Genomic DNA, 117,696 nt, shown 5'->3' on the forward strand with positions numbered 1-117,696 from the left:
GCTTTGGCAACCATGGGGCTTCCACTAGATTGGCCCATGGTTATGCATTAGGGGGAAGATGGTGGTGTCATGGTATTGTCACTGGACTGGTAATCCAGAGGCCCAGACTTAATGGCCTGGGGACATCGGTTCAAATCCCACCACAGCAGCTTGGGGAATTAAAATTCAATTAATAAATTTGGATTTGAAATTTAGTCTCAGTAATAGTGACCATGAAACTATCATCGATTCCTGTAAAAACCCATCTGGTTCACTAATGCCCTTTGGGGAAGGAAATCTTCCATCCTTCCTGCAACTCACAGCTGGTTGACTCCAGAACTTCTTGCTCAGAGATAGGGACACGACCACCACAACACAAAACCTCCTTACCCTTTAATATTAGAGCTGGATATTCACCCCCACCTGAGCTCATCTACTGCTGAATCCCTCATCCATGCCTTTGTCATCTCTAGACTTGACTGTTCCAACACACTCCAGACCTTCCACCACATTCTACCCTCCGTACACTTGCTATCACCATGGTTGCCGGCTATGTCCTTAAACACACCAAGTCCCGAGCACACATCATCCAGTGTGTCTGTTGCTCTACATCAGCTGCTGGTCAAGCAATGCCAGCGTGCCCAACCACCCTGGATTTTTCAGGATTGTCTCAGAATTTGACTTCACGTCCTGCGTGGGCTGCCTGTGACACCATTTGTCCCAGATTAGTCCGGGCAGCGACTGAGGAGACTGCGCTGCCTGAGCATCTTTGGTGTCTGCATATGCACAATGTGCTGCTGTGCATACAGAGTCCAGATCCAGCACAGTGCACACACACAGACACTCGGCCACAAGGGAGCAGCAGCGCTGGCCAGCACCCTCCTCCCTGAGAGTTGTCTGGCTTTGGTGGGTATTTGGGGTACGGGAGGGGCGTTGGAGGGTGGTGGTCAGGGGTGGCCTAGGCGAGCAGTGATAATGGCAGCACTGAGGCCGACTCTTGGTGTGGATGGGGAGGGGGTGGTTTGGTCCGAAGTCAGGTCCGGTACTCAGGCCTGAGTCGAGGGCGGCGGTTGGTTCTGGCACAGGCCCAGGGCGGGTCCAACGGACCTGAAGAAGGCGTTGTCCGGGCAGACCCAATGGGGAGGAGGGTCCTGGCAGACTCAAGGGGGAGAGAGGGGCAGGCAGGCCTGAGATGGGAGTCTGGGCTGGATCTTCTGAACTCGTCAGCATCCCCCCCTCATCCCTCCCAGTGAACTATCCCCTGTTTTTTTCTTAGAGTTAGTCACCTTGACGAATGCATCCATTTTAAAAATTCTCATCCCTGTTTTCAAATACCTCAACGGCCTTGCCCCTCCCTATCTCTGTAACTTCCTCCAGCCCTGCGACCCTCCGAGATCTCTGCACTCATCCAATTCTGGTCCCTTGATCCCGATTTCAAATCTCTTCATTATGGCTGTGGCTTCAGCTGCCCTGATCTGAAGGTCTGGAATTCCCTCTCCACCTCTCTTTAGACGCTCTTTAAAACCCACATCTTTGACCAAGATTTTGGTCATCTGTCCTAACACAAGCTTTGGTGTCAAATTTTCTTGATTGCATTCCTGAGAAAAACACCCCAAGATGCTTCAATTTTTATCGAATGTAAGTAGAAATTGTTGCTTTCAGGATTTCTGGTTTTAAGATCCTGGGATACAATGAGTTCAGGTGCAAAAAAGACTTGAAGAGTGATGAACATAGTTTGGAGTTCTGCCGCACAGATAAAATGATTTAAGTGGAAATGGCTATAAATATAACTTATCCCTCAGAGAGAGACCAAAGATCCAACCTGGGCTACGCCTGTAAATCACTGAGTACTGCAATTTGCAGCAAAATTCATGTCGGTACGACATTTAACATATCAATTTATTGCAATGTTTTACTCATCTCAGATATTCCTAGTGAACTGTGAACTTTATTCTGCACAGCTCCTTGCTGCTTCTTGATGTAGAATGTAGTCCAAATGCTGGAATTTTACCAGCAATGAAACACTTCAGTTCTGTGGAGAGACTCGAGACACTGGGATTATTTTCTTTGAGCAGAGAAGGTTAAGAAGAGGAAGAGTGATACGGACTTGAAACCTTAACTCTGTCTTTCTCTCCACAGTTGCTGTCTGGCCTGCTGAGTTCTTCCAGCACTTTTTGTCGTTGTTTCAGATTTCCAGCATTCGCCTTTATCTTAAGGTTAAGAGATTTAATAAAGACGTTTAAAATGATCAAAGGTTTAGATAGAATAATTAAGGAGAAGCTGGTGGAAGGGCCAGTAACCAGTGGACACAGACATAAGATAATTGGCAAAAGATAAAGGGTGGAGATGTGAAAGTTTTTTTAAACTCAGGTGATCGGGACTGCACTGCCTGACAGAGTGGTGGAAGCAAATGAAATAACAACTTTCTAAAAGTGAAATGAACATACACTTGAAATGGGGAAAAAATGCAAGGCTGTGGGGAAACAGCAAGCGGATTGTGGGGCTAACTGGGTGGCCCTATCAAAGAATCAGCATGATGGGCCAAATAGCCTCCTTCTGTGCAGCCTGATTCTATGATTTTCTAGATGCCCCATTTCCATGCGTTATGGATTGACGCTTTGTATAACTTTCTATAAACTAAATTACCAAAGTAAAACCAGACCAGAAACAACACATCAGATCAAATGAGAGGTTTGAAACAGGATTTATTGCGTTACACAATGCTGCCAGGTTACAATTTACTGAGGATTCAGAAAAGGACATTCAGTGCTACAATTTAAACAATGCGCTTGTGGGCTGCATACGGTCAGGAATATCCAAAGCAGTGACCTGGATCAGCATTACACTGCAGCTGGAAACCACCATTAATCTCAGCCACACTGCAAAGCAAGGACCAACAGCAAGAGTGAGGCTCCTCACTACCTGCGGCTGATTGACTCAAAAGATTTACAGCGCAGAGCTTTCATGTTTATAGATCTGTACGTGTGCAGGGGTGAGGGTGGTGGGGTACGGGGACTTACCCGTGTCGTATCTTTACCGCAGGAAGATACAATTTGGTGCAAGATCAGCATTGGTTCGAAGCTCAATAGGCAGCAGGCATGTTGCCTGGAAGCAGCAACTCCCTTCACTGACATGAAACTGTGCAATCCTTTCAACACCGCGTTCGCTTTTCAGCTGAAAGCCCCATATTAGGGAAAGGAGCCAGGGAAAACTAACTGGGGGTCAGGTGGTGCATTTCTATAGCGCCTTCCATAACCTTAAGGCGTCTGAAAGCGCTTTACAGCCAATGAAGCACTTTTGAAGCTGTTGTAATGTAGGAAACTCAGTAGCCAATTTGGACACAGCAAGCTCCAGGAAACAGCAACAATTATATCATCTGTTTTAGTGATGTTGATTAAGGGGATACATACTGACCAGGACACTCCCCTGCTCTTCTTCAGGTTAGCGGTCATGGGGCCAGGTGGCACGAGGGCCGATTTGGCCTCAGTTTGAATTCTCATCCGAAAGACAGATCGGAAAGAAAATTTCCAGATTACTGTCTGTTTGAGGCCAACCTTGGCAAAGCCTGGATATGATTTGGAGTTGCCTGGCTGGGATTCCGGCATAGCGTCGGTTTTCAAAATGCTTTCCTGGTACTAACATACAAACAAAATCTAAAACGCGGCTCTTAAACCCTGCTTCACAAAAGCAAAGGGAAAGCTAATCGCTGTACATTTACCCTGAAAGTACCATCTGAGCCTCAGCTCAGGTTCTTCCCTTCTCACTGCAGCAACACCGGCAGGACTGGAAGGATGAAACCAGACTCGAGAAAGAACGCCAGACCACTGGATCATCAGTGCAAACAGTTCCACCTCCTCTGTGTTCCTGCGCCTCATCTCGGTTGATATCACCGATGCAAGTCCACTTAACGTCTTCACCTGGCCTTGTCACACACCATTTTGAGTGATCCACGTGGTCGCTGAAGCTGATGTCTGTGGAGAATGTAATCGTCTTCACATTGTACACCGCGTAGCTCATGCTACAGTTGGACGGGAGAGTGTGCGCAGCGTTCTGCCATGTCTCAACCAACAGGTCACTCTTAAAGAACTCCGCCACCCAGCCAGAGTATAAATCTGCAACGTAAGAGCTTGTTAATGAAGCAGTGGTCAATAGGATCGCTACCTCTTCATTCAGAGCATCAATATACAACAGTCACCATTAAATCCAGTTGGGGATTCAGGAGAAACATCATTAGCAGAGAGAGTGGTAAGAATGCGGAACTCGCTACCACAGGGAGTGGTTGAGGTGAACCGTATAGATACATTTAAGGGGAAGCTGGATAAACACGTGAGGGAGAAAAGAACAGAAGGATATGGTGATAGGGTGAGATGAAGTAAGGTTGGGAGGAGGCTCATGTGGAACATAAATACTGGCATGGATCTGATGGGCTGAATGGCCTGTTTCTGTGCTTTACATTCTATGTAATTCCATGCAAGGTTTCCTTCAGTCCCCTAAGGATTAGAATTAGCGTTAGAAGCCTAAAGAGAAGATTGGAATTACAATAGCTAAAGTGTCAAAACCGCTGAAATATTCCCCACCTACATTAGGTTATGTGAAGAAGCTGTGATTGTTCTCCCTAAGAGCACAGAAGGTTAAAGGAACATTTAAGAGGGATGCTCAAAGTTATAAGAGTTGCTGATAGAGTGGATAGAGAGAAACTGTTTCCATTGGCTGGAGGATAGGTAAGCAGGGAACACAGATTTAACTGGCAGGGGGGTAAGGGCAGTGGAAGCAGATTCAATAGGAACTTTCACACCCAACATGGCTGTACTGGCTCTTTTGAAGGAATTATCCTATTAGCCTCACTCCATTGCTCCCCACAGCCCTGCAAATTTTATTTTCAAATATACATCCAATGACCTTATGAAAGTTACTGTCGAACCCACTTCCAGTTGGATGGGACAGGTTTAAATAGGCGGCCTTGAAATAAGCAGGGGGAAAATGCCCGAGGTTAATTTGGAGAGAGCAGATTCAGGAATCAGACAGAGAGGGTGAGAAGAGAGCCGCAGAGTCAATGGAGAAAGTTATTACCATCTCCAAATTTACTGTATTTTGCAAAACTGGTGAAGTGTTTTCCTGCTGCTGACGTTAGGATGACCTCTCTCCGCCAGGGGGGGGTCTCCAGTAGCTCACCAGTCGCTGCCTTTGTGAGGTTCACAAGGTCTTTGTCAAAAGGGGGTGGCACTGAATGATCATAGACGTGAGGGTTGTTGTACAACAACTGCGTACCTGCGAAAGACAACATCGTGGGGGTTAGAGTTTCCAGGAAACTTTCCCAACAATGCAACCCTTCAATGATTGAAAAAAAACAAAGACAAATTAAAGGCCAGAGAGCAGGAGGCGTTTTTTTTTTTGGGTGGAGTCGGGTTGTGGTGTTGATTTTTTTTTTCTTCTCCTGAAGGCTGGAGTTTCTCAGATGTCACGCAGCTTCCGTAGAGCCTACAGCACAGAAACTGCCCATTCGGCCCAACAGCTCCCTGCTCCATGTGAACCTCCTCCCACCCCACTTCATCCCCACCCCATCAGCGTATCCTTCTATTCCTTTCTCCCTCATGTGTTTATCCAGCTTCCCCCTTAAATACATCTACACTGTTCACCTCAACCACTTTCCCGTGGTAGCGAGTTCCACGTTCTCACCGCTCTCTGGGTATACAGCAATCAGCCTTGGTACAGAGCATCAGCAGGCAAAGTCACCACATGGGGTCGTAAGATCAGCTGATCCAAGACCTCTGGGGCTAACCTGCACCCAGCCAATGAATATTGATTAAGAGTATGAATCCAGGCTGGTATTTTTTCATACCGCACCCCCCTCCACCACACCCCGCCTCCCTAGCCCAGGAGTTTGGAGATTCGTTTCCAGTGCGTTACCATCCTGACTAAGATCAGCTAACTCACAGGTCAGGGAACCAGACTGGGGCCCTTCCGGCCAGCACATTCACCAACTGAGGAACTTTGCACTATCTTCAAGAAAAGCACAGCAACATTTGGCGAGTAATCCGCTCACCAATATCCTTGAACTGGGAGAACTGGTAGGTAACGCAGAGGAACGATTGTCCATTTTTCTGTCCACTCTTTGGCCACCGGTATTTTTGGTCAGTGCTGGGTGGGAAGTGTGGAGTGCTGTGAACCAACCAGAAGCCTTGTTTCTGATCCAAAAGTACAACGCCTGCATTTAGGAAGAAAAGGAACACTGTGAACACTTCCAGCACCCGTACATATTCCAACTCACGCATTGTGAACAACTGAGACACTCTAACTCAATGGCAGAGACAAGACAAAGACTTCACATCTGGTCAGTCATTGGTTTGAATTTCAGATTCAATGGGACAATGAAAAGGTATAATCAGCCACATGTGGAATACAACAACAATTTGTATTTATAGCGCGCCATTAGCGTAGTAAAATGTCCCAAGGTGTGGCAGAGGAGCATCAGCAAACAAAATTTGACACTGAGCAGCAGAATATGGCAGGACGGGTTGAGAGAGCAGTTAATGCATGTAGTATCCTCGGTTTTATTCATAGGGGCACAGAGTACAAGAGCAAGGAGGTCATGTTGAACTTGTATAAAACATTAGTTTGGCCTCAGCTAGAGTGTTGTATCCAGTTCTGGACGCCACATGTGAGGAAGGATAGGAAGGTATTGGAGAGAGGGCAGGAAAGTTTCATGAGAATGGTTCCAGGGATGAGAGACTTCAGTTATGACGATAGATTGGAGAAGTTGGGATTGTTTGCATTGGAGAAGAGAAGGCTGAGAGGAGCTTTGTAGAGGTATTCAAAATCATGAGGGGGTCTGGACAGAGTAGGTTGGGAAGAAACTGTTCCTGCTTGTGAAAGGATCGAGAACGAGAGGGCACAGATTTAAAGTGATTGGTAAAAGAAGCAAAAGCGATATGAGGAAAAACATTTTCACGCAGCGAGGGATTAGGGTCTGGAATGCACTGCCTGACAGTGTGGTGGAGGCAGGGTCAATTGGAGCATTCAAAAGGGAATTCAACTGTTACTGGAAAAGGAAGAATGTGCAGGGTTACAGGGAGAAGGCTGGGGGCAGTGGTTCTAGGTGAGTTGTTCATTCAGGGAGCAGGTGCAGACATGATGGGCCAAATGGCCTCCTTCTGTACTGTAACAATGAGGAGATATTTAGGACGGAGACGAAAAGCTTGGTCAGGGGTCGGTTTTGAGAAGAGTCTTAAAAGGAGAGGAGAGAGGCAGGGCGATTTAGAGAGACAGTTCCAGAGTTTGGGGCCTAGGCAGGATGGCCAATGGAGGAACAGAAAAATCAGGGAGAGGCCTAAGAGGTCAAGGTTGAAAGAATGTCAAGTTCTTGGAGGATTGTAGAGCTGGAGGAAGTTTGAGAGATAGAGAGGAGGAATTTGAACACAAAAATGAGGATTTTAAATTTGAGTCGTTATTGGATTGAAAGCCAATGTAGGTCAGTGAGTGCAGGATGGATGAATGGAACTTGTTACGAGGGTAATGGCGGCAGAGTTTTGGGTGAGCTCCAGTTTGGAGTCCAGCTAGAAGAGTATGGAGTAGTCAAGTCTGAAGGTATCAGAAGAAGGGATGTAAGTTTCAGAGTAGATGGGCTAAAGCGGAGTAGAGGGAAGCGATATTACAGAGCTGTAAGTATGCGGTCTTGGTTATGGCAATGATAGAGGGTTAGGAAGTTCAGCCCAGGGTCAGGTAGAAAGTCACAGTTGTAAACAGTCTGGCTCAGATAATTACCAGATATACTGTTTTCGTGATGTTGATCGAGGGATAAATATTGACCAGAACACCGGGGAGGACTCGCGGGCTCGTTTTCAAAATATTACCGCAAGACATTTTAAGACCACCAGAGGGCAGATTCTGTCTCGGTTTAGTGTCTCGTCCAAAAGACAGCACCTCCAACAACGCAGCGCTCCCTCAGTACTGACCCTGACAATGCAGCACTCCCTCAGTACTGACCCTCCAACAATGCAGCACACCCTCAGTACTGACCCTCCAACAATGCAGCACTCCCTCAGTACTGACCCTCCAGCAATGCAGCACACCCTCAGGACTGACCCTCCAGCAATGCAGCACTCCCTCAGTACTGACCCTGACAATGCAGCACTCCCTCAGCACTGACCCTGACAATGCAGCGCTCCCTCAGTACTGACCCTCCAGCAATGCAGCACACCCTCAGGACTGACCCTCCAGCAATGCAGCACTCCCTCAGTACTGACCCTCCAACAATGCAGCACACCCTCAGGACTGACCCTCCAGCAATGCAGCACTCCCTCAGTACTGACCCTCCAGCAATGCAGCACTCCCTCAGTACTGACCCTGATAGTGCAGCACTCCCTCAGTATTGACCCTCCAACAATGCAGCACTCCCTCAGTACTGACCCTCCAACAATGCAGCACTCCCTCAGTACTGACCCTGACAGTGCAGCACTCCCTCAGTACTGACCCTCCAACAATGCAGCACACCCTGAGTACTGGAACTCCAACAGTGCAGCACACCCTGAGTACTGACCCTCCAACAATGTAGCACTCCCTCAGTACTGACACTCCAACAATGCAGCGCTCCCTCAGCACTGACCCTCCAACAATGCAGCACTCCCTCAGTACTGACCCTCCAACAATGCAGCACACCCTCAGTACTGACCCTCCAACAATGCAGCACACCCTCAGTGCTGACCCTCCAACAATGCAGCGCTCCCTCAGTACTGACCCTCCAACAATGCAGCACTCCCTCAGTACTAGCACTGGAGTGTCAGATTACGTACTCAAGTCTCCAGAGTGGGTCCTGGAACTTCTGACAGGGAGGTAAGTGAGCCGACCTAGAACACACTGGGGGAAACACCTTTTAGAAAAATCCATGAAAAAAACCTAATGGACCCTTCAAGCAGATATGTAGCAACACAGAGAAACAGAGCAACCGGAAGGTGGGAGAATATAGCCCTGTCACCAGGCCCATTTTAAAGTAGCTTGGTGGACTACGTTGTCCAAAATTCTTGTGGAGAGGCCTATGGCCTGAAGCATGAGAAGAAACATCACAGCACAGTCATTAACCATCACCTTTAGTATGTCCATCACGATTACTAGAGATGTTGCCACTTTGATCATTGTACAGCACATAGGCCACATTGTCACTCTGGAAGAACAAAATAGAGAATGAATGCAGAAATCCTTCTGACTGCTTCTAACTCTGGAAATCCCACATCAACTTGTTTTCTTCAGCACAAACAAATGACACAATCGGAGAGTATTCCCTGCCCAACTCAGCTACACACTGCCTGAACAAAATCATCCTCTCTAGCTCCATATCCTGAAGAGAGAACATTGTTGCCGCAGCTCCCAATTCCAAGCCAGTCTGTCCAAACCCAGCAACACCAGGGCTAACAGGGTTAGACAAGGAGGCCCAGGTTGCATAGACTAAGTTTGTATTCCCACAGGTATAGCAGATTAAAAGGTGAAGTAATTGGGGTGTTTAAGATGATTAAAGGGTTCGATACGGTCGATAGAAAGGAACTATTTCTTCTGGTGACCAAGCGCAGAACAACAAGGTATAACCTTAAAATTCGAGCCAGGCCATTCAGGGGTGATGTCAGGAAGCACTTCTTCACGCCAAGGGAGGTGGAAATTTGGAACTCGCTGACCCCCAAAAATTGTTAAAATCGGCAGGTCAATTGAAGATTTCAAAATTGAGATTGATTTATTTTTTAGTAAGCAAGCGCATTAAAGGGACAGGGCACTAAAGCAGGTGCATGGGGTTAAGATACAGATTAGCCACGAGTTCCAGGAGGTGATGGGGAAAGAAAATAATTTTGCCAGTAACTTTTTGATGGTTAAAACCATGACCCATTCAGTGAGCTGTTCAATCATTGGCTGAGATATCGGTGTAAATTGTAGCTGTTCACAGATTTTCACTGCAGTTTGGATATTTACCAACCCACATGAGTATTACAGAGCATGGGGGTCACTGTCAAACAGCTCACTGCCCCACCACTGGTGTTAGGACCTCAGGCACTCAGACCAATCCATGAAGCTGAAGACTTGGTGGTTCAATTGAACAAACCAGCCCCCAAGGCTTTGGCTCCCTTAAAATGGATCCCATAGCCCGCCTGGGACAAGAACTACCCAGCTCCGCTCCCTATGCCGACTTCAGCTACTGTAGAATTACCAAATCATAGAATGATACAGCACAGAAAGAGGCCACTTGGCCCATCATAAGGGTGCCGACTCAGCACAGAAAGAGGCCACTTGGCCCATCATAAGGGTGCCGACTCTTTGAAAAACATAATCAACTTGTTTTGCTTCCCCCCTGCTCCTTCCTCATTAACCCCCAAATTTTATTTTGGTTAGCCGCACATGTAGAATTTGGATGTGAGGGGAGAGGATGTTTGGGGTGGGGTGGGCGGTGGGGGGAGTTGAATAATTATGGGACGGCCATAGGAAACATTACACTACATGGCCTGAATTTTACCCTCTGGGTGTGCCCGAAGCAGAGGTAAAACGCATTCCCGGCCGAGATCGTGCAGGGAACGCGATCTTACGCTGGCTGGCCAATTAACGGACAGCCAGCATGAAACACGCTCAGAGAAAGGCTCAGCACTGCCGTTGGGAGCAGGGAGAGGGCGGGCATTTCAACATATTATTGTAGATTTCAGTCAATCGCTATGGGGTGGACCTGAAAAAAATCCAATGGCGGCCACTGTGAAGAAGAGGAGGTGGGGGAGGGGGGGGGGGGTGGGGTTCTCCCTGGTGTCCTGGCCAATGTTTATCACTCAGCCAACATCACAAAAAACAGGTGATCTGGTCGTTATCATATTGCTGTTTATAAGAGCTTGCTGTGTGAAAATTAACTTGTGTTTCCTACATTACAGCTGTGACTACATTCCAAATGTACTTCATTGGCTCTAAAGTGCTCGGAGATAGCTTCAGGTTGCGAAAGTCGCTATGTAAATGCAAACATTTTCTTTCTCAAATCCAAGGCGAGGATGATTAGATTTCAGTTCACTCTACTGGTTAACATTCACCCCATAGTCTGATACCGAACGCGAGGGGTAGCTAGGTGGTGCTTTTCTGACCAAACTGCCTCAACACTTACAGCTTTAGTGACACAAACAACACTTCCAATTACCTGAGGTTTAGCTCCTTTGTACAGCTGCTGCAGAGTACATCCCACAGCCCCTTTGGTGTCATTTATTGGATATTTTCCAGCCACCCAGCCACTCTTTGAGGGGTCCATGTACATGTACTTTAAACCAGATCCACTGACAATCTTGGGTAACTTGTAAATAATGAACCTGAAAGCAGAGGGGTTGAGGGTATGGGGTTGGAAGGAGACAAAAGTTAACAGCCAAGCCAGTGTGTGTGTGTGTGTGTGTGTGTGTGTGTGTGAAAAGAGAACACTGCCCCATAATCTGGTCTTGGGCAGCATCAATCCACCACTCCTGGTGAGTAGGGGGCCACAACACAATATCCCGCCTCACTCAGAGACAAGAAGCTCGACATCATCTGGGACAAAGCAGCCCATTTCATCCACCACCTTAAACATTCATCCCCTCCACCACTGACGCACAGTGGCAGCAGTGTATGTACCATCTACAAGATGCACTGCAGGAACTCACCAAGGCTGCTTAGACAGCACCTTCCAAACCCATGACCACTACCATCTAGAAGGACAAGGGCAACAGACACATGGGAACACCACCACCTGCAAGTTCCCCTCCAAGCCACTCACCATCCTGACTTGGAAATATATCGCCGTTCCTTCATTGTCGCTGGGTCAAAATCCTGGAATTCCCTCCCTAACTGCACTGTGGGTGCACCTTACACCACAGGGACTGCAGCAGTTCAGGAAGATAGCTCACCACCACCTTCTCAAGGGCAATTAGGGATGGGCAACAAATGCTGGCCTAGCCAGTGATGCCCACATCCCATGAATGGATTTTTTAAAAAATCACCAATCTTATTCAGGAGGGGGAAAGGTTTCACCAGTCTGCTTTCCTCCAAAATGGAAAATATACTGATTGCAACACTAGTTACATTCTGCATAAGAGAAAATCTATGCCCGCTGTGGGGAACAGGAACACACTGGTACCAGGACTGAAGAGCAGCTTCCCCGAGGTCGGGATCAGTCTGTGCTGTACCTGACTCATCAGCAATCAATACCAATCCACAGCCCCAGAAATGAAAGCTTTTGGACTTCATTTTGATTGTGCAATAGTGTAAACCAAGTGTTAAAGAGGCAACAGGGCATTTAAAGCCTCTGCCAATTGACTGCAGTCAAAACAATAATTCCAAGAGATGTAAAAAGCATCACCAAGTCACTGCCACCCATTTTACAATATCAGAATCAAAATGACCACCTTCAAATATTAACAAACTCACACTTTGATGGGATATAAAATTAATTTAGTAAAGTTATCAGTAGATCTGAAACATTACGCAATATCGCTAGGACAGTATGGTTCCTAACAATTTCCCTGGTGGTGTTTACTTGAGTTTCTAATAAGACCTTTGCTTTAAAAAATATATATTCTTTGTGGACCAATAGAAAACATTTCTCCAAATAGTTGTTAACAGGATCCCAAGCTGGTTGGTGAAGTGGAAACCAAGGCACAAAGCTTTTTTTATTGAGAGAGTTAATGTCTTGTTCAGCCTCCCACCTCTCCTCCCACCTCAGGCCAGTGTCTCAGCTGTCCCCTATTTATATGTGCTCAAAGACCAGTCACATCCATCACCTGTTTCTCTTAACCTTAACAATGTAATTGACAAGACATTAACAATAATGAAACAAGATTTTGTCAGTTACTGGGTTAAACGGTCAGATGTGTGAATATGGTATTGATTCTGCCGAAACCTCGTGAGATTTAGGAAGGGAGAGAAATTGTGGGTAGTTCAGAAGCAAATTTAGGGGAAGATATTAGTTGCTATTTGAAAAATAGACCACAGTCCAGCTAGTTCACCCTCTATCAAATTGGCAGTCACAAGAATTAATCACTGATCATGACATTCAATCTTCTTATGGTGTCAGCTGTGGCTATGGGTAGCACTCTCTCATCTGACTCACCAAGGTACTCAGTTCAATTCCCACTCCAGAGATTGCAGCACCAAAATCTATGCTGATATCCCCGTGCTGTACTTTTGGAGGTTCCATATTTTCAATGAGATGTTAAACCAAGGCTCCCTCAGCACGCACACAGACACGTACACACTCCTGGGGACCTCCCCATAATTACATACCCACTCCATGGAACCCCTGTCATTACATCCACAAGGACACCCTGCAATCCACACCCCTTCCTGGTGCTTCCTCCCCCCGCCCCACCCCGTAATTATACACATTGTCCCAGGGCACCTCTGTCATACAGGCCCCTTCCTGGGAATCCCCCCCAGCAAATACACATGCTCTGAGGGACCCCACACTTTTCCGGGACCTTTGTCCTTCTGAAGAAGCAGCACTATCATTGTAACAAATATCTATTTTACATTATGAATATATAGCAATAATAACCCTGAAGATCAATAAACATCAAAGACTGGAAAATGACTGCTTCGGTCAAGAGTAATTGACTGGGAGGGTTATAGAATATGCCAGTGCACAAGACAAATTGGCAAATTTTTCCTTTAGTTTGAAAAGCAATGCTGTAAACACCAAAATGTGTTCAGTTTTCTCCCTTTGTTCTCATCGAATCAAACAGCTCTTCCTGCTATAATGGGCAAAGAAGGATCTGTTATGTTTCTGGCATTAAAGGCTATGGAACCAAGGCTGGTAGATGGAGTTAAGATCAGCCAAGATCTAACTGAGTGGTAGAAGAGGCTCGAGGGGCTGGATGAAGCAAGAATTGGTAGCTCTGAGAATATTATAGATTTATTAAAGACGGTAGTTTTTGAAGAAAGGCTGGAGTGGTGGATTTTTAGAAACAGGATTTTTTTTCCCCTCTCTCTCACTTTAAGGAAATTCTTCAACCACCTTCTATAGATAAGCACAGGCTCTGGACTTGTTAAGGTAGATTGTGTTTTGTATAGGTATCTAGGTCAGCCAGCCAGAGACAAATCTCTACGCACAGGTCTGGGTGTGATATCCAGGCCTGGATAGAGCGGACGAGGGGAAGATGTTTCCATTAGTAGAAGAGACTAGGACCCGAGGGCACAGCCTCAGAGTAAAGAGAAGACCTTTTAGAACAGAGATGAGGAGAAACTTCTTTAGCCAGAGAGTGGTGAACCTATGGAATTCATTGCCACAGAAGGCCGTGGAGGCCAGGTCATTGAGTGTATTTAAGACCGAGATAGATAGGTTCTTGATTGGTAAGGGGATCAAAGGTTACGGGGAGAAGGCGGGAGAATGGGGTTGAGAAACTTATCAGCCATGATTGAATGGCGGAGCAGACTCGATGGGCCAATTGGCCTAATTTCTGCTCCTATGTCTTATGATAAGGTACAGCCTCATGCTTGCTTATCATAAAGACACTTACAGGCATATTGAACTTTTTAAGGAAGACGTGTGTGTTTTTAAAGAAATACAAGCAAGGACACTGATCAAAAGGCAGCTGATCAAGTAAAGTGACCACTTTCTGGAAAACTCCTGTGTGGATTATACTGACAGACCTGTCCTGAGAGAAAATGGATGTTGCACCTGAAAAGGTGTCCTGACCTTCTTCAAGCAGAGACACTTGAAAGGGAGATAGGAAAAATGCAAAAGACTGAACTTTAATCTCCTGTGGTTGCAGAGACAAAAGACTGATTTGCACATCTCAGCAGTCACCCAAAAATCCATCTCCTGTTGATTCATGTCTCAGAAAGTGTAAATAGTTCTGAGGTGGATGCAAGATGACTATTCCCACTCATGGAATGCACAGGAAAAATGGATTAAAAAGCTAGTTGCAGAGCAGTACAGTGTGTGCTGGTGCGCTGTGAGAGTGACCAAGACGACCATCTAGTCACCCCTGCAGTTGCAGGGGAAGTTTCTCTATCTCTCTCTATTGCTGGAGGCAGGGCTCAGCTGAAGCCGCATTCAAAAAGGACATAGGACAACCTCTTCAGCTATCCTGCAGAACCAATTTCTCCGAACCAACTGCGAAACTGCCAAAGTCAGCTCTACAAGAATCACCCAACTTAACAGCCACAACGTACCATCACCTATGCCTCACGGACAAGCCAAAGACTGATTTGTATGTTTTTAAAATCTTTACCTGACTCTTAACTTTTCATTTCTGATCTGCGTGTATGTTGCATTTTATTATTTTTCTCGGGTTTTTAATAACTAATAAACTTATTCTTTTTTTGGCTCAAGGGAGCCTGGTTAAATTGGCCCGTTATAAAAAATAACTACATCTGGACTGGGAAAAGGTATCCACAGGGGGAAGGGATCCCTTTTAAATTAACCTAATTGCGACCAACTGAGGAGGTTGAATAAAGAGGGGGAGCCAACTTATTCTTCCTCACCCGGGAACATAACAAAATTGGGGTCCCGTTTGGGAACATAACAAATTGGGGGACCTCGCCAGCGGACCGGTCGTAACTGTACCCATCCATTGGGGTAATTTGGACAATTGGATGGGAAGACATAATTCAACAAGTGATTGGCAAGGGTGCTTACCAAGCCCTAAAAATAAAACTTATAAATGGACAACCAAGAGGGAAAAAGCATGGATCAAGTGAGGAGACTCTTTAAGGTTGCTAGCTTTAGCTTACCACTCTGATCACCCTAAAGGTGTGGAAGAGATGATTACCCCAGGCAGCAAAGACCAGGCTGTTCGGTCCATATGGACCTTTTCACCTATCACGGGCCATATGTTTACTATATCTATTCTGATTATGTGTTTATATTCAAACTACCACTTCTCAATAAAGCACTTTAAACCTTTAAACTTAACTGCTTAGGACTCCTCAGCTCTGCTGAATAATGTGCTGCCCCTGATTAAATCTTACAATGGCCTACCCCTGGTCACTTCTAATATTTTCCTGACGTCTACAGCTCGGTCTTTAGGTAAACAAGTTACAGATGTAGATAACAAATGCCCCAACTTACCAATCAACAGGCTGCCCATCATCATTGTAACAGGAAATGTCTGAGGTCACGGAAGCTGCAAAACAGGCGACAGTCAAAGAAACAAGCACGTGCCAACAATCGGAGTGGAGCATCTGAAAAACAACGAGACTATGTGGGAACACCTTCACCACACGGACCGAAACGGTTAGGGAAAAAGTGGCAGTCAACTAGGGATGGGCAATAAATGCCAGCCTTGCCATTGATACCCTTAACCCAAGAATAGACTAAAAAAAAATTGGGCAGTGGCATAAACTTACAAGGATCGGGTTTCCAAATATACTATTTGACTTTCTCTTCCTTCGCCTTGCCATAGTGTCAACATCGACATTTATTGCATCAACTTCCACAATTTACATTAAAGCCATCATTTTATTCCATTGCTACCACAATGTTCCCTTTGCCTCATAACTATGGGTCTTTTGAAATCCAGGGTCGACATTAACAAAAATCACTAAGAATTTATACTTTCCCGCCCTTTTCAATTTCATTAATAGAACCTCAGGGAGCCCCAAACCACTACAGCCAATGAAGTACTTTTGAAATGTAATTACTGTTGTAAGAAAAGCTGTAGCCCAGTTCTACACAGCAAGATCCCACAAACAAGATGTGATATTGACCAGATAATTTGTTTCAATGATGTTAGTTTAGTTACACATATTGAGCAGGACATTGGAAAAACTCCCCATATATCCTGTGAGTAGCCCCATAGGACCTTCTACGTCCACCCGAAAGGGCAGACAGGGTCTCCATTTAACATCTCATCTAAAACACGGCACCTTTGACAGTACAGCACTCCCTCAGCACTGCACTGGAGTGTCAGTGAAGATTATGCACTCAAACCTCTGGAGCACAGCTTGAGCCATTGGCTTTCTGACTCACGGGCGAGAATGTTACCAACTGAGGCTCAACTATCGCAAAACTTTTCTCCTCTATGTTCTTTAAGCTGAGAAGAGATAAATGGAACTGGGCACATCATTTGCAGATACGCCGGGAGTGACGTACTCGAAATACACTCAGCAGAGTACAGGACTCGTACTTCATTATATTTAACCAGTCTGGTCTGCTTTTCAAAATGTTAACAATGGTGGGGGGATTTTCCCCTCATCGGGCAGGCACGGTGGGCGGACACAGGAGCAGCCGCGCGATGGTCCACCACCCGCGATCGGGCCCCTGCCTGCGATTTCATGCTGATGACCTCAGCGCTGCCGGGGCGAGGGTGGGGATGGGAGGAGGGTGAGCGCTGCAGTGTGCGCATGCACAGGGGTGCGCTCAGTGAAAGCTCCCTGAAGGCACAGAGCTGCCTCAGGGGAGCTGAAGATTTTTAAACATTAAAAATAAAAAGAGTTCAAAAGTGAGGAAAACATGTCCCCTCATGTGACTCTGTCAAGGAGACATGTTAAAAATGAGTTAAATCTTTTTTAAAACGACTTTCGAAATCTCATCCTGCCGTGGAGGAGGTTTTGCAAAAATTGCAAAGGCCGCTTGGCCTATTCACCTGCCCGCCAACCGAACAGTCAGACAGGCAGGGAAAATTTCACTTTCATTAAGTAATTAATTAATGGGCTTAACAGCGCTATTAATTGTCAGTGGGCACGCCAAGCTGAAAATCTAGGCCAATGTCTTTTTCGTTCTTTCACAGGACGTGGGCTTCGCTGGCTGGGGCCAGCATTTATTGCCCATCCGTAATTGCCCTTTGAGAAGGTGGTGGGTGAGCTGCCTTCTTGAACCGCTGCAGTCCATGTGGTGTAGGTACACCCACAGTGCTGTTAGGGAGGGAGTTTCAGGATTTTGACCCAGCGACAGTGAAGGAACGGCCGATATATTTCCAAGTCAGGATGGTGAGGGGTTTGGAGGGGAACTTCCAGGTGGTGGTGTTCCCATGTGTCTGCTGCCCTTGTCCTTCTAGATGGTAGTGGTCGTGGGTTTGGAATTGTGAAATCTTTAGCCATGACCATCCCTAGACCTAGTGGACGAATTGTTTAAGCTGGATAAATGCCAGTGCCGGCCCACAAAAACAAAAACATGTACAGGCGTGAGGTATGAAACCAACCTGTCCCGCCCTCTCATTCTAATGTCTCAGTAACCAGTACAAACCTCACTGGGTCTCTGTAAGGGTGATTGGTGACCGAATCTCAATATATTGCTGAGTACTGGGCACAATTTATGGATAAGAAGACAGCCGTGCCGGATCAGAACTTTAATCGATGTGTGCAAGTTCATTTCCAACAGAGATAGACAGAGAGAGAGAGAGAGAGAGGGAAAAGAATGCGAGGCTGAATAATTGAAGGCTGGTAACAATGAGACCGTCTCGACTAAGAGTTCAGATTGTATCGTAAAAGGCAAGAGAAAATCCCAACAGTCCTCAGCTGAAGCCTAAAATAAAGCTGATATTTAACACACACACACACACACACAAATCCAATTTCACTGTTGCAACTGCATCAACAATGTGACCCTTTCCCATCTCCTCTCCCCCTGTAACATTTCTCATGCACTCACTGCTGTCTTGCTTGTGGTTCCGGCAGTGTTCTCAGTGTCTCTCTTCCCCTTCAGCTGCAGTTAAAGCACCTTCTGGTCAGAAATCAGCCGTCTTTACCAGTTCCAACCCTTTCCCCACACAAACACTTAGCTCAACCCGCCGAGTCACAAGGACTGTTTCAACATCTATTTGGAACAGCCCATCTTAAAAGTTTAGGAGAGAGGGGGGGTGTTTGAACCATATGAAACTTAGCAGTGTTAACTGAGTCAATAAAGCAACTTCCTAATTTAGGGCTCTCTGCCCTGCATGACCGACTTTTCCCTTCTCCGAGTCTTCTTTTTCTTCTCTGCATAAAACCTTTCCGAATGCCAAGTGTTATTCCCAGAGGGAGGTGGGAGGGTGAGGTTGTGAGAGGTTCACCCTGAAGGAGGTTGAACACCAGGAGCATTGACTGTGCCTCTTCACAAAACGTCAGACCCTTCTTCACAAGAGAGTGAAAGCAAATTGCCTGGTTGGCACAAAATCAACTGGTTGGCCAACTTTTCAAACGAAAACGCTGACTGGGAAATGATAGTGGTGTGGGTCTAAACAGGGTTTCGCTTCCCACTTTTAAACATCACAATTTGTCAGCCAACTCCATGTCCAGGCTGCTGATTAAGACCGTAAGACATAGGAGCAGAAATTAGGCCATTCGGCCCATCGAGTCTGCTCCGCCATTCAATCATGGCTGATAAGTTTCTCAACCCCATTCTCCCGCCTTCTCCCCGTAACCTTTGATCCCCTTACCAATCAAGAACCTATCTATCTCGGTCTTAAATATACTCAGTGACCTGGCCTCCACTAGCCTTCTGTGGCAATGAATTCCATAGATTCACCACTCTCTGGCTAAAGAAGTTTCTCCTCATCTCTGTTCTAAAAGGTCTTCCCTTTACTCTAAGGCTGTGCCCTCGGGTCCTAGTCTCTCCTACTAATGGAAACAGCTTTCCCATGTCCACTCCAGGCCTTTCAGTATTCTGTAAGTTTCAATCAGATCCCCCTCATCCTTCTAAACTCCATCGAGTATAGACCCAGAGTCCTCAAACATTCCTCATATGTTAAGCCTTTCATTCCTGGGATCATTCTCGTGAACCTCCTCTGGACCCTCTCCAGGGCCAGCACATCCTTCCTGAGATATGGGGCCCAAAATTGCTCACAATATTCTAAATGTGGTCTGACCAGAGCCTTATAAAGCCTCAGCAGCACATCCCTGCCTTTATATTCTAGTCCTCTTGAAATAAATGCCAACATTGCATTTGCCTTCCTAACTACTGACTCAACCTGCAAGTTAACCTCAAGAGAATCCTGGACTAGGACTCCCAAGTCCCTTTGCACTCCAGATTTCTGAATTCTCTCCCCATTTAGAAAATAGTCCATGCCTCTATTCTTCCTACCAAAGTGTATGACCTCACACTTCCCCACGTTGTATTCCATCTGCCACTTCTTTGCCCATTCTCCTAACCTGTCCAAATCCTTCTGCAGCCTCCCCGCCTCCTCAATACTACCTGTCCCTCCACCTATCTTTGTATCATCTGCAAACTTAGCCAGGATGCCCTCAGTTCCTTCATCTAGATCATTAATGTATAAAGTGAAAAGTTGTGGTCCCAACACTGACCCCTGCGGAACTCCACTAGTCACCGGCCGCCATCCTGAGAAGGACCCCCTTATCCCCACTCTCTGCCTCCTGCCAGACAGCCAATCTTCTATCCATGCTAGTACCTTGCCTCTAACACCATGGGCTCTTATCTTACTGAACAGCCTCCTGTGCGGCACCTTGTCAAAGGCCTTCTGGAAGTCCAAGTAGATAACATCCATTGGCTCTCCTTTGTCTAACCTACTCATTACCTCCTCAAAGAATTCTAACAGATTTGTCAGGCATGACCTCCCCTTGATGAAACCATGCTGACTTTGCCCTATTTTACCATGTACTTCCAAGTATTCTGAAATCTCATCCTTAATAATGGACTCTAAAATCTTACCAACAACCGAGGTCAGGCTAATTGGCCTGTAATTTCCCGTCTTTTGCCTCACTCCCTTCTTAAACAGTGGGGTTACATTAGCGATTTTCCAGTCCTCTGGGACCCTCCCTGACTCCAGTGAATCCTGAAAGATCACCACTAACGCCTCCACTATCTCTTCAGCTATCTCCTTCAGAACTCTGGGGTGTAATCCATCTGGTCCAGGTGATTTATCCACCTTCAGACCTTTCAGTTTTCCTAGCACCTTCTCCTTGGTAATGGCCACCATACTCACCTCTGCTCCCCGACTGTCTTAAACTTTGGGGATGTCACTCGTGTCTTCCACTGTGAAGACTGACGCAAAGTACTTATTCAGTTCCTCCGCCATTTCTTTGTTCCCCACTACTACTTCTCCAGCGTCATTTTCCAGCGGCCCAATGTCCACTTTTTCCTCTCTCTTAACCTTTATATATCTAAAAAAAACTCTTGCAATCTTTTTTTATATTACTGGCTAGTTTACCCTCATATTTAATCTTCTCCCTCCTTATTTCTTTTTCAGTTGTCCTCTGTTGGTCTTTGTAGGCTTCCCAATCCCCTGGTTTCCCACTGCTCTTCACCGCATTGTATGCTTTCTCTTTAGCTTTTATGCTGTCCTTGACTTCCCTTGTCAGCCATGGTTGCCTCGTCCTCCCTTTAGTATGCTTCGTCTTCCCAAGGATGAAATTTTGCTGTGTCTCCCAAATTACTCCCAGAAACTCCTGCCATTGCTGTTCCACTGTGTTTCCTGCTAGGTGCATCTCCCAGTCAATTCTGGCCAGCTCCTCCCTCATGCCTCTGTAGTTGCCTTTATTCAACTGTAATACCGTTACATCTGATTCCAGCTTTTTCCTCTCAAATTGCAGGGTAAATTCTATCATATTATGGTCACTTCCTCCTAAGGGTTCCTTCACCTTAAGCTCCCTTATCAAATCTGCCTCATTACACATCACTAAATCTAGAATTGCCTGTTCCCTAGTGGGCTCCACCACAAACTGATCCAAAAAGCCACCTCGTGGACATTCCACAAATTCCTTTTCTTGGGATCCACTACTAACCTGATTTTCCCAGTCTACCTGCATATTGAAATCCCCCATGATCACTGTAACCTTGCCTTTCTTACACGCCTTTTCTATCTCCTGGTGTATCTTGTGCCCCACATCCTGACTACTGTTCGGAGGCCTGTACATAACTCCCATTATGGTTTTTTTACCTTTAAAGAAGAGAGACTTTTTATATCAAAAACAAAAACACCTGGAAAAACTCAGCAGGTCTGACAGCATCTGCGGAGAGGGATACAGTTGACGTTTCGAGTCCGAATGACTCTCCAACAGAACGAAGACATATAGAAATGAGGTGAAATATAAGCTGGTAGCAGGGGGTGGGACAGGAGAGCTCGATAGGGGGCCAGTGATAGGTGGAGGCCAAGAAGAGATTGCCAAAGACGTCATAGACAAAAGGACAGAGGGGTGTTGACGGTGGCTTTTTATATGGTGCCTTTCACCGGCTCAGGGCTTTACAGTAAATTAAATACTTTTGAAATGTAGTGACTGTTGTAATGTAGGAAACGCGGCAGCCAATTTGCGCACAGCAAGCTCCCACAAGCACCAATGTGATAGTGACCAGATCATCTGTTTCTGTGATGTTGCTTAAGGGATAAATATTGACCAGGACACCAGGGAGAACTCCTCCAGTCTTTTTTGAAATAATGCCATGGGATCTTTTATTTCCACCTGAAAGGGCAGACAAGCCTTGATTTAACATTTCATCCGTTGGGAGAGCGCCTCGGGCATGGTACTCCGTCATACTGCCCTGGAGTGTCAGCTCGGATCTCCTTTTGTGCTTAGGTTTTTTGGGATGGGACTCAAACCCACAGCCCTCCTGACTCAGAGGCAAGATTGCTGCACGCTGAACCACAGCTAATGCAGGAAGGGATATGATAGGCCAATAGGAGGATACAGGGACTGAAATAGTCCAAGCATCCGGACCTCCATTCAAATGTCAGGCTGTGGATCAGCCCTGGGGACTAGCCCTCCTGAGGTACCAGCAAAGTGCGTTCAGCCATCCAGGGAAAATGGGACTGCACAGTCAGAAAGGGGCCTGCTTATTGCTAACCGTAGAATATTCCATTCAGTCGGATCAGGGGAAATGTGTGTTGCAACTATAAGTTACAATAAGGGGGATAGGTGTACTCATAATGATTGGCAACTGCAGTTCCTCAATATTAAAATTCTTATCCATGTTTCCAATCTCCTCCAGCAGCCCTACCAACATCCCAGATAACTGAGCTCCTCCAATCCTGGCCTTTTGACACCTTGTCCCCTCAGTGGCTCAGTGTCGAACCTTCTATGACAATGTTCCTGTGACGCACCGTGGTGTGCACTGAAGGTGCTATAGAAATCCAAGTTGTTGTTGTTGTTGTGACCCAGCTGTCCACCCCGCCCCACCCCACCACACCAGTCAACCATGCAGTCAACGTTCCAGCTAAGTTTCTTTGGAGCGCGCGCGGGTGATTTGTTGAAGTGCAAGGCCCCTTTAAAAAAGTTTCCGTGCACCGCTGGGCGTTCGATGAATTCAAGGGGCCGACTTGTGCCCAGGGCGTTTCGGAGCGCTTTGGAGTGTTTGTGCGGCTTCGAGGGAAAGTCTCCTGGGAAAGATACCGAAACACAGAGAAAGAAAAAAAACCCTTCGACCAATTTAGGAGAATCTCTGAGAGGTTTGTCTTCCCCCTCCCCCTCCCCTCCTCCCCCTCGAAGATCTCACAAACAGCAGAAGAAATGATGACTTGGTGTCCAATCGCCCCAATACCTCGATAATAATAGAACGTACCGGAAAAACTCAGCAGCTGGGGCAGCATCTGCGGAGAGAGAAACAAGATTTATCGATTCAAGGCTTTATGACTGTTCCTTGGAGCTGAAGAGGAGTGCGATGGGCTTTATGCTGTTGAGAAAGATAGTGGGGGGCGGAGGGCATTAGATGGAACAAAAGAGGTCAGGGGTGGATTAGAGGGCGGGGCAGATTAAATGACAAAGATGACACAGAACAAAAAGCAGAGAGAGTGGTAATGATTGTATTAAAGAAACAAAGGATTGGTCCAGAGTAGGTGTGAATAGCAGAATAAAGATCAGCGTTGTCTGAAAACAAAAATACCAGAACAAGATACAGACTGGCACTTGGGGGAAAAGCAGATCAAAATGGAGGACAGAGTTCATGGTCTGAAGTCTTTACAGCCCAGAAGGCTGTAAAGTACCTAACTGGAAGATGAGATCCTGTCCCTCCTACTTGCATCAGGCTTCATTGGAACATTGCAACAGGCCTGGGACTCAAAATGTGGGCTTGAGAGCAAGATGGTGGATTGAAATGGCAAGTGACAGGAAGGTCGGGGTCATGCTTGTGGACTGACCTATGGTGTTCCGCAAAGCCATCACCCAGTCTGCGTTTAGGCTCCTCAGTGCAGAGGAGACCACATTGTGAGCAGCGAATGCAGTGACTAAATTGAAAGAAGTGCAAGTAAATCACTGCTTTGCCTGGAGGAGTGTTTGGGGCCCTTGGACGGTGAGGAGGGCAGAGATAAAGGGGCAGCGGTTTCACTTTCTGTGATTGCACAGGAAGGTGCTGTGGGATGGGATTGAGGAGTTGGGGGGTGATAGGGGAGTGGACCAGGGTGTCATAAAGGGAATGGTCCCTTCGGAATGCTAAAGGGGTGGGGTGAGGGGAAAGATGTGTTTGGTGGTGACATCGTGCTGGAATTGGCGGAAATGGCGGAGGATGATCCTCTGAATGTGGAGGCTGGTGGGGTGAAGAGTGAGGGCAAGGGTGAACCTGATCATGGTTCTGGGGGGGAAGAGAAGGGGTGAGGGCAGAAGTGCAGGAAATGGGTCTGACAGGCTGAGGGCCTCATCAGCCACAGTGTGAGAGATGGGGGATGGGTGCTCCTCGGATGAGGTAAAAGGAAGACATCCCCAGTACCTCACCCACCTTCTAAATGCAGATACAGGATCAACACTAACTCCAATATCGGGATCTCAGTCTAGCTCCCCCTGCCCCTCCCCTCGCGAGTACATCAGCAATGTAATCCCAGGAAACTTGTGCTACTTGGGACACTGGCTCTGACAACACACAAACTATTTTGGTGGGCAAATCACAGGAAGGCTCAAAGATTGAAAGGGAACTTGCAGTGAAGCATTTTAATGGCACAAAAGCGAAAGAAACCCTTCCCTTCCTCTGTCAACTCCCAAAGCGCGAGACAGAGCGTAGCTGATGTGACAGTTTTTGTCGGATCCAGTGTGGTTTCTGATGTGTTGCAACATTCTGACTCCATGACAGATACACAAGGGAGCTCCAAAACTTTTACTTTATTCAGCAGTTTCACATCACAAGTGTTGAGCAAAGCTTTACAAAACTCGTCAGAACACAAAATAAAAAGAATCACACACAGAATCATAAAATCACTCAGCAACAGGGAGGGGTCATTCGCCCACCATGCCTGTGCCAGCTATTTGAAAAGGGCTATTTAACTAGTCCCACATCCCTCCTGCTCTTTCCCGGTCGCCCTGCTAATGTTGCCTTGCTGTGCCATGGTGTTGCTGTAATGCAGATGAATATAGTCAATGATGGGATGGGACCTACAACAATGTGACGCACATTCAGGTTGAATTTCTGTGCGATAGACAGGGCGGGGATATGGGTGGAGTCTCCTGATCAGGTGCTGTGACTTCAGTGTAAAATCTCAAAGATTCCACACCACTATTTCAAAAAGAGGAGAGCAGGGGAGTTCTCCCGGGTGTCCTTGGCCAATATTTATCCATTAATCAACATTGCAAAAACGGATCATCTGTACATTATCACATTGCTGTTCACGGGAGCTTGCTGTGGGTAAATTGGCTGCCACATTTCCTACATTACAACAGCGACTGCATTTCAGAAGTGCTTCACTGGCTGCGAGCTTTGCAATGTCGGCGGGGGGGGGTGGTGGGGGGGTGAAAGGTGCTATATAAATGCAAGTAGAGCTGAGCAGAGGGGTACAAAGTAGTTAGTGCTTTCACATTCCAAATGCTCAATAGCCATAGTGCACCGGACTTGGCAACATGCTTAATGCTGAGCCTCCGTTTCACAGATGAAGTAATTTTCCCCAGTGCATGGGGCATCATTCCACAACCCATCCATCCACATGTGAGCACAACCTTCCAGATGGCTGTTTGGTTCTCCTGGCATCCAGAACCTGAGGAACAAAACCCGGTTATTGCAGTATCCAATGTCAGGGATTCACCGCTGTAGCGCAGGCAATACGGTGCTGCCTTTAAAGAACAAATCGTACCATCAAGAGACCATTTAAGATTCTCATCCATGGCCTTGCCCCCCTCGCTATCTCTGTAACCTCCTCCAGCCCCAGAACACCTCGGGATCTCCGATTCTGGCCTCTTGCCCATCCCCGACTTTCATTGTTCTACTGTTAGTGGCTGTGCCTTCAGCTGTCTGTGTCCAAACCTCTGGAATTTCCTCCCTAACCTCTCTACTCCTCCTTCCTCCGTTATGATGCTCCTTGAAACCTACCCCTTTGACTAAACTTTTGGTCACCTGCCCCAATATCTCCTTATGTGGTTTGGTGTCAAATTTTGTTTGAAAACCGTTCCTGTGAAACGCCTCAGGATGTTTTACTTTGTTAAAGGTGCTATATAAATGCAAGTTGTTGTTGTTGCTGCTGAAGATATTGTTTCAAGGGATGCCATTCTGAGAGATGATTCCCATCAGAACTCCATTTTAATTCTTCCCACCATCACACTTGTCAGGAAGATACAATAATGTTCATAACGTTACTGGAATGTATTGTAAAATAGAGTCTGTGTTTATGTGTCTATACGCACGTGTGTGTGTGTGTGTGTGTGTCACTTAATTGAATTAGAGGCAGTTAGCCTGGGTGCTTTGATGTAAGAAAAGTAGTTAGGTTTGAAATGTTAATTAAGTAAACACAGGGAAGGTTTAGAATGTGAAGTGTAAAGGGGGAAATTTGCATTTTTTAACAAACTAGTGTGGCTTGAATCCAAAAGTGGGGGTGTAATGTATACCTAGCCAGCAGAAGTAGGAAGAAGTAGTGTGTTTATTTTTCCCAGAGGTTACTGATGGAATTGGTACTATGATAGATTTTTTATTAGTCGAGGGGTAAAGTTCAAAAGACATAGTGAAACAATGGGTATTTGCATTCAAAGGGGAAAATAAGAATAAAGGAGTGAAGGCTGTGTGTAAGGGTAAGCAGTCTAAGATTCAACAAGTGTGAAATGCCTTCAGCCTGTATGTACCAAACTGCTGCCCTCAGGGACTGAAATTGAGATAACTCACTTTAAATTTGACAGTTCAGGGTATCATTTACTTTGCCTGGGTCTTTTAAAATCTCTGTTTTACTTAACGAACGTGTAACTGGGAGTCAGATTAACTAGAGGATTTAGAAGTTATCATAGTAATAATTTGTACATCTATGTATGTATTTAAAGTCTATTAATCTTCTATTTCTTCTATTAATAACTGTTTAATCTAGTTTTGTAAAAACCTATAAGACTTGGTGGTCTTATTACTACTGAATTCAAGGCCCGCATCTCGAAATTTACACAAATTGCAAAACAAGTTGTGGCAGTTGTTTCAAGTTTCCCTTTGGGATTTGACCAACTCAGCATTTACCATCAGCTGTGTCATAACATACTGCATATCAGACATGAGCATTGCCAAAAAAAAGACACCTGTTGGTGATGCTTTTCCTCTTGCATTCATCAGGTCAATTTGCAAGAATAATAAATTGTAAAGGGAACAATAATTTATACTGCATGAGAAGAGATTGGTTGGCAAGTGGACTCTCATTGGTAGAGGCGTTGCCATGGAGAATGCAAGGTGAAAAGCTCCGACAACATGTCTTTTTATCAGCAATGCTCAAGTTTTATACTACCAAACAACTATTCACTTACATTTCAGTTCTTCGTCAGTAAGGAGGCTTTATAATGCAATAATTATTGTTAACAATATCCAGCTCTGAGACGATATTGGAACCTATGTTTTTACATTAAGTAATAAAAAAAATAAAATAAAACTGCACTTTGAGTTGCTCACAAAGCCAGTGTCTGGCACTTGGGTTTTGTGCGTTTTGACTAAACTTACTTTGGTGTTGTGTTGTAATCTGTGCCATCGACCCATTGCCATTTATTCTTACCATTATGATCGGTCAGGCCAATCCAGAATCTCTTGGACTGCGTTTCCAAGGTAGTAAAATGCTGCACAAGGATGGGAATAGAACATTATTTGTATTTTTTTTATTCTTTCATCGGATGAGAGTGGTTCATTTCCCATCCTTAATTGCCATTCAGAATTAAAGATTAATCTCCAGGACATTGCAAAAGCCAAACCTGCTCAACAAATCATCAGTGCAGTGTGCTGACTCCTTTTCCTGCTAGGAGCCGGTCTAGGTGCAGCTTTGAGCAGTGTCTAAATTCCCTCCCTCTGATCCGCCAAGCCCAGATTCTTGGCTTGATGCAGCAATGCTCAGCTGGCATTGGAATAAAAGCGGGAAGCACTGGGAAAACTCAGCAGGTCTGGCAGCATCTGTGGAGCTGGCATCGAGTCAGCCCCCACCCCCCCCCCGGAAAGCACAGTGCCGAACCGATACTGTGGTGACAGGGAGAGGAAAGTTGGCCCCCCATTATCCCTCGAGGGGTATTAGGGATCTGAATGAATTGTCATCAGCAGCACTGGAAACCCCAGTCCCAACGCGTCCCATATCCCATCCGCTCTGTCACACTCCAACGTCCCATCCTGTGCAACTCTGCTCTTAACCCTGCCTCACTGAATCCAGCCTCATCCCTCCACCCCTCCACATCCCTCCACCCCCCCATATCCCTCCCCACATCCCGCCACCCCCCACCCCTCCCCACACCCTGCCACCCCTCCACCTCCCACCATTGGCCAAAGCACACTATCTCTATCTCATCTCCTTAACTGGAATACTCATAGCGACACAGGAACAGCAAGAGGCCATTCAGCCCCTCAAGCCGCTCCCAGCAATCTATTAGACTACCTTTTCACTTGAGGGGCCACGTTCCAATTTTTGCGGGGGCCGGGGAGTGAGCTTCAGAAAGGAAAGGCAATAGATGAATAGAAATTTATCTCAATGCCATCCACCCACTTGGCTCCATAACCTAAAGAAAATCTTCCTGGTTTAGATCTGGAAAATGTTAGTTGCCCTATTTAGATCATTAGAGCTCAAGAGTACAGAAGGCAGTCATTGTTCTTGTGCTGGCTCTCTGAAAAGGTCTGCAATGATGTTTCCATTAGTAGGAGAGACTAGGACCCGAGGGCACAGCCTCAGAGTAAAGGGAAGACCTTTTAGAACAGAGATGAGGAGAAACTTCTTTAGCCAGAGAGTGGTGAATCTATGGAATTCATTGCCACAGAAGGCTGTGGAGGCCAGGTCATTGAGTGTATTTAAGACCGAGATAGATAGGTTCTTGATTGGTAAGGGGATCAAAGGTTACGGGGAGAAGGCGGGAGAATGGGGTTGAGAAACTTATCAGCCATGATTGAATGGCGGAGCAGACTCGATGGGCCGAATGACCTAATTTCTGCTCCTATGTCTTATGGTCTAATTAATCCCAGCTTTTTCCTACAATGCTGTAAATCCGCCCTCTTCAGGAACATGTCCAATTGTCCTTCAGAAAGTTCCAGTGGAATCTGATTCTTTCAGTGTGTTCCAGACCTTAGCAATCCTCTGTGTAAAAAACATTTCTACTCATTTTCCCTATCGCCCTTGTACCAATTATTTTCAATGTATGACCACTGGTTACTGACCCACTTTCCCAGAAAAGCTAGTTCCTCCCTCATTACTTTCTCAACACCGCCCCCACCTCCCCTCGCCACTCAGAACTTTGAAAAACTGCCTCAGGCCCCCAGCTTTCTGCTTGGGAGGAGAACAGTCCAAACTTTCCCACCTAACTGAACCCCTTCACTCTCTCTCTCTCTCTGTACCCTCTCCAGCACCAGACTCTCGATCACACACAGACACAGACAGACAGACAGAGCATATAAACCTGGCTTCACCTGCTCATCAACACTGTTAATGACCAGGAGGTGGGCCCCACGGAGGGAACAGTACAAACTGCTCGAGTTCCAGGAGGCTTTTTTCGTTGAAAAGTAGTAACAGCTGTCATTGAAGTGTATCCATTGGCGAGGGCACTGAAGGTTCTGACACGCTGAAAAACATTTAACATTCACCTGTCAACACTGAGAGGCCAAATCAACAAAATTTTACTAAATTAACACAACGCAGAGGAAGTGACTTTCAGTCAACCACAGTTTTCAGGTTTAAGAGCCTGTTTTACTGCCCCAAATTCCCCTCCAGCTCTGGCCTCTTGCACTTGCCCAGTTTTCATCACTTCTTATTTGGAGGTTTCACAGCAGCTGCTGGGAACCCTAAACTCTGTTGCCCGCCACCGGGATTATCACGACCTCCCCCAAACCTCTCGGCATCTCTATCTCCACCCCCCCCACCCCCCCACTCTCTCTCTAAAGGTGATCCCCTAAAACCTACCTCGGTTGATCTAACGTGGAATCACCGAGTTACGCTGGGCAAGGTGTTGCCAGTGCAGGAAATTTGCTCAGGGATACGATTGCCTATGTACAGGACAGGGGTGTGGATACCTGCCTCATCAGCTTGGATCAGGAGAAGGCCTTTGACAGAATATCGCACACCTACATGGGGGATGTGCTCTCCAAAATGGGCTTTGGGGAGGGAATTCGAAATTGGATCCAACTGCTCTACACTAACATCAGTAGCGCAGTCTCAATCAATGGGTGGGAAACAGATAGCTTTCCGATTAAATCTGGAGTCAGGCAGGGCTGTCCTCTCTCGCCTGTCCTTTTCGTGTGCTGCATAGAACCCTTTGCCGAGTCCATCAGGAAGGATCCGGGCATAAGAGGAGTGACGATCCCAGGCAGTGGAGGCACTCAGGTAAAAGCCTCCCTGTACATGGACGACGTCGCCGTTTTCTGCTCGGATCCGCTGTCGGTGCGCAGACTGATGCACGTCTGCGACCAGTTCGAACTGGCCTCGGGAGCCAAGGTAAATCGTGGGAAGAGCGAGGCCATGTTCTTTGGGAACTGGGCTGACCGATCCTTTGTCCCCTTCACTGTCAGGGCTGACGGCCTGAAGGTGCTGGGGATATGGTTCGGAGGGACCGGGGCATGCGTTAGAAACTGGAAGGAGCGAGTGGCTATGGTGAAAAGGAAACTGGGCATGTGGGAGCGACGCTCCTTCTCCATTGCGGGTAAGAACCTGGTCATCAGGTGTGAGGTACTCTCGCTGTTGCTGTACGTGGCGCAGGTCTGGCCCATTCCACACTCCTGCGCGATGGCGATCACTCGAGCCATCTTCCGCTTTATCTGGAGGTCGAAAATGGATCGTGTCTGCAGGGACGCGATGTACAAGCCTCTAGATAAAGGGGGAAAAAACGTGCCCAACATCGCCCTCATACTGATGGCCACCTTTGTGTGTGGCTGCATCAAGCGGTGCGTAGACCCTCAGTACGCAAACACCAAGTGTCACTACGTGCTGAGGTTCTACCTGTCCCCGGTGTTGCGAAGGATGAGTCTGGCCACGCTGCCGCGGAACGCTCCAAGTAGTTGGACCGTGCCGTACCACCTGTCCCTGGTGGAAAAATTTATGCAGAAAAACACCTTTGACCACAAGTCCATCAGGCAGTGGTCAGCACGTAACGTCCTAGAGGCCCTGAGGGAAAAGGAGAGGGTGGACCCTGTGGGATGGTTCCCCGAGCAGACTGTCAAAGTCATTTGGCAGAATGCCTCATCGCCAGAACTTTCCAACAAGCACCAAGACGTAGCTTGGCTGGTGGTGAGAAAGGCCCTCCCCGTCAGATCCTTCCTACACGCCAGGAGTCTCACCCCCTCTGCACGTTGCCCTCGAGGTGGCTGTGGTGGGGAAGAGACCGTTGTTCACCTCCTTGTGGATTGTGCCTTTGCAAAGAAAGTCTGGAGAGAGATGCAGTGGTTGCTGTCGAGGTTCATCCCGAGCAGTTCTGTGACACAGGACTCTGTGCTCTACGGGCTGTTCCCAGGGACACACACCGAGACAAACATCGACTGCAGCTGGAGGATCATCAACTCGGTGAAAGAGGCGCTTTGGTCTGCCCGAAACTTGTTGGTCTTCCAGCACAAAGAGTTGTCCCCGACCGATTGTTGCGGACTGGCACAATCCAAAGTCCAGGACTACGTGCTGAGGGACGCACTAAAGCTTGGGGCAGCTGCCGCAAAGGCGCAATGGGGAAGGGTCGCTGTCTAAGACCTTTCTACCACAGCGCACCGAGAGACTGGGAACTGTTTAGAGCCCCTCGGGCTGTACAGATCAAAATGAAAGGCTGTAAATGATTGTAATATTGTTTGTACTGATGCACCTGGTGATACATTTTGTAAAAGTTTAACCTGGATTGTACCCTTGTAATGTTGTTTTTGAAATGGTTTTGAATGTGATTGAAGATTTTTTATGAATAAAGTATATTTTTACAAAAAAAAAAAAAAAAAAATTTGTCCCTAAACGCCCTCCAGGAAAGGAGGAGGGAGGAAGCTGCCCCAAGTTAAACCGAAGCCAAAAAACAGGCTGACTCTCTCGCATCTGCTCAGTCAGCGTGCTGGGCATTGACATATCGACAGGCACTCAGGTTTCATCTTCCCCTCTGATACTCTAAGCGAGTGGGAGTGGGAGTGATTTCTGCTTTGGGGGGTGGGGTGTGACTGACCACCTGCCATCCTGCGCTGTCCAGCTCATTCAATCTGCCTTGCCCAGAAGCTGGCTGACCCCCATGGGGCTGTGGAAGCCGACGTCCCTGTCGTTGAAGTCTCCCCCTCGCCAGGTTTACGCCACTTGCACATGGTGGTAAAAGTGAATATCCCCAACTCCTCACCGGTGGGGGGGATTTCATTCGGGTGAAGCTGGTCTTTAACGAACACGCATGGACATGGCTAATGTGTGCACAAGGACTTCCCAACATTGCTCATTGGAGAGCTTAACCCCACCTTTCACCCGGGAACACAATTCCAAAGGGGAAAATCCCGCTGTCGGGAACTGAGTTTATAGCCTGAGACCAAATTCATTCCTCCCCAATTTCTCCCACTGGTAAGGGACTGGAAGATTTCGCCTTAAATTTATTAAATTCATCGGATAACTCACCGGGTTCTGGTAACATTTCCAGTTTGCTGGTGACGGAGTTTATTAGATTAACGGTGTTCTTTGTTAACTCTGCCAAAACTAAACAGCAACAGGGAATCAGGAGTAGATCATACAGCGAGGCCGATATAACCAGAGCAATTCATTACACTCCCTCCCTCCCCTACACACACTCACTCATTCATTACACTCCCTCCCTCCCCTACACTCACTCATTACACTCCCTCCCTCCCCTACACACACTCACTCATTCATTACACTCCCTCCCTCCCCTACACTCACTCATTACACTCCCTCCCTCCCCTACACACACTCACACTCATTACACTCCCTCCCTCCCCTACACACACTCACTCATTCATTACACTCCCTCCCTCCCCTACACCTTCACTCATTACACTCCCTCCCTCCCCTACACACACTCATTACACTCCCTCCCTCCCCTACACACACTCACTCATTCATTACACTCCCTCCCTCCCCTACACTCACTCATTACACTCCCTCCCTCCCCTACACACACTCACACTCATTACACTCCCTCCCTCCCCTACACACACTCACTCATTCATTACACTCCCTCCCTCCCCTACACCTTCACTCATTACACTCCCTCCCTCCCCTACACACACTCATTACACTCCCTCCCTCCCCTACACACACTCACACTCATTACACTCCCTCCCTCCCCTACACTCACTCACACTCATTACACTCCCTCCCTCCCCTACACTCACTCATTACACTCCCTCCCTCCCCTACACCTTCACTCATTACACTCCCTCCCTCCCCTACACACACTCATTACACTCCCTCCCACCCCTACACACACTCATTACACTCCCTCCCTCCCCTACACACACTCATTACACTCCCTCCCTCCCCTACACACACTCACACTCATTACACTCCCTCCCTCCCCTACACACACTCACTCATTCATTACACTCCCTCCCTCCCCTACACTCACTCATTACACTCCCTCCCTCCCCTACACACACTCATTACACTCCCTCCCACCCCTACACACACTCATTACACTCCCTCCCTCCCCTACACACACTCACACTCATTACACTCCCTCCCTCCCCTACACTCACTCACACTCATTACACTCCCTCCCTCCCCTACACTCACTCATTACACTCCCTCCCTCCCTTACACCTTCACTCATTACACTCCCTCCCTCCCCTACACTCACTCATTACACTCCCTCCCTCCCCTACACACACTCATTACACTCCCTCCCTCCCCTACACACACTCATTACACTCCCTCCCTCCCCTACACACACTCACTCATTCATTACACTCCCTCCCTCCCCTACACCTTCACTCATTACACTCCCTCCCTCCCCTACACACACTCACACTCATTACACTCCCTCCCTCCCCTACACTCACTCATTACACTCCCTCCCTCCCCTACACACACTCATTACACTCCCACCCCTACACACACTCATTACACTCCTACCCCTACACACACTCATTACACTCCCTCCCTCCCCTACACACACTCACTCATTCATTACACTCCCTCCCTCCCCTACACCTTCACTCATTACACTCCCTCCCTCCCCTACACACACTCACACTCATTACACTCCCTCCCTCCCCTACACTCACTCATTACACTCCCTCCCTCCCCTACACACACTCATTACACTCCCTCCCTCCCCTACACACACTCATTACACTCCCTCCCCTACACACACTCATTACACTCCCACCCCTACACACACTCATTACACTCCTACCCCTACACACACTCATTACACTCCCTCCCTCCCTACACACACTCACACTCATTACACTCCCTCCCTCCCCTACACTCACTCATTACACTCCCTCCCTCCCCTACACTCACTCATTACACTCCCTCCCTCCCCTACACACACTCATTACACTCCCTCCCCTACACACACTCATTACACTCCCACCCCTACACACACTCATTACACTCCTACCCCTACACACACTCATTACACTCCCTCCCTCCCCTACACACACTCATTACACTCCCTCCCCTACACACACTCATTACACTCCCTCCCTCCCCTACACACACTCATTACACTCCCTCCCCTACACATACACTCATTACACTCCCACCCCTACACACACTCATTACACTCCCACCCCTACACACACTCATTACACTCCCTCCCCTACACACACAATCACTCATTACACTCCCTCCCCTACACACACCCTCACTCATTACACTCCCTCCCCTACACATATTCATTAGACTCCCTCCCCTACACACACACTCACTCATTACACTCCCTCCCCTACACACACCCTCACTCATTACACTCCCTCCCCTACACACACTCATTACACTCCCTTCCCTACATACACACACTCATTACACTCCCTCCCCTACACACCCTCACTCATTACACTCCCTCCCCTACACACACTCACTCATTACACTCCCTCCCCTACACACACAATCAAACTCCCTCCCCTACATACACACTCACTCATTACACTCCCTCCCCTACACACACACTCACTCATTACACTCCCTCCCCTACACACACTCATTACACTCCCTTCCCTACATACACACACTCATTACACTCCCTCCCCTACACACCCTCACTCATTACACTCCCTCCCCTACACACACACTCACTCATTACACTCCCTCCCCTACACACACAATCAAACTCCCTCCCCTACACACACACTCACTCATTACACTCCCTCTCCTACACACACTCACTCACTCATTACACTCCCTCCCCTACACACACACTCACTCATTACACTCCCTCCCCTACACACACCCTCACTCATTACACTCCCTCCCCTACACACACTCATTACACTCCCTCCCCTACACACATTCATTAGACTCCCTCCCCTACACACACACTCACTCATTACACTCCCTCCCCTACACACCCTCACTCATTACACTCCCTCCACTACACACACTCACTCATTACACTCCCTCCCCTACACACACTCACTCATTACACTCCCTCTCCTACACACACTCACTCACTCATTACACTCCCTCCCCTACACACACACTCACTCATTACACTCCCTCCCCTACACACACTCATTACACTCCCTCCCCTACATACACACACTCATTACACTCCCTCCCCTACACACCCTCACTCATTACACTCCCTCCCCCACACACACTCACTCATTACACTCCCTCCCCTACACACACAATCAAATTCCCTCCCCTACACACACTCACTCATTACACTCCCTCCCCTACTCACACACTCACTCATTACACTCCCTCCCCTACACACACACTCACTCATTACACTCCCTCTCCTACACACACTCACTCACTCATTACACTCCCTCCCCTACACACACACTCACTCATTACATTGCCTCCCCTACACACATTCATTACACTCCCTCCCCTACACACACACTCACTCATTACACTCCCTCCCCTACACACACTCACTCACTCATTAAACTCCCTCCCCTACACACACCCTCACTCATTACACTCCCTCCCCTACACACACTCATTACACTCCCTCCCCTACATACACACACTCATTACACTCCCTCCCCTACACACTCTCACTCATTACACTCCCTCCCCTACACACACACTCACTCATTACACTCCCTCCCCTACACACACACTCACTCATTACACTCCCTCCCCTACACACACACACACACTAACTCCCTCCCCTACACACACTCACTCATTACACTCCCTCCCTCCCCTACACACACTCACTCACACACTAACTCCCTTCCTCCCCTACACACTCACTCATTACACTCCCTCCCCTACACACACACACTCATACTAACTCCCTCCCTCCCCTACACACACTCACTCATTACACTTCCTACCCTACACACACGCACTCATACTAACTCCCTCCCTCCCCTACAAACACTCACACTAACTCCCACCCTCCCCTACACACACCCTCACACACTAACTCCCTCCCTCCCCTACACACACTCACTCATTACACTCCCTCCCCTACACACACACTCATACTAACTCCCTCCCCTACACACACCCTCACATACTAACTCCCTCCCTCCCCTACACACACACTAACTCCCTCCCTCCCCTACACACACTCTTACACTAACTCCCTCCCTCCTCTACACTCACTCACTAACATTCACTCATTACACTCCCTCTCCTACACACACGCTCACACACTAACACCCTCCCTCCCCTATGCACACACTCACACTAACTCCTCACCTCCCCTACACTCACTAACACTCACTCATTAACACTCCCTCCCCTACAAACATACTCACACACACAAACACACTTGCATACCTACAAACACAAGCACATACACTCACACATACACTAACTCACTCTCTCTCGTACACTTAATCACTAACACTTATTCACTTATATACACACACAAAGACACTAACTCATTAACACTCCCTTACACACATAAACCCATTTGAAGGAGGGACGTTGGTTGAGGGAGGGTAGTTTTGGTTGAGGGAATGATGTTGGCTTTTTTTATATTCATTCATGGGATGTGGGCAACACTGGCTGGACCAGCATTTATTGCCCATCCCAAATTGCCTTTGCTCAGAGGGTATTTAAGGGCCTGGAGTCACATGTAGGCCAGACCAGGCAAAGAAAGCAGATTTCTACCCCTAAAGTGAATTAGTGAACCAGATGGGTTTTTATGACAATCGTTTATAGTCATCAGCAGACTTTTAATTCCAGATTTTTATTGGAATCAAGTTTCACATTTTGCCATGGTGGAGTTTGAACCCGGGTCCCTGGAATACTGTCAGTGTCAATACCACTATGCCCACGGGAGGGAGGAATGTTGATTGAGGGAGGGTATTTGATTGAGCGAGGGATGCCGATTGAGGGAAGAATGTTGATGGGGGGTAGGGGGGGTGGGGTTGTTGGTTGAGGGAGTGATGTTGGCTGAGGGAATGATGTTGGTTGAGGGAGGGTAGTTGGTTGAAGGAAGGAAGTTAATTGAGGAGGGATGTTCATTGAGGGAGGGATGTTGGTTGAGGGAGCGATGTTGGTTGAAGGAGGGATGTTGATTGAGGGAGGGCAGTTGGTTGAGGGACGGATGTTGATTGAAGGAGGTTGGTTGGTTGAGGGAGAGAAGTTGATTAAGAGGGGAGGGAAGTTGGTTGAGGGAGGGTAGTTGGTTGAGGGAGTGATGTTGATTGAGGGACGGATGTTGATTCAGGGAGTATGTTGTTTGAAGGAAGGTAGTTGGTTGAGGTGGGTAGTTCATTGAGGGAGGGTAGTTCATTGAGGGAGGGTAGTTGATTGAGGGAGGGGTGTTGATTGAGGGAGGGTAGTTGGTTGAGGGAGTGAAGTTGATTGAGGGAGGGTAGTTGATTGAAGGAAGTTGATTGAGGGAGGGTAGTTGGTTGAGGGAAGGTTGCTGAGTGAGGGAGGGTAGTTGATTGAGGGAGGGTAGTTGATTGAGGGAGGGGTGTTGATTGAGGGAGGGTAGTTGGTTGAGGGAGTGAAGTTGATTGAGGGAGGGTAGTTGATTGAAGGAAGTTGATTGAGGGAGGGTAATTGGTTGAGGGAGGGTAATTGGTTGAGGGAGGGAAGTTGATTGAGGGAGGGTAGTTGGTTGAGGGAAGGTTGCTGAGTGAGGGAGGGTAGTTGATTGAGGGAGGGTAGTTGATTGAGGGAGGGGTGTTGATTGAGGGAGGGTAGTTGGTTGAGGGAGTGAAGTTGATTGAGGGAGGGGAGTTGATTGAGGGAAGGAAGTTGATTGAGGGAGGGTATTTGGTTGAGGGAGGGTAATTGGTTGAGGGAGGGAAGTTGATTGAGGGAGGGTAGTTGATTGAGGGAAGGAAGTTGATTGAGGGACGGTAATTGGTTGAGGGAGGGTAATTGGTTGAGGGAGGGAAGTTGATTGAGGGAGGGTAATTGGTTGAGGGAGGGAAGTTCATTGAGGGAGGGTAATTGGTTGAGGGAAGGTTGCTGAGTGAGGGAGGGTAGTTGATTGAGGGAGGGAAGTTGATTGAGGAATGGTAGTTGGTTGAGGGAGGGTAGTTGACTGAGGGAAGGTTGTTGCTTGAGGGAGGGTAGTTGATTGAGGAATGGTAGTTGGTTGAGGGAGGGTAGTTGACTGAGGGAAGGTTGTTGCTTGAGGGAGGGAAGTTGATTGAGGAATGGTAGTTGGTTGAGGGAGGGTAGTTGATTGAGGGAAGGTTGTTGCTTGAGGGAGGGAAGTTGATTGAGGAATGATAGTTGGTTGAGGGAGGGAAGTTGATTGAGGAATGGTAATTGGTTGAGGGAGGGTAGTTTGCTGAGGAGGGAGGAACATTGTCCAGGTTCCTTTCAGTGGAGGCTGTGATTTCTGCTCAGAGCTCCAGGCTGGGGAAGGATTGAGCGCTGCTGCCCCCTGCAGGAGACTGACCATCAATGCTCTTCACTGAACAAGAATTCAGGTCCAACCCTGGCATTGTCATCAAACCCGCTGACAAGGGTGGTGCTGTTGTTGTTTGGCGCACTGACCTCTACCTCGCAGAGGCTGAGCGTCAACTCGCAGACACTTCCTCCTACCTCCCCCTGGACCATGACCCCACCACAGAACATCAAGCTATTGTTTCCAGGACTGTCACTGACCTCATCTCCTCTGGAGATCTTCCTTCCACAGCTTCCAACCTTATAGTCTCCCAACCTCGGACGGCCCGCTTCTACCTCCTACCCAAAATCCACAAACAGAACTGTCCCAGCAGACCGATCGTGTCAGCTTGTTCCTGCCCCACGGAACTCATTTCTTGCTATCTTGACTCCATTCTCTCTCCCCTTGTCCAGTCCCTTCCCACCTACATCCGTGATTCCTCTGACACCTTACGTCACATCAACAATTTCCAGTTCCCTGGCCCCAACCGCCTCCTCTTCACCATGGATGTCCAATCCCTCTACACCTCCATCCCCCACCGGGATGGTCTGAGGGCTCTCCGCTTCTTCCTCGAACAGAGGCCCGAACATTCCCCATCCACCACTACTCTCCTCCGTCTGGCTGAGCTTGTTCTCTCACTGAACAATTTCTCCTTAAATTCATCTCACTTCCTCCAAATAAAAGGTGTGGCTATGGGTACCCGCATGGGCCCCAGCTATGCCTGTCTCTTTATGGGGTCTGTGGAACATTCCTTGTTCCAGTCTTATTCCGGCCCCCTCCCACAACTCTTTCTCCGGTACATCGATGATTACTTCGGTGCTGCTTCATGCTCTCGTCTGGACCTGGAAAAATTGATTAATTTTGCTTCCAATTTCCACCCCTCCATCATTTTCACGTGGTCCATCTCTGACATTTCCCTTCCCTTCCTTGACCTCTCTGTCTCAATTTCTGGTGATAGACTATCCACCAATATTCATTACAAGCCTACCGACTCCCACAGTTACCTCGACTACAGCTCCTCACACCCCGCTACCTGTAAGGACTCCATCCTATTCTCTCAGTTCCTTCGCCTCCGTCGCATCTGTTCTGATGATGCCACTTTCAAAAACAATTCCTCTGACATGTCTTCCTTCTTCCTTAACCGAGGTTTTCCATCCACGGTGATTGAGAGGGCCCTCAACCGTGTCCAGCCCATCTCCCGCGCATCCGTCCTCACATCTTCCTCTCCCTCCCAGAACCATAATAGGGTCCCTCTTGTCCTCACTTATCACCCCACCAGCCTCCGCATTCAAAGGATCATCCTCCGCCATTTCCGCCAACTCCAGCATGATGCCACCACCAAAAACATCTCCCCTTCACCCCCCCGGCGGCATTCCGCAGGGATCGTTCCCTCCGGGACACCCTGGTCCACGCCTCCATCACCCCCTGCACCTCAACCCCCTCCCACGGCACCTTCCCATGCAACCACAGAAGGTGCAACACCTGCCCCTTTACTTCCCCTCTCCTCACCATCCAAGGGCCCAAACACTCCTTTCAAGTGAAGCAGCATTTCACTTGCACTTCCTTCAACTTAGTCGACTGCATTCGCTGCTCCCAATGCGGTTTCCTCTACATTGGAGAGACCAAATGCAGACTGGGTGACCGCTTTGCGGAACACCTTCGGTCTGTCCACAAGCATGACTCAGACCTCCCTGTCGCTTGCCATTTCAACACACCACCCTGCTCTCATGCCCACATGTCTGTCCTTGGCCTGCTGCAATGTTCCAGTGAAGCTCAACGCAAACTGGAGGAACAGCACCTCATCTTCTGACTAGGCACTTCACAGCCTTCCGGATTGAATATTGAGTTCAACAATTTTAGATCATGAACTCTCTCCTCCATCCCCACCCCCTTTCCGATCCCCCTTTTTTCCAATAATTTATATAGATTTTTCTTTCCCCACCTATTTCCATTATTTTAAAATGTATTTCCATCCATTGTTTTCTCTCTACCTTTTAGCCTATTTCGATCCCTTTCCCCCACCCCACCCCCACTAGGGCTATCTGTACCTTGCTCATCCTGCTTTCTACCCTTAATGTCACCTATTAGCACATTTCTTAGATAATATCATCACCTTCAACACCTCTTTGTCCTTTTGTCTATGACATCTTTTGGCAATCTCCACCTATCACTGGCCCTCTATCCAGCTCTACTTGTCCCACCCTCCCCTTAAACCAGCTTATATTTCATCTCTCTTCTATTTTTCCTTAGTTCTGTTGAGGAGTCATTCGGACTCGAAACGTTAACTGTGTTCCTCTCTGCAGATGCTGTAAAACCTGCTGAGTTTTTCCAGGTATTTTTATTTTTGTTTTGGATTTCCAGCATCTGCAGTTTTTTGCTTTTATCTAAGAATTAAATTCCCTCAGGTTGCAGGAAGCTGGTGTATATAATCAGAATGAAGTTGTGTCGAACTTATTATTAAACACACACTAAATTAAAAGAGAAAGTCATGGCTGAATTTCTCTTTCTTGGTTGGGAGAGATACGATGGGCTGAATGGCCTCCTTTTGTACCATACATTTTCTATATTTCGTTATGGGACAGATTTCTTTTCTGAGCTCCACAACTTCTATTCCTCTTTTCCTGAGGGGCTCCATTTGTGTTCATTGGGTATCAGGAGAACAAGGTTCCTCACATGATTCTTAGCGTGGGAGTCAAACGTGAGTGCAGGCTGGCTAATTAGACATGGGGTGCATCACAGTCAGTCCCGATTCTGTCCTCACTTAACGTCCTCCCGTACGCTCTTGCCAATAGTGGAGACTTGGGATGGCAAAGGGGAGATGTGTTCCCCGGCTAATTCTGAGTGAGACTGGGGGGTTTATTTTCCCAGTTGCCACTGATTGAATCATGCAGCCACTCAACTGATCCAACCCTGTCCCACTCACCTCTTTCACCCAACTGTGTCACTTCATTTCGAATACGCAGCTCGAGTTCCTTCAGTTCTGATTTGTCTGAAACTAAAGATTTAGACTTCAGGGTTAGAATATAGGAAATGAACTCAAAATGTGTGCAGCATGAGTTACAATGCAGGGAAAACGAATCCCTTCACCTCTCTGGCTTGTATTAAGCAATTCATAACAGAATATCAACTAATGCCTGAGATTTGCAACGTCCAGATTTACACAAGGAAGAGGAGATTCAGAAAGCTAATGTCTCCCCCCACCCCCCCAAGGTTTGAGATGCAAGGAGAGGTAAGTCGGAGTGGGAGATGATGGGATCCAGGTTACATTGGTGGGAGAAAAACAAAGATTATACAGGACAGGTATAAAGAACATAAGACAACAACAACTTGCATTGATATAGTGCCTTTAACATAGTAAAACATCTCAAGGTACTTCACAGGAGTGTTATCAGCAAAATTTGACACTCAGCTAAATAAGGAGACATTGGGACAGGTGACCCAAAAGCTTGGTCAAGGAGATAGGCTGTAAGGAGAGTCTTAAAGCAGGATAGCTGAGAGTTTTAGGAAGGAAATTTCATAGCTTATGGCCCAACTTATGGCCGTCCAATGGTAGAGCAATGAAAGTCAGTGATGTCAAGGGGCCAGAATTGGAGGAGCACAGAGATCTCAGGGAGTTCTAGGTCTAGCCCCAATTCTTCAGTGTCCATCCTTCCTTCTCCAATCCCTTGCTGCCCTCCAGATGTGCACCCTCCACCTTCAATTCTTCATTGTTTCATACGCCTAATTCTGTTCTTTCGTTCCCACCCATCTTCTGTTCAATGAAGCTATCTGACATAAAGATGTTATCCAATTATTGTGGAAGGCTACAATCATCAGGACTTGGGTGCTGTGTCCTAAAGTCAATCAGAGCTTGCGTTCAAATCCCACCATGACAATCTATGCAATTAAGTCAGGTTATTTGAGAGCTGCCAGAAGTTATGGTCATTGTCACGATGATGGATTTGTGCATGAATGATGTCAATCTGTAATTTCACCAGCTGATCAAACATATACTGAACTGTTTAAAAAGGATTTTTTAAAGACAAGAAAAGACACTGATTAAAGATGGCTGCCACAAGTCACCTGGCAATGATTAGTTTCTGGAAAGTTCCAATGTGGAATACAAGTCAGACATGCCACAACATCCTTCTCTGGAATTTCACACCAGAGGATGTCAAGAACTACTTCAAAACAATTTACTGAGAAATATACCCGACATAACATTTTACATTTCTGTAAGACTACCTCTCCAGCAAAAGAAAATCTGCTAGAACAATAGCGACATGAAATATATTTTCCTATCTCATCAAGGTGGATAATGATTCATTCAAAGAGCTAATGGCTGGGACATTTCAGAATCTACTCACCCCTTGGCATGAAACAAAAGCAACTTACAATTTAGACAAGTAACGAATCCATTCTGAAATCATTATGGGGAGAGAGAGGTCATGTGACCGAAGTAACCATTTTGAAATCTCTTTTATACAAGCTGCTAAAGACAGAAGCAGTCAGTAGTCTGGAAAAGTTGTCAATAGAGCAGTAAGGAGCTCCCCTTCTCTCCTCTCCCAAGTTAAGGCCCTATCCCTTACAGTTTAAAAATCCAGCACAGAGATAGTGAATTTTCTAGTGAACAGAACATCAGGTGCAAAATGTATCAACTTCCAGAAGAGATGGATTAAAGATTAAAAATAAATTATCTTTAGCAAGTGCAGTTACATGGGCTTCAACTCAACTCCTGGAATCTAAGGAACTTGGAAAAATTTCTGCCACAGCCATAGGGACAAGCCAAGGACTCATAAACAATGAACTCCCAAGCTTGTTATGATATGTGCCAGGCAGACCAAATCTACAAGGGAAACTTGGCCATGCTATCACATTGGTTTTTTAAATTCTGTATTTATTCCGAGAATATTTGTGCACTGAATTCATGAGTAATCAGTCCATTAACACCTAAAGAGATATTAAAAACTAAATTAAAGCATTTACTAATAAAAGAAAAGATTTCAAGTGTATGTATAAGATTACAGCTACCTAATACTATAAAAAATCCCAAAATCCCTAATTAACCTAACTCCTAAACTACACACCTCCTTTAAGGCAACAGTGCCAAAATAGATTTTAAATTTAAGTAGGCAAGCCAGCAAGTTTATCACAGCACCCACTCAACAGTGGAATTCCAAAGGCTTTCATCTACCTTGGGTTACTGGACACAGCAGACTTCTGCTAAAGTGGCTGGAGTCTTCCCCAAAACTGTTTTACATGGTCCTTTTAGATCTTACATGCCTTCCCCCCCACCCCCCCAACCCCAACAACATAGCCTTCCATCCTTCTTTATATATGTTTCTCTTTCTTTAATCTGTAACTTCCATTGTTCTGTATGTCTTTGGAAATTTACTTCTCCCATAATATAAAAATCTTTCATGTTGCCAAGATGGATGGTAGCTTTGGGAAAAATAAACACACTGCTTGGCCTTGCTTATCTTGTTAGTTGTAAACATCTTATCATCCCTTTGAAACCTAAATAATCCATTCACATATCTAAAACTACCAATTTCCTTCACACCCTACATGCTAAGCCCTCATCCATGTTTACTTATTAGCATTTCAAACGTCTTTTACCCCTAGCTATTTTTGATAATTTCAAGCTTGCAGTCTATCTGACTCCAATTCAATTAAATCACACAGCTGGAAGCATTTACACTCTCACCCATAAGCCTACTTTACAATACAACAATATTATGAACAAATATGTTAGTTTCACGGCAAGCTTTTAAAAAATCTTTCAGTATTGAACTTTAATTTGGCTAAGAAAGCAACTACCTACAGCATAGCATGTGAATTTTGCACGCTCGTGGGTGTGTGTGAATGTGGGTCACGTTTGAGAAGCGCAGGTTTACCTTTTTAAATGCTTCCCTATCTTTACCTGGGTGGGCTTTTAACTCAATAAAAACTAACCTCTTTTTTGTTATAAACCTCAAGAAAGCCAGTCAGACTTGTTTCTGGCTGTAAATGGCTAAACACAGACATTGAGTAAAATACCTTCATCCTTCTAAATTCACAAAAGTCCCTGTTAAGGTCAGGCTTGGTGTGGTGTGAGAGAGGAGTCAACTTTACCCCTCCTCACTTGGCTCTAACACCATGTTAAAGTCCAGTTAGTTTCAGTGCTGCTGTACAGCAGAGCCCGAGCAGGACTCTGAACCCACACTATGGGCTAAATTCCCTCTGAAACGGCCTAACTCAAGTTGTTTGAAAATAAATCAGAAAACCGAGAAACTCCTTGGGTTAGGTCAGGACTTGTAACAAATGTGACCTTGTCATTTGCAGCCCGAGACCAAATTATAAATAGTGAGTACTTCCTTTTAATCACTGAGTAATTAGCTGCGAAATTGATTGAGATTCTGATCATTTGTCCTTTACTCTGGATCCTTGGACTTCCACAGGTGAAATCCCTCCCATGTCACCGTATTCTCCCATACTCCACTCACCATTATTCAGGGCATGAGAGACCTGCGTCTGGACCTGCGACTGAAACTCCTCCACTGTCTCATTGGTCTCTGAACCTGAGAAATCAGCAAGAGTTTAGTTACAAAGTTCATTTAGCAGCCGAGAGAGGGTAAACTAAATTCCCCAGAGGTCAGATTGCTAGCGACAAATTGTGGCAGCCAAATGTAACTTCCCGGACAAGTCAGAGTGTACAGATCTGAATGTGTAGAGTGTAACATCGCCAGTCTGGTGTTGGACAGGGAAAGTGACTTATAGTGTCAGACAAGCTGTTGGGAAAGTTTCAACATTGCAAAGCAGTTATGTAAAACGTGCTGCCACAATGTCGGAAGGGTGTAGTTTTGTGTTGTTTTTAAATGTAACCCAAGATTTTTCTCACTTCCTTTTTATAACACGGAGCCGATCGCAATGTTACTGAAGTTCTCGATGATCTTTCCTTGGCAGCAAAATAAACATCAGAACAAAACCCATTGCTCCTGCCATGTTGTGACTTCAGTTTTATTGTGCATCATTCTTTAGCTGTAAGTAACCCCAATAATGTCAGGGGCAGCATCTCAGTGCTGGCTTATCGGTTCAGTTCCTGACATCGTTTTATGGAACTCACCGTTTGAAGACAGGCGAGAAATAAATAGTTCGCTGATGTCTATAAACCGTAAACTGAAATGATACCGGGGTTCAAATATTTTAATAAAAGCAAAATACTGCGGATCTGAATCATGCCCTCTCCTATTTTCCCTCTGTCCATCGCGCCCCCGCCCTGTCAACCACAAACAGATTTAAAATTATATATTCTCTTTCTTTTCCAGTTTCCTGGGCTGGTTTAAAAGATGTACCATTGTCACGTTTTGAAGGTGACCAATTGAGCAGCACGTAGGCCTGTCACAATGGAGAGTGAACAAGGGTGAATTCATTGCTGGGGGTAATTTGCGATAGTGACACCACTGAGATAGGCATCTCAGGCTCTGGGTGATTAGGCAGCAAGAACACACCTTCTCTTATCCTATCATCTAAACAGAGTTAATTTTTCCACTTCTGCTTTTCTCCCTCCACAGATGCTGCTCTAACTGGTGACCATTTCCAGCATTTTCTTCCTGTATTTCATATCTTCAGCATTCACAGTAGGTGTGTTTTTATTTTGTTGATATTTCTCAACCATATCTCTCCAAAATAAACCTGCCCAGTTTTTGTCGAACTGATATGGAGTTATGACTTTCTCCTGCAAGTCGATTTTGACCTCACTGAAGGCCACCTTAAACTGATTTACTCAGGATTTTTGGAAGCTGCCGGAAAGAAGAGTCTTGGATTGCCATCCAGGTTCACACCCAGAGAGAATATTCCACCTTTTTAAAAATTCATTTACAGATGTGGGTGTTGCTGGCTGGGCCAGCAATTATTGCCCACCCCTAGTTGCCCTTGAGAAGGTGGTGGTGAGCTGGCTTCTTGAGCCGCTGCAGTCCATGTGGTGTAGGTACACCCACAGTGCTGTTAGGGAGGGAGTTCCAGAATTTTGACCCAGTGACAGTGAAGGAACGGTGATATATTTCCAAGTCAGGATGGTGTGTGGCTTGGAGGGGAACTTCCGGATGGTGGTGTTCCCATGTGTCTGCTGCCTTTGACCTTCTAGATGGTAGTGGTTGTGGGTTTGGAAGGTGCTGACTAAGGAGCCTTGGTGAATTCCTGCATCTTGTGCATCTTGTAGATGGTACACACTGCTGCAACTGTGCGTTGGTGGTGGAGGGAGTGAATGATTGTGGAAGGAACAGTGGTATATTTCCAATTCAGGACATGAGTTCCTGCAGTGCATCTTGTAGTTGGTACACACTCCTGCCATTGTGTGTCAGTGGTGGTAATCTTACACAGTGCAAGTTGCACTCTATTTATTATTCTCACTGCAGATGGGGTTCAATGGCTTCTCCTTTGGCCTCCTCGACTATCAGGACAAGCAAACAAGTGGCTGTTTTGTCCTGGACGGCGTCAAGCTTCTTGAGTGTTGTTGGAGCTGCACTCGTCCAGGCAAGTGGAGATTATTCCATCACACTCCTGACTTGTGCCTCGTAGATGGTGGACAGGCTTTGGGGAGTCATGGGCCGAGTTACTTGCCACAGGATTGATAGCCTCTGACCTGCTCTTGTAGCCACAGCATTTACCTTTCAGAGCTCAGCTGCTTGATTAATGAGCCAATGTGCAAAAGTAGCAGAATTGCGTGCATGGAATCAGAGAATGGTTTAAGCAGAGAAGGAAGCCATTTGGCTCATCGTGCCTATGTCAACTCCCTGGAAGAGAAACTCACCCAGTCCCACACCAACTTTTCCACCTAACCCTGCAAATTTTTCCACAAGTAACTTTTCATTTTTACACCTGAAGCATAATGCATAAATAGAATCTTATAGATAGATTTCAGTAAATAAACCACATAGACTATACGTTTTAGAGGTTCTGTTTGTTATTCTGGCTTTCCACAGTCTGTGCAAGTTTTTAAGAATGTGTTTCTCTTTCGGGCAAAGCATGCAGATTTCTGATTTAATCGGCAGACCAGATAGAGTGATTCCAGAACAGTCTTAATTTTATCAATTGCTGGCTGTTTGCAATTGAGGCAAGAGATTTGACACGACCAACATTCTGAAAATCTCAGCACTTGCTGCCTGCCTCAGTTTTACATTGAAATGTCCCAGAGGCAGTGACTCTATCTGTTCTCTAGAACTTGTCTCAAGAAATTGCTTCACTTGTTACAATCAGTCACACCAAAGTTGACTTAGAAACAAAGCTGTTCCTGAAATGTTTACTAAGTCTGAATCTGTCACAGGAGCACCTTCAGTACATTTTTTAAAAATTTGTTCATGTGGGCATTGCTGGCTTGGCCAGCACTTATTCAGAGGGCATTTTTAAGAGTCAACCACATTGCTGTGGGTCTGGAGTCTAAAGGGCATTAGTGAACCAGATGGATTTTTTCCAACAATGGTTTACATGGTCATCAAGTTTTTAATTCCAGGCTTTTGTTGAATTCAAATTTCACCATCTGCAGTGGTGGGGTTTGAACCCAGGTCCCCAGAGCATTAGCCTGGGTCTCTGGAATACTAGTCCAGTGACTATACCACTATGCCACCACCTTCCCCTGGGCTGCAGCAATCCAAGAAGACAATCCACCAGTCTTTTTCAACAGTAACTAGGGATGGGCAATAGATGCTGTCCTTGCCAGGCGTTAATGGCATTGATTAATTAAGGGCATTGATTAATTAAGTACCTAGAGTATTTAAGTACCTAGAGTACTTGTAAAGAGAGACTGCTGGGACACAGTGGGGCTAGTAGGTAGGAAGCAGACATATGTAGAGCTACATTCTGTAAATAAACCTATTATCAGGAAAAGTATTAGTGTCTAGTTTCACACTTCACTAACTGGCTTGGGATTAACATAACATCAGTGACACCCACATCCTTAGAGTGAATTAAAAAAGAACAACGTGGACATGAAGTGGAAAGTTACTTACATTTAATGACTCCGGTGATCAGAAGAACAAGGATAACACACAGAATGATGAAGATTAGGAGCATCAACCCCGTTCCAGAAAAGACTGACTTAAATCGGCTACCTGAGATTTCAAACATGGTGCTGATTAGAATGTTGTATTTATGGTATCAAGATGATGAGGAAACATAATTGTTGCTAAATTAACTGACTTTTATCATAGATTCTTTAAAGCCATAGCCTGGAGAAAGTCAATACCAATTCACAGGAACACGCCCATCTCAATACACAGAAAAGAAACTGGATTTCTATAGTACCTTTTACATCCTCACAATGTCCTAAAGCACTTTACAACCAATGAAGTTCTTCTGAAATGTAGCTATTGTTGTGACGTTGGAAACACAGCAGCTGATTTGACAACAGTGAGACCCCACAAGCAACAACAAGGTAAGAGCCAGGTCATCTGTTTTGAGGGGTAAATATTGGCCAGGAGACTGAAAAGAACTCCCTCGCTCTTTTTCCAATAGTGTCTTAGGATCTCTTACTCCCATTTGAGAGGGCAGATGGGGCCTCAGCTTAGCATCTCATTGGAAAGACAGTGCAGTATTCCTTGAGTATTGCAGTGGAATGTCAGTTTAGATTAAATGCTTTAGGTAGCCTGGACTAGGTTGTGAACCCAAAATCTCTGACTTGGAGGCAAGAGTGCCACAAGGGTGGGAGTAAGAGATCCTAGGACACTACTGGAAAAAGGCCAAAGACTGCTATCAGGGAGCCCGGAATGACTCCTTACAGGAGCTCGAGCGCTCCTTCAGCTGCTGAGCCCAGGGAAGTTAGCTCTCACAAGACCTGTCTACAAATGGAAAACAAATCTGGAAAGTTACAGTCACTGAATTGATTACAATGGAGTGGTCAGTGCTTCCTTTTAATTCTTTTAAGGGACATGGGCATCTCTGGCCAGGCCAGCATTTTTATTGCCCACCTTTAGCTGCCCTTGAGAGGGTGGTGGTGATCTGCCTTCTTGAACCGCTGCAGTCCATGTGGTGTAGGTACACCCACAGTGCTGTTAGGAAGGGAGTTCCAGAATTTTGACCCAGTGACAGTGAAGGAATGGTGATGTATTTCCAAATCAGGATGGGGTGAGTGGCTTGGAGGGGAACTTCCTGGTGATGGTGTTCCCATGTATCTGCTGCCCTTGTCCTTCTAGATGGTAGTGGTTGTGGCTTTGGAAGGTGCTGTCCTTCTAATTAATTGTGAACTCTTTAGCCATGACCATCCCTTGACAGTCTAGTGGACTAACTGTTTAAACTAAATAAAATTGTCCAGGTCTTGCTGCATTTGGATATGGACTGCTTCTGTATTTGAGGAGAAGTCACGAATGGTGCTGAACATTGTGCAATCATCAGCGAACATCCCCACTTCTGACCTTATGATGGAAGGAAGGTCATTGCTGAAGTAGCTGAAGATGGTTGGGCCTAGGACACTACCCTGAGGAACTCCTGCAGTGATGTCCTGGAACTGAGATGATTGACCTCCAACAACCATAACCATCTTCCTTTGTGCTAGGTATGACTCCAACCAGTGGAAAGTTTTCCCCCTGATTCCCATTGACTCCAATTTTGCTTGGGCTCCTTGATGCCACACTTGGTCAAAAGCTGCCTTGATGTCAAGGGCAGTCACTCTAACCTTTTGAGTTCAGCTCTTTTGTCCATGTTTGGACTAGGGCTGTGATGAGGTCAGGAGCTGGGTGACTCTGCTGGAACCTCACTGGCATCAGCGAGCAGGTTATTGCTGAGTAAGTGCTTGATAGCATTGTCGATGACCCCATCCATTACTTTACTGATGGTCGAGAGTGGTAATTGGCCGGTTTGGATTTGTCCTGCTTTTTATGGACAGGACGTACCTGACCAATTTTCCACATAGGGTAGATGGCAGCATTGTAGCTGTACTGGAACAGCTTTACCAAGGGTGTAGCTAGGCCTGGAGCACAAGTCTTCAGTACTATTGCTGGAATATTGTCATAGCCTTTGCAGTATCCAGTGCCTTTAGCCAGGCCATGAGATTACAGATTGTAGTTGAATACAATTCTGCTGCTGCTGCTGATGGCCCACAGTGCCTCATGGATGCCCAGTTTTGAGTTGCTAGATCTTTTCGAACTCTATCCCATTTAGAAATGTGGTAGTGCCAGATAACAGGATGGAGAGTATCCTCAATGTGATGATGGGGCTTCGTCTCCACAAGGACCATCTGGTGGTCACCCCTACCGATACTGTCAACTACAGGTGCATCTGTGACAGGTAGATTGGTGAAGACAAGCTCAAGTAGGCTTTTCCTTCTTGTTCATCCCCTCACCACCTGCCGCTGACCCATTCTAGCAGCTATGTCATTTAGGACTCAGCCAGCTCGGTCAGTAATGGTGCTACTGAGCCACTCTTGGTGATGAGCTTTGAAGTCCCCCACCCAGAATATATTCTGTGCCCTTGCTACCCTCAGTGTTCCTCCAAGTGGTGTTCTACATGGAGGAGCATTGATTCATCAGCTGAGGTGGCGGGGGTTGGGGGGAGGTGTGGCAGTAGGTGGTTACCAACAAGAGATTTCCTTGCCCATGTTTGACCTGATGCCATAAGACTTCATGGTGTCCAGAGTTGATGTTGAGGACTCCCAGATCAACCCTTCCTGACTGTTCTGCCATCTCTGCTGGGTCTGTGCCTTTGGTGGGACAGGGATGGTGATGGTGGTGTCTAGGATATTGGTTGTAGGGTATGATTCTGTGAGTATGACTATATCAGGCTATTTCTTGACTTGTCTGTGTCTTGCTCAGCGATTTCAGAGGGCAGTTAGGGTCAACCACATTGCTGTAGGTCTGGAGTCACATATAGGCCAGACCAGGTAAGGACGGCAGATTTCCTTCCCTAAAGAACATTAGTGAACCAGGTGGGTATTTTTAACAACAATCTGCAGTGATTTCATGGCCACTCTGATTGAGACTAGTTTTCTAATTCCAGATTTATTAATTGAATTTAAATTTCACTGGAACCCATGTTCCCAGAGCATTAGCCAGGGCCTCTGGATTACCAGCCCAATGACATTATCACTACGCCACCATCTCCCCTCTAAATATAGCTTGACTATGGTCTGGTATGCTTTCCATTTGGGAGATGTGCTTCATCTTCAAATTGAATGTTTTCTTCTAATTTTCAAATCCCTCCCTGGCTTGGGCCCCCTCCCTATCTCTGTAACCTCCTCCAACCCTACGATCCTCTCAGTACTCTACACCCCTCTAATTGTTGAGCATCACTGATTTTAATCACTGGCAACCGTGCCTTAAGCTGCCTGGGCTCTTAACTCTGGAATTCCCTCTCTAAACATCTCCGCTCCTCTCCTCTTGTGAAATGTTCCTGAAAACTGACCTCTTTGAGTAAACATTTTGTCACCTGTCTTAATTCCCCTTTCTGTGTCTCAGTGTCAAACTTTATTTTAGTCTTTGAAGTACCTTGTGCTGTTTTACTGGTGGTGGCGTATAAAAAGAGATTGTTGCTGTACAAACAGTTAGAGATAAGGGAGCAAACAGTGAGTTGTTAAGAAATTTAACAAATACTGTATGGTACCTTAGATAACAAACTGACTGAGAGAAACAGTCTCCCTTGCAATGTCAATTCTATTTTTCATGACCATCAGTCCCCCCCTCACTCAATACCACAGCAAATGAGAAATTCATGTAACTCTCATGACCGTTTACACAACAATATACTCAAGTCCACTCCAGCACACTCATTCCCACCTTCGTTGAATGAAAATGTACCTGGAATCCACTTAGTCCGTTGCTGTTTTTGTTCATTGTCAAGATTGAAGTCCTCAAAATCGTTGTAGGCACGTTCTCCAGCCATTCTGTAAGACAATGCAGAAACTGGTGCTGAGCTTCATAGGGAACTGATGAGGGAATGGGGAACTCTATATGGTCTGTTATGTCAAAGATCCTAATACCCAAGCCAATTGTATTGTGATTTTCCCCAGCGCCCACTGTGTCCCCTTTTGCAGAATTGAAACCAGTTTAAGGAAAAGCTGACACTGATGTTTATGATTAGATATAAATATTACAGGAGGAAGGAAATGGTGACCAATGATCAAATTGCCTAAAGTGCAAGTCAACATTATCAATGCAAACATTTAAGCAAGGGTTTTCTCATGTCTTGTGCTTCAGGAGGTCAGAATCCTATCCAGGGATTGGGTATTTTGCACATAGAATGATGGTTCTGGAAGGTCAATGGTACTGGAAGTGTGATGGTCCTGGAAGGGCAATGGTTCTGGAAGGGGCAATGGTTCTGGAAGGGTGATGGCCTGGAAGGGTGATAGTTCTGGAAGGGTGATGGTTCTGGAAGGGTCAATGGTTCTGGAAGGGTGATGGTTCTGGAAGGGTGATGGTTCTGGAGGGGTGATGGTTCTGGAAGCATGATGGCTCTGGGAGGGTGATGGTCCTGGAAGGGCGATTGTTCTAGAAGGGCAATGGTTCTGGAAGGGCGATGTTTCTGGAAGGGCAATGGTTCTGGAAAGGTGATGGTCCTGGAAGGGTGCGAGGCCTGAGGAGAAATCCCACCTATAGTTCTTGTCCTCTGGTAAACCAATGAGTTTCCTCTTCCAGATCCTGTAGTGCCAATGGAACAAAGATGGAGGAATTCCCATCCGATTTCCTACTACAAGTGAGGTGGCTGGTGGGAGCATGTTAAAAAAATGTTGGAAATAGAAGTCGCAATGCAATAAACTCTAAGTAGCGATAAAAATTAATGGAAGGACCGATAAAAGCATATCATAAATCAGGGTTGATTCAAACTGAGCTGCAGTAAAAGGTTATAGTCTAATTGCATGTCCTTGGGATATGGACATTAACTGACAAGGCAGCTTTTATTGTCCTTTGTAAGTGACTATGAGGGCATTAATTATATTAAATTCAAAGCACAAACAGGCCATTTGGCCCAACTGACCTATGCTGACGTTTATCCTCCACATCATCCAACTCTCATCTAATCCCATCGGCACATCTTTCGATTCCTTTCTCCCTTTGCGTACATATCTACCTCCTTTTTAAATGCTTCTACTTGCATCAACCACTGCATGTTGTAGTGCGTTCCAGATTCTAATCATTCTGCTTTCCAGCAATATTGGGCAGGTGTAAAACTGGGATTCCACTTGTTTCTACGGGATTCCTGCCTGATGGGTTTGGTTAAAGTAATTGGTTCTGCTCCATTTAACACTTCGATAGAATTCCTATCCCTCACTGATCAGAATGTTGTCGTGTGCAAAATCTGAATTCAGTATAATTTGGCTGGTGCTAATATTAATACCACTTTCTGCTCTTTAGATTGAAGTACATTGGCTGTGAGATTGCAGGTGGGAATGTGTAAATAAAAGTGTCAGGAATTGCAGTGTCACAGTCACAGGGAGCGTCCACCTGAATCAACCTGGGCCAACAACCAAATTGGTTCAGAAATTAAGGAACATTCAGCACCAACAGCCCCTCCCACACCCCCAACCTCTATCAGGGGCAGTTACATGGGAACACCACCTCCTCCAAGTTCCTCTCCAACAACAACAACTTATAACTTACATAGCACCTTTAATGTAATGAAACATCCCAAGGCGCTTCACAGGAGCATTATAAAACAAAGCATGATACATAAGGAGATATTAGGTCAGATGACCAAAAGCTTGGTCAGAGGTAGGTTTTAAGGAGCATCTGGAGGGAGGAAAGCGAGATAGGGAGGCAATTCCAGAGTTGGGGCCGAGGCAAATGAAGACGCGGCCACCAGTGGTGGAACAATTACAATTGGAGATGCCCAAGAGGCCTAAATTAGAGGATCGCAGATATCTTGGAGGATTTTAAGGTTGGATGATGTTACAAGGATGAGGGGGAAGGGGAAAGGGGGTGAAAGGGGTGGGGTTGTGTGGGGGGAGGGCAAGGCCATAGATTTGAAAACAAAGCTGAGAATGTTAAAATCAAAACATTGCTTGACCTGGAGCCAAATCAAACACCACCCTGAATTGGCACTACATCGTTGTTCCTTCACTGTCACTGGGTCAAAATCCTAAAACTCCCTTCCTAACAGCACTGTGGGTGTGCCTATACCACATGGACTGCTGCAGTTCACCATCACCTTCTCAAGGGCAATTAGGGACGGGCGACAAATGTTGGCCTCATCACCGAGGCTCACACCCCCTGAATGAATTAACTATTTCAACCCAGGCTTGGTGGAGTGGGTGAGGGCAAGTGAAGAGTGGGGAATAGCAAGGACATCAAACAATGAAGAGGTGTTATTTTTCAGTCTTTCACGGGATGTAGACATCACTGGCAAGGCCAGCATTTGTTTCCCATCCCTAACTGCCCTTGGTTTTCCAGGGCCATTTAAGAATCAACTTTGTTACTGTGTGGTAAAGATGGCAGATTTGGCAGAACCAGATGGGTTTTTACAACAATCAAGGATAGTTCCATGGTCACCATTACTGAGGCTGGCTTTCAATTCCAGATTTTATTAATTGAATTTAAATTCCACCAGCTGCTGTGGTGGGATTTGGACCCCTGTCCTCAGAGCATCAGCCTGGGCCTCTGGATTACTGACTAGCTCAGTGACATTACCACTACGCCACCGCCTCTCCATAAAGTAAGACACTGATTGAACATTTCCACAGAGTTGCTCCCACTCAGCCAGCATAACCTCAGCAGAAGTCATGCAGTGAGTCTTCTGGAAGGATCCAGGAGCAGCTCCGAAAGAAATTCCTCATCGTTCAATTTTTAAGACATATTTTATTTCGATTTGATTCTTTCTCCTGGAATTGTTTTTCCCTCAATCTGCTGAATCCTTTCTCCCTCTGGGGGGGCTTTGTTGTCCGTGAATTCATCGCCCAGTTGAGTTCGGTTGCACATTCCAGAATCTTGGAATCCAGGCAATGTTCCGTCTGTTTTCTGGCCATTCTTTTCCTGGTTTTCCAGGTGACAAGGGTTGCGACGGGAGGGGGAGGAATGGGAGGAGGAGGAGGGTGGGTAGGGGAAGGGGGTTAAACCTGCCTCTCCCTTTGTCACCAAATGAAAAAACAGAAAAATGGCAGGAAATGTAACTTCAATGGATACAACATCTGGTTTGATTTCTCATGTGTCTTGGTTAGCAAGTTGTCATTAAATCTGTGCTATTTTAACACGACACTGACTCAAACTGAAATGAAAGGGTTAATTAACACGTTAGCAGTGAACAGACAGGAAATTAGTGGGAACCCATTAACCCATGCTCCAAACACACACACACACACATACACACACAGAACTAATACCCAGGAGGTTTAACACTATCTAATAAATCTAATGAGCTGACAAACTGACTGAAAATACTACATGTGTATATCAACCATGGTAAGCAATAAAGCAGAAAAGAAAAGGTACAATTTATCTTTATTCAGTCAGCTGTAAGATAGACAGAGTATAAAAACAGGTACAGACTGCAAACAATCTCAATGTGGAAAGCACCTCTATAGGTTAATAGTGTGTTAATGTACAGAGTGATGTGGGTCACATCGAACTGAAAAGAAGACTCTGCATTTATATAGAACCTTTTACTTCCTCAAGACGCCTTTACTTTTGAAATGTAGTCACTGTTATAGAGAGACTCTGCCAACCTAGGTGACTGGCTGCCATTTGGCACTGTTAAGCTGAGTTCAGCTGAGTTTGGCAGTCTAGCACACTGTATTTATTCCAGATACCAACTGTTATGACACGGCAGATGATGTGTGCCAAGGAGATCAAATCCATGAGGGAAACTTGGTCACACTATCACAGTGGTTTTGCAATTTGTATTTATTTCGAGATGCGTGCCCTGAATTCAGAAGTAATAAGTCCAGCAAGACTTCAGAGATTTGTAAAAAACGAGATTAAATATTTGTTAACAAAAGAAAATATTTCAAGCGCATACACAGGTCTATAAATTACTTAAAACCCCTAATTATTCTGGCTTCCAGTTACACCCCCTTTAAGGCAATGGTTAAAAAAATAGATTTTAAACAGATTCCAGCAAATTAACACAATATCCTGTACAGTAGAATTCAAAGTGGCTTTTCCAGCTTCAGTTTCTGTAGACAGCAGGCTTAATGCACAAATACTGGAGGCTTCTTAAACTTCTGGTAGATCTTACACACATAGCCTCATTCTCCTTTGTACATGTTTCTCCCTTTTAATGTGTAAATTCCATTGTCCATACGTCTTTGGAACTTTACCTTTCTCATAATATAAATCTTTTCATGTTGCTACTATACTGTCAGTAGCCCTTGAGAAAAATAAACACATTCCTCAGCTTGCTTGTCTGGCTGTTTCTAAACAGATGAAAACCAAATCCCCCTTCATCTATCTAAAAATACAAATTCCCTTCACACCTTATATGCTAAGACCCCAACCATGTTTACTCATTAGCATATTAAAGACACTTCCTTACTCCTTTTGATAACTTCAACTTGCAGTCTGCTTGGCTACAAAGTGTAATTAAATCACACACACAGACAGAACACCGCAATCCCCCATAAACCTACTTTACACTAAACTAGAAAAATATTATGAAAATTATTATACTTTCGTAACACAACCAACTATTCAGAAAATGCCGCTTGTGTTATTGAGACTTGTGGCAGGATTTGAAGCTGTTTTGGCCCTTTGCTCGCAGATGTAGGGAAATTTCTGGGAGCACTGATTGTCATTCCAACTTCCTTGGTCATTGGTGTGGGCACAGTCCTCACCGGTCCCAGAATTGTTGGGTTCTTGAGGAGCCCAAAACCTTCAAACAACAAAGCGCACAGAAGTCACGGTAAGTATGACACAGCAGATTGCCCTGAAAGCAACATTACTCTAGAAGTAGCTACTGCGTGAAACATAAGAGCAATAATTTGCCTTTATATAGGACCTGGGATATAATGAAACACCCCAGAGTGCTTCACAGGATTTGCGTCACCTAGCGCCTGTCTTCCAGGCACAACATGGCCCCCAAGTCCTCAGAAGATGGCAGGCAGCAAGTGCGTGCATGCTTCTGAAGGAAGTTCCTTTATTCACCTCAGGAACAGGCACTTTGCAACTGCAAACCTGGCCTGGCATCTGATTGAGATCCATTCTCCAATGTGGGGCTTTGACCTGAGGCATGAGTGTTGCTACACAGGAGGGGCCATGGAGAGCATCACAGCAGAGGGTCTCAAACAGAGGGCCACACGCACACATTTTACAATGAAAGACCACGTGTGGTAATCAGGGACAAGGACTATCATCTGAGTGGTTTTTTTCCCCCTTCCTTAAAACCCTTTCTTCAAGGTTTTCTTTACATTTTTTTTTAAAGAACAGACATAGCTGTAATTTAAAGATGGAGCCAGATCACTGAAGGATCTCCACCAGAACTCCCTTTTTGAATTGGGAATTTGCATCTCTGATGTTTTTTTTCCACTATGGGAAGTTCCATGTCTTTATAACAAGATAATAATTGTTCTAACGATATCCAACTCTGAGAATATTCAGGGTGATGATATTGGAACCTATATTTTTAACATCTACTTCTGATTAAATAAAATTAGGTGCACAAGCTGGGCTGTAAGTCACTCAGGCGACCAGTGTCCAGCGCTTGCGCTGTGTAAACATCAAATGAACTTACGTTGGTGTTGTCTTGTAATCTGTGCCATCGACCCATTCCCACTTGTCCTCATTCTCATGATCAGTCAGGCCAATCCAGAATACTTTGGAGTCACTTTCCATTGCAACAGAATGCTGCACGAGGATGGAAATGGAATGAGCAATTCAAAAAAAGGAAACCTTATGTTATTTGCAAAATCTGCTATGGGCCTCAGGTTTAAATCTAGTGTTGCCAACTCTCCAGGATTGCCCTGGAGTCTCCAAGAATCGAAGATTAATCTCCGGCACATGGCAAAAATAACAGCAGGAAAATATATTGTAGGAAGGTTAACAAATATTGTGTTTTAAAAATAAACTTTGCTGAACATTTTTGCTCACAAGTCATAAAAATACAGAACATGGGAAATATAGGCTGTTTGGCTGACAGTCAGGAGTCATCCAATCAGGTAATGAGGACCCATCTGCATTCTGATTGGACTAGGATGAACACGTTGGGCAACCAATGGCAAAGAGTTTGTGGGTGGGATATTTGGAGGCAGAAAGTGATGTGATGAAAGCTCCAGGAATATGTCCAACATGGGTTGGCAACCTGACTTACCACCCATGGTTTCCAACACTTTAGTGTCAGGCACTGTCCACCACATGATGGGTCACCAGAGAGGGTTGCTGTACGGTGTGGATATGTTACCACTGGCATAGCCAACAAAACCACCCATTACCAGTCCAGGTCTGGATCTACTCCCGGACCCCATGCCAACTGTTCAGTGAGGGAGCTGCCCTCTCAGCAGCCATGACAATACCGAAGCCCCCTGGTCAATGATCAAACCCTCCACTGTGTCCTTATCGAATCAGGGTTCCTGCTCTCGCCTAGCATTCTGCTTAGTCACCTTCAGATGCTCATCTTCCTCATTCCCAGTTCAACATTAAACAGCTCACAACTTCGGAGGTACTTCCACCCCAGTGTTGGATATTCGAAATACAGCCAGGTTCAGCTGAGATCAAATCGGACACCTCTGGAAACCACAGTACCAAACTTACACCGAGGCAACTTGGGTGGGGGGGGATGAAAGTTGTTCCCATTATTTCTTGAAGGGTATTAGAGTTCTGAATGAATTAGATCAGCAGCAAAGGAATCCTCAGTATGCAAGTCCCAATGCCATCTTTTGCCTTCATTCTTCCCGACCCCCAATACCCAATTCCGGGGGAACCTGCCTCTCTGTGCCCACTCCTTTCCTCCCTGACATTCTGCCAATCCCACATTACCCCTATCTCATCTCCTTAGCTACCACAGTCATTGCTGCACAGGAACCGGAGGAGGTCATTCAGCCCCTCGAACCTGTTCCCGCCATTCAATCACATCAGGATTGGTCTGTACCTTGGCTCCACCTACCTGCCACGGTCCCATAATTGTTAATATATTTGCCTAATGAAAATCAGTGTGATACAGTCCTGAAAAATCTTTGCACTCAATCTTGAACAGACAATTGAAACTGTGCTGACTGTGTAAAATTAGATTTACCTGCTCTTCAATGGTATTAATGACGACAAGGTTGGACTGTCGGAGGGAACAGTACATCTTGCTTGAGGTCCACGAGGCTTTTTTAGTTGAAAAGAAGTAACAGCTGTCATTGAACTGTATCCAATGGCGAGGGCATTGAAGGTTCTGACATGCTGAAAAACATTTAACATTTACCTGTCAACACTGAGAGGCCAAATCAACAAAGTAGCGTAAAGTTTATTAAATTAACACAACGCGGAGGTAGTGACTTTCAGCCAACCACGGTTTTTAAGTTTAAGAGTGGTTCCATGTTGTTTCAAAACATTAATGATTTCCCTACAATTCTGGCCCCTTTTACACCCCAGGTTTCCATAACTTCACCATTGGCGGCTATGCCAGAGCCTCAGCAGGCGTTCTTATTTCACATCTGAAGTGAATTGTCCATTTTTCTTGATCTTTCAGTGGTTATAATAAATTGTTCTCTCTGTGATCTCTTTTGTCAATGTCTCAATGTTTATTTGGACAAGCTTAAGGGGTGTGAAGTGTTTGAAGCCTCTGTTATTGATACTTTAATGGTCTGGCTGATTGACACTTTTACAGGGCTATAGGAACAGCAGTTTTTTTTCCAAAGAAGATTTGCAAATGGGGTGTTTTTTTATCTTTCTCTCAGAATATCCACACTTGCCCCAGTTATTATATGGTTCATTGGTTATGTACATAGTGCATATTGGGTGAATATGCATGGAAGGGGCACAAGTTGGCATGGAGTTGGCATGGAGAATATGGGGGTCCATGGGGAGTGGCTGGGGGGCTTCAGTTGGCATTGAATAGGCAGAGAGAGAATAAGGGGCTATGGGGGTTGGTTGGGGGGGGGGTGCATAAGTTGGTTTGAGTTTGCATGGGTTGGCATGGAAGGTATAAGGTGCCTGAGGGTGAGTGCCGTAGGCTAGAGGGCCTAAAATCTTATAACACAACTGGGACAAAGTCTTAGAGAGCCAAAGTAGGGCATTCTAACCAGCCAACTTTGGAACTGGCCCGCCCCCATGGTTGCTGATGCTCTGCTTCCGGTGTCAGTCGGCCCAACTCCATCCCTTACCTGGCCCTCCGGAGCAAACATTGTGTGTACCGGGGCACGTTTTACCAAAGCAGGTCGGGCGAGTCAGGAAATTTCATGACTGGAGCTGCCCTGATTCTTGCCCACAAGCCTGGAGTAAAGCTCGAATCCAGAGCCTCCTGACTCAGGGGCAAGCGGACTAGCCATGAGCCACAGCTGCCTCACAAGGAAAGATGTCACAAAGGAAGATGGTTGTGGTTGTTGGAGGTCAATCATCTCAGCTCCAGGACATCGCTGCAGGAGTTCCTCAGGGTAGTGTCCTCGGCCCAACCATCTTCAGCTGCTTCATCAACAAAGCATCATAAGGTCAGAAATGGGGATGTTCACTGATAATTGCACAATGTTCATCACCATTCGCAACTCCTCAGATACTGAAGCAGTCCATGTCCAAATGCAGCAAGACCTGGACAATATCCAGGCTTGGGCTGACAAGTGGCAAGTAACATTCGCAGCACACAAGTGCCAGGCAATGACCACCTCCAACAAGACAGAATCTAACCATCGCCCCTTGATGTTCAATGGCATTACCATCACTGTATCCCCCACTATCAACACCCTGGGGGTTACCGTTGACCAGAAACTGAACTGAACTAGCCATATAAATACTGTGGCTGCAAGGGCAAGTCAGGGGCTGGGAATTCTGTGGAGAGTAACTCACCTCCTGACTCCCCAAAGCCTGTCCACCATCTACAAGGCACAGGTCAGGAGTGTGATGGAATACTCTCCACTTGCCTGGATGAGTGCAGCTCCAACAACACTCAAGAAACTGGACATCGTCCAGGACAAAGCAGCCGCTTGATTGGCACCACATCCACAAACATTCACTCCCTCCACCACTGACACACAGTAGCAGCAGTGTGTAGCATCTACAAGATGCACTGCAGCAACTCACCAAACCTCCCTAGACAGCACCTTCCAAACCCATGACCACTACCACCTAGAAGGAAAGGGAAGCAGATACATGGGAACACCACCACCTGGAGGTTCCCCCCAAGCCACTCACCATCCTGACTTGGAAATATATCGCCGTTCCTTCACTGACGCATGGTCTAAATCCTGGAACTCCCTCCCTAACAGCACTGTGGATGTACCTACACCACATGGGCTGCAGTGGTTCAAGAAGGCAGCTCACCACCACCTTCTCAAGGGCAACTAGGGATGGGCAATAAATGCTGGGCCAGCCAGTGATGCCCACATCCTATGAATGAATAAAAATGTCCTAGAGAGGGTTCAGAGGGGATTAAAAGAATGGACATGCTTCCCTCACATTCGTTTGAACAGACAGATCATTATTTAATCATTTTGAAATATATAAGCTTTATTTAAATCTGCTAATCTTCAGATAACTCACCAGGTTCTGGCAGCGTTTCTAGTTTCTTGGATATAGTGTTCATTAAGTTAGTAATCTTCTTCGATAGCTCTTCCAAAACTAAAAGCCAGAGGAAATCAAGAGTAGATCATAAGGATTAATAAATACAAACACACACATGAATAAGTGCACACTAACCCTCACACACACACTCACAAGCGCACTCACACACAAATAAGTACACACTAACCCTCACACACACTCACAAGCACATGCACACTCACACACAACGTCACAAATACACACACGGACGAACAATCAGATACACATATCATAAAGAATCAGACACACACACAATCAGACACACACACCCTCCTACACACACACACATTCACAAACAATCAGACACACACACAATCAGACACACACACTCACAAACAATCAGACATACACACACACATGCATGCACAACACTAACATGCACACACTAACACACACATATATACTCACAAGCACACATGCACTCAAGCAAAGACATAAACACACACTCACAAACAATCAGAGACACATAAACACACACTCACAATCAGACACACACATTCGGAAATAATCAGACACATGCACACACACTCACAATCAGACACACAAACACACACACTCACAATCAGAAACACACACTCAGAAATAATCAGACACGCACACACACACTCATAAAGTCAGACACACACACAAATAATCAGACACTCGCACACACACTAACACGCGCACTCACTCGCATTCACACACATACTAACACATTCTGTCCCACACTCAAACTCACAGGCACCCTTACTTAAACATACACTCACCCATCCTCACCCATATACAAGCACACACACGCACACACACACACACACACACACACACACATTCTCAGATACCAGAACTAATATTCTATCCCCTACACACACACAAACACAGTCACGTTCACCAATACTCACACACACAAAAAGACACTGAGGCTCGGATTTTTGCCACAACAGAGAGCCTCTCCGTCATTGGGAAAATCCCAGAAATGGCCGAAAATTCTAAGCCCTATCCCTGAACCTGGCATTTCCTATCTTCACGGGGCAGGACTGGAGTCGGGTCAGTGTTCACACATGCACGGTTTGCGGAGACAGCTGGCCATTTAAATACCAGCTGCCTCCTCTATCGTGGGATTTTGGAAGAACAGGAGAGTAGAGTCGGGAATGTGCAGATTTGAACAGGTAAGAGGAGGTCTGAACTTGGTGAAATTCTTATGGATAGCCGGGTAATCCTTTGGAGAGGTAAGGTACCACTTTGCATAGGTTCCTGAGACACCTTTGGGAATGGTAAGGCACCCTTTGGGATTGTTAAAGTGAACATGATTATGCACTTTTTATGCACAAACTCATTGCAACTGCCAAGCTGTAAAAGAGGTGTCTGAGAGCTGTTTGGGAAATGTCCATCTGTCCAGGAAATGTCCAGGGGCTGTCCAGCTGTCAAGGAAATGTCCAGGAACTGTCCAGCTGTCAAGGGAATGTCCAGGGGCTGTCCAGCTGTCAAGGAAATGTCCAGGAACTGTCCAGCTGTCAAGGAAATGTCCAGGGGCTGTCCAGCTGTCCAGGAAATGTCCAGGAACTGTCTATCTGTCCAGGAAATGTCCAGGAACTGTCCAGCTGTCAAGGAAATGTTAAGAAGCTGTCCTGCTGTTGGGTGTGATTTTACGCTGCTGTGATTCCATGGTCCCGCTAAAGTCAATGGAGTTTTGAATGGCTCACTGCATTTTATGACCCCACCCCTGCCACAATGGGGCTGTAAAATTTTGCCCATCAAAGTTACCCAGAAAGTGTCAAAGCTGTCAAGGAACTGTCCAAGGATACTACTTGAGTTGGCATGGAGTGGGTAAGGGTAAAGGGTGGTGGGGGGCATGCATTGACATGAGTCGGCACTAAATTGGCATAGGGGCTATGGGGCCAATGGAGTGGGTAGAAGGGCTCTAAGTTGGCATGGATGGGGCATAGAGAGTGTGTGGGGGCTGAGGGCTGAAGGGATGTTTTTTGTTTTATTATGTTTTAGTTATTTAAACACAGTGCCATGGCACAGAGCCTGCCCTTGCACCCAGCACACCTCCGCGCCCGACAGACTGTGGATTCATTCTGGGGCCATCCTGACTCCTGTTTCAGCCCAAGGATGAAAATCTGGGCCTAACAGTTCCTCCCCTATACACACACACAGCACACAGCTCACTCACACACACACTAACACATCATCACCACCCCCCTACACACACACTAACACATCATCAACACCCCCCCCTACACACAACACACACACACACAACACACACACACACTAACACATCATCAACCCCCCCTACACACAACACACACACTAACACATCATCAACACCACCCCCTACACACAACACACTCACACACACAATAACACATCATCAACCCCCCCCTACACACAACACACACACACACACTAACACATCACCACCCCCCTACACACACACTAACACGCCATCAACCCCCCCCACACACAACACACACACTAACACATCATCAACACCCCCCCCACACACAACACACACACACACACAAACACATCATCAACCCCCCCTATACACAACACACACACACACACTAACACATCATCAACACCCCCCCTACACACAACACACACACTAACACATCATCAACCCCCCCTACACACAACACACACACACACTAACACATCATCACCACCCCCCTACACACAACACACTCACACACACACTAACACATCATCACCACCCCGCTACACACAACACACTCACACACACTAACACATCATCAACCCCCCCGCTACACACAACACACACACACACTAACACATCATCAACCCCTACCTACACACAACACACACACACACTAACACATCATCACCACCCCCCTACACACAACACACTCACACACACACTAACACATCATCACCACCCCCCTACACACAACACACTCACACACACACTAACACATCCTTCATCCACCCACCAGCATATTTTTGAAATTCATTTAGGGGATGTGGGCATCGCTGGCTGGGTCAGCATTTATTGCCCATCCCTAATTGCCCTTGAGAAGGTGGTGGTGAGCTGCCTTCTTGAACCGCTGCAGTCCATGAGGTGCAGGTACACCCACAGTGCTGTTAGGGAGGGAGTTCCAGGATTTTGACCCAGCGACAGTGAAGGAATGGTGATATGTTTCCAGGTCAGGATGGTGAGTGACTTAGAGGGGAACTTCCAGGTGGTGATGTTCCCATCTGTCTGCTGCCCTTGTCCTTCTAGATTGTAGTAGTCATGGGTTTGGAAGGCGCTGTCTAAGCAGCCTTGGTGAGTTCCTGCAGTGCATCTTGTAGACGGTACACACTGCTGCTACTGTGTGTCGGTGGTGGAGGGAGTGAATGTTTGTGGATGGGGTGTCAATCAAGCGGGTTGCTTTGTCCTGGATGGTGTCAAGCTTCTTGAGTGTTGTGGGAGCTGCACTCATCCAGGCAAGTGGGGAGTATTCCATCACACTCCTGACCTGTGCCTTGTAGATGGTGGACAGGCTTTGGGGAGCCAGGAGGTGAATTACTTGCCACAGGATTCCTGCCTCTCACCTGCTCTTGTAGCCACAGTATTTATATGGCTAGTCCAGTTCAGTTTCTGGTCAATGGTAACCCCCAGAATGTTGATAGTGGGGGATTCAGTGATGGTAATGCCATTGAATGTCAAGGGCCGATGGTTATATTCTCCCTTGTTGGAGATAGTCATTGCCTGGCACTTGTGTGGCGTGAATGTTACTTGCCACTTGTCAGCCCAAATCCGGATATTGTCCAGGACTTGCTGCATTCGAACATGGACTGCTTCAGTATCTGAGGAATCACAAATGGTGCTGAACACTGTGCAATCATCAGCGAACATCCCCACTTCTGACCTTATGATGGAAGGAAGGTCATTGATGAAGCAGCTGAAGATGGTTGGGCCGAGGACACTACCCTGAGGAACTCCTGCAGTGATGTCCTGGAGTTGAGATGACTGACCTCCAACAACCACAACCACCTTCCTTTGTCCTAGGTATGACTCCAACCAGTGGAGAGTTTTCACCTTCCCATTGACACCAGTTTTGCTAGGGCTCCTTGATGCCACATTCGGTCAAATGCTGCCTTGATGTCAAGGGCAGTCACTCTCACCTCACCTTGGGAGCTCAGCTCTTTTGTCCATGTTTGAACCAAGGCTGTAATGAGGTCAGAAGCTGAGTGACCCTGGTTGATGACCTCTTCCATTAATTTATGATGATGGAGAGTAGACTGATAATTGGCCAGGTTGGATTTCTTCTAATTTTTGTGTACAGGGCAATTTTCCACATAGCTGGGTAGATGCCTGTGTTGTATCTGTATTGGAACAGCTTGGCTAGGGGTGCTGGAAGTCCTGGAGCATAAGTGTTTAGTACTATTGCCAGAATATTGTCAGGGCCCATAGCCTTTGCACTATCCAGTGCCTTCAGTCGTTTCTTGATATCATGTGGAGTGAATCGAATTGGCTGAAGACTGGCACCTGTGATGCTGGGGACCTCCGGAGGAGGCTGAGATGGATCATCCACTCAGCACTTCTGGCTGAAGATTGTAACAAATGCTTCAGCCTTATCTTTTGCACTGATGTGCTGGGCTCCTCCATCATTGAGCATGGGGATATTTGTGGAGCCTCCTCCTCCAGTGAGTTGTTTAATTGTCCACCACCATTCATGGCTGGATGTGGCAGGACTGCAGAGCTTAGATTTGATCTGTTGGTTGTGGGATCGCTTAGCTCTGTCTATCGCTTGCTGATTATGCTGTTTGGCACACAAGTAGTCCTGTGTTATAGCTTAACCAGGTTGATACCTCATTTTTAGGTATGCCTGATGCTGCTCCTGGCATGCCCTCCTGCACTCCTCATTGAACCAGGGTTGATCCCCTGGCTTGGTGGTAATGGTAGAGTGGGAAATATGCCAGGCCATGAGGTTACAGGTTGTGTTCGAGTACAATTCTGCTGCTGCTGATGGCCCACAGCGCCTCATGGATGCCCAGTCTTGAGTTGCTAGACCTGTTCGAAATCTATCCCATTTAGCACAGTGGAGGTGAGGTATACACACTTCTGCATTCAAACTCCGATCGTGCTGTTGGGGTTTGGAAAGCCTTAGGCTTGTACAAATGGTGATGTTTGGAGACACTGCAAAGGCCTCTCTCTCTGTCTTTGTACCATTTCTTTCTCTCTCTCTCTCTCTCGGGGCAATAATCCTCCCAGGAGAGGTTGGGAGCTGCTGCCACCTGCAGGAATTGACCCTCACTGCACACTGTCCACTAAATAATTAAATTCACTTCGATTGTCCCAGGCTGATGTATACAATCAGATCAAACACACCGTATTCAGCACCTGCCTTGCATTTGAAAGATTATTAGAAATTAGTTGAAGGATTGAAGATTAGAACGTGCAATGGTTGGATGGTGCGTTTAAATATTTTACTGTTCAGTGCTCAGTTTGTTATAATTAAATATGATGAATGTGTTACTGAGTGAGGTTGGGTGATATCTGCTCCTGAATCCCTGCTCAGCCTTCCTGAAGCTGCTGTTTAGTTGAGCCAACACCCCACTCACCTCCTGTACCCATCTGTGTCACTTGATCCTGAATATGCAGCTCCAGTTCCTTCAGGTCTGATTTGTCTGAAACTGAAATGTAAGAAAAGATTTAGACTTCAAGCCACACTGTGGTTTACAGTTGGCGAGGGGGGGGAAATGAATCCCTTCGCCTCCCGGGAACGACTTCATATCAGCATTTCAATTAATGCCAGAGATTTGGAGAGAAGCAAACAGGACTCACTGCGGTGTTGACAGAGATTTGCAACGTACAGATTATACAAGGAAGGGGAGACTCAGAAGTCAGTGCTCGCCCCAGGCTGATGTATAAAATCAGAATGAAGTTGTGTCACAGTTATTACTAAACACACACTGTAAATTAAAAAAGAAAGTCATGGCTGAATTTCTCTTTCTTGGTTGGGAGAGATACGATGGGCTGAATGGCCTCCTTTTGTACCATACATTTTCTATATTTCGTTATGGGACAGAATTCTTTTCCGAGCTCCACAAATTCTATTCCTCTTTTCCTGAGGGGTTCCATTTGTGTTCATTGGGTATCAGGAGAACAGGGTTCCTCACGCGATTCTTAGCGTGGGAGTCAAACATGAGTGCAGGCTGGCTAATTAGGCATGGGGTGCATCACAGTCAGTCCCGATTCTGTCCTCACTTAACGTCCTCCCGTACACACTTGCCAATAGTGGAGACTTGGGATGGCAAAGGGGAGATGTGTTCCCCGGCTAATTCTGAGTGAGACTGGGGGGTTTATTTTCCCAGTTGCCACTGATTGAATCATGCAGCCACTCAACTGATCCAACCCTGTCCCACTCACCTCTTTCACCCAACCGTGTCACTTCATTTCGAATACGCAGCTCGAGTTCCTTCAGTTCTGATTTGTCTGAAACTAAAGATTTAGACTTCAGGGTTAGAATATAGGAAATGAACTCAAAACGTGTGCAGCATGAGTTACAATGCAGGGAAAACGAATCCCTTCACCTCTCTGGCTTGTATTAAGCAATTCATAACAGAATATCAACTAATGCCTGAGATTTGCAACGTCCAGATTTACACAAGGAAGAGGAGATTCAGAAAGCTATTGTCTCCCCCCACCCCCCCAAGGTTTGAGATGCAAGGAGAGGTAAGTTGGAGTGGGAGATGATGGAATCCAGGTTACATTGGTGGGAGAAAAAGGAAGATTATACAGGACAGGTATAAAGAACATAAGACAACAACAACTTGCATTTAGATAGTGCCTTTAACATAGTAAAACATCTCAAGGTCCTTCACAGGAGTGTTATCAGCAAAATTTGACACTCAGCTAAATAAGGAGACATTGGGACAGGTAACCCAAAAGCTTGGTCAAAGGGCGTCTTTCAGGAAGAGGGAGAAATAGCAAAGTGGAGAGGTTTAGGGAGGGAATTTCAGAGTTTAGGACCTAGGCAGTGGAAGGATGAACCCCATGGACTTGGGAGCTTGGTCTTAAAGTTAAATCAGAGTTCGAGTTCAAATCCCACCATGACAATCTATGCAACTAAATTGGGTTATTTGCCAGAAGTTATGGTCAAGTTAAAATCCAGTTAGTTTCAGTGCTGCTGTACAGCAGAGCCCGAGCAGGACTCTGAATCCACACTATGGGCTAAATTCCCTCTGAAACGGCCTAACTCAAGTTGTTTGAAAATAAATCAGAAAACCGAGAAACTCCTTGGGTTAGGTCAGGACTTGTAACAAATGTGACCTTGTCATTGCAGCCCAAGACCAAATTATAAATAGTGTTAGAATCACTGAGTAATTAGCTGCGAAATTGATTGAGGTTCTGATCATTTGTCCTTTACTCTGGATCCTTGGATTTCTACAGGTGAAATCCCTCCCATGTCACCGTATTCTCCCATACTCCACTCACCATTATTCAGGGCGTGAGAGACCTGCGTCTGGACCTGCGACTGAAACTCCTCCACTGTCTCATTGGTCTCTGAACCTGAGAAATCAGCAAGAGTTTAGTTACAAAGTTCATTTAGCAGCCGAGAGAGGGTAAACTAAATTCCCCAGAGGTCAGATTGCTAGCGACAAATTGTGGCAGCCAAATGTAACTTCCCGGACAAGTCAGAATGGTCAACAGATTCAGACCTTTAAGAAGTCTGAATTTGGTGTAAACCCATCTACACCACATGGACCACAACAATTGATGAGGAAACCCCATCCCCATCTTCTCTAGGGCGACCAGGGGATGGACAATGAATGGCGACCATCCCAATGCTGACCACGTCCCAAGAAGACATTAAAAGAAACGAGTCATAAGGACTTGAAACGTTAACTCTGTCCCTCTCTCCGCAGTTTTTTCCCCAGCATTTTTGTTTCAGATTCCCAGCATCCGCAGTATTTTGCTTCCACCATCAAAGAAACTCAACGCGGACATGAAGTGGAAAGTTACTCACATTTAATGACTCCAGTGATCAGAAGAATGAGGAAGATACACAGAATGATGAAGATTAGGAGCATCAGCCACTTTCTGGAGAAGGCTGACTTAAATCGGCTACCTGAGATTTCAAACATGGTGCTGATTAGAATGTGGTATTTTATGGTATCAAAGTCTTCAAAATGATTGGTGAACATATTTGCTGCCAGATTCACTCACTTTTATCTTTAAAGATATTGGCTAGCAAAAACCAATGCCAAACAACAGGAACACACCCATCTCAACAGGCAGAAAATAAACTGAGGATCCTCAGGACACCCCAAACCTTTCTACAGCCCAATACCATGCATCTGAAGTGTTGTCACTATGATGAAGGGATTATGGTGGCCAATTTAAACACAGATAGTAATGTGATAATGACTAGTTCATTTATTTTGGCGATGTTGGTTAAAAGATAAATATTGACCAAGACACCGGGCAGAACAACCCCCTGCTCTTCTTTGAAGTAATGCCTTAGGATCTTTTATGCCCAACTGAGTTTGTAGACGGGACGTCTGACAGTGCAGCACCTCCTCAGTTCAGCACTGAAGCATCACCCTTGATTATGTGCTCACAACCTTCTGACCCGGAGGCGAGGGTGATAGCATGGAACCAGGATCGACACCTTAAAGGAGCTTGATTGCTCCATCAACAGCTGAGCCCACAAATTTGGGTTGCACAGGATTTGCCTAAAACAAATCTGGAAAGTCACAGCAAGTCTTTCTGCTGCTGAATCAATTCCTCTCAAGTCTCTGACTCTATTAAACACATCATTTACATTATCCTGCAGTGGGGAGGGCTGACACATGGGGGCTTTGCACTTTGGAGCCCTGTCACATCTTCAAAATGAATGTTATTTTTCTAGTTTTCAAATCCCTCCATGGTCCCTATCTCTGTGACCTCCTCCAACATTCTCAAATCTCTACATTCTTCTGCTGTCTTCCACAGCTCTGATTTTCATTACATCATCATTGGTGTCCCTACCTTCAGCTGCCTAAGCTGTACGCTTTGGAGTTCCCTCCCCAAATATCTCTGCTTCTCTACCTCTCTGTCCTCCTTTCGGATGCTTCATGACTAACATTCCCCCCTCACTCAATACCAGCAAATGAGAAATTCATGTAACTCTCATGACTGTTTACACAACAATATACTCAAGACAGAATGTCCACTCCAGCACACTCATTCTTGCCTTCGCTGAATGAAAATGTACCTGGAAACCGCTTAGTCCGTTGCTGTTTTTGTTCATTGTCAAGACTGAAGTTCTCATAATCATCGTTGGCATGTTCTCCAGCCATTCTGTAAGACAATGCAGAAACTGGTGCTGAGCTTCACATGGAGCTGGTGAGGGAATGGGGAACTTTATATGGTCTGTTATGTCAAAGATCCTAATACCCAAGCCAATTGTATTGTGATTTCCCCCAGTGCCCACTGTGTCTCCTTTTGCAGAATTGAAACCAGTTTAAGGAAAAGCTGACACTGACGTTTATGATTATATATAGCTCTTACAGGAGGAAGGAAATGATGACCAATGATCAAATTGCCTAAAGTGCAAGTCAACATTATCAATGCAAACATTTAGGAAAAATTAAGCAAGGGTTTTCTCATGTCTTGTGCTTCAGGGGGTCAGAATCCTGCCCAGGGTTTGAGTATTTTGCACATAGAATGTTGGTCATGGAAGGGCAATGGTTCTGGAAGGATGATGGTTCTGGAATGGTAATGGTTCTGGAAGGGCGATGACTCTGGAATGGTGATGGTTCTGGAAGGGTGATGGTTCTGGAAGAGCAATGGTTCTGGAAGAGCAATGGCTCTGGAGGGTGATAGTTCTGGAACGGTGATGGTTCTGGAAGGGTGATGGTTCTGGAAGGGTGATGGTTCTGGAAGGGTGATGGTTCTGAAAGGGCAATGATTCTGGAAGAGCAATGGTTCTGGAAGAGCAATGGCTCTGGAGAGGTGATAGTTCTGGAACGGTGATGGTTCTGAAAGGGCGATGGTTCTGGAAGGGTGATGGTTCTGGAACGGTGATGGTTCTGAAAGGGCGATGGTTCTGGAAAGGTGATGGTTCTGGAAGGGTGATGGTTCTGGAAGGGTGATAGTTCTGGAAGGGTGGTGGTGCTGGAAGGGCAATCGTTCTGGAAGAACCATGGTTCTGAAAGGGCGATGGTTCTGGAATGGTGATAGCTCTGGAAGGGCAATGGTTCTGGAGGGGTGGTGGTTCTGAAAGGGCAATGATTCTCGAAGGTCAATGGTGCTGGAAGGTCAATGGTTCTGGAACAGTGATGGTGCTGGAGGTGTGCGAGGTCTTAAGAGAAATCCTGTCGACAGTTCTTGTGGTCTGGTAAACCAATGAGCTTCCTCTCCAGATCTGGAAGTACCAATGGAACACACATAAAGGATTTCTCTGCTGCAAGTGAGATGGCTGGTGGAAGTATGTAAGAAAAAAAGTAGAGTGCAAGAAACCATCACCTGTACTGAATTCAACACTCAATGTTTTTTTTATTCATTCACGGGATGTGCCAGAACTTATTGCCCATCCCTAGTTGCCCTTGAGAAGGTGGTGGTGAGCTGCCTTCTTGAACCGCAGCGGTCCAAGAAGGCTGCTCACCACCACCTTCTCAAGGCGAATATTTCAAGTTGAATATCATTGAGGAGCTGACTTCTGGAAGATTCTTGCGCTGATTGCCTGTTCCTCCAATCAGCTTGGTGGTCACCCACTTATCTCTCCCCAACTCTCTGTAGCTGCAGGGCAAGAAAGTCCTCAAACAGCTCCTTTTGAAAATTTCAGCTTCCCCTGTACACTCTGGTGTTGGGTATAGGGAGTATAATTTCAAAGTTTATGGATGATACTAAACTTGGTAAAGCAGGAAATAATGAGGGGGATAGTAACGGACTTCAGGAGCACATGGACAGACTGGGGAAAAGAGCACATGCATGGCAGATGTAGTTTAATGTGGACAAGTGTGAAATGTTGCACTTTGGGAAAAACAGCAGGGAGAGGCAGTATAATCTGCAGGGGATCCAAGAGCACAAGGACTTTGGGATGCATAGCCACATATTCTTCAAGGTGGCAAGGTGAGTTGGTAAAGAAGGTGTATGGGACATTTAGTTTTGTGAATAGGGGCACAGGATACAAAAACAGAGAATTTGTGCTAGACTTTTACAAATCTATGGTTTGACCTCGGCTCGGGTGTGTCGACATGGGGACCACACTGTATGAAGAATGTCAAAGCCCTGGAGATAGTGCAGGGAATTTTGACCAGGGCGACACCAACAGTGAGGGGCTTCAGTTATGTGGTGAGATGGAGAAGCTGCGAATGTTTTCCTTAGAGCAGGGATGGTTAAAGGGAGATTTAGTGGCGATATTCTGAATTAGGAGGGGTTTCTATGAAGAAAATAGGGAGAAACTGTTTCCACTGGAAAGTGGGTTGTTAACCAGAGGACATCGATTTAAAATAATTGGCAAAAGAACTAGAATTATTGAAGCTTACAGCACAAAAGGAGACCATTCAGCCCATCATGTCTGTGCTGGCTCTTTGAAATAGTAGTCATTCTTAGCTGAACATCCCCGATTTTATCGGTGCTCTGCAAACTCCCCATCCTCAAGCACCTGCTCAACTCCCTTTTAAAATTATTTATGGAATCAGCTTGGGCCACCTTTACAAGATCGAGCGATCCAGAACCTGACAGCTTCTGTGTAAAAAAAAAAGTCTCCTTGTCTCCCCTCGAGATCTTTCGCCAATGATTTTGAATCCACCACCCCTAGTTATTATTAGTTTTACTCTCTCCCTGTCGAGGCCTCTCATCACCTGGAAAACCTTTATTAGGTAGGTTACCTCTTAACCTTCTCAGTCCCAAGGAGAACAGTCTTAACTTTTCCATCTCTCATCGTAGCTGAAGGCTCTTGTCCCTGGTAACAAGTGGTGCAAAACACTTTTAAGTCCCACACATTGAAAAAACTGGCCTTGCACAATGGAACTTTATAGGAAACATTGTCTACAACTATTTTGCCGAGTTTCGTATCAGCTGCAACTTTATAATGCTATTCCCTACACCTGAGTCCAGGTCATTGATAAAAATTGAAAAGGGTAATGGATCTTAAACTGGTCCTGTGGATTCAGCACTGCTAACCATCAGTGCCCAGGAGCAATAAGGAGAAACAATTTCACACAGAGGGTCACTATGATCTGGAATACACCACCTGAGAGGGTAGATCCCACAGGAACTTTACAAAGGCAATTGGACATGTACTTGAAAAGGACTAATTTACAGGATTGTCAGGGGATAAACTGGAGAGTAGGACTACTAGATAGCTCTTTCAAAGGGCCAGGACAGCCATGATGGGGCAGATTGTTCTCTCCTGTGTTGTAAGTTTCCATGATCCTATCAACAAATCCTTCTATTCTTTATCCCCCCTGTTCTTGACTAGCTTCCTCTTAAATACCCCCATGTTATATACCTCAACTATTCCAGGTGGTAATGAGTTCCACGTTCTCACCATTCTCTGGGCATGGAGGTTTCTCCTGAATATTAATTCCAATAATTGTATGTTGAGGAAGAATGAGTCTGAAGCTAGCTTGTACCTTATAACTCGTTTATTTCCAAGGCAGTAAAGTCACAGATTCTCCCAGTCACCCAGCCTGAACTGGTTTGTATACTCCTGCAAGGATTCTCCAATTGGGGAGAGCTGTGCTTAATTACCAACTTAAAGTATGTATTCTATTGAAGCACAAATTCAACATTAACACTCCCCTGATGGATTTATTAGCGACTGCCTTATATTGACGATGACTAGTCTCTCCCAAAACTGGAAGCATCTGCTCTATGTCTACCCTATTGAGCCCTTTCACCCAGGTCGCCCCTCAGCCTTCTCTTTTCTAGAGAAAAGAGCCCCAGTCTGTTCAGTTCTAAAAGCCAACTTGAAACATGAGTCGACCAGACCAGCCAGAGACACCAGTTAACTCCATGACTCATTATTGGTTCAGTCGGCTTTTTAAATGACAAGCCGGCAGTTTTCATCGGGAGAGCAAGAAAGAAATTACATTTCTATAGCGCCTTTCATGACCTTAAGATGACCCAAAGTGCTTTACAGCCAATGAAATACTCTTTGAATTGCTCTGGGATGTATTTTGAAATGATTTTCAACCTTTGAATCTAGAATCCCATGTGGGGAGAATATCTAATCATCTAAAGTAACTTTGGTGGAAGAGATTCAGAAATCAGGGACATATGGTAAATGATTGAGTTTTGTGCTGTTGGGTTTTGTAGTGTAGGAAGCAATCTTCTGTCACATGTACCAACTTAGACCCTGCATCAATTGGAGAATAGGGTCTTGCATGTGACCATTGCACTGTTTGGGAATGGCATTATTGGAGATCCCAAATCAAAGAGAACCTGTGCTTAAAAGTTAAAAGTTTGGGTGCAGAGGGGAGATATTCTGGAAGAGAGATATTCCTGATAATCAGACAGAGAAAACAAGGAGAAAATCTGGAAAATTTTAACCAAAAATCCCTTCGGAAAGTTCCTGGGTTTGGGGTTGATCTCTGGTTTTACATCCCATTTGATTTATTCTTTATTGAAGTCAATATTGGTTCGGGGTATAAAAGTGGTGTTCCGCTCCCTGGGATTCCTGTCCAGTGAATTCAATTAAAATTAGCTAGACTCGTTCTGCTGGTGCTCGAATGAGAATGGCACGAGAAAGGGAATTAATGTGTAGAGGTTTTATTATCTCACAAATTTAATGAGTTGACAAACTGATTGGAAATACTACAGGAGCAAATCAGTCATGGTAGAGAAAGCAGAAAATAAAATTAAACTAAAGAAATATAACATATTTGTCTTTATTCAGTCAGTATAAGATAAGCAGTGTAGAAACAAGCACAGGCATGGTTGATAAAAGCAAAATACTACGGATGCTGGAAATCTGAAACAAATTACAAGCATGTTACAGGCATCGTTGAGTTAAGCTGAGTTAAGTTGAGCTGAGGTCATTTGAGTTGAATTGAATTGCATTAAATTGAATTAAGTTGAGCTGAGTTGAGATGAGTTGATTTGAGTGAAGTAGAGATGAGCTGAGTTGAGTTGAGTTGAGGTGAGTTGCTTTGAATTGAGTTGAGGTGAGCCAATTTGAGTTGAGTTGAATTGGGTTAAGTTGAGATGAGCTGAGTTGATTTGAGATGAGCTGGGCTGAGATGAGTTGACTTCAGCTGATTTGAGTTGAGCTGAGTTGAGTTCATTTGAATTGAGTTGATTTGAGTGAAGTTGAGCTGAGTTGAGTTGAACTGAAATGAGTTGATCTGAGTTGATTTGAGTGCGTTGTCGCTCAGCCTGGAATATTGTACATCTTTCAGATACTAACTAACAATGAAGAAAATGTCTGCTCAGGTCGTGCAGCAGAAATTTCATGCTGAGTTTTTCTGTTTCTCACAAATCCATAAAAAGTTTGTGGAGCACTTGATGTCATTCCATCTTCCTTTGTCATCAATGTGGACGCAGTTCTCACCGTTTCTGTTGTTGGGTTCTCCAGCAGCCCAGAACCTTTCAACATAAAAACACATAGAGATGACAGTAAGTGTGACACAGCAGATTAACCCCAGAAGTAATTTTACTCTAGAAGTAGCTACTGCTTGAATCATAAGGATAACAACTTGCAGCCTAGTGTCTGTTTGAGGTATATTCTTCAGCGTTGGTTTGACCTGATGCACTATTTGGGCTATGGATAGCATCACAGCAGCACTGGACCCTGTCCTGATCAGGAGTGCACACTTGGCAATGGGAATTGCTGTACACTGATCAGGAACAAGAACTCTGTTCTGAGCTTTTACCCCCTTCCTTAACTATCTCCTAAATGGTGGACTATAGGGAGCCTATACTGGAGGAGGAGAGATTGTCACCAGACTTGGGAGGGACATTAGGTTCAGAGGCATGGAGGAGAGCTGTAAAACTGAACAGTGAGGAAAGACTGCATCCATTATCCCTATAACCCATTAATTGGTGGCTGGGACTTCAGTCAACCAGGCTCGATGCTCTGGAATTCCTTCCCTAAACCTTCTGGCGTCTCCCTCCCCTGTGACCAAGATTTGGTAACCCCTCCTAACATCTTTCAAAGATTTTGTTGGCTACCATTTGTGAAGCACCTTGGGAGTTTTGCTAAGTTAAAATAGCTTTATCCAGAGTACAGAATAGAAGGTGTGGAGTTGGAGCCAAGTAGAAGAATGAATAGCAAGCTGGCTGAAAACAGAATTCAAAGAGTAGGAGTTCAAGGTAGTTGCTCAAACTGGCAAAAGTAGTTTTACACAAGGGCCGGTGCTGGAACTATTGTTGCTACCGTCTACATAAACAATTTAGACTCTGGAATTGGAAGTAGGATTCCAAAATTTTCCAGTGATACCTAATCGCAGGGTGCAGTGATGCAAAGGAGGACGGAGACAAAATGCAGGAGAACATGAATAAACCTGCAGAATGGGTAAACTAATTTAAGTATTGGTAAGTGTGATAATGCATTTTGGTAGGAAGACTAGAGAGGTCACTTAGAACTTGGATTATAAAAATCCAAATGGAACAGAGGAAAAAAGTGATCTAGATGTACAGGTGCACAAATCACTAAAGATAGTGACATAGGCTAATAAGGCCACAGAGAAACAAACACAACACTGGGTTCATCTCCAAGTGGATATAACTGAAAAACAAAGTGATGTTAAACTTGTACAGAGCCGTGGTTAGATCACACTTGGAGCACTGTGATCACCTGGTCTGCAGATTATAAAAGGAATATGGACACACTGAGGAAAGTGCAAAGAACATGAAACCATAGTCAGGATTTTACCTGGGTCAAAACAAAGAACAAAGAACAAAGAAAAGTACAGCACAGGAACAGGCCCTTCGGCCCTCCAACCCTGCGCCGATCATATTGCCTGTCATCTAAAACATTTTGCACTTTCGGGGTCCGTATCCCTCTATTCCCATCCTATTCAGGTATTTGTCAAGCTGCCTCTTAAACACCACTATCGTACCTGCTTCCACCACCTCCTCTGGCAGCGAATTCCAGACACTCACTACCCTCTGTGTAAAAAACTTGCCCCGCACATCTCCTCTATAGTTTTCTCCTCTCACCTTAAATCTATGTCCCCTAGTAATTGACTCTTCCACCCTGGGAAAAAGCTTCTGACTATCTAATCTGTCCATGCCACTCATAATTTTGTAAACTTCTATCAAGTCGCCCCTCAATCTCCGTCGCTCTAGTGAGAACAATCCGAGTTTCTCCAACCTCTCCTCATAGCTAATAACCTCCAGACCAGGCAACATCCTGGTAAACCTCCTCTGCACCCTCTCCAACGCCTCCATATCCTTCTGGTGATGTGGTGACCAGAATTGCACGCAATATTCCAAGTGTGGCTTAACCAAGGTTCTATACAGCTGCAGCATGACTTCCCAGCTTTTATACTCAATACCCCTGCCAATGAAGGCAAGCACGCCATATGCCTTCCTGACTACCTTATCCACCTGCGTTGCCACTTTCAGTGACCTGTGGACCTGTACACCCAGATCCCTCTGCCCGTCGATGCACTTAAGGGTTCTGCCATTTACTGTATAATTCCTGCCTGTATTAGAACTTCCAAAATGCATTACCTCGCATTTGTCCGGATTAAACTTCATCTGCCATTTCTCCGCCCAAGTCTCTAACCGATCTATATCCCATTGTATCCTTTGACAATCCTCTTCACTATCTGCAACTCCTCCAACCTTAGTGTCATCTGCAAACTTACTAATTAGCCCAGTTACATTTTCCTCCAAATCATTTATGTATACTACAAACAGCAAAGGTCCCAGCACTGATCCCTGCGGAACTCCACTAGTCACAGCTCTCCATTCAGAAAAGCACCCTTCCACTGCTACCCTGTCTTCTATGACCAAGCCAATTCTGTATCCATCTTGCCAGCTCACCTCTGATCAAGTGCGACTTTACCTTCTGTACCAGTCTCTGTCATGAGGGATCTTGTCAAAGGCCTTACTGAAATCCATGTAGATAACATCCACTGCCCTTCCATTGTCGATCATCTTTGTCACTTCCTCGAAAAACTCGATCAAGTTAGTGAGACACGACCTCCCCTTCACAAAACCATGCTGCCTCTCACTAATACGCCCATTTGCTTCCAAATGGTAGTAAATCCTGTCACGAAGAATCTTCTCCAATAATTTCCCTACCACTGACATAAGGCTCACCGGCCTGTAATTTCCTGGACTATCCCTGCTACCCCTCTTAAACAATTGAACAATATTGGCCATTCTCCAGTCCTCTGGGACCTCACCCGTAGCCAGTGAGGATACAAAGGTTTCTGTCAAGGCCCCAGCAATCTCCTCCCTTGCCTCCCTCAATACTTTGAGGTAGATCCCATCTGGCCCTGGGGACTTATCCACCTTAATATTCTTCAAGACGCCTAACAGCTCCTCTTTTTTGATCTCAACATGATCCAGGCTATCTACACACTCTTCCCCAGACAAATCGACCGCTAAGTCCTTCTCTTTGGTGAATACTGATGAGAAGTATTCATTCAAACCCTGGAACTCCCTGCCTAACAGCACTGTGGGTGTACCTACACCACATGGACTGCAGCGGTTCAAGAAGGCAGCTCACCCACCACCTTCTCAAGGGGCAATTAGGGATGGGCAATAAATGCTGGCTTAGCCAGCGAAACCCACATCCCATGAACAAATAAACAAAATGCGAGAGATGACAGCCGGCAGGAAAGATTGAACAAGATGGATCTCTTATCTCTAAAAAAAAGGCTGAGGGGGAGACCTGATCGAAGGTCGAGGGGTTTGATAGGGTGGACATAGAGCGGAATTTTACGGCCCCGTTATGGTGGGGTGGGGCGGTAAGATGCGGTGAGCCATTCAAAAGTCCATTGACTTTGGTGCGACCATAAAACCCTGCCGGTGTAAAATTCCGCCCAAAGAGAAGATGCTTTGACTTGTGGAGGAGACCAGAACTAGGGGTCATAAATATATGATAGTCACTAACAAGTCCAATGGGGAATTCAAGAGAAGTGTCTTCACCCAGAGAATGGTGAGAATGTGGAACTCACTCCCACAGTGGGTGGTTGAGGTGAGTAGCATGGATGCTCTTAAGGGGAAGCTGGATAAACACATGAGGGAGAAGGGAATTGAAGGATATGTTGATAGGGTGAGGTGAAGGCAGAGTGGGACTAGGCATGGAGCTTAAACATGGACCTTTTGGTTGGACCATGGGCTGATTGCGCAGTTTCTGTGCTGAAAATTCTTTATACTAATATAAACAAAGTGCAAATTGGTCTTGTGGTTTTCCTCACGTTGGTGATAATCCATAAGTTGTGCCATCAACCCACTGCCACTTTTTTTCAGTCACGAGATCATTCAGTCCGATCCAGTAGAAATTAGAGCTTGCTTCTTTCTTTATAAAACCCTGTCAAAAGAGTCAACATCAAGAGTGAAACATCATAAGAAAAGGAAGCAATTCTTTCATGCTCAGAGCTTTTGAAATATGGCAGGCATTGAATTCAACTGGGGTCAAGCTAAGGGTCAGTACAGCAGTTAGCTGGGGAAACCTGTGTGTTACCATCAGAGAAATAGTCAGCAACGTTCGTCAACTCTACACAAAATGCTTTACAGAATGAACAGGCCTAACAACAACAGCCAGGAAACCTTGGGTCCGGGGGAGCGGGTAAACATTGGGCGGGGCCTTTCAGTTGAGTCCAAGGGGCCCACTAAAGGGGTATTCCCCGACTTGCCCACCACCAGTCTGCACAGCGAAAGCAGTCGGCCTCCCCACTTTGCATCGGCCTCTGCCCGCCAAGGGAAAGTTGCAGCAAGTGGCCAGTAAATGGCCATTAATTGGCAACTTAAGGGCCACAATTGACCCGCTGGCAGGCTGCCCAACACCTCTCCCCACGTTTGTAAAATTGCCGTGGGTTTGGGCAGGAGTGGCACACATGGCACACATAAACTCCCCACCCACCTGTCGAAGCACCCCTTGGACTGGGTAACATTCAGGCTGAGTTAACTCGCTGACCCTGCATTAAATGTGAATTTTCTTGGGCTATCTGCTCATCAGAGGAGCAGTTAGCTAAGTGTTTCTCACCATCCCCAATTTGTAACACAAAAATGCATTTCTAACACTCACTGTCCTTAGGGGGCAGTGGAAGGAGAAGGGATATTACCTGCAACATAAACCCCTTAGACATCGAGCAGGTTACAAACGAGAACAACATGATGGTGAAAATCACAGGCCGGAATATTCCGGCACAATTGGCTTCAGGCATCATGGTGGGCGGGGGGGCGGTGGGGGAACAATGTGGCGAGAAGGCCAAAAGTCCGTTTTACGCCATCGCAGAACCAGTTTGTGATCATCCGCTCCACCCATTAATATCGGCCTGCGTTTCCCATCGCCGCATCTCGGGAACCTAATTTCAATACTTTAGCATCTCATTATCGGTCCTGCTCCCCCCGGAATCATCCCCACCCCCCTCCCCCCCGTCAAATTCACCGCCCACATCGCCGTGGTTTCAGAGTGATGCGTTTCACCACTACCTTTAAAAGGCCGCACCTGGCAAGCTGAACTTCGAGGGGAACTCGGAGGTGAGTGCGCACAACCTTGCGCAGTGTTGGCGAACATCGTCTGTAGGACATCGAGGGACAGGCGCTGCCCATTCGCCGGAGGCACAGGCAAGTCGCTGTTTCCCGGCTGGTTCTGAGTGCGGAGTCGGCGCAAGGACCGCAGCGTGGGTCAGGCTGGGGTGGGGGCGGAAAAGCATCCCAAAAAAGTGATGGCCAGCATCTCCTGCAGGATTGAAGGGACTTAACAAAGAGAGGTTCTTGGATCACCTATACTAACCCACACGTCTCTCTCTTTGATCCTGCGGGAGGAGAACATCAGGATCATGGAGCCTGGTGATTTATGATCTGCCTCATGGCTGACAGGGAGCAGAGGAGAAGAAGAGAGTGGAGGAGGCACCTAGCTCAGCAAAGGGAGGAGCATCTCCCTCAAGATGAAGGGTCTGCAGGGCCTGTTGTGCACACAGCTGAAGATCCACAGAGAGGCGTCGCTCATAGATACCTCGCTAGACCCAGAGTCTATAGACGCCGCCTATCATTCCTGCAGATGACCGAGAACCAGTGTCGCTGAAGACTGCGCATGTCTAGGGAGCTGGTCGGTCACATCTGCCACCTGCTGCAGGATTTGGCACCACGGGGACATGGAGGGCATCCACTGCCAGTGGCCATGAAAGCGACTGCGACACTCAATTTTTACACCAGTGGCTCCTTCCAGGACTCCACAGGTGACCTGTGTGGGATCTCACAAGCCTCCACCCACAAGTGTATCCAGGAGGTCACGGACACCATCTTTGCCAAGGCACAGATCTTTGTGCATTTCGCCTGGGATCGGGAAAGCCAGGAAGTAAGAGCGCTGGGATTTGTTCAGATCTCAGGTTTCCCGTGGGTGCAGGGTGCCATCGACTGCACTCACATGGCGCTTAGATCTCCATGGCAACAAGCAGTCAACATGTCAACCACAAAGGCTTCCACTCACTGAATGTTCAGCTGGTGTGTGACCACCACAAACACATCCTACAGGTCTGTGCACAATTCCCAGGGAGCGTCCACGACTCCTACATCCTCAGCAGGTCTCAGATCCCCGGCATCTTCCAGGGTCCAGAGAGACTGCAGGGTCAGCTCCTCGGGGACAAGGGCTACCCACAGAGGGCGTGGCTGATGATGCCCGTGTGGCAGCCTCAGACTGCAGCAGAGAGATGGTACAACGAGGCTCATGCTGCGATCCGGACTCTGGTGGAGCAAAGCACAAGTATTTTTAAAATGAGGTTCCGGTGCCTCGACAGGTCTGGTGGAGCTCTGCAATATGGTCCCCATAGGGTGTCGCACATCACCGTCGCTTGCTGCATGTTCCACAATCTGGCGCTACAAAGCGGGGAGGACCTGGCCTAGGAGTAGATGGTGAAGCAGCACATCTCCACCGATAAGCAGGATGTCGAAGGGTATGACGAAGATGAGGTCCTCAAAGACAAAGATGCTGGTGATGAGGCCATCGCACTGGCCAGACGAGGCAGGCCGGCTAGGAAGACCCTCAGCCGCAGGATTCATGGAGGATGATGAGGAGATGCAGTGAGGACAGTCCTGACACCCTCACCTTGCATCTGTGAATGTTTGGCTCCTGTGTGGCTGATGACAGCGCACATACCCTCAGTGCTCAGGCTCATGTCATGGAGACGCAGTGGAGGCCCTAATAGTCACTTGATTTCAGTGAGGACACTCCATAGATCTTTACATAGCCTCTGTGAATGTGTCTGACCCCTGTCTAGCTGAGGGCAGCTCACTTGCGCTTGGTGATCAGGGTCATATCATAGAGACACAGCTGTGAATCTTTAAATGAACCTGATCGTTTGTCAGCCTTCGGCATCTGACCCCTTCAGGAGCACAGCATCACCAGTCACAGATGCTGAAGAGCCTCAAAGATGCTGAGAGCACACAGAGGGAATGTCGGAACTCTGTGACACCTGCCCACAACATTCTGGCAGCAATGACCAGCACCATCGAGGTGCAGGCATCAGTAATGTGTCCAGTGAGCGTGAAGCCGCTGCACAGGGAAGAGGCCCTGGACTGAGACACCTGCCTTTATCTTGTGCAGAAACAAAGGCTTCACATCTGAGTGACATGAACATCATAACAAGGAGCCACAGGCAGAGAGACATTCTTGGGAGTTTATTGACAATAGTGAACATTATGTACAAGTGATTAACACCCATGCCCAGGCTGTGCAGGTGTCAGCTGTGGCTCAGTTCATAGCACCCTCGCCTTTGAATCAGAAGGTTGTGGGTTCATGTCCCACTCCCGGAAACCAAGAACTGTGAATGTACTCGATAGAGTTACATGCGATCTGTTAATACCTCGAAAGAGTTACATCTTCTTAACCCTTCCTAACCCTGCCGCTATGTCTTGGTGCTTCCCCCGACATCCACAGCGGAGTTGGAGGCAGCCTGCTGACTGCCACCCCCTGTCGGTGGGGACCTTGGCGAGGGTCCTCTGGAGGGCCGAGACCTGGAGGGCTCCGGCCTGCTTTCAGGGTCCTGCTGTGTGGCAGTGGCGCCCTCCTCAGCCTGTAGAGCTGGAGCTGCTGGGGTCAGAGCTGCAGGGAGCAGACTTTAAGCGGCCTGGGCTTGAGAGAAGCCCTGGTGATCGGAGAAGGCAGCCGAAGGTTGGTGATTCCTTGCTGCGGGCTGTTAGGGCAAAGGTGCCCCCTTTGGAGCAGTGGTGTTCTGCTTGGCACAGCTGAAGACCTGAAATTGTGTTTGTAAGGTGAAGCTTGAGTGTACTCAATAATCCAAAGAAAAGGAATCTGGGAAAGTGAGATTGAAACCCTGCGAGGTGGGCCATTGTTGAAACTGTCCAAGTGGGAGCGACTTATGGAGAGAATTCCAAGGTGAGATCTGGGGGTGTTGTTGAAAATTCCGTGGAATTGGGTTTGGTCACATCGGTCATTTATTGTGCAATGCAGTGTGTTCGACCACAGTTTGCCTGTTAATTCACACGTATCTCATTAACCCTGAATGTTAGGGTATAAGACAGATATTGAAATTGGTGCTTTCCTTCTAACCTTGCATAGTGAAGTTTAGTTTTGTTTGTCCAAAACCCGTAGAATCTTTTGGCTTTATTCTCTTAGCAAGTGCCTTGAATATCAAACTTTGTCCACTTTACACAAATCGTTATTGGTCCCTGTCTCCCCCCATGACCCAGGGTCTGACCAAGGATCATAGCGCCAGTCTAGAGAGCAGATAGAACTTTGGTTTAACATCTCAAACCTGAATACCTCTGACAGTGCAGCACGCCCTCAGTGCTGTGCTGGCAATGCCCTGCTAGATTTTGTACACAAGTCTTGGGAGTGGGTCTTGAACTCATAACCCTCTGACTCCAAGATCACAGTGCTACCAACTGAACAATGTCTGAAGCCAATAGAACTCCAGGATGGGAACCAGCCATCACCAGTTTTTCCACAGGTTGTACAAATAAATGACCTGATGTCTGCACCCCTACCTGCTCCAAAGCGCTGCTGATCACAAGCAGATGTGAATTCTTTAGGGAGCATTGCTGCTTTGCAAATTGCCAGTTGCCATTTTGGGTGGAAAAGTAGTAACAGGCCTGATTAAACTCACGCCAGTTAACGGGGCACTGGATACAGGAACATCCTGGAGAGAGAGAGAGAGAGAGAGAGAGGGGTTAACAAGAATGAGTCATAGAGGTCTACAGCACAGAAAAAGGCCCTTCGGCCCATCGAGTCTGCGCCGGTCAAACAAGTACCTAACTATTCTTATCCCATTTTCCAGGACTAGGCCCATAGCCTTGTGTGCCATATTCCAATGAAGGAACAATCAAACAGTCCCCCTGGACTGGAGAATTCCCCCTCCCCAGGACCTAAGTGAGTGGCACGAATGGTCTCGGTATGATTCCTGAACTGTGCCAAGCGAGCTGCTCTGGTGGGTGATACACGAGACGGCACCTCTGACTTCAGAGTGGGGCTGTTACATTTCATACATTACGACCCTGTCTACGCTTCAAAGGTCAAAGCCTTTTTGTTTTGACCCCCCTGAGGGTGTGAAAGACACTAGGCCGGATTTTACGGTTGGGTTTGAAGGTGGGCCGTGCGGTGGGGAATAGCACGTAACATCCAGCAGGTGGTCTCGTTCCACCTTCCTGCCTGCCCCCCCAACCTATCTGGAATTCGATGGGGGGGGTGGGTCGGTGGAGGTGTCAGACCCGCCTTTCCCATTAACGGCCAATTAAGGCCCTCGTCCCACCACCTCCGGTATTTTACCTGCGGAGGGGGGAAGGCCCAGGCCATGGGGATAGCCCAGCAGCTTTAGCTGCACAGGCTGATGTTGGGCAGCAGGGTGGGGTGAGGGATTACTTTGCGCGTTCCCGGGGCCCATCGGAGGCAATTCCCCCTCAAGGTTATCCCACCCACTTTGACCTTCACCCCTCTCCCCCTGCTCCCGGTGTCTTGAACCCAGCCCTCTCTCCCTTCCATCCTCAGTGAGACCCCGGACCGTGGACTTACCTGGGCTCCTTGGCGTGGTCGGACTGCCCGCTGGCATTGCTGGGACTAGACATCGGGTTGGCTAGCAGCCCTTTAAGGTGGGAATTCGTCCTAAGAAAGGGGTGTGAGTTCCACCTTAAAGCATTAATGCTGCTCCCGGTGTCAAATTGCACAGAGCAGCCATCGGGATCATGGGCAGATTCCCCCGCCCCCAGCCACCCCCACCCCCCAACCTCTCAGCTGTGGGTGATAGTGACTGCGGCACACCACAAAATCCAACCCACTGTCTATCTTACACAGAGACGGTAGCAGGATTGGGCTGCACTGTGATGCTCCTTGTGGTTGCATAGTGCGCAACGAAACCCTGCCCTCTGACCTCACAGAGGGTGAAATATTGCAGGGTGTGCTTGATGCCCATGCGACTATTCAGCAGCAGGAGGCAACAGCTGCAGACGGTACTTTGCATTTGGTGCTATACGCCAGGCTAATTGAGGAATTGGTGGCTATATCCAGGAAAAAGGTTTTTGTGTAATAGTGTTACACCGAATTTACAGCACAGAAACAGGCCATTCAGCCCAACTACTCCATGCTGGAGTTTATGGTCCATTCAAACTTCCTCTTCATCTAACCCCATCAACATACCCTTCTATTCCTTTCTAGCTCATGTGTTTATCTATATATTCATACTATTCACCTCAGATACTCCGTGTGGTAATGAGTTCCACATTCTCAGCGCTCACTGGTCGAAGAAGTTTCCCCTGAATTCCCGATTGGATTTATGAGCGACTGTCTTAAATTCATGACCCCCCCCTAGTCCTGTCTCCAACCATGGGTGGAAACATTTCTACATCGGCTATTGAACCCTTGCGTAATTTTAATGACCTCTGTTATGTCGCCTCCTCAGTTTTCCCTTTCTAGAGAGAAGAAAATAACGAATAATGATTCTAATAAATAGAAAAGAGAAAGATGCAAAGGCTTAAACTAACTACTTAATTAATTACTTAACTGATGAGGAAGAAGAGAATTGATGGCTCAGTACAGATAACAAATAGGCTTGACACACTGGCTATTTTATTCAACATCGGGTTAGTCTGTCCACAACATTCCTGAGGCTCTGTCTGTGATTTCTGGGTTGATATCCAATGGGACCCTTTTGCCTGGTGGGTGTGGGTGACCCTTCCCCAGAGCTCTGCCCCAGTCGGGTTGCGGGACCCCATAAAATCTTCCTTCTGCCTAAGACTAGCCCCACTATTGGCTGGGTTAAAGATGGTAATGGCCATGGAAGGAGTGCCCATGACACGGCCAGTCAGAGTGTTAATCAGCACGAGGACCCGGGCACTACTTCACTTCACCAAAAGGGAGAGGGTGTGAAGACATGAACAGCCAAGATATACAATAAGATTTCAGATTGTAGTGCTCACAACTTGCCTTTGATTTTCATCTTCGAAAGTTCGCCTGTTACATCACTGTGCATTGTCTCAATTTCTTCAGACACTACAGAACAAAACAAGTTGACACATTGATCTCCTGTGGTCTTGCTTACAGTAGGTTTTGAATGTGCAGCTTTACAAGGACAGGAGCATTATGGCCTGTAACACATGGTGTAATATTCTGCTGCTAACTGGGGAACTTTACATAACTTGGCTCATGTCCTTAGGCACTCCGATTGAATTACTGTAGGAAGGCATATCCTGAGGTCAAATTGAGAGTCATTTCTTTTGCTGGTAAACTTTCTCTGGATCGAGCTTTCCGTTTCTTTTTATCATTTTTATTTCAGGGTGAGACAGAAATGTAAATATGCAGCAAAACGTGACATACAAGCATGTCAAAGTCAATATCTCAAAAAAGCGTTCTAAGTGCATCTGTGTATGTGCATGTGTATGTGAATTGCACGTGCATGGGTGTGTGTGTGCACATGTATATGTGGGCATCTATTTGCGTGTGTGTGTGTGTGTGTGTGTAAAATTGTAAAAATTGGCAGATGTTAAGCAGTTGTTAAGGCTTTGGGCAGTCAATGAGTTAACAAACATTCACTTCACCTAAGACCATAAGATGTAGGAGCAGAATTAGGCCATTCAGCCCATTGAGTCTGCTCTGCCATTCAATGATTGTCCCCATAACCCTTGATTCCCTTACTGAATAAAAATCTGTCTATCACAGACTTGAATATACTTAATAACCCGGTCTCTACAGCCCTCTGTGGTAAAGAATTCCATAGATTCATTACCCTCAGAGAAGAAATTCCTCCTCATCCCTGTTTTAAATGGATACCCACTTATTCTGAGATTATGCCCTCTGGTCCTAGACTTTCCCACAAGGGGAAACAACCTCTCAGCATCCATCCTGTCAAGCCCCCTTAGACTCTTATATGTTTCAATAAGGTCACCTCTCATTCCTCTAAATCCCAATGAGTACAGACCCAACCTACTCAACCTCTCCTCATAAGAAAATCCCTCCATACCCGACATCAATCTAGTGAACCTTCTCTGGACTGCCTCCAATGCCAGTATATCTTTCCTTAGGTAAGGGGACCAAAACCACTCACAGTATTCTAGATGTGGTCTAACTAGTGCCTTGTATAGTTTTAGCAAGGCTTCCCTATTTTTACACTCCATTCTCTTTGAAATAAAAGCCAACATTTCATTTGCTTTCCCTATTACCTGCTGAACTTGTATGCTAGATTTTTGTGATTCATGCACGAGGACCCCCAAATCGCTCTGTGCTGCAGCTTTCTGCAGTCTTTCTCCATTTAAATAATATTCAGCTCCTCTATTCTTCCTGCCAAAGTGCATAACCTCACATTTTCCCACATTATATTCCATCTGCCAAGTCTTTGCCCACTCACTTAACCTGCCTATATCCCTCTGTAGACTCCTTGTGTCATCCTCACCACTTGCCTTCCCACCTATTTTTGTGTCATCTGCAAACTTGGTGATAGTACATTCACTTCTTCATCCAAGTCATTAATATATATTGTAAATAACTGAGGCCCCAGCACTGATCCCTGTGGCACTCCACTTGTCACAGGTTGCCATCCTGAAAATGCCCCCCTTATCCCAACTCTCTGTCTTTTATTAGTTAGCCAATCCTCTATCCATACTAATATACTACTGTCAACATCTATGTTATCTTTTTAAGTAGCCTTATATGCGGTACCTGACCGAAAGCCTTTTGGAAATCCAAGTATCTTACATCTACTGCTTCCTCTTTATCTATTCTGCTTGTTGCCTCCTCAAAGAATTCTACTAAAGACCCTGTATGTCTGTCCCCCAGTTTGATGGTCATTTTACATAATAGAAGGTGTATTTGAGATCCATTACAATGCACTGTCTCTGATGGGAATTGAGAAATCTGTCTCACACATCTCAAAATGCACAAGTTTGAGAAATTGAAATTTGGGGTTGTAGAGTTGCGAGGGGATGGGATAGTCACAAGATACAACAATAATGGAGCTATTGGCTAATCACAGTGATCAATCTATATTAATCAGCTCCAACGTATGGGGACAGCAGCCAATTATGGTGGTTATGGACACAATTAGGGATGATTTTGCAGCATTGGTGGAACTTTTCCACTGGCAGAGCAGCCCCACCACCCCTCCATCCCGTATGGAGACCTCGGCCTCAGTACCGGAGGGAACCATCAAAGCCAAAGGCTCTGTGTCTCACTGACAGGGCTGCAGGGTAGAAAGGCTGTGATCACAGCTGCCTCTGATCCTACACAGATGTTTCCCCTCCATCCCTATGACACTATCAGCTTCGAAGGTCTTCAGTGCAGCCCTCCTGTGCTGGCCAATGCTCCATATTCAGCAGCATCTACCTCTCCTGCTGGGGCTGCTTAGGCTCTAGAACTATTGGGCCATGCTTATTAGGGCGACAAGCACGGGGGTAGCCAGTTAAGAGGCTCCCTCCAGGGAGAGTGCTTCACTGGTCTCACTGCCGGCAAGAGTGAACTCAGAATCCCCCGGATGATCCGTATGTCAGGCTCCTGAATCCCATGGGAAATTCCAGGCCAGAGAGTCTACAATAGATCCAGATATGAGGTGAGGAAAACTCCTGACTGATGCCAGAGTTAAAAGGGTTAAATTATGAGGGTAAGTTGCATTGACTAAGCTGGTATAGGAAAAGGAAATTGTCAATGATTAAGGGACGATCTAATTGAGGTGTTTAAAATGATTAAAGGATTTGATAGGATAGATAGAGAGAAACTATTTCTCACTTTCAAATATGGAACTTAATTGTTTATGGGTTCTTCAAAAAGAGTTATAAATAGGGGCAGACCGAAACTGTAGTTGCTGGGTTAGGAGGTTGTGATTGTAATGTGGGTCTCTGAGAATAAAAGTTTATTAGTGTCTAAAGATTGGCCTCTGGTTCTGCCCTTCACTGCCTGGCAACCTGAAATGGAACACTCTGGCTTTTATTTTCCAGTTCCCTCTGGCATGGTGATGGAGGGCTGCAGATGTACCATTGTTTAAAAAGAGAGTAAGCATTTCCTCTGGTGAGTGAGTCCAGTAATCATGAGACTGCTTTACACCCTCCCCATTGGATGGGCTATAGGAGCCTATAAAACCGTCGCATCGTTTAGACAAAGCCTGCTATCACCTTGTTCTGGCCATAGAGGGAACACTCATGTCACAGTCTGTCAGATTGTTAAATTAGCCTGCAAATCTGCTTCGCATGCTTCTTCAAGAGTGTGAAGATATGAACATAACCGTCAAGATACACGTTGGGCAGAATTTCGCCATCAGTGAGCAGGGGGCGGGGTCCACTTGCTGACGCGTAAAATGACGCGGGATGATGTCAGGCGGAATCCCTGATGTCACTGCGCCCCATTTAAATTTTCCGGAAGGCGGGGGTGCAGCAAAATCAGCTGCGGGCCCGCCGACCTGTCAATGGCCAATTGAGGTCATTGACAGGATCATTGAAACAATGAAAGGACCAGCCCATCCAACCTTAAGGTTGGCGGGTCGGCCAGGAGACCCGGCGGGGAATAGAGAAAACATGAAACCTCATCCACCAGTGGGATGAGGTTTCATGTAGGGTTTTAAACTGTTTAATAAAGTTTTACTGTAATTTATGAACATGTCCCATCTCATGTGACATTGTCACATGAGGGGGGACATGATAAGGATTTTTTTTCCTTCTATTTTTAATCTTTTTGAAAGTGTCAGTGATCTCCCTGAAGCTGCACTTAGCCTCAGGGAGATGTGCGCTCTGTCGTGCGCAAGTGCGAAAGAGCGCACTCTCAATTTTGGGGAATCCCCCCCCCCCCCGCCGCCCGCACAGGGAGCGCATAGCGCTTCCCGCCGGACATCACGCTGGGCGGGCCTTAATTGGCCCCGCCCACGTAAAATGGCGGCAGGGCCCGCTTCTCCGGCGGCGATCGACTCCCCGCCCGCCGGAGATTGGCTAGGGCCCGCCCGCCCGACAGGCAGAAAATTCTGCCCATTGAGTTTTCAGATTGAAGTGCTCACAACTTACCTTTGATTTTCATCTTAGAAAGCTCGCCTGCTATATCACTGTGGCTTCTGTCGACTTCTTCAGATACTACAAAACAAAACAAGTTGACACATTAACCAGCAGAGCTCAGGTCAGAGCATCACAGTCAACACATGGGTGGAATTTGATGCCCTCCCCAGTGGTGAGTTAGGTGGCAGGGTGGGGCCTCTGCCTGCCTGCACCCCAATTAAGTCAATGGTGGGAAGGCCCATGGACAGCCTTCTCACCCACCTCCAATACTAGCCCTGTATTCCCTTGACCCATGGGAGACTAAAGGTTGATCTTATCTAGCTGTTTAAGGTGATCTGAAGGATTCGATTGGATTGATAGAGAGAAGCTATTTCATCTAGTGGAGGGTTAGGTGGGGGTGGTAGGAAGCCAGAACAAGGGGGCAGAACCTTCAAATGAGAGGCAGGTCATGCAGAGTGATGTCAAGAAGCACTTCTTCACACAAAGAGGAGTGAAAATCTGGAACTCTCTGCCCCCAAAAAGCTGTTGAGACCAGAAATCATGAGTGTTTCACACAACTCAAAGAAAAAAAATTCCCCCCATCTCTGTCCTAAAAGGGCGACTCCTAATTTTAAAACAGTGCCTCCTAATTCTGGACTCACCCACAAGAGGAAACATTCTTTCCACGTCCACCTTGTCAAGGCCATTCAGGGTCTTGATGCCAGTGTTTATACTCTTCACGAGCCTCTTCCAGATCTGATTGGCTCGTCCCATCCTGTCCCCATCCCTCTAATCCAATTCGCTCTCCCCAACCTGCCCCTATATTCCCCTAATCCCTCCTCCCTCGTGCCTAGATCAAGCTTAAATGCTTCAATACTTTCAGTTTCAACCACTGCCTGCGCTTTGTGTTCTACATTCTCAGCACTTTCGATATGAAGATTTTCTTCTTCCTCATTTCCAGGTAAAATCCTCGATTATTTGAAGATCGCTGAACCATGGCCTATGCCATGATTTCACTACGGGTTGGGCAAGGAGGCGGGTCCCAAATCAACCTCAGCTGGAACGAGGTTAGAACTCCCTGCTGTTGCCGTTATTTTGAACCACACTCTAGCTGTCAAGCCAACTGAGCTAACCGGACCCCTGTATAAAGGTATCCCTCCTAAATTCTTTTTCTGATCTGTTAGTGACTATCTTATATTTGTAACCACCTCATTCTGGGCTCGTCCATAAGTGGAAATAGTTTCTCTACAGCCATCCTATCAAACCCCTTTGCAATTTTGAAGACCTCTATCAAGACCCCCTCAATCTTGTCTTTTCCACATCTGCCGGAGAGTATAAACTGAGTGTAAAATGCTGCAGGTTCTGCATCGCTCACTCACCATTGTTTTTGAACTGAGCAAACTCCAGCTGTAAGTTCTCTTGTAGCTGATTCATTTCCACATACATTGCTGAAACTGAGAGACACAGAGGTTAAAACAAAGAGATATACGCTGGCCGGCACCTCACACTGGACCATTGAGAACTTCCAACAGTCAACCTGTGGGCAATGGTGTATGAACAATGAGGTATGTTACCTGGCCCCTGTCCCTGTCCACAGCTAGTGGGTGACTTGTTTAGCAACATTACACTGTACCCTAGCCAAATGTGAGCATAGCTCTACATTTAGATAGGTGAAACTAAGTTGTAATAAATCATTATAAGCCACTGGTTAAACCCCGGGAGTATTGTGTCCAGTTCTGGGCCCCACACTTTCGGAAGGATACGAAGAGCAGAGGAGTTACCCCAGTGTCCTGGATAATATTTATCCCTCAATCAACATCACAAAAGCAGATGATTTGGTCATTATCACATTACTGTTTGTGGGGGCTTGCTGTGCATACAATGCCTACCAAGTTTCCTACATTTCAATAGGGACTGTTTTTCAACAGTACTTCATTGTAAAGTGATCTGTGACATCGTGAGGTGGCGACGGACGCTATAGCAATGCAATCTCTCTCTTTTTTTCCCCTTCAGATCAGCCAACGCAACACAGGCCAGGGGTTTACAGCTGGAACTTTAATCGCTGACAGAGCTGCATCAAGGAATGGATTCACCCACACAATCTGAGTAGTTCAAACACTGGACGTACTTTTCAACAGTCCGACTAGCAGAAATACGAAACTCAGAAAGACACAGGAACACAGCAGACCAGAGATGAGCAGTAGGATGTTCCTCCTTCTGTGAGTCTCCACATTAGGTTCAGCTAAAAGGCAAGGTGACAATATTGTGATTAGTAAGAACACAATGGAGTTTAAGGAGATTACAAGATAAAGGCGCTCCACCCTGAACAGCCCCATCTCCCTTCATTCCCAATGGCACTGGCAGTTTTACACGAGTCCCTAGCAATGCATGGAAGTGTGAGGCTGGGGGAGGGACAGTTGCCAACTCTCTAGGAATGATCTGGAGGATCCAGGAATTAATCAATTTCCTGGTCACTTGTTGTGGGCACCTCAAAATCATTGAAGTGTTTAAAAAAAAAGGGTTTGTTTCTCGTTTTCATGGAACACTTTTATTTAATAGTTATTAAAATATTGGGGAAAATATGGGGAAAAGGGGACTGTCCGGCAGGCAGACAAAAGGTGGGACCTCCAGGAACACACCCAAATAGAGTTGGCAACCATAAGTAGGGAGGGAAGAGGTATTTGGTGCCGCTGTTTGCACCATCATGGTGTGGACTGACCCGATGGACCAGCCACTCGTTTTCTGCCCATCATTGACCGAATGGTTGGTGAATCCAACCCCGTAAACTCCACCAGCCTCCCATCTCCGTGACGGCGCATGTAAAGAGGTAAAGTTGAGGCAAAAATCTATCCAACCTCCTATATACTTGTAGAATTGCGTGGCAAACGCATATTTATGTAGCATGTAGGAAACGTGGCAGCTAATTTGTGCATAGCAAGATCCCGGAAATAGCAATGTGATAAAGGCCAGATAATCTGGGTGGAATTGTACAGCAGCGGGACTTTACAGCCCAGCCTAAGTCAATGGAATTTAGAATGGCCCGCCGCAGTTTACAGCCCCACCCCCGGTGTGATGTGGTCGTAATATTCTGGCCTCTGTTTTTGGTGGTGATGGTAGAGGGGTAGAATATTGGCCAGGACCACTGTGGAGAACTCCTCTGCTCTTCTTCTAAGTAGGGCCGCGGGATTGTTTACATCTACCTGAGGGGACCGACAGGCCCCTGGCTTAATATTGCATCGAAAAGATGGCATCTCCTGCAGTGCAGCATTCCCTCAGTCAGGCTCTGGATTTTTGTGGTGAGTGCGTGGAATGGGAGTTGAAGTGACAGCCGTCTGACTCAGATACCCTGTGTCCCCGCCACCTCACTGGATAACATTACTGCTGGAAAACATATTGGGCTGGGGCCTCTCAGGAGCAGTTGGATCTCAGGCAGGGTCACTGGCTGGGCATCAGCGAAGGAACCAACCAGGATTGCCATTCCTGGTCACCCTTCCTTCATTCTATCGGTCTATCGCTGCTCGCGGGATCTTGCTGTGCGGAGAAAAAAAAAACTTGCCACATTGGCCTACGTAACAACCACAAAGTCTGTCGGCTGTGTGAAGCACCCTGTGATGTGATAAAACACTGTATAAATGCATAATTGTCAAAAGGAAGGGGGGAGAATGGGGGGAACGAAGGCAAGAAAATAAAAGGAGGGAGGAAAGAAAAGATTGGACTGAACAAAAAGATTTGCTGGATAGCTAATCTGTTCCACCAAGCAACTAATGGAACAATTCTAAATCCAGGCGCTAGATAAACAGGAGAACACTGGGAAAATATTTCCACTAAAGTTTATGAAGTTCTGAGGTTCCCATTTCCCTGCTCCGTTCTTCTCCCACACCCTGTAACCCAGCAGGTACCTTCAACTTGGGGTTTCACCCGGCCTTTATTTCCCTGCTGATCCTTCATTGCGAACGATTCCAAATTTTCATACAAGCTCAGCTGAGACATGTTGATGTTTCCCGAGATGTGCTTTATTGAGCAGGGGCCAGGCTCCATTTTCTTCGACACTGTCGAGGTCTAAGCTGCGTTTTGCTTCCTCTTTTCATTTTCCTGAATTCTGATCTCAAAACCAAACCGGCAGTGTGCCTACACTTTCATTTCTGCTTTCTATAAAAATGAAACTCATAATTTCATGTCGACCATCAGCAGTGCCAGAGGACTACTGTAGGTGTGGCGCTAAGGGTTCCTCAATCTTACTGTTAGCAATTAGAAAACGGAATAGACGCTGATAGATAGAGGGGGGAGAAACACAGCCAGATGATCTGGTCATTATCACATTGCTGTTTGTGGGAGCTTGCTGTGCGCAAATTGGCTGACACCTTTCCTACAATACAACCGTGACTACATTTCAAAAGTACTTCGCTGGCTGTAAAGATCTTTGGAAATCCCGAGGTTATGAAAGGTACTGTGGAAATACAAGTCCTGGAAAGGGATTGTTGTCCATTTGGACGGCTTGTGAGAATAGTCATTGTTCCCTCGGGCTGGTAACTGATTACAAGATTACTCAGGTCATCACCAGTGCTGATCTTTTGTCAGCTGGCAGTGACCATTGGTCCTATCTGACAGCCTTCCATCTCATAAGACGATGGTTTGCACCCTGTGATCAGCATCACCTTGTGTGGCTCAGGCGCCCCACTCTGGCCTGGGAGCCTCTGCTGCATTTGCTGCAGGGAAAGGCAATGACTGAGCGGGTGAGACAGCTGGCAGTGTCGCCGGTGAATCTCTCTCTCTCTCTAGGTTCCATACCCTAAGAGGGTGTTGGATCTCCATGTTAACCTTGCTCTAGAGGCAGGGATCATCTTTGTGGTACATTCATCCAGGTTGTGAGGCTCTTTAGAAAGATTGGGGTTTTTTTTGCCTCCCTTGATCTCTTTTACCATCGATGAATTTGCTGTTGCCATTTACGCCTGCTCTAGACCCATCTTTCATTTTGTTACCAACCCCTCACCATCTGCTTTTGGTCTTGCACCATCATCCCTTTTGTCATTTAATCTCTCCTGCCTTCGTTGACCTTTCCCTTTCTTCTCCCCCACCCCACCCCATCCAACTTTCCCCTATCTCCTGTACTTGTTAAAAACTTGTTACATCTCTAACTTTTTCCAGTTCTGCTGGAAGGTCATTGACCTGAAACATTAATTCTGTCTTTCTCTCTACAGATGCTGTGAGACCTGCTGAGTGTATCCAGCATTTTCTGACTTTAGTTTATAACTGATTACCTCCCTGATTTCTGCCAGCACTGATTTATCAAGCGATGAGTAAGTGCAGCCAATGATAAAACCAACCCTGAGTTGACTAAACAGCTAAAGGTGGGGACAGTTGCTTTGATGGACTATTTATGGCTTTAGCATCACATGATCCACAAAACTCCTACGTTCTTTCGAGAGGATGATGAAATCACTCACCGTAGGAACATTGATGTGTTACCCCCTAATGCTCACAGCACTTTCCCTGTCCTCTGAAACTTCATACTCCCCACTCCGTCACTACTGATACATTCTAACACCTTCCCCACCAGCGGATTGGAAATGACAGCGCTGCATGACCATTTTTATTTTCAGTTCTATTTTCAGAACCCAGCACCAAGCGAAATCGCTGAAGATGATAGGAGCTGCCTGAGGGCTGCTCAGTCTGAACGGTTTTTGCAATTGTAAATAGGCTGTTCAGGACGTGTAGCCTGGATGGAATTGAATGACCTGAATGCCTACACAAAGACTCTGGCCAGGCAGGGTAGATGATAATAATTGGATGGGTTAGGAGGGCTGGATCAGATGAGAGATATGGAGTCCTTGTAGGGTACAACAGCATAATAGCCATGTTACTGGACTAGTAATTCAGAAACCATGATTAATGATCTAATTAATTTGTATCCCAATAGGGCATTTAAATTCAGTTAATTAAATACATCTAGAATAAAAAGCTAGTCTCAGTAATGGTGACTGTGAAACTACCCGATTGTTGTAAAACAAAAAATCTGGTTCACAATATCCTTCCAGGAGAGAGTTCTCTCACCCTGTCGGTTCAGACCCACAGCAATGTGATTGACTCTTAACCGCCCTCCGGAACAGCCTCACAAGCCATTGTACTCAAGATGGAGACTCATCACCACCTTCTCAAGGACAATTCTCAGCCTCTCTTGGCTCCCATTGATCACTGTGAAGTTAGAGAAGATTTGGGGTTCTGAGGATGACCTCGTGCTGAGGACTCAGGTTGATTTTGAGCTGCCTGTGTCCTTCTAATATTGCCATCTCTTCACACCCTTCTTGGATTTTTCAGAAATAAAGCATGACTCAACTGATCATTATTTTGCTGATTTTTGACTGTCAGAGCATTTTTCCTTTTTAATTGTCGCCCCACCTCCCAAGGTTCTGATTGTTAATGGTATGTTAATTATGTTGTCAGGATACAAAGGTGAAGGGTATTGTTTCATTAAGTACTTTGAGCACATATAACTAGGGGATAGCTGGGACACTGTGTTGAGTGGGAGAAGAGCTATGAGACTGAACAAGTCAATAAACTCTTGCAATTAAAAAAAAGCTCTCTGTGTGTTGGTTTGGACTTCATTAACCAGCTTGGAGACTGTTAACATATTCTCCTAAATGGGCATCATGCTTACAAACATTGCCAATCTTATTCCTTGCTCCCTAGATCTGGTTGCTTCTAGTATTCATTACCCAGCCCCAAGCACCATGAAAAGTTGGTGGGCCACAATTGTTTGAATGTCTTCCTCGGTCACTTCTAAGGACATTAACGATCAATGATGTCAGGGTGCCTCAAAGCGCATTTTTTGAAGTTATTTTTTCATGGGATGTGGGTGTCTCTGGCAAGGTCAGCATTTATTGCCCTTGAGAAAGTAGTGATGAGCTGCCTTCTTGAATCACTGCAGTCCATATGTTGTAGATGCACTCACAGTGCAGTTAGGTAGGCAGTTCCAGGATTTTGACCCAGTGACAGTGAAGGAACGGCGGTATAGTCAGGATGGTGTGTGGCTTGGAGGTGAATCTGCAGGTGGTGGTGTTCCCATGCATCTGCTGCCCTTGTCCTTCTAGGTGGTAGAGGTCGTGGGTTTGGAAGGTGCTGTCTAAGGAGCCTTGGTGAGTTGCTGCAGTGCATCCTGTAGTTGGTACGCACTGCTGCTACTGTGTGTCGGTGGTGGAGGGACTAAATGTTGAAGGTGGTGGATGGGGTGCCAATCAAACAGGCTGCTTTGTCCTGGATGGTGTCAAGCTTGTGTTGTTGGAGCTGCACTCATCCAGGCAAGTGGAGAGTACTCCATCACACTCCTGTCTTGTGCCTTGTAGATGGTGGACAGACTTTGGGGAGTCAGGGAGTGAGTTACTCACCGCAGGATTCCTAGCCTCTGACCTGATCTTGTAGCCTGATCTTGTATTTATATGGCTATTCCAGTTCAGTTTCTGGTCAATGATAACCCCCAGGTGTTGCTTTACAATCAATCATGTGCAGTCACTGTAAGAAACTAGGTAGCTATACAGCACACAGCAAGCTCCCACAAACAGCAGCGCGATAATGACCAGATCATCTGTTATGCTGATGTTGATTGAGGGATAAATATTGGCCAAGACATCGGGGGAGAACTCACTTGCTCTTCTTCAAAATAGTGCCATGGGATCTTTTACATCCACCTTAGAGGGCAGACAGGGCCTCAGTTTAACATCTCATCCGAAAGGCAGCACCTCCAACAGTGCAGCGCTCCCTCAGTACTGCACTGGAGTGTCAGCCCGGGTTTTTGTGCTCAAATCTCTGGAGTGGACTCAGGGAGTTTGATCAATTCACCCACATTTTTTGTGCTACAGGAGATTGCTGTGTCGAACTAACAATAACACCTGTTTTCCCTGCCTCCTTATAGAATCCTGTATCTGTGATTCAGAGCTGATGCTGGTCAGGTCATGGAGAGAAGATTCAGGTTGTATTCAGCTGGTCACGGAGAGACGGTTGGGCTACCATTGGGTAATCATCCAGCATGACAGACTCTTCTCAATTCTTTTCCCTCTCTGTCATCTTGTCTATTAGTACAAAGCAAATGTCAGCAGTCCCAATCACAAATGTAGTCAGCCAGTCCCTCTCCATTACTGCACTGGATTCTCATCTCACTGTGCACTAGATTTCACTTTTAAGGCTCCCTTGTTCTCCTGAGAGTATCCTTTTGGATATAGTGCATACATTGCTGAGAGGGGGAGAGGGTCCATTTAATTTTCTGCCTTTCTATGTTGGAGTTATTGTCTCTCACTGGGTTCCACAGGCAATGGCAGGTTTCCAAAACGGAAGCCCCTTCCTTCCCCCAACACCACCCGCCTACCCCCCACCGCCCCCCACAATCATTTGGAAATTCACAATGTGTCAGCAGCCTATTTGGTCATGAGAATAGTCTTGCCAACTCTGGCTGGATGTAAACCTGGAGGTCTTATCCATCTCCCAGTCAAACAGCCTTTAATTCCCATCTCCAATGTCTTTTTTAGAACTAACTATGAACAAAAGCGTTACAAGAAAATCTAAAAAAAAATCAACCCCCCCCCACACCCCCCAAGGTTTTTTTTTCCAGGTTTTGCTTGCAGCAGTTTCCTGGAGATTAATCTTCAATTCCTAGAGACTCTAGGGCAATCCTGGAGGGTTGGCAACCCTTTAGATGACAGATCGTCACAGTGAAATCTAATCCAACATTTGAAAATGTGCACCCTTTTGTGAGGAATCATTTGGACCTGGAGTAGAGTCGTGACTGATCGAACCCCATCTACAGACTAAAGTCACTAATTCCAGCATTGTGACCAGAGCCCTGAACCCGGCTCAGCTGCCTGAACACCAGTCTACACAACTCCCATCAGTACCATGCCAGGAAGCTCATTAACTTCCCACACTGAGCAATGAAGCTCAATGCAAACTCAAGGAATAGCACTTCACCTGTCAATTAGGCACTTTCCAACCTCAACAGTGATTCAACAACTTTCCATTATTAACCACCGCTCCCATTTTGTTCGGACAGTAGATTTTGGCGATGATTCTGCTCTGTCCATCCACCACCTCCTCTAAGCCTGTCTTTCGTTTCTTTACATGTGCCACTACCACCCACTTTTGCCTTGCACTATCCTCCCTTTTGTTACTCGTTCCTGCCCTCCACCTTAGCCCTATGTGTTCTTTCCCTACACCCTGATCCTGCCATTGCCTATGAATAATGTGGTCCAGTTCTTATGAAAGGCCATCTCGCTGAAACATGAGCTGTGCTTCTCTCTCTACAGACGCTGCAGGGTGCTTTCCGTAGTATCTGATTCAGCCCATTAGGTTGGTGTCAGCTCTTAGAAAGACCCACCCAATTAATTCCACTCCCCCACAGCCCTGCACATTTTCCCCTTCAAGTATTTATCCAATTCCCTTTTGAAAATTACTATTGAACCTGCTTCCACCGTAACAAGACACTCTGAAATGAGATTTTCCTCATCTTCCATTTACCTTAGATCTGTCTCCTCTGCTGACTGACTCTCCTGCCTTTGCCACGCTTTAGGTCTGTCACCAGGCCACCAACTTCCAGTGTTCCATTGGAGGTGGGCGGATGGTCTCCTTGTGAAATGTTCACGCGTGTTTTCCAGGCGCTGAGAGACCTGCTGTGCGTTTCCACGTGTTTTGACCTCATGGTTAATTTAGACATTTCTCTAAATCTCCAAGTGCTGCTGTTGGTAGGACAATCGAATCCTTTGGACTCTCCTGCAGCACTGTCTCATCCATCTGAGCACAAAACTAAATACTTCTACCGCTACCTTATTTCCGTCTCCACCTCCAGATCACTGCTGCTATGACAGTGTGTCATTAACATGAACTCCCGACAGATTGAAGAACACATTCACACCTCATAATAGCTCACACGTACTGTCTGCTGCAGCTTGTTCCTGTGAAGTCACCAGCTATTATGAACTCAAACTGCATGAGGGACTAACGCCTACACAAGCCCCTTCTGAACAAGGAGACTGGCAAACAGAACCTCCCTTTTAAAGATAAAAGCAAAAAACTGCGGATGCTGGAAATCCAAAACAAAAACAAAAACACCTGGAAAAACTCAGCCGGTCTGGCAGCATCTGCAGAGAGGAGCACAGTTACAGAACAGTTCTGTTGAAGAGTCACGCAGACTCGAAACGTTAACTGTGTCCCTCTCCACAGATGCTGCCAGACCGGCTGAGTTTTTCCAGGTATTTTTGTTTTTTTTTCTCCCTTTTAAAGACTCTCACCTACAAGAACTCTTCTGGCAATAACAACAGCAACAACCTGCATTTGTATAGCACCTTTAACATGATCAAACCTCCTAAGGTGCTTCACAGGGGCAATTATCAGAGAGAAATTTGACACCGTACTCTGGGTGGGGGACTTCAATATCCATCACCAAGAGTGGCTCGGTAGCACCACTACAGACCGAGCTGGCCGAGTCTTAAAGGACATAGCTGCTAGACTGGGTCTGCGTCAGGTAGTGAGGGAACCAACAAGAGGGAAAAACATACTTGGCCTCATCCTCACCAACCTACCTGCTGCAGATGCATCTGTCCATGACAGTATCGGTAGGCGTGACCACCGTGCAGTCGTTGTGGAGACGAAGTCCCGTCTTCACATTGAGGATATCCTCCATCGTGTTGTGTGGCACTACCACCGTGCTAAATGGGATAGATTTCAAACAGCTCCAGTAACTCAAGACTGGGCATCCATGAGGCGCTGTGGGCCATCAGCAGCAGCAGAATTGTACTCGAACACAATCTGTAACCTCATGGCCCAGCATATCCCCCACTCTACCATTACCATCAGGGATCAACCCTGGTTCAATGAAGAGTGCAGGAGGGCATGCCAGGAGCAGCACCAGGCATACCTTAAAATGAGGTGTCAACCTGGTGAAGTTATAACACGACTACTTCTGTGCCAAACAGCATAAGAAGCAAGTGATAGACAGAGCTAAGCGATCCCACAACAAACGGATCAGATCTAAGCTCTGCAGTCCTGCCACATCCAGTCGTGAATGGTGGTGGACAATTAAACAACTCACTGGAGGAGGAGGCTCCACAAATATCCCCATCCTCAATGATGGAGGAGCCCAGCACATCTGTGCAAAAGATAAGGCTGAAGCATTTACAACAATCTTCAGCCAGAAGTGCTGAGTGGATGATCCATCTCAGCCTCCTCCGGAGGTCCCCAGCATCACAGATGCCAGTCTTCAGCCAATTCGATTCACTCCATGTGATATCAAGAAATGGCTGAAGGCACTGGATATTGCAAAGGCTATGGGCCCTGACAATATTCCAGCAATAGTACTGAAGACTTGTGCTCCAGAACTTGCTGCGCCCCTAGCCAAGCTGTTCCATTACAGACACAACACTGGCATCAACCCGGCTATGTGGAAAATTGCCCAGGTACGTTCTCTACACAAAAATCAGGGCAAATCCAACCCAGCCAATTACCGTCCCATCAGTCTACTATCGATCATCAGTAAAGTGATGGAAGGGGTCATCAAAAGTGCTATCAAGTGACTCCTGCTTATCAATAACCTGCTCACTGATGCCCAGTTTGGGTTCCACCAGGTCCATTCAGCTCCTGACCTTGTTACAGCCATGGTTCAAACATGTACAAAAGAGCTGAACTCCTGAGGTGAGGTGAGAGTGACTGCCCTTGACATCAAGGCAGCATTTGACCAAGTGTGGCATCAAGGAGCTCGAGCAAAACTGGAGTCAATGGGAATCAAGAGGAAAACTCTCCATTGGTTGGGGTCATACCTAGCACAAAGGAAGATGGTTGTGGTTTTTGGAGGTCAGTCATCTCATCTCCAGGACATCACTGCAGGAGTTCCTCAGGGTAGTGTCCTGGGCCCAACCATCTTCAGCTGCTTTATCAATGACCTTCCCTCCATCATAATGTCAGAAGTGGGGATGTTCGCTGATGATTGCACAATGTTCAGCACCATTTGCGACCCCTCAGATACTGAAACAGTCCATGTCCAAATGCAACAAGACTTGACGATATCCAGGCTTGGGCTGACAAGTGGCAAGTAACATTCGCACCACACAAATTCCAGGTAATGACCATCTCTAACAAGACAGAATCTAACCATTGCCCCTTGACATTCACTGGCACTACTATTGCTGAACCACCCCACTATCAACATGTGGCTGCAAGAACAGGTCAGAGGCTGGGAATTCTGTGGCAAGTAACTCACCTCCTAACTCCCCAAAGCCTGTCCACCATCTACAAGGCACAAGTCAGGAGTGTGATGGAATACTCCCCATTTGCCTGGATGAGTGCAGCTCCCACAACACTCAAGAAGCTTGACGCCATCCAGGCCAAAGCAACCCGCTTAGTTGGCACCAATTCCACAAACATTCACTCCCTCCACCACTGACGCACAGTAGCAGCAGTGTGTACCATCTACAAGATGCACTGCAGGGATTCAACAAGGCTCCTTCGGCAGCACCTTCCAAACCCACGACCTCTACCATCTAGAAGGACAAGGGCAGCAGACACATGGGAACACCACCACCTGGAAGTTCCCCTCCAAGTCACTCACCATCCTGACTTGGAAATATATCGCCGTTCCTTCACTGTCGCTGGGTCAAAATCCTGGAACTCCCTCCCTAACAGCATTGTGGGTGTACCTACACCACATGAACTGCAGAGGTTCAAGAAGGCAGCTCACCACCACCTTCTCAAGGGCAATTAGGGATGGGCAATGAATGCTGGCTCAGCCAGCGACACCCACATCCCGTAAATGAATTAAAAAAACTGAGCCACATGGAGTGGGGGTGGATAATAGGACAGGTGACCAAAAATGTGAGCAATGAGATAGATGATAAGGGACTTTCTTAAAGGAGGAGAAGGAGGCAGAGAGGTTTAGGGAGGGAATTCCAGAGTCTAGTGTCCATGTGGTGGTATTTCCATGTATCTGCAGCCCTTGTCCTTCTAGATGGTAGCAGTCATGGGTTTGGAAGGTGCTGCCTAAGGAGCCTTGGTGAATTCCTGCAGTGCACATCTTTTTGATGGTACACACTGCTGAAGGCCTGGCCGCCAATGTTGGGTTGATTACAATTTGGATGTGCATGCAGAATTGGAGTGACACAGATACAAGGGAGTTTTTTCAAATCTTTCATGGGATGTAGGCATCATTGGCAAGGCCAGCATTTGTTGCCCATCTCTAATTGCCCTTGAGGGCAGTTAAGAGTCAACCACACTGCGGTGGGTCTGGAGTCACATGTAGGCCACACCAGGTAAGGATGGCAGATTTCCTTCCCTAAAGGGCATTAGTGAACTAGATGGGTTTTTACAGCAATTGATGGGAGTTTCACGGCCACGATTACTGAGACTAGCTTTCAATGTTCATTGAATTTAAGTTCCACCAGCTGCTGCGATGAGATTTGAACCCACCATTAGTCTGTTGGGTGCATTAGCCTGGGCCTCTGGATTACTAGCCCAGTGATATTACCACCACACCACCGCCCCCCCTGGGTTTCAGATAAAGGACTCTGTCCAATAAGGGAGATTAGTAATGAGGATCATCTTTTAAAAAGCAGCTTTGCCCATGGAATCCTTTTTAAAAAGTAAGAATTGCATTGTCATACGACAGAATTGACAGTGCAGACGGCCATCAGTTGAGCCACAGTGCCAAGGTTGGCACTTCAGCTGCTGTTATCTCCTGTCATCCCATTTCCAAGGCTTTATTCTCCTTTAAATCCCTTACAAACTCTGTGGTAAAACATTTCATATTCTGGTTATTCTCTGAAAAACTTCCAAGTTCCTGCTTCTCTCTTACAGTGCCAACTCTGGGATTAGGTCCCCTCGTTATTGATTCACCAACACAACCTCTACTATTCAATCTATCAAATCCTTTTTTTCCCCAAATTTAGGAAGTCTCTATTGGGCATTCCACCCTAATTTAAAAGGCCCCAGTTTTTAAACCATTTTTCATTTGAACAAACTCTCTGTATTCTTGCTCATATCTTGTCATGTGGCTCCCGGGTTGCTATCAGCAAATGGCAATATTGACACAAACTAGGCCATTCACCCTGTTGAGCCTGTTTCACTATTCTGTTAGATCTTGGCTGAACTGTGTGTTAACTCCAATTACCCACCTTGGTTCTTTAACCCTTAATATCTGTAATAAACTTAGTCCACCAAATAAGTTTCTTACTTGAAACAGTTAACTTTATTTACAGAGCTCTTGTTGAAGCTACATGGTTGAACCAGTCCACGGCTAGACAGCTCCACCCCTACAATTACCCACGCTTAGGGCTGATTCGTCAATACAATCATGCGACCCCCTGTAACAGTAGGAAAGGTTTTACTTACAATCACTACAATATCCTTACCCAACAAAATCTATCAATTCCAGGTTTGACATTTTTAATTGATTCCCCCAGCCTCAACTGTGTTTTTGGGTGGGGGGGGAGAGAGTTCCAGATTTCCACTCCCCTTTGTGTGAAGAAGCACTTCCTGACATCACCCCTGAGGCCTGGCTCGAATTTTAATGTTCTGCCTTTCTGGACTACCCCAAACAGAGAAAATGGTTTCTCTCTATCTATAAAATGCTTTAATCATTTTAAACAATCATCCCTTCAATTTGAATGAATTGATTGAAGAGAATACAAACCAGGCTGTTGAACCCATCCTCCTAAATTGACCCTTGTAGCCCTGGAGTCATTCTGGTGAATCTATGCTCCACTCCATGGCTAATATCTCCTTCCTGAGGTGCTATACTCTGGATAAGCTCAAACCACCTGCAACAGCAAGATCTCCCAACATTGTAACCTGTACAGCAAGGCAGTTAGCTTGAGCCTTCAGAGGATATGCTTGATGTACAAATGGACTATTTCATGCTTTTCACAAGTACCTTCAGCTACAAAAGCTGCTGGGACAGTTGAAGTCTGCTGGGAAATGCGATGCTGCTGGGAAATGTGAGGTTGCTGGAAAATGCAATGTTGCTGGGAAATGTGATGCTGCTGGGAAATGCGATGCTGCTGGGAAATGCAAGATTGCTGGGAAATGCGAGGTTGCTGGGAAATGCGAGATTGCTGGGAAATGCGAGTTTGCTGGGAAATGCAATGCTGCTGGGAATTGCGATGCTGCTGGGAAATGCGGGGTCGCTGGGGAAATGCGAGATTGCTGGGAAATGCAAGATTGCTGGGAAATGCGAGGTTGATGGGAAGTGCAATGTTGCTGGGAAATGCGATGCTGCTGGGAAATGCGATGCTGCTGGGAAATGCGAGGTTGCTGGGAAATGCGAGATTGCTGGGAAATGCAATGCTGCTGAGAATTGCGATGCTGCTGGGAAATGCTGGGTCGCTGGGGAAATGCGAGATTGCTGGGAAATGCGAGGTTGCTGGGAAATGCGAGGTCGCTGGGAAATGCGAGGTTGCTGGGAAATGCAATGCTGCTGGGAAATGCGAGGTTGCTGGGAAATGCGAGATTGCTGGGAAATGCGAGGTTGCTGGGAAATGCGAGGTTGCTGGGAAATGCGAGATTGCTGGGAAATGCGAGATTGCTGGGAAATGCAATGCTGCTGGGAATTGCGATGCTGCTGGGAAATGCGGGGTTGCTAGGGAAATGCAGGGTTGCTGGGGAAATGCGGGGTTGCTGGGGAAATGCGGGGTTGCTGGGGAAATGCGAGGTTGCTGGGGAAATGCGAGATTGCTGGGAAATGCGAGGTTGCTGGGAAATGCGAGATTGCTGGGAAATGCGAGATTGCTGGGAAATGCGAGATTGCTGGGAAATGCAATGCTGCTGGGAATTACGATGCTGCTGGGAAATGCGGGGTTGCTAGGGAAATGCGGGGTTGCTGGGGAAATGCGGGGTTGCTGGGGAAATGCGAGGTTGCTGGGGAAATGCGGGGTTGCTGGGGAAATGCGAGGTTGCTGGGGAAATGCGAGGTTGCTGGGGAAATGCGAGGTTGCTGGGGAAATGCGGGGTTGCTGGGAGACTCAAAGCGCCAGACGTCGCTTGCCAACTGCTGGTTTCTTTCAGCCACCTAGACAGGACAGGGTTAATGAGGAAGCCTCTGAAATGAACTTAGTTCCCCTCCAACTTCTTTTATTCTGTTCAGCTGCATAAGACCTTGGCGTCCATGGAAACAGCGACAGTGTGATTGTGTGAACATCAATGGTTCTGCCACAAAGCAATTAAAAATTCCACATTGTGTGCAGAGAGACTCTGAGGCCGAGCAGTTTTATTTGCCTAAAACCATCACTCTGGAAAATGTAGCAAAGCTTTGGACTGGGCGTCGGTGAAGATAAAAACATCGTCCTCTGATCTGACTACTGCAAGCGGGAGAGGTGGCCCACGCTCTCAGATGCACAGATCCCCATGGAAGAAACTAGGTTTAAACTTTGTACACAGAGTGATAACACGGTGGGATTATAGAGAGAAAAGGGCAGTTTTAGACCTGGGTGTTACATTGCCCTATTTTACCTCAAAGTGGTAAAGAAAGAAAGACTTACATTTCTATAGCGCCTTTCATGATCTCTGGTCATTCCCCAAGCACTTTTACAGCCAATTAAACACTATTGAAGTGTGGGCACTGTTGTAATGTAGGAAACCATTACAATCAATTTGCGCATAGCAAGATCCCACAAACAGCAAGGTGATAACGACCAGATCATCTGTTTTAGCGAGGTTGGCTCTACCCTTCTCCAGTCCTACAGCCATCTGCAATCTCTGCACTGCTCCAGGTCTGGCCTCTTGTGCACCTCCGATTTTAATCTCTGCACCATTGGTGGCTGTGCCTTCAACTGCTTAGACCTTAAGAATTCCCTCCCAACACCTCTCTGTCTCTTTCTCTCCTGCTTTAAGAGAATCCTTAAAACCTACCTCTTTGGCCAACCTTTTGGCTTAACCTGTCCTAATATCTCCTGATGTGGTTCAGTGTCAATTTTTTTCTGATAACAATACCCTGGAGAACCTTGGGATGTTTCCTCACATTAAAGGTGCTATATAAATGAAGGCGGTTGTTGCTGAGAGTTAAATATTGTCAGGTCACCAGGACAACTCACCTGCATCCTTTCTAAATAGCGCCATCCACCTGAGAGGTGGGGGATGGGGTCTCATTTTAACACCTCATCTGAGAAAAAAACGCACCTCCGACAGTGCAGCACTCCCTCAGCACTGCGCAGGCGTGTCAGCCTGGATTTTGTGCTCAGGTCTCTGGAGTGGCGACTTGAATCCAGAACCTTCTGACTCAGAAATGATGGAATTTTAAACATCTGTCCCAGTTCTTCTGCAGTTAAAATAGACCTTCAAAAATGTCTGGCCATGTTTCCATTCTTTTCCCCCCGTGTTAAGAAATGCATCCCTTTCTAAAAGTGACCATAGGTGATATGAGAGGTTAACCTCTCTGGGACAGTAGTGAGTGGTGGAATAAGCTCGAATATTCTCCCATCACCTCATCAGCAACACAAACACCTTGGTCTATCCCAGGAATGAAAGGCTTAACATATGAGGAACGTTTGAGGACTCTGGGTCTATACTCGATGGAGTTTAGAAGGATGAGGGGGGATCTGATTGAAACTTACAGAATACTGAAAGGCCTGGATAGAGTGGACGTGGGGAAGATGTTTCCATTAGTAGGAGAGACTAGGACCCGAGGGCACAGCCTCAGAGTAAAGGGAAGACCTTTTAGAACAGAGATGAGGAGAAACTTCTTTAGCCAGAGAGTGGTGAATCTATGGAATTCATTGCCACAGAAGGCTGTGGAGGCCAGGTCATTGAGTGTATTTAAGACCGAGATAGATAGGTTCTTGATTGGTAAGGGGATCAAAGGTTACGGGGAGAAGGCAGGAGAATGGGGTTGAGAAAATATCAGCCATGATTGAATGGCGGAGCAGACTCGATGGGCCGAATGGCCTAATTTCTGCTCCTATGTCTTATGGTCTTTTGGTATATCTTCAAGCTGTCTGAAAGTGTTTTGCACACAGATCACTGTTGGAAACTCAACTGTTATTATTACAGGACCTACATTAGCTTGCCAAACAACTCCTAGGGTAAAGGTTAAAGGTCAAAGGGCACAACAGCGAGTTTATTGATCCATTGGAGCTGCCCAAATCTTCTTTTTAATTAGTTTTCTCTTCCCAGCTTGCTCTCCTGACGTAGTGCTGTCCCTTGCAATATTCCAGGCGGATTGTAAAACATTATTGTCCTTTCCTAATTCTGCTTCTATAAGTAGGGTTCAGGAATCCTCTCACTCGCAGAGATTCCCACTGCTCCCTCTGGGGTAGTCACCCTGGCTCAGACTATCCACCATGGCTGAGATTGAGGTTGGAGACGGAGGGGGAGGAGGAGACGTGAGGCAGTACCAAGGTGACCAAGCTCCAGCTCATTGCTTGTCACTGCAGTCCTGTCCTCACTCCACCACACCGGAGACCGTAGAGACTGGAGAGCAAGCTGCAATACTCTAACTCGAAGAATTACACCAAAGAAAGAAAGGAAAGATGGCCAGAAGCCTGGCCCCTGTGTCCCCGTGTATTATAACACCTTGCACCTTCTGTTAACTGGGGCTCAGTGAGTAGCACTCTCACTTCTGAGTCATGACGTTGTGGGTTTGAGCTCCCACACCAGAGACTCAAGCTCAAAATCTAGGCTGACACTCCCAGTGCAGTACTGAAGGAGTGCTGCACTGTCACAGGTGCTATCTTTTGGATAAGATGTTAAACTGAGGTCTTATCTAGTGGGATGTAAAATAATGCCGTCATATTATTTTGAAGAAGGGCAGGATAGTTCTCCTGGGTATCCTGGTCAATGTTTATCCCTCAATCAAAACACTAAAATAGATGGGCCGTGTCCGGCCCAGCTCCCGCGCATCTGTCCTCACACATTCCTCTCCCTCCCAGAAACATGATAGGGTTCCCCTTGTCCTCACTTATCACCCCACCAGCCTCCACATTCAAAGGATCATCCTCCGCCATTTCCGCCAACTCCAGCATGATGCCACCACCAAACACATCTTCCCTTTACCCCTGCTGTCAGCATTCCATAGGGATCGTTCCCTCCGGGACACCCTGGTCCAGACCTCCATCATCCCGTACACCTCAACCCCCTCCCATGCAACCACAGAAGGTGCAACACCTGCCCCTTTACTTCCCCTCTCCTCACCGTCCAAGGGCCCAAACACTCCTTTCAAGTGAAGCAGCATTTCACTTGCACTTCCCTCAATTTAGTCGACTGCATTCGCTGCTCCCAGTGCGGTTTCCTCTACATTGGAGAGACCAAACGCAGACTGGGTGACCGCTTTGCAGAACACCTTCGGTCTGTCCGCAAGCATGACCCAGACCTCCCTGTCGCTTGCCATTTCAACACTCCACCCTGCTCTCATGCCCACATGTCCGTCCTTGGCCTGCTGCAATGTTCCAGTGAAGCTCAACGCAAACTGGAGGAACAGCACCTCATCTTCTGACTAGGCACTTTACAGCCTTCTGGACTGAACATTGAGTTCAACAACTTCAGATGATGAACTCTCTCCTCCATCCCCACCCCCTTTCCAATCCCCCTTTTTCCAATAATTTATCATTTAAAAAATATATATTTTTCTTTTCCCACCTATTTCCATTATTTTTAAATGTATTTCCATCCATTGTTTTATCTCTACCTTTTAGCCTATTTTGATTCCTTCCCCCCACCCCACCCCCACTAGGGCTATCTGTACCTTGCTCGTCCTGCTTTCTACCCTTAATGTCACCTATTAGCACATCCCTTAGATAATATCACCACCGTCAACACCTCTTTGTCCTTTTGTCTATGACATCTTTGGCAATCTCCACCTATCCCTGGCCCTCTATCCAGCTCTACCTGTCCCACCCCCCTCAAACCAGCTTATATTACACCTCATTTCTATTTTTCCTTAGTTCTGTTGAAGAGTCATACGGACTCGAAACGTTAACTATGTTCCTCTCCGCAGATGCTGTCGGACCTGCTGAGTTTTTCCAGCTATTTTTGTTTTTGTTTCAGACTGAAATAGATGATCTGATCATCATCTCATGGCTGTTCGTGGGATCTTGCTGTGCACAGGTTGGCTGCCGTTTTTCCTACAGTACAAACAGTGATCACACTTCAAAAGAACTTCATTGGCTAAGGGACTTTGGGACTTCCTGAGGCCGTGAAAGGTGCTACATAAATACAAGTTCTTTATTTATTTTTCAGTTGAGGCGGGGCCCTGAGAGTTGCCCTCAGCATTCCTGGACAAGGAAGGGGAAAGTCAATCTGGACCTCGGGGCTCCTTACCGCTCATCGAGCGACCTCTGCTGAAACACGGGCACCTTGTCATCGTGTGGGAGCACAGGATCGATCTTGTCTGTGAGGCTTCCCATGTCGAATAGGCTGCAGCAGTCACTGTCTAGGCTGCATTCATACTGGAAGGGGCTGTTGGGTGGCTTTGGAACTCGGTCCGAGCTCCTGCAGAAGGGGAGGACAAACTGGGGTGGGGGGGGGGACACAGAACAGGAGAAGGGTAACTGGGGTGTGTGCAGCACAGACTGAGGAGCCTGAAACGCTTCTCACAGATTTAATGATTCTTTTTCTTCTGTGTAATTACTGGAAAGTGCTCTTCGTCCTTCCACCCAGACAGCAGTCTACCTGACCAGAATTTTTTTTGCAACATTGGGCAGGAGTTGCTGTTGCCATGACAATGGGACCCAGCAGGAGCTCAGGACAATCAATAGCATTAACCCTCCCCAATAGCACCATCCGACACACAGGGCGACAGTGTTTAATGGCACCGGGACCTGAACGCTAGTCTCTTCTGCTATCTGCTGGAGCCAAAGACGCTGTTCATTAAAGTGTAGGCCCAGTGAGAGCCTCTGAGAAGGCCTCAAACTTTATCTTGTTAATTATCTACCATCTGTCATCGCGATTAAACCTCCTCGACAAAGGAGAACAGAACCGAAACAAGACAAATTTCTCACAGAGGCACTGCTGGGAAAGGATGTTTTCTCTACTGAATACAGGCAGAATATTCTCTCTTTCCCTACTCCCCATCTGTTTCTTTTGTGCCTCACGCTTCAGCCAAGGGAGGGGGGGGATGAAAATACAGGACAATTGACACAAACTTCTCGTCACTATTTCCAGCCCCACTCTTCGGCGAGCGGGTACTCCTGTGTCACAGCAGGGAGTCGTTCTCCTGTGAATTGAGAAGGTTAAGGGGCGATTTTGTAAAATCATATAGAGTTTGGATGGAGGAAATGAGGAGGGACTGTTTCCTCTGGCAGGATAGGGCATGGATTTAAACTAATTGACAATAGAGGAGGGGGAGATGAAGAGCATTTGCTTTACGCAATGAGTTGTTGTGAATCGCTGCTGGTAAGGAGCGTTGTGGAAACAGACTTAATAATAACTTTCAAAAAGGGGACTGGACAGTTACTTGGAGGGGGATAATTGGATAGACCTTTCCAAAACGCTGGCACTGGCACGATGGGCCGAATGGACTCCTTCTGTGCTGTATCACTCTATGGATCGGTGAGAGGTGTTTGCCTGAAGACAATAAAGAGACAAATTGTTTGGGTCTTACACGATGGCCAGAATTTTGCGGCAGGAATAGGACCGTTAAAATGCAGTGAGCCATTCAAAACTCTATTGACGATAGCGGGAGGTAAAATTCCGTTGGCATAAAATTCAGCCCTGTGTGTTTAATCCAGAGGCCCAGGCTAATGCTCTGGGGACATGGGTTCAAATCCCACCATGGCAGCTGGTGGAATTTAAATTCAATTAATAAAATCTGGAATTGAAAGCTAGTCTCAGTAATGGTGACCATGAAACTATCATCGATTGTTGTAAAAACCCACCTGGTTCACTAATTCCCTTTAGGGAAGGAAATCTGCCGTCCTTACCCGGTCTGGCCTACATGTGACTCCAGACCCACAGCAATGTGGTTGACTCTTAACTGCCCCCTGAAATGACCGAGCAAGCCACTCAGTTCAAGGGTAATTAGGGATGGGCAACAAATACTGGCCTCGCCAGCGACGCCCACATCCCATGAATGAATAATAAAAAATCCCTGTACTGAGGTTAGAATTAGCTCAGTACGCAATGACTGACGCGTGATAGGGAGGCATTGCAAGCCTGATCTACCATTGTACGGTGTATATGTAACATACATATGTACAGAAAAAGCACACAGGATGTTTATAAGGTCCTTGTGCACTTTTAAATATTAATAGCTTTGGATGTGCACATGTTGGAAACAAACTCTCAATGGCATTTGCAAAGCTTTACACAATATAGCTCAGATTTCTAAGGCTAGACTTACTAATGAAATCACTCAGCAGCAACACGAGAATATTTTCAACGAGTTGAAAAAGTAGATGGAAGGAGGTAACACAGAAGATGATGGTTGTGTTGAGGTCTGGAGTTTGAACTGTATTGTGTTCGAGTTTTGTGGTTAGGTTTCTATACGCTTTTTACAGTTTGCTTCTATCATGTAAAAACCCAGCATTATTAAAGCTTGAAGTTGCACTAGGACTTGTTAAAATCCCTGTACAGGATTACACAGCAATTTACTGAGGCTCCTTCGACAGCACCTTCCAAACCCACGACCGCTACCATCTAGAAGGACAAGGGCAGCAGATAGATGGGAACACCACCACCACCTGGAAGTTCCTTTCCAAGTCACTCACCATCCTGACTTGGAAATATATCCCCGTTCCTTCACTGTCGGTGGATCAAATCCTGGAACTCCCTCCCTAACAGCACCATGGGTGTACCTACACCATTCTGTAACTAATAGTTCTGTAGCCCAGAGGGCTGTGGATGCTCAGTTATTGAGTGTATTCAAGATAGGTCGATATATACTTTGGGCTTTGGATATGAAGGGAATCGAGGGACATGGGGATGGTGGAGTTATGGAGGAAGATCAGCCATGATCCTATTGAATGGTGGAGCAGGCTTGAAGGGCTGATTGGCCTACTACAGCTCCTATTTCTTATATCCTAATACCACATGGACTGCAGCGGTTCGAGAAGGCAGCTCACCACCACCTCCTCAAGGGCAACTAGATATGGGCAATAAATGCTGGCCTAGCCAGCGATACCCACATCCCTAAAATGAATTTTTAAAAAAATAATGATGTTGGTTTGGGGATAAATATTGGCCAGGGTATCAGGGAGAACTCCCCTGCTCCTCATCAAAATACTTCTACGAGATCTTTTGAGAGGGCCGACAGGGGCCTCTGTTTAGTGTCTCTGCTATAGGATGACACGAGCAACAGAGCAGCACTCCCTTAGTACGCTGGGAGTGTCAGCTTGGATGATCCTGTCAAACCTCTGGAGTGGGTCTTAAAATAGAATCACCATCGGCAGTATGTAGGACGGTGACAGACATCCGAGGCTCATTCCTATTTCACCATGTTGTGCCATCCTGCCATTTTAACCACTTGCTTGCAAACAGCAAAAGGATTAGCGGACTCTAATCCCCTTGCTCTTCTGACTCTGGTTGAGATGCTGTTCCAGCAGTATTCCAGCAGGGGTCACTGAATGGCGATGAAGGAACATGAATTTCTTGGCCCTCTACCCCCCACTTGGGGGTCACTGAGGCCAATTATAGCACTGTGGTGCCCACTGGTGGCTGGGATGAGTTATACAGCACCAAGAAGAGACTGAACCTGAAATATTCATGGTCTATATGACTCAGTGCTCCATCGGCCAGGCATTTGCTGACTGAGACCTTGGGAGTGAAGCTAAGTTTTTAGCTAAAGATGACGGCTGGTTAAAATCTAGATCTTACAACAAATTGCATTCATATAGCACCTTCAATTTAGTAAAACGTCCCAAGGCACTTCACAGGAAGATAATCAGACAAGGTTTGACACCGAGAAGCATTAGGAGATACTTGGACAGGTGATCGAAAGCTTGGTCAAAGAGGCAAGTTTTATGAAGCAACTTAAAGGAGAAGAGAAAGGTGGAGAGGCTTAGGGAGTGAATTGCAGAGTTTAGGACCCAGGTAGCTGAAGACACAGCCGTCAGTGGTGGAGTGATAAAAATCGGGGATCCTCATGAGTCCCGAAATGGAGGCGTGCAGAGATCTCAAAGGGTTGTGGTGGCTGGAGGAGGTTGCAGAGATCGGGGGAGTGAGGCCAGGGAGCGATTTGAACATTGATGAGAAAACTGAGGAGCCAATGTAGGTTAGTGAGCACAGAGTCGAGTTAGGTTACGGCTGCAGGGGTTTTGATGAGCTCCAATTTACAGGGGGTTGAAGATACTGTCAATGAATAAATCATTGCCCTACGCCAAAATAAAATGAATAAGCCCACTTGCCAGCTCCACTCCAAGATCAGATAGCAGTGTGCAGGAGTTAAATAATTCACTCTCATGGAAACATTCAGCCTCTGTTTAGATTTCAGAGAACACCATCCCATTAAAAAAACACCATTGCCTTAAAATACACCGTCCAATTAAAAATCACCCTGCCCGCAATCGGCTCCACGCTGGCATTTAATGCCAATTAAGGCCCGCCCAGTGTAAGATGCGAGACGTAGCGCTCAGAGCTACCTGTGCGGGCAGGGAGAGGAGGAGGGAGAGTCTGGCCCAGCGCTCTTTGGCACAGAGCTGCCTCAGGGAGATTGAATCGATATTGAAATGATTAAATACATGGATTAAAAATGTATTTAAACATGTCCCCTCACGTGACTGTGTCACATGAGATGGGGCATGTTTTTTTTTATAGCTAGGGAAAATTTCACATTTAATTAATAAAAGCTTTAGGAAACCCCATCCCGCTCGTGGATGAGGTTTCCTAAAAAAAAAACGTGAAAGCCGCTTGGCCTTTTCGCCTGCCCCGCCCACCTTAAGGCTGGACGGGCAGCGTTAACAATTACGTGACTTAGTTCCTTAATGGCCTTAACAGGCCGCTTACAATATCGGTGGGCACGCAGCCGACTCTGGTCTGCGCCCGCCGAACGTGACATGGCGAGACAGGGCGCTGACGTCAGGATGCGCGCCCAAGGTCATCGCGCGTCGTTTTTCACGTCGGCATTTCAGGCCCAACAACCCACCACTGACTGAAAAACCCTGCCCCTGGTTTTAGTGTTTTTTTCTGAAAAATATACTTTATTCATAAAATATCTGGAAGAACATTACAAAACATTTCTAAATCGCCATCACAAAAAGTACAATCAGATTCGACTGTTACACATGGGTCACGAGGTGCATCGATACAATCAATGAATATTACAGTCATTTCAATATGGTCATTACAGTCAGTCAGACAGTGCAATGGTATTGGAATTATCGACATGCATCATGTTGCACTCTTGAGGTGCTTCAATACAATTATAATACAACTCGTATTCAATGCAGACATTCATTGTGAGCCGTACAGCCTGAGGTCTACACCTTTCCCAGCCCCTCGTTGCACTATGACAGAAAGGTCTTAGACAGCGACCTTTCCCCA

The 117,696-nt window shown here is 46.4% G+C and overlaps 4 protein-coding genes across 5 annotated transcripts; all 4 read right to left on the reverse strand.

Moving 5' to 3' along the window:
• Positions 1-2,654: 2,654 nt before the first annotated feature.
• LOC144668891 (deoxyribonuclease-2-alpha-like) lies at positions 2,655-18,674 on the reverse strand. Its single transcript, XM_078531349.1, has 7 exons — positions 18,542-18,674; positions 16,022-16,134; positions 11,126-11,291; positions 9,061-9,136; positions 6,023-6,184; positions 5,050-5,247; positions 2,655-4,091 (listed from the first exon to the last, which is right to left on the reverse strand). Exons 2-7 carry the CDS (start codon positions 16,132-16,134, stop codon positions 3,724-3,726), a joined length of 1,083 nt encoding a protein of 360 aa, XP_078387475.1. The 5' UTR covers positions 18,542-18,674; the 3' UTR covers positions 2,655-3,723.
• A 6,217-nt stretch (positions 18,675-24,891) lies between these two features.
• Positions 24,892-53,123, reverse strand: LOC144668897 (asialoglycoprotein receptor 1-like). Its single transcript, XM_078531360.1, has 8 exons — positions 52,902-53,123; positions 49,125-49,226; positions 45,624-45,698; positions 42,083-42,154; positions 32,769-32,846; positions 29,627-29,778; positions 27,695-27,807; positions 24,892-25,772 (listed from the first exon to the last, which is right to left on the reverse strand). The coding sequence occupies exons 1-8, from the start codon at positions 52,984-52,986 to the stop codon at positions 25,643-25,645; spliced, it is 807 nt and encodes a 268-aa protein (XP_078387486.1). The 5' UTR covers positions 52,987-53,123; the 3' UTR covers positions 24,892-25,642.
• A 3,394-nt stretch (positions 53,124-56,517) lies between these two features.
• LOC144668898 (asialoglycoprotein receptor 1-like) lies at positions 56,518-72,175 on the reverse strand. The gene is made up of 9 exons (XM_078531361.1): positions 71,954-72,175; positions 70,724-70,825; positions 70,192-70,266; positions 69,124-69,195; positions 68,316-68,387; positions 62,703-62,771; positions 60,259-60,410; positions 58,762-58,874; positions 56,518-57,903 (listed from the first exon to the last, which is right to left on the reverse strand). Exons 1-9 carry the CDS (start codon positions 72,036-72,038, stop codon positions 57,723-57,725), a joined length of 921 nt encoding a protein of 306 aa, XP_078387487.1. The 5' UTR covers positions 72,039-72,175; the 3' UTR covers positions 56,518-57,722.
• Positions 72,176-76,561: 4,386 nt separating this feature from the next.
• Positions 76,562-96,370, reverse strand: LOC144669003 (C-type lectin domain family 10 member A-like). Of its 2 annotated transcripts, XM_078531549.1 has the most exons (8): positions 96,165-96,370; positions 94,394-94,507; positions 93,645-93,719; positions 92,299-92,364; positions 88,247-88,312; positions 85,819-85,970; positions 81,066-81,178; positions 76,562-77,274 (listed from the first exon to the last, which is right to left on the reverse strand). In XM_078531549.1, the coding sequence occupies exons 1-8, from the start codon at positions 96,301-96,303 to the stop codon at positions 77,139-77,141; spliced, it is 861 nt and encodes a 286-aa protein (XP_078387675.1). In that variant the 5' UTR covers positions 96,304-96,370; the 3' UTR covers positions 76,562-77,138. The 2 variants fall into 2 exon arrangements, with proteins under 2 accessions (XP_078387675.1, XP_078387676.1); XM_078531550.1 differs by lacking the exon at positions 88,247-88,312.
• Between the last annotated feature and the right edge of the window lie 21,326 nt (positions 96,371-117,696).

This window comes from Cetorhinus maximus, chromosome 28 (assembly GCF_964194155.1).
Source record: "Cetorhinus maximus chromosome 28, sCetMax3.hap1.1, whole genome shotgun sequence".
NCBI lineage: Eukaryota > Metazoa > Chordata > Chondrichthyes > Lamniformes > Cetorhinidae > Cetorhinus > Cetorhinus maximus.

What these genes read in the sequence shown, in the direction of transcription:
- LOC144668891 (XM_078531349.1), bottom strand. Translation starts at nt 16,134, where the DNA reads ATGCTCCACTCCGATTGTTGGCACGTGCTTGTTTCTTTGACTGTCGCC. An exon ending in ACAAAGGAGCTAAACCTCAG is followed by an intron (nt 9,137 to 11,125) that starts GTAATTGGAAGT and finishes TTGTTCTTCCAG; the next exon opens with AGTGACAATGTGGCCTATGT. An exon ending in CTCCCAGTTCAAGGATATTG is followed by an intron (nt 5,248 to 6,022) that starts GTGAGCGGATTA and finishes TGTCTTTCGCAG; the next exon opens with GTACGCAGTTGTTGTACAAC.
- LOC144668897 (XM_078531360.1), bottom strand. Translation starts at nt 52,986, where the DNA reads ATGGCTGGAGAACGTGCCTACAACGATTTTGAGGACTTCAATCTTGAC. An exon ending in GATCACCGGAGTCATTAAAT is followed by an intron (nt 45,699 to 49,124) that starts GTAAGTAACTTT and finishes CTGATTTCTCAG; the next exon opens with GTTCAGAGACCAATGAGACA. An exon ending in GACACAGTTGGGTGAAAGAG is followed by an intron (nt 32,847 to 42,082) that starts GTGAGTGGGACA and finishes GTTGCTGTTTAG; the next exon opens with TTTTGGCAGAGTTAACAAAG.
- LOC144668898 (XM_078531361.1), bottom strand. Translation starts at nt 72,038, where the DNA reads ATGGCTGGAGAACATGCCAACGATGATTATGAGAACTTCAGTCTTGAC. An exon ending in CTCTCACGCCCTGAATAATG is followed by an intron (nt 69,196 to 70,191) that starts GTGAGTGGAGTA and finishes CTAAATCTTTAG; the next exon opens with TTTCAGACAAATCAGAACTG. An exon ending in AGAAACGCTGCCAGAACCTG is followed by an intron (nt 60,411 to 62,702) that starts GTGAGTTATCTG and finishes AATGTTTTTCAG; the next exon opens with CATGTCAGAACCTTCAATGC.
- LOC144669003 (XM_078531549.1), bottom strand. Translation starts at nt 96,303, where the DNA reads ATGGAGCCTGGCCCCTGCTCAATAAAGCACATCTCGGGAAACATCAAC. An exon ending in TGCTCAGTTCAAAAACAATG is followed by an intron (nt 92,365 to 93,644) that starts GTGAGTGAGCGA and finishes TTTGTTTTGTAG; the next exon opens with TATCTGAAGAAGTCGACAGA. An exon ending in TTCTAAGATGAAAATCAAAG is followed by an intron (nt 88,313 to 92,298) that starts GTAAGTTGTGAG and finishes TTTGTTCTGTAG; the next exon opens with TGTCTGAAGAAATTGAGACA.